Source organism: Notechis scutatus, chromosome 1 (assembly GCF_049901735.1).
Source record: "Notechis scutatus isolate UNSWTSFEM ecotype Mainland chromosome 1, rNotScu1.2, whole genome shotgun sequence".
Taxonomy (NCBI): Eukaryota; Metazoa; Chordata; class Lepidosauria; order Squamata; family Elapidae; genus Notechis; species Notechis scutatus.
This window is the reverse complement of record NC_142009.1, coordinates 144,595,212-144,705,957: the sequence shown is the minus strand read 5'-3', so window position 1 is coordinate 144,705,957 and position 110,746 is coordinate 144,595,212. Positions and strand designations below refer to the sequence as shown.

Genomic DNA, 110,746 nt, shown 5'->3' with positions numbered 1-110,746 from the left:
CCTGAGATTATTATAAAAGTCTAGTTTAATTGGTATTGTTTCAGTGCCTTCTGATCCAACGAACAAAGTTTGCTCAGATTTCAGCCCCAACTTAATAGATTAATGTCCATTAAATCAAATGATGCAAATTCAGGTTCAATCAACATTCAGAGCTGTCTGTTAAGTTTTCCTTGCAAATTAATATTCAGTGAAGATCTAGATTTAATAGGCACTTCCCAAGCACTGTCCTCTGTTAAAGCAGCCATGCTATAGTCTTCTAATTTTTGTTACTAAAGATGCTACAGCTGCAAGGGTGACTAAAAAGTTGGCAACTCTCTTTTCTCTTGGTATTTTTAGAGTTTTCTTTATTCCCAGAAAGATGCAACATTAGTCTTTGTGTATAAAGAACACGCTTTATGTGGAAACAAGAAAATTCTGTAATTTAGCATTGTTGTTATGCTTCAAATCCAATCATGTCACTTTGCTGATTATTTTACAGATTGCAGAAGCTACTTTCTTTATCTCAACAGAGAAATGTTCAGATTGTGCCTCTTAGAACTTGATTTGAGATCATAAAATTCTTTACCAATGTAAAGGTACATGAAGATTAAATCTTCTCTATTCCTATCCAGTTAATATGCAATGCTATTACTGCCTCTTAAAATAATGTGATTGGAATCGGGTGCTTTTTCTCCATTCAGCCTTGAATGGAGTTTGATTAAAAGACCATTGGTAACATTGGCAACTTTAATTTCTTCATTTTTCCATGTTTTCAGTGTGATTCTCCCTTTCAGGGAGTCTACACAAAAAAGTCGGCGATTGGTTCCAGGAGTGGATGAATCATGCAAATGTTGGTTAAGATAAAGTTTGCAATGTCCTGAGAAATTGGCTAATTCAAACTCTGTGTTCAGTGGCATGGAAACATGACTGTGTTCTTCCCCCCACCCAACCGCACCCCGCAAAAAATCAACAGCAAGCAAACATGCAAAACATCATCGTACAGACTGATTCCAATACCTTCCAGCTGGTATTATTTTTAAGGAGAAAGTCACTGCAATTTTCCAGGGAATAAAGCCAGCCTCTAGGCTGATTCATAAGACCTGGGAGCCTGAACAGGGAGTACATCTCATTCTTAGTTCCCATTCCATCACATGTGGGTACCTCTGTCTCTGATTCAACCAAGATGGCTCTTTCCATTGCCTGCTTTTGAGGCCATCCAGATTTCAGAGAATGTGAGAAAGGGAAGGTCAGTTGAATTCTCTTCTACAGCTCTGGCACTACACTCCAAGGACATGACTCTGTTGATTGCAGAGTTTAAAAGTGGAACCATGTAACAATCAAATACATCAATAGCTTTCAGACAAAATTGGGTTGCGGCCATTATTTGACCCAACTGGCATAACCTTGGTTAGACTGCCAAAATAAAATAAAGTAAAAGCTTTTCAGCCTGGGACACGCACACCTCCTTTGCTTCCTAAAAATTGGTGAGAAGTTCTTTCACTCTAGGGAGGTGTTTTCAGACAGCCACAATCTAAAAAGTCTCTGTTGTTGTGATAACTAAGAACATTCTCATAGAATGGGGCCAACTCACCACAGTCAACTCATCATTATCAACTTGCCACAGGACAACTCACTGTGGCCAACTCACTTCAGGACAACTCACCGGACAGTTCGACAAATTCAAAATTAATTTCAATGGAACCCTGGCCAATAATAAATACAATAAAGAAAGTCCACCTAGAAATACAAGAGTTACAATACTTTTGATGAAAACATGGCCACCAATAATAAAAGTAACCACCGTAAATGAAACGATTAATATAGCATTGAGTTGTCCTACAATAAATTGGCCAGTTTTGCTAGACCACTCTCAAGTACAGCTTGTTTCTTCATTATCACAATCCCGACTTTTTCTTCTTGACAGCAGTACAAAAGGCATTTTTTACTGCTTCCTTCTGGAATGTCCTTATCTTAGAAACTCATTACACATCGAGTACAAATCAACTTTAACATTTTCTAAGCTTCCAAGATGAGTTTATTGTCACCTGTATACTGCCATCTGCTAAGGCATATTCCTGTAACAGATTCTTAATGTAGATCAGGGGTCTCAAACTCAATTTACCTGGGGGCCGCTGGAGGCAGAGTCTGGGTGAGGCTGGGCCGCATAAGGGATTCCATAGAAGTGTTTAGCCAGCTAGCGACGCATGGAGAACGTCTCGACGCGTGACGTCATTTCCGCTTCTACTTGTCACAACAGCGCGGCGGATGACGAACAGCCCGGTAGCAGTCGCCTTAATCTGCGTTTGATCGTGGCATTTGTTGATGGTAGAAAGTACCGGAATGGCGACCCCAAAAAATGGCGACTGCTACCGGACTATTCATCATCCGCCACACTGTTGTTACAAGCGTAGTGTGCATGAAGTCAGTGTAGCTTAGCCTAGCACCGAATGTCAGCCACGACGAGGAACGGCAGGCGGGACTTCCTGCAGAGGTCCATTCCCCCTGCAGGCCGCACTAATATTATACTTTCATATCACGGTGGGGGCCACAGGATATTGTCCTGCTGGCCACAATTGGCCTGCGGGCCACGAGAATGAGACCTATGATGTAGATACTATCATTCTAACAAGGCTGGTTTCATGAGGAATATGTAATAAAATGTGTCAATACCATTGCTGATTGATTAAGAAAATGTTTCATTTTGGAGTCGGTATGCCCTCTTTGGGGGCGTCGTGCTGAGTTAAAACTGAAGAAAGAAGCTCTGGGTTTAAATTTTTGGTAACAACAAAAAAAGAAAGTCTGTTCATATTCCCCAAGAACAGAAAACATCCCAGGGTCAAAGAACTTAGCCACCTGCTTTTGTATGACCTTTTTGACATGGCAGGGATGAAAGAAGGGTCTATCTAAGGCCAAGAAGTCTATGTGAGTCTTATACAACAAATCTATCGTGCAAGGGAAGTTATTCGTATCTCAGCTGCGTATGCCCGGTTTCTGCAGATAAGAAGCCTCATCATTTTTATAGCATAAAGCAGGACTGCCAAGCAGAAAAGGAATCTGAAAAATGTGAGGCTTGCAAGCAGCAGTCCTGATAGAAAAACTGCAATAAAAAGAGAGATTCATGCTTGATGACGCTCATAAATGACTGCAGTGACCCAGTTTTTGATAGAACACCTCCTGAGTAAACTCAGAGGGAACATCAGCAAAGAGACGATGTCATAAGTAGGACCTTTTCCACTTGGAATAGCCCCTGCATAATCGATGAGCTAGCCTGATCTACCTAGTAGTGGGACTGGTAAGTCAGGCGCTTCGTATGGACACAAAGAAGTGTTCCAAGGCAAGGATCATAGGCCAAGAATGTCAGTTTAACAAGCTGAAGAAGATATATGAAGAAGATATACCAATACTCGAATACAGTTCATCAGTCTGGAACCCACACTACGTATCTGATATTAGCACAATTGAGAAAGTCCAGAAATATTTCACAAGAAGAGTTCTCCACTCTTCTACTCGTTGTAGAATACCTTATGCCACCAGACTTGAAATTCTAAAACTAGAAAACCTCGAATTACGCCGTCTTCGGTCTGATTTAAGCATGGTATATAAAATCATACATTGCAATGTCCTACCTGTCAGTGAATACTTCAGCTTCAACCATAACAACACAAGATCACACAATAGATACAAACTCAAAGTTAACCGCACCAAACTTGATTGCAGGAAATACGACTTCAGCAACAGAGTGGTCAACGTCTGGAATACTCTACCCGACTCTATAGTCTCTTCCCCAAACCCCAAAAACTTTAACCTTAGACTGTCTACTATTGACCTCACCCCTTTCCTAAGAGGCCTGTAGGGGGCGTGCATAAGCGCACCAACGTGCCTACCGTCCCTGTCCTATTGTTTCTCTTATTCTTTTATTTTTCTTATATGTACCCATTTCATGTATTCACAACTATGTATACGCTTATACTTATTATCTTGTAAACAATTGGCAAATCAAATAAAATAAATAAATAAATAAATAAATATGCTCCCAGTTACTTATTCATGGGAGAAAAGGAAATCTATGAAAATGCTGTTTTTTTTATTAACAAAAAACAATTGGTAATTGTTTTCTTCATTTGAAAAAAAATCTTTGGCCAGAAGATATTGAAAAACTGACTGGGTGACTTTGGACCAGTCACTTTCTTTCAGCCCAGCTTACTTTATAGGGTTTTCAATGTGGGGAAACTACGAGGAGGAAGGCATATGAGGAGTATTTATAAGTAACTCAAGGTATTGCCACCTTGAGTTACTTATAAAGTAGGAAAGTGGGATAAAAATACAGTATAATAAATAATTGAATGGTTTGTTAATCAATTCATAAACACTATACTCTAGTTTGCAATCCATACATTGCAATAAGGCAATCATTCCCAAATGTGTTCCCTGGGCACTGGAATCCAACGCAATTTGGAGTCTGCGAGAGGTGGTTTTCTTTTCACAAGGTTTGCTGAACAATTCAGGTTTGCTGATAAACAAGGAATCGTGGCTTGTTGGGCTGTTCTTGTTTTCTTTTCTCTTCTTTTAAAATTCTTTTTCCTTAGACCTTCTGTGAATTAGAGGTGAAGCTCAAAAATAGGCCAAGAAAAAGGCAGAAACTACAAACCAACCAGGTACCCCTCTCCCCATTCACAGAGGTGCTATTCAGAGGTGGTATTCAGCAGATTCTGACCAGTTCTGGAGAACCAGTAACGGAAATTTTGAGTAGTTTGGAGAACCGGCAAATCCCACCTCTGACTGGCCCCCACCCACATCTATTCTCTGATTGGCTGGGTCTTCTTTGGTTGCCCTGCACAGGAGAACAGAGCTGGAAAGCAGGTTAGTGGGGGTGGGGAGGGAATGGGGATTTTATAGTATCCTTCCCCTGCCACGCCCACCAAGCCATGGCCACCAAGCCACACCACGCTCACCAAGCCACGCCCACAGAACTGGTAGTAAAAAAAAATGAATCCCACCATCGTACGGTATCACACTTTGTCAGTGATAAACAAAGCAGAGTAGAGCTTAGCAAAGAGTATGCAAGTAGTATGCAAATAGTATGCGAGTATGCAAATAGGAAGAGACATCTTCTTGGGGGGGCGGGCTCTACAGAAGTCCTTTTGATATAAATCTTCAAGGCTCTACGCACATCTAGGGTGTGCCAAGATTTTTCCCAAGTCATGGACCGGGCTGGGACAGAAATCTGGAAGAACCAATTCTTGTGATCTGTGGAACTATGGGAGCGGGGGTGGCGGAGTCCATGGAGCCAGAATGGTCCCCAACCATTCTGGCTCCGTGGACCGACCGTGTGGTGGCGGTGGCAGGGGACACACACAAAATGGTTTTGCACTCTCACACACCGCTTGTGTGGCCCAGTTCTCAATGGACCATAGAACTGGGGGTTGGAGAACCCTGGCTTAGAGGCTTCTCAGTTGAGAATGACTTTCTTTCACAACATTGCAGTTTTAATCATCATGATGATAATAACGCTTTAATACCATCAAACATCTGCCTATCCCAGGTTTAACACCATCGAATAACACTTTAACACCATCGAACATCTGCCTATCCCAGGTTCTTGGGAAAGACTCAACAGGTGGGTAAAAGTGCCAAACCCAGTCTCAACATCTGGCTGACTGTGGCAACCAACCAGGGGTGGGATTCTACCGGTTCTGTCCGCCCTCTGTAGAAGATCTCAAGATCTGGCTGACTGTGGCAACCAACCAGGGGTGGGATTCTACCGGTTCTGTCCACCTCTGTAGAAGATCTCAAGATCTGGCTGACTGTGGCAACCAACCAGGGTGGGATTCTACCGGTTCTGTCCGCCCTCTGTAGAAGATCTCAAGATCTGGCTGACTGTGGCAACCAACCAGGGGTGGGATTCTACAGGTTCTGTCCGCCTCTGTAGAAGATCTCAAGATCTGGCTGACTGTGGCAACCAACCAGGGGTGGGATTCTACCGGTTCTGTCCGCCTCTGTAGAAGATCTCAAGATCTGGCTGACTGTGGCAACCAACCAGGGGTGGGATTCTACTGGTTCTGTCCGCCTCTGTAGAAGATCTCAAGATCTGGCTGACTGTGGCAACCAACCAGGGGTGGGATTCTACTGGTTCTGTCCACCTCTGTAGAACTGGTAGCTCTGAAGAGCAGCAGACATAGAACCGGTTCTATGTCTGCTGCTGTTTTGGCCCACCCGCCCACCCGGACTCTTACCTGACTTTTATTTCCTGCTTTTTCAACTGCAGCTGCTTTGTGCGACACAGCTGAGGTTGAAAAAGCAGGAAAAAAGGGCTTTTCCAACCGCTGCACACTTGCATGCAGCGCTGCTCAGCAGTCCGGGCAGCTCAGCAGGTCGTAAATTGCACTGCACATGTGTGCGTGACGCAGAGCGACAGAACCGGTAGTTATACCGGTCGGATCCCATCCCTGCAACCAACCATAATAATTCATAAATTTATTTGCCACCCAACTCCCAGCAGATCTCTGCTTGCTTCCTATGTTTAAAATGCTAAAGACTACCGGGGTTTCTTTGCACGCAGCAACATCAGGAGGCCATTTCTAAAATTATGCCTCTGGGCTTGACCTTATATTTATACACTGGTAGGGATCTGAAAGATTCAGGAGAGAAAACCGGTTGGTTCTGTTTTCAGCCACACATTTGTATCCTGCAAGTGAATGCATAATTCACTACGCTTCAGGCATGTCAAACTATGATTTGGAATATGCAAGGTGCACCTCTGAACATGTCTAGTAATATAAAAATGTCATTCTGCAACCTCGTGCAGATTTGTGCGCCAAGAGAGAGAAAGTCGTTCCTCTTGTGGGTGCACACATTTTATTTTTGCCACCTGCCATTGGAAGATATGAAGCTTTGTTTTCCCATTACAACCAAGATCGTTTAAATGTTCGCTCCAGTGCCTGGGTGTGCTATATGGCATCACAGGGAGGAGGAAGAGGGAGACAGAGAAGCCATTGGAAAAGTTCAGGCCTCCATAAATAGCCTTTGGCCTGGAGCCGGCTTTGTGCTACCAAGGCGAAAGGCACAACACTAGAGAGCACAGTCACCTCTTTGCATTTGGCTGCATTTTAAGCACCATTGTGGTTCTCTGAGATACAAGCAGACCAGATATCGAGGGAAGGAATGTTTCAAAGACATCATGGTACATGGTAGCTTCAACCATTCTAAAAAAAAGTTAACATTATTTTTATGAAGACGAAAGTGAAGCCCACTTCACGGTGGGCGATGGTGCCATTCTCCACTGCTTACTCAGAAAGCTCTAGCACAGTGGCCCCCAACCTTTTTTGTACCACGGACCGGTACAAAATGTACAAAATGAGCCACGGACCGGTACCGGCATCAGCACGCATGACCAAGCCATCGGGACGACTCTTCGTTCGAAGCCGCCCCCCCTCTTTGGCGAAACGAAGGATTTCGAGGATTCCTTCAGCACCCAAACGCCGCTTTCCAACCGACGACCGACAAGCTTACCCGGAAGCACTTTCTCAAGCGCTGTCGAAACAAGATGGCGGCGCCCAAGCAACATAGGCGGCCCAGTACAAAATGATCCACAGACCGGTACCGGTCTGGGGCCCGGTGGTTGGGGACCCCTGCTCTACCATCTGCTCCAGCTTGTCCCAGCAAACCTGCCGTGCTTTATCAGTCACAATTTGTAGTGAACTGTTGCCCTTTACATCTCACACACAATCCTGCTTTTGTTCTGACCAAGGCCTCCTGAGACCGTAATTAAGCACAAGCTTAGTCCAAACAACTTGTTTTATATCAACGCTGGGAATTATTTATTTTTTATTTTATTTTTATTTGTCAATTGCTTACAAGATAATAGGTATAAGTAAAAACATAGTTATGAATACATGGATACATATAAGAAAAATAAAAAATATATAAAAGAAACAATAGGACAGGGACGATAGGCACGTTGGTGCGCTTATGCACGCCTCCTACAACCTCTTAGGAAAGGGGTGAGGTCAATAGTAGACAATCTAATGTTGAAGATTTTGGGGTTTGGGGAAAGAAAAACACAGTCAGGTAGAGTATTCCAGATGTTGACCACTCTGTTGCTGAAGTCGTATTTCCTGCAATCAAGTTTAGTGCGATTAACCTTGAGTTTGTATCTATTGTGTGCTCTTGTATTGTTATGGTTGAAGTTGAAGCATTCATTGACAGGCAGGACATTGCAATGTATGATTTTATATACTATACTTAGATCGTACCGAAGACGGCGTAGTTCAAGGTTTTCTAGGTCTAGAATTTCAAGTCTGGTGGCATAAGGTATTCTGCAACGAGTAGAGGAGTGGAGAACTCTTCTTGTGAAATATTTCTGGACTTTCTCAACTGTGTTAATATCAGATACGTAATGTGGGTTCCAGACTAATGAGCTGTATTCGAGTATTGGTCTAGCAAATGTTTTGTATGCTCTAGCTATTAGTGTAATATTACCATGTTCATTCCCAGCCCGTAATGAGTCCCAAACAGTCTCTCGAGATAAGCACCCACCTTTATCTCCTTTGAATTGCTGCCAGCAACTAAAATGCCAAATTAACTGTAAAAAAGTCATACGGAGTACAAAGTCCATACAGAGCTTCAAGGTTTAATCTAAACAGAGCGAAGAAAGTTGCTTCCTGCAAAGGTTCCTGTCCCTTTACACTTCCTTTGTATCTTATGGGAGGGGCAATCACCTCCAAGCCTTACTCCCGAGTCACCCCTTTTGTCTTTACTGCTCTTGCCTTCTAGCAGCTCTGTGCACACGCGCTGTCATGCCCCTGGTGGAGACTGACTCTGAGGAACAGCCGACAGGGAGTGGAAGTGTGGTTCTGGAGGTTGTGGAGGAGGCTGGGGAAGGGCAGAGGCCAGCTGAGCAGTCAGAGGAGGACCCAGGCCCATCCCCTATCCATCCTAGGGCACACAAGGAGAAGAGGATAAGGGAGAGAGATGATCTCCTCAGGAGGAGAGGGCCTTGATCCTCTTCATGGGCTGCAGGTGTGACAACTGAATAAGAATTTGGACCTGCGTACTGGCAAATGCTGGAAACAAAGCATGTAAATGTCTCTAGTTTATAGTTCCTCTCTGAGTTTGGCGTCCTTCCCAGTGTGTGTTATCTGTGGACATCCTCCAGCCCTTATCTTTGCCTGATGTGTGTTGCTTTTTTCCTTCTTCAAGTAACTGTTTGTGTGGGAGGGGTTCTTTTTTGTCTTCCGTGAAAGATATTCGGAGCTTGGAAGCAAAGTGATGGAATAAAAGGGGCTCCACCTGTTTTCTGTGACTGTGTTTGTTTTCTACCCCACCCTGGGTCACCACACGCACACTGGGAACAGGCTCCCCTTGTTCCTCTGCCTCGCTGCTGTCAGATTCTGGAGGCTCCAGAGTCAGCACATAACTCCCAAATAGTCCTGGCCCCATCTCTGTATCGGACGCAGGACCATCGTCCGAGTCCTCCCCAGACCTCCAGATTGGCCCATGTTCTTCCCCACTGTCCGATTCTGCTGCCGTCTCCACAAGCTGCTGGCAGACCACAACAGCTTTTCCTTGATGTGCCAAATCTGGCCAAAGCCAGAACCTTCCTGCTTAGAGGCTGCAGTAGACCCCTCAATTGTTCTCCAGAGTGAAAATTACCCTTTCAACAAGCAAAGTTCTTGGTATATTGGTGAAGGTGCTAGCCTAGAAACCAGGAGAAGATAAGTTGTAGGCCTTCCTTGGACACAAAAATTGCTGGTCATTCTCTCATCCCAACCCACCTCAAGGGATTGTGGTTGTGGGGAAAATAATAGGAGCTTTAGATATATTCACCTCCTTAAACTTATATATAAAAAGGTAGAATAAAAGAATAATAATGAAACAATACTAAAATAATGAAAGGAAGCAAATGTAGCACCAATAGCAATTGGCGCCTTGGGTGCATAATCCAAAAACATCTGGAGCACCACTGGAACCCAATCAGCATTGTCCAAAATCACCGCCAGACATTTGCATGAGGCAGCTTTACTCAGAACAGCTGACATCTTGCAACACTACCTGTAACGCAACCAAACTATCAATATCTCTCTATAGGAGGTCCTTGAGATGGACTTGATAGATGGGTACCAAATTCCAGTCTAAACATCTGGCAGACTGTGGGATGACGAAGAGTAATAATATTGGAGTGCATGGAACATTTGGTTTCCTTATTTCTGAAATAAGGGAAGAAAGTATTTATGAGCAAGGCAATTATTCAAGGAATGAAGGAGATGGAAGCAGAAACGTCTGAAGCTGGAGCCTTTCCCCAGTTATTGTCTTTCAGATATATATTGGGACTGTATCTCAGTGAATTTCCCCAACAGCAATGTCTCTTATACCCACTGCTGCTACCCCCAAGCAATGACCAGGTAATGAATACCTTCACTGGAAATAATACAACTAAGAACGACAACGCGAACGTCCACAGAGAGTTAACAAGGATATCACAAAAACAGAAAATCCCAGCTTCCCAGTGGTGTGAACCTTCAGTCTGGGGTATAGAGATAAACTGCCTCCAGCCCATGGCTAGTTTTCCAAAGCTCTCTGCACGCAGCCTCTTCAACTGTTGGACTGAATGCTGGGTGTGAGGATGAAAAGAGGAGAAAGAAAGGGGGGGAGAGAGAGACAGAAAAACCAGAAACAAAGGAGAGAATCTTTGTGTCACGTTCCTCGCCCTTCAAACCCAACCCCAGACACCAATATTCCAAGGTCTTGCTTAAGGATGTTTAATATCCTGAGGCCGGGCTCACTCCAAAATAAACCCTCGTTGTTTCTTTGCTCCCCTTGTTCTCCGCTGCGAAAGATCTACTTAAAACACTAGGCATGCCCATGCAGCCTTTGCTGTGAAGCAGGGCTCTGTGTGTGCTGCCAAAACACTGACGTACACCAAGCATCTCATGTTTTACAGCTTCTAATAATCACATGCTGTTCTCCGGGGAACATTTCCTGTAAGATCCCTTCATCCCACTTAAAACAGCCCCACCCCCATCCCACTTAAACAACAAAATGCCAGCAGAAGAAGGAAAAAAAAAATCAATGTGCATTAATTACTTCTGCAACTTAATAGCAAAGTCCAAAACTGTAGAATCTGCAAAAAGTAACAAATGTTTCCAGCTTTTGCAACCAAGACCCCCGTCAGCTATTTATTTCACCTTTAAAATGAATCAAATCGATAAGAAGCCAAAAACTGGGTCCCTTTCACCTCCAACGGAAGACAGACTTTCCATTGTTGTTGGCTTTTGCATTCAGGCAGATGTTCGCCAGACTTTAGACTAACAGTAGTGGAGCAGAGGAAATGCCAAACACGAAACAGTGTTTGGTGGGTGCCCACTGTGGGTGCCCACTGTGCCTCTACGGCCCAGGCCGCAGTCAGAGTGGGTCGCTGTGGCGTCCATTAAAAACACCTCCCTACAGATGCAAGCCGACAAACATCGTTCGCAGCAACCAAGGAGATAAAGTTTATTGGTCAAGTAAATATTTGAAGTTTACATTTACCTTCTAGAAAATTGAGTCCAAAACTTATAGGGCCTTTTCAGATAATTAAAGTAATAAACCCAGTAACGGTGAAGTTTACTCTCCCTAGGTTATTGGGGAAAGTACACCTGGTTTTTCATAGTAGTTTGTTCAAACCGTTTGTGGCTTCCCCATTGAGGCCTGCAGAACGTGAAGCTCCGAAGCCTTTGCTCATTGAAGAGATGAACGTTATGAGGTTAAGAAAATGCTGGATTCTAGAATTTCCCAGGGGACGTTACAGTATCTCATTTATAGGAAAGGCTATCCTATTTCACAAAGCAACTTGGGTAAATAGCTGGAAAGTTAATGCTGATAGATTGGTGGGGAAATTCCATGAGAAATATCCACACAAGCCCAAGGCGAGGCCTGCAGGTGGAAGAGAAGGTTAAATTGCATATTGTATCACTGGTGTTTAACCTAATTCCAATCTTTGTGTATTCTAAGTTCTGTGGAACGTTCTCAAGCAGGGTTAAGTCCAGAATGCCACCCAGCTGGATCACGTCTCCCTTCTACAGGTAATCCTTGACTTACAACCAGCTGTTTGGAGACCATGCAGACTTAGGACGGGGGCCAGAAAATGGGACTTAAACCACCTGGTTTTGAAGTGCTGACATCCAACCCCATCCCCACCCCGGACACGTGATCCACATTTGGGGCATTTGGCTACCACCTACATTTATGGCCGTTTGCAGCACCCCGCAGTTATGGGACCACGAATTAGGACATTTTGGCCAGCCAACAGCATTTAATACATCGTTTCCAGCCAAAACAGTGCCTCAAGCGCAGTGGCTCCCAACTTTGGGGGAACCAGGGACCGGTTCTGTGGAGAGATGTTTTTCTGAGGACTAGAGGGGTGTGTGGTTTTGTGTGCTGCCTGCATCCCGTGGATGGGACTTGCGTTCATTTGTGCAGCTCGGTTTCTGGCCTGCTGCGGCCCAGTGCCGGTCCATGGCCTGAGGGTTGGGGACTCCTGCTATAGTGGACCATGTGTTTGCTTAACAACTTTACGGTTGTTCACTTAGGGCAGTCCTAGGGAAGGGCTCGATAGATGGATAAAAATCCCAAATCCAGTCTGAACATGGACGGTTGATCGCTTTACAGCTGCCACATTCACTTAATGACTGCCAGAAACAAGGTCATAACATTGGATCCGCCTCACATGGTAACCCACTTTACTTCACAACCAGTGGTGGGATTCCAATAATTTAACCACCGGTTCTCTGCCCTAATGGTTTCTTCCAACAACCTGTTCACCAAACTGTTAACAACCGGTTCTCCCGAACTGGTGTGAATTGGCTGAATCCCATCACGACTTACGACTGGAATTGCGAGGCTTAACTGCAGTCGTAACTCGAGCATTCCCTATACACAGCCTATGAACTGAGAAAACATAGCAGAAGGGAATTGTACTAGCTTTCTCTTACAAGCTGAGCCTCTGGGGCAATTCAGTAACGGCCAGGCCAGCTTTCTGCGAAGCTCGTCTGCTGATGTTGATTTCTACACCAAAAAAATGTTAAATCTACATGACTTTCTGGCATAGAATCTTTCCTAACGTATCACCCAACTTGGCTCGGTTTTTCTGAGTTAGCAGGTCAAAAAAAAGCAACATTTCTATTGGATTCACAAATTCCTCCAGAATAGCAATATTATATCAACATGTAAGGAAGAGCTGCAAAAATGTAAAGGAAAGTGCCACAGCTATAACGGGCCCTGCTTTTGATTTCTGACACATATGAGATATGGTAAAAAAAGAAAAAAAATTCTTCTTCCAGGGAAATTGCCTTTTCAAAGCAAGCAAGCAATGAATGACCTTGAGCAAAAAATGTTCTCTTCTCAGATAGACCGGAGACAAGACAATGAGTTGGTTTAATGCACGGCATATCCTTTTTTTTTTTGAGAAGGTAATTTCCAAACAGGCTTCTGTTTTGTTAACACTGTGGTGGCGGGAACTGGTGAGCCTTAAAGCTGCAATTACAGGTAGTCCTCGACTTACAACGGTTCATTTAGTGACCATTCAAAGTGACAATGGCCCTGAGAAAAAGGGACTTATGACCGCTTTTCGCACTTTATGACCATTGCGGCATCCCCAACGGCCACATGATCAAAATTCAGGTGCTTGGCAACCGGTTCACACTGATGACAGTTGCAGTGAGCCAGGGTCATGGGATCAGCTTTTATGACCTTCTGACAACCAAAGTCATCGGGGAATCGAGATTCACTTTAACAACCGTGTTACTAACTTAACAAATGCAGTGATTCACTTAACAACTGGGGCACGAAGGGTGGTAAAATGAGGCAAACTCAACTTAACAAACACATCACTTAGCAATATACATTTTGGCCTCAATTGGGTTGTGCCTCGAAGACTACCTGTATCTACGATCAGGATAAAAGGCACAGAAAGCTACTGACAAAAGGCAACTGTTCTATTACCCAGAATATGGGCCAGTGATAGGATTCAAATTTTTTTTACTGCCGGTTCTGTGGGTGTGGCTTGGTGGGTGTGGCTTGGTGGGCGTGGCAGGGGAAGGATATACTGCAAAATCCCCATTCTCTCCCCACCCCACTAACCTACTTTCCAGCTCCGTTCTCCTGTGCAGGGCAACCAAAGAAAACCCAGCCAATCAGCTGGGACTCGGGAGGCAGACAATAGATGGGGGCGGGGCCAGTCAGAGGTGGGATTGGCCGGTTCTCTGAACTACTCAAAATTTCCGCTACCGGTTCTTCAGAACTGGTCAGAACCTGCTGAATACCCACCTCTGATATGGGCTTGCCACACTGAGAGCAGGACACAAAACCGAAAACGTATTAGAATAGATTTATTCATCATCCCTCTTCCCAAACCACACAAAGGTTCTTCGACACGCGAGGCTACCGCCCCCTTTACTTTAATTGTTGGGCAATGCTATTTATAGAGTGCAGGAGTTCCTTAAAGTAGCCATCTTCTTCCCCCTCCTTCCGCTCTTCCTCGGCCAGCTCTTCGTACTCCTGGCGCAGGAGGCTGAGGGTGTGGTTGAGCGCCGGATCCCCGGCGTAAGCGTCCTTACAGAAGGCGAGCAAGACGTGCACCGTCTTGAGGACCTTCTCCCGGCTGTCGTGCTCTGGCGCCCTCAGGAGGTTCGAAATAATGGTGCACCAGCCTTGTTCCACAATGGCGGCCATGAGGTTCACCTGACTGTACTGCTGAGTTTTCCCACGAGCTTCATCCTCGTCGTCACTGTTCTTGACCAATTGCTGCAACAGAGAGTCCTCAAATGATTATTTCAGCGGACACACAGTCGTTTTTGGATGAAAAGGTAGAGGGAATCCTGCCTGCGCAGGGGGTTGGACTAGAAGACCTCCAAGGTCCCTCCCAACTCTGTTATACTCTAATATACTTACTGATGTGAAGTCTGAAAATCAATTCTATCGGCCTCTGCGTTTCGTACACCAAGCTCTTTGTGTCCCAAAGGCGTTTGTTTGTTTTTTTCCAAGAGGCAACTGGATTTTCTGGTTTTTCTTGGAAGATGTTTTGCCTCTTATCCAAGAAGCTTCTTCAACTTCTGTGGCAAACGTCTTCCAAGAAAAAAAACAACCCAGAAAGTCCAGTTGCCTCTCCAAAAATGCACCTTTGGGACGACAACTGTGACCGGGAGGACTGAGAATCTCCACAGAGACCAAACGCTTTCTCTTTTGGTGGGTTTCAAAATGGGAGGGATGCTGGCCGAGTCCCGTTTAAGATTTGGTTAACATGTTTAACAGGATTAGTTTCCGATCCGGCCTTTCATCCAAAGGGTTGTAGGCTGTGAACTGAGCACTCTCCCTCCTCCCATTAGCCTCCCCCCATCTCCCAACAACAACCCTAGGATGCAGGCTGGAGTCAGGGGTGGCTCTAAGTCAGGTGGCTCTAAGTCAGGGGTCTCAACTGGCTCTAAGTCAGGGGTCTCAACTGGCTCTAAGTCAGGGGTCTCAACTGGCTCTAAGTCAGGGGTCTCCAACCTTGGCAACTTTAAGGCTTGTGGACTTCAGCTCCCAGAATTCCTCAGCCAGCAAAGCTGGCTGAGGAATTCTGGGAGTTGAAGTCCACAAGCCTTAAAGTTGCCAAGGTTGGAGACCCCTGCTCTAAGTCACCCACTGGGCTTCCATGGATGGAAGAGGCTTCCTGCTCCTCATCCGACACATCTCCCCTACAGGTAGTCCTCGACTCACAACAGTTCATTTAGGGACCGTACGAAGTTACAACGGCACTAAAGAAAAAAAAGAGGATCCTTTTTCACGCTTATGACTGTTGTGGCACACACACACACACACACACACACACCCCATGGCCACACAATCAAAATTCAGACACTTGGCAACCGGTTCATATTTATGACGGTTCTGGGGTCGTATGATCACCTTTGGCGATCTTCTGTCAAGCCAAGTCAATGGGCAAGCCAGAGTCACTTAACAACCATGTTACCACGGTGGTGGTTAGAGTGCAGTTATAATAATAATAATAATAATAATAATAATAATAATAATAATAATAATAATAATAATAATAATAATAATAATAATAATAATAATAATAATAATAATAATGAGAAGGAGAAGGAGGAGAAGGAGAAGGAGAAGGAGAAGGAGAAGGAGAAGGAGAAGAAGAAGAAGAAGAAGAAGAAGAAGAAGAAGAAGAAGAAGAAGAAGAAGAAGAAGAAGAAGAAGAAGAAGCAGCTACTTCTGCTGATTGCCGGCTGTCTGCAGTTTGGCAGATCGAATCCCACCAGGCTCAAGGTTGACTCAGCCTTCCATTCTTCTGAGGTGGATAAAATGAGGACCCAAATGGGTTGGGGGCAAGAGGCTGACTCAGTAAACCACTTAGAGAGGGTTGTAAAAGCACCGTGAAGCAGTATAGAAGTCTAACTCTAAGTGCTATTGCTAACTTAACAACTGCAGCGATTGGCTTAACAAAAATGGCAAGAAAAGTCATAAAATGGGGCAAAGTTCATTTAACAAATGCCCCGCTTAGCAACAGAAATGTTGGGCTCAATTGTGGTCATAAGTCGAGGACTACCTGTATTCAACTGGGCTTGGCTAGTCTAGTAAAGAGAAGGATCAGGGGAGACATGATAGCGGTCTTCCAATATTTGAGGGGCTGCCACAGGGAGGAAGGGGGGCAAGCTATTTTCTAAAGCACCCAAAGGCCAGACAAGGAATAATGGATGGAAACTGAACAAGGAGAGATTCAACCTGGAAATAAGGAGAAACTTTCTGACAGTGAGAACAAGCAACCAATGGAACAGCTTGCCCTCGGAAGTTGTGGGAGCGCCATCACTTAAGACTTTCAAGAAGAGATTGGACTGCCATCTGTCAGAAATGGTGTAGGGTCTCCCGCTTGGGCAGGGGGTTGGACTAGATGACCTACAAGGTCCCTTCCAACTCTGATTATCTGTTATCATAATAACTTTATTGTTTTTTTTTCAAGGACTATCTGGACTTCCATCACCCAAAGTCTCTTCTTGCCGCAATTTGGCAAAACAATTCCTGGAAGGTCTCTCTCCAGTTCATACAAAGGCTGCTCTGGGAGACTCAGCTGATCGTCAAAGTACCAATTTATGAAAATGTTACTAGCCAGCCCTAATGCACTCAGACAATGCAAGCGAGCTGGGGAAGAAACTGACAAGACAAGTGAGTTTTGGGGGGAGGAGGGAATGGGAAGCAGGAAATCAGCCAGATGTATTGAATAACAAAAAAAAAAAAAAAAGCCCCAAAAGGGAGGCAGGAATTCCCCCCCTCTGTACATACATCTATTTATGTACGTATAATTAAAAGCCTAAAAGCTTAAATATGTCAATTTTCAGAAGCTATAGGAAATATGAGGGCCTGAAGCCATTCACTGCCAATAATCAGCAATGGTGTGACGAAAGATGAAAAGCAATTATATCTATCTAAAGGCCAGCTGATGAGAGATGCTTTCTAGTTTAGCATCCAACCCTATCCACAGAGACATTATGAATAAACTGTTTCAACTTCGTCCCTCTGGACGCCGCTATAGGACACTGCATGCCAAAAGAATTAGACACAAAGATAGTTTTCTCCCCACCTCCCCCCAGTGCAATCACTCTGCTAAACACAGAGGGATACAATCAAGATCAAGGGAAGTACTAATACCACTCTATCAAGCCTTAGTAGGACCACACCTAGAGTACTGCATCCAGTTTTGTTCACCACATTATAAAAAAGATGTTGAGACTCTAGAAATAGTACAGAGAAGAGCAACCAGGATGATTAGGGGACTGGAGGCTAAAATATACAATGAACGGTTGCAGGAACTGGGCTTGGCTAGTCTAGTAAAGAGAAGGACCAGGGGAGACATGATAGCGGTCTTCCAATATTTAAGGGGCTGCCACAGAGAGGAAGGGGTCAAGCTATTTGCTAAAGCACCTGTAGGCCAGACAAGGAATAATGGATGGAAACTGAACAAGGAGAGATTTAACCTGGAAATAAGGAGAAACTTTCTGACAGTGAGAACAATCAACCAATGGAACAGCTTGCCCTCGGAAGTTGTGGGAGCACCATCACTTGAGACCTTCAAGAAGAGATTGGACTGCCATTTGTCAGAAATGGTGTAGGGTCTCCCGCTTGGGCTAGATGACCTACAAGGTCCCTTCCAACTCTGATTATCTGTTATCTGTTAAACACCTAATTCACACCACACTGTCTTGGGCCTTAAAGATATTTACCCATGTAGTAGGGCTGTATGGATATTACCTTTCTCATCTTCTCATCTTTCCTACTATCTTCTCCTATTGGTATCTACGGTATGATTTATCACCTGTTGCTGTTATCTTATGATCAATGATTGTAACTATGACCTATGATCTATGACCTATCACTTTGTTGTTGTATGTACATCCAAAGCTCATGCACCAAGGCAAATTCCTTGTGTGTCCAATCACATTTGCCCAATAAAACATTTTATTCCATTCGATAAGATTCCTCTTTAGGAAATTGGCACCATCCCCCTGGCATCCTTTTCCAAAGATTCAGAAAACTGTTGAGATATGAGGATTTCACTTAGAATAGAATAAAATAACAGAGTTGGAAGGGACCTTAAGAGGTTTTCTAGTCCAACCCCCTATTCAGGGCAGGAAACCCTATATCATTTCAGACAAGAAGTTGTCACTGAAGGGTGGCCATTTAAATTATTTAAATAAATAGAAATGCATGGTGACTATTTCTCTAGCCAAACAAATTTCTCCAGATAGTTCCAACTAGCAAGAGAGGGAAGCACATTTCCTGGTATATTTTCTCTGCTGGATCTTCTCCACATTTCCATCGTTGACAGCAGTGCTTGCTGGCTGGGGGATTCTGGGAGTTGAAGTCCACGCATCTTAAAAGTTTCTAAAGGTTGAGAAAGCCTGATTTACAGCTTATGCTCCCTTGCTAATTGCATGCTTTCTGGAATGCTACTCCATACTAGTCCAAGCCAAAGGAATTGGACCAAAGTCTTGGATGATTCTATATCACTGCAAGAGGCACATGGCCACCTAGGACCACGATGGCGAACCTATGGCACGCATGCCGGAAGTGCCACGCAGAGCCATCTCTGCCAGCATGTGAGCCGTCGCCCCAGATCAGGTTTACTGGGTATGCACACGCGCCTCCTGCCAGCCAGCTGATTGTGCAGAGGCGTGGGGAAAACGCGCGGGGGGGGTCACATGCGCATGCAGGGGGCGGAGGGAACGGGGGGGGTCGGCACATGGCGATGAAAAAGTTAGCCATCACTGACCTAGGAGGATCTAGCAGGCACCTTTAAAAGAAACAAAGTAACTGTTTTGGACTACAAATTCCATAGTCACTAACATACCTGTGAGCCTCAGTGGCGCAGTGGTTAGAGTGCAGTACTGCAAGCTACTCCTACTGCAATTTGGCAGTTCGAATCTCACCAGGCTCAAGGTGGACTCAGCCTTCCATCCTTCCGAGGTGGGTAAAAGGAGGATCCAGATTGTTGGGGGCAAGAGGCTGACTCTATAAAACGCTTTGAGAGGGCTGTAAAGTGGTATATAAGTCTAAGTGCTACTGCTATTGCTATACTCCGGGCTGTGGTAGAGCAGGACATCAGACGGTACCATTTGCCTTCACCTGTTCCCATACACACAAAACGCCACCTTGAAAAAGATGGAACATGTTTTTCTAAGCATTTAAATTAATTATAACTTGCGTAGAGTCCAGTCTTGGGGGGGGGGGAGGTTGTTCATTCTGCAGCTTCCATGAGGATGGAGAAGCAGCCCCAAGTATTGGGATGAAGGAAGAACCGTGCATTTCCCTTATGGGAAATCCTATTCAGCTTTTCCACTACAGGAGTCATCCAACTCCTCTGATCAATCGGGGCCAATGTCAGAGGAGTAGTAAAAGGTGGGGGGGGAAGAGTGTTGTCTCTCTCTCTCTCTCTCCTTCTGCTCCCTAGAAATAATATGAATGCAGCCAAGATGCTTGATTTTTGTCTGCAAAACTCCCACATGGGCCCTGCAAGCCAGCCATCTGGCTACACAGATGAAGTAAAAGGTTGCTCACAGCATATGGCAGCCAGATACACAACACAATGGGGGCAGGCATTCTCTAAATAATAATAATAATAATAATATTTTTTTAAAAAAAAAAAATACAATGCCTTTGCTTCACTGGGCTGCCTCCTGGGTAAATTGCTATATATGCAGCTCATTAATTAGTTCCTAATCACAAGCATCTCCTTACTACTATGTTATAATTAAGGAAGGTTGCTTCTCCGGCTTAAAAGAGAGAAGGAATGTCAAATCCTCCTGAATTGTATTCTGAGAGCCTACGCTTGCTCATCTCTGCTCTTAAGCCCCAGCAGGGAAAGCTTGATGGCGACATTTCCCTTGATGGTAATGCGCCTCTAGTGGCACACAGGTTCACGCTGGGCAAGAAGGAACCGCCGGCAGAGAAGGCACTCGGGCCCAAGCTAAAGGATAAACCAAAGAGTAAGGCTATGGTACCCTGCACAACCCGGACAGCTGTTCCGACAAGGTTCAAGGCACGGTTGAAAGGCACTCATCCAGATGCTCAGCAACACTTAGCAACTCCCCTCTTTCCAACGGGGCCCCATTGATGATGGCTGTATCATCCATGGGGCACTGCAGTCCAACAGCCTCTGAAGGATACACAGGGTCAGCGTTCCGAATAATGCACCCATTGAAAGCATCTGAGGCAGGTAAGATTCCTCAAAGAACATGTTTTATTGGATACATCCTATCGGCACAGCTCTAAAAGTTCCTGTGGTTTTCACCTAATTAAAAGAGCGAAAATCCCCTCCTCCCAGGTGTCACTGGTCACACTGTCCAATAAATATAGCTGGCAGGCTTGCTTGGTCACTCCTCTCCTCCTTCAACAGCCACCTGTTACAATGACCTTGGTTCCCACAGGAAAACCTTTTGTTTTGGCAGTAAGCCAGTCTATTTACTCCCCTCCCCCTTTTCCCCCCTCTCAGGCTCCGTGGCAACTATGAGGCAGCACAAGATGGCTTCAGCCAGGTTCGCTTCAGAGTTGACACACAGCTTCTGCCTTCCTTGAACATTGATACGCTTGGTTAGAGCTGACTGAAGCTGGAATACAAAAGCCACGGACAGGCCAAAGGTTTCCCACCGCCATAAGCTAAAACTAGGCGATTCAGCTGACAAGTCAACAAGGGTGCTTTTTCCACTCTTTCCTTTTTTTTTTTCCCTTTGAAAATGTTTCACTCCTCACCCAAGAAACGTCTTCAGTTCTTCAGTTTCTTGGATGAGAAGCAAAATATTTTCAAAGGAAAAACAAAAACCCCAAGAAAATCCAGTTGCCTTTTACAAAAAGCTCCTTTGGGACAACCATGATCTGGACGATTGAAAACCTCCACAGACACTTAGAAGTCAACTCTTTTATTGGAAGGAGTCACACCCAAATCTCACCTGCCCAACTTAAATAAGAGAAGACCAACTCTTCTGTACCTAATGAAGTGATTATTTATTCCCTTAGGCCAGGGGTGGGCAACTATGGCCCTTTTATGAATTATGGACTTCAACTCCCAGAATTCCTGAGCAAGCCATGCTAGCTCAGGAATTTTGGGAGTTGAAGTCCACAAGTCATAAAGGGGCCATAGTTGCCCACCTCTGCCTTAGGCTGCCTGATCTCCCAGATTTTCAGAACATAATTGCTGTCAATGCCCTAAACTTCTACACATCTGAAAGGTATCCAGGTTGGGGAACTATGCAATTAGTGAACATTATTTAGTGAAAGTCGGTTTGGCGTAATGATGGAGGTGCTGGCCAAAACTAGGAGTCTGTGAGTTCTAGGCATCTCTTGGGCATGAAAGCCACCACATGACTTTGGGCCATCCAACCTCTTCTCATTTCAATCCACCTCACAGGACTGTTGCTGTGGGGAAAACAGGAGGCAGGAGAATTATTAGGTGTGTTTGCTGTCTTGAGTTATACAGTATATTAAAAGGGTAGGATAAAAATCTAATTATACAGTATGTGACTGTCAACTTTTCATGCTGATGTTATAAAAATATAGAATAATGTATTCATTATTTACAACGAATGTATAGTTTGGTTTACTGCATTGTGCTAAATACTACTATTTGTCTTTTATAAAGATTAAGAGCAAGCATGTGGATGGGAAGATACTATCATCTTTCTATTTTTTAAGGTCTTCGAGTCATCATCAACTCCTGACAAATGCTTGGTTTAAGACTCTACAGTTTTCTTGACAAAGCTTTCCCAAAATGGTCTGTCATGGCCTTTTTCTTCTTCTAGGGCTGGAAGAGAAGGAGAGGGAGAGAGATTTGCCCATGGCCATCCAGGTAGTTGTGTACCTGAGGTGGGGACTGGAACTCATCCCCCCACAGCTTCTAGCCTGGTGCCTTAACCACTACTGCAAACTGGCTCTCTAAGGACCAAATGGTCAACTTGGCAGTCAAAAAACTTGAGCAACAATTATAAACGAGGAGAACAGGTGGCTGAAAGATAATGATACAAATGGACGTCTCTAGATAGGAATGTTTTCTTCAGGTCAGCCACTTCTACAATCCTATCGATAATACGGAGCTGAAGTTCTTGATTGAGTCTCCAGAATTCTGGAAGGATACAAAACTATTGAATAACCTACATCGTTCCTTAAATAGAAGGCTTAGGCTGTGCCTGTCCATCTATACACAGGAAGTCCACACCAGGCCATTTAAAACCCAAAAGGAAGGAAGAAGGGGACTTCAAGTGCATATTAAAACCACATGGCTATCCCAAATCACAAGCTAATGAGGATGAAGCATTGTTAAGTAGCTCCAGAATGCCCAGTTGGTGTTGGGGGAAACGGCCCCAGAAAGGAAGGACAAAATGCCCTGCTTAAAGGAAATGGCCGGCTGGATTGATGAACAAGAATACTCTCTCTGGAAGGAAGAAAATACTGCAATTGTGGCAACTGTAGTCATTCCTGTCTGCCAGTATGAAAAATATTAAAGATTATTCATTCCTCTTGGTCACTGATTCCTGAGCTAAAAGTTTAATTTGTTAGTTAAAAGTTTATTATGAATCTAGCTCGTCTTTTTATTGCTTTTTGATATTACAGCAGGATGGGTAACTAGGCAGATCATTGGCAATGAAGTTTAGGAGTTGTTGCCAAAAAGCTGGCGATTATCTATGCTTTACAATTTACCAGCCCTCCTATCCAAACGGCAAAGCAACTATAGATGAGGCAGAAGAGGGATAAAGACCCTGGTAATGTCCTACCACCTTCCATTCCCAGCAAAGTTGGTAGGTTTGCCCTTTCACCAGGAACTAGACCAGGGGTGTCCAACCTTGGCAACTTTAAGACTTGTGGACTTCAACTCCCAGAATTCCTCAGCCAGCAAAGCTGGCTGAGGAATTCTGGGAGTTGAAGTCCACAAGTCTTAAAGTTGCCAAGGTTGGACACCCCTGAACTAGACAAACAGGACAACTTCCTTAGTACTTTCCTGCCATTGTGCGCTCTTGTCCGGACTGTCTAACATCCAAATGAAATCTACCTGAGAATTATTAAAATATAACCAGACGGTGGCATATTTGGACAGCCCAAATACAGGTAATCCCAACGCTAAAATCAAAGTCAGTGGAAAAGATTTCATGGCTCTTCCCTTGCAACTTGTTGCAAGAAATGCAATAATTTATTGAGTTCAAAAGCACATAAGAGTTTAGTATTGCTACCTGTAGTATAAGAATTTACTCAACCAACAGTCAACGCTCAATTGGTACAAGATAAGGGTCAATGAGGAGAAAGAGGGGGGAGCTGGACTTAGGTCTTGTTGATTCCAAAATGATGACACATTTAACCCCACCTTCCAGCTCAGCTTGCTCTCCTCCTTCTCCTTAGACTTGTGCTAATTATATAATAATAGATAAAGTATAAGGGCTCCTCTTACCTTTTCTACTACTAAGTCGTAGAGAAGAGTCACAGTGCGGATGTACAGGATTTCCATTCCTTTCTCTGTGCAAAGATTCCTGAGTACTTGAAGGCCTCCAAGTTTGAGAAATTGTTGCTGGGCGTAAGGAAAGTGTCGCAGCATCGATGACAAAGCAAAAAGGGCCTAGGAAGAAAAAGAAACCAACCCACATCCATCATCATGAATTTTTCATTTCCTGGGTCTCATCATGCATGCCCTTTCTGCACTTCTTGCAGTTCTCATGCCTCGACACATCATCAATATTTACTTAGTTTACAAATACACTACAATACGTAACAAAGATTATTTTTATATGATTACCGAAGGGGTTACGGCCTCACTGTGACTTGGGGACAGGACCCTCTATATCAAGCGAGTGGACAGTTATGCTTTATGATGCCTGAACAGAAATGTAACGAATGCACAGCAGAATAAAAGAGCTGGGATCCAATTTTTGTAAGCAGAACTCGTTTGCAACACGGTCTCCCCAAAGAAATATGAGGAATGTAATTTTAACCAATCCTTTTTTCCTCATCTGTAGCCCTGGAAAAGTTGCTCCTGAAGATTCCCCCACAATGTATCTCATGAAATTCTGAGAAAAATAAGGAAAATCAGCTCTGCTTCCTTCAGAGAAAATATCTACTGGGAGGTAGCCCCACAAGTGAAGGTTATCCAGAGGCTGCTGAAAACCATATACTGAGCCTATTCATGCTATTTACCAGTTAATTATTGTGAGTTTATTTCTTTAGACCACGGATGTCAAACTCACGGCATCACGTTGCCGCCACGTGATGTATCATGACATTTTTCTCTTTGTGGAGCTGGGGTAGGCATGGCCTAAGGGGTGGGATTCAAATTTTTAACAACCGGTTCTGTGGGCATGGCTTAGGTGGTGGGCGTGGCTTGGTGGTCATGTCATTGGCTGGGTGTGGCCAACTCAATATCACTCACATCGAGGCACGCATCTCCTCACCTGGCCTCTCATGACTGTGGGGATGCTGCAACAGTCGTAAGTGTGAAAAATGGTCATAAGTCACTTTTTTCAGTGCCATTGTAATTTTGAATGGTCACTCTACACAAGCAAAGTCCCAGCAAAGGAGGGGAAAAAATACTCCAGAGAAGTTCCAGAGACAGGAAGTCTAGTCCTGCCAAGAATGTAATAAGGGTTAATGGAGAGGCAGTTTCTGTAAGCAACCCCAGAATGTTTCCTTCCTGCCTTCCTTACAGGATTAGGCCAGTAATTTCTTCTAACAACCGGTTCTCTGCACTGCTTAGAATGTTAACAACCGGTTCTAGGAATAGGTGCGAACTGGTAGAATCCCACCCCTGCATGGCCTGCATGTGATGCATCTGGCCGTGGGCCGCCAGTTTGACACATCTGCTTTAGACCTACAAAACCTGTTATATCATGTGTAAATCCCACCCAGAAACAAACACAGCTAATGAGAGAGTTTAGGTAACTTATTTCAATATGTATAGCCCATTACTACGGTATACCAATACAATTCATTCCCCATAGTTATTAGAGCTATCAGATTAACGAGACTGTGCCCATAAACTTCCATCTAATTGCTTATTTCTAGCTCTTTAGCCTTTGAAGTTGTTGTGATTCATATCTATAGCGCTTTATTTTATACTACATGATCAGAGTCTTATAATTAAAATATTAATATGAAATATAGTTTACCTGTAGATTTTAGTAATGTAGTTGTTTTACAATTCCTGTTAATTGTGTCTATTTTTATCTTTAGTTATTATTCTCTAGTTTTACTCACATTACATAAATATCAACTATGGTTACTTTTGGCTTCATAATTTTAACTCTATAATCTTAATGATATCACAGGTATTACAAGTGTAGAGACTGCGCGAGTGATTTAACGTCTGGTGAGATGGGTGGCCATATAAATTTGATAAATAAACAGAGGTTTAAATTGTACTAATTTCTTATAACAGAATAGCTGTAATTCTTGCATGTCACATTTTGCTGGTCCATGACTGAAATAAAATACTACTACCAACACCCTACCCAAGGTTTTTAATTTGGACTTCAGGATAAATATACACAATTCTTGAGGGCAGAATTATTTTGCTCTCATTATTCAGTGATTTCAATTTATTTTCCTCCAGACTGAGAAGCCAGAAAAATGAGAGATCCTGGTTTACAAGACCCCAGGGAGAGAGGTCGTGGGGAAAGGCAACAGATTGCATCTATGGGGAATTTGCCACAGAAGTGCTGAAAACACAAGCACTGTATGAAAGAAACCAACTCTCAAGAGTGATCCAAACTCCCAAGTAGTGATGAGCCCTTTCAAGGTTTTATTCCCATCACAGAATTGACTCAAGCACAAACATCTGGGAATGAAAACAGTAGCAGTACATGCAGCCCTTTTGCTTGACTTTTAGCCATCATCTCATTAATTAGGTATTAGCATTAGTTATTGCTGTGGCTTTGACATTTCCCTGTAAGGCACACTAAACAGAATGTCATTAAGATGCCATTATAAGGTGCCGTCTGCAGTGAAAAATCACAGAGATATGGATACATTTCTGGCCCACTAATCACAGAGTCACTGATGCCCCGAAAGTTAAAGAGTTGCAGATGTCAGATTTACTGGACTGTAATTTTTATAATAAGCCAAAGTGTGATTTTCCTGATTTTGTTAACCCTTTGGGTAGACCAGGTCAAGAAATGGATATGGCAAAGATTCCACAAATGCTTTTTATTGCAGTAAAATAGAAAAACAGAATCTTGCAAACCTATCCAAATTCCTCTCTGTCCCATTTTATACTAAGCAAAACCAACGGGGAGGTCATTTTCTTCCTCTTGTAGACGAATGATGGACTGTCCAATCCCTCTTAACAACTCACTCCTTCTCTTCTTAACAGCTCTCTCATGCCTTCCTCATGGTCACCTCCAATTCCTTCACAGCCTTTGGTTTAGTTGGTAGTGTGAACTTCATCATTATGGCTTATGAACAACGGTTGAAGGCTTAGCATTATGTTTGAACCCAGCCAACCGTGGCTTGTTCAAGACCGACTGCTTGGGTTTGGTTTCACAACTCACGAGAACCCAGCTTCTCTTTTAGAACATCTTCTCTGTGTGTACTTTGCGCCTTCTTCAGGAGCTCAGTTTCTCCAGTCTATTCCTTCTTGTGATGTAGGGGATGCTTCAGCTTTTATAATGAAGGCATGCTGTCTGTAATGCCACAAGACTTTCCAGCAACCCCAGCCTGTAAAAAAAATATGTCTTTCATAGAATGTAGAACATAGAAAAGTCAGAAGCAGTGGTGGGATTCAATTTTTTTTACTACAGGTTCTGTGGGCGTGGCTGGTGGGCGTGGCAGGGGAAGGATACTGTAAAATCCCCAGTCAGGGGTGGTATTTGCCGGTTCTCTGAACTACTCAGAATTTCCGCTACCGGTTCTCCAGAACTGGTCAGAACCTGCTGAATACCACCTCTGGTCAGAAGGGACCTTGAAGGTCTTCTAGTCCAACCCCATGCTCAAGCAGGAGACTGTATACCATTTCAGATCATTGTTGTCCGGTCTCTTTTTGGAAGCCTCCAGTAATGGAGCACCCACAACTTCTGAAAGCAAGTTGTTCCATTGGTTGATTGCTTCACTGTTAGGAAATTTCTCCTTAGTTCTAAATTGCTTCTCTCCTTGGTTCGTTTCCATCCATTGTTTCTTATCTTGCGTTTTGGTGCTTTGGAAAATAGTTTAAACCCCCCCCCCCCCACTTTGTAGGAGCCCATCAAATATTGGAATACTGCAATTTTCATAGTGCAATTTTCCCTGAATAGGGATGGGCAGGTATCTCTTTCTTAATGCTAATGCCAACACTTTCTGTTAGTGCCAATCCTCCTATTCAGAAAAGTGCTTGAAAATAAATGTATGCATTTATACATCAAACGTCTTAATCAACCATCTCCCTGAAAAAGGGGTTCTACAAAATGTCACAAAGAGAACTTTCCAGTCAAAAACTTGCCAATCTGTCTCCCGTATGTGTCTTCCTAAGAGTGAGTCACCTCAGGTTAACCAAAGATTAGCATTTCCCGCTATTTCTTTTCATTCTGTTTTCACTCAAGAATCATCATTATCATCGTCATTGTTCACAAATTAAATGTCTACCACCTGACTCTGGGAAGCTCACAACAACAACAATTACAATCATATTAATAAAGGCATAAGACATAAATACAAAAGACGGCAATCTGAGGAAGGGGGGTCTCATTCTCCCTTGCCAAAAGCCTGGCAGAAAAGCCACCTCACCACCATTCTTCTACAGAACAACATGGTGGCACCCGTTCAACTCTCAGGGAGAGCCTCATTCCAGACGTCAGACTTTGCTACCAGGGTTTTGAGAAAAGACATTTTTAATCAAAGGAATCTGGAACATGCCAACCCTGCAGGTCAGTGGTGGGGTTCAATTTTTTTTTACTACCGGTTCTGTGGGCATGGCTTGGTGTGACTGGGTGGGCGTGACTTTTTTTTGTGTGTGTGCTTTTTTTTGCAACCACCCCCCACACCCATTTTTGGGGCCTTCTGGGCCTCAGGCAAGCGTCCTGGGGGGCTATTTTTGCTCCCCTGGATCTCAGGAAGGCAAAAAATGGAGAAGGGGGGATGTGCCCTTCCCTCCCTTTTTTGCCTTCCTGGGCCTCAGGGAATCCTCCTGGGCGAAGCAGTAAGACAAGCTAAGGGGATCCCGGCACAGCTGATCGTAGGAACAGCTGATTGTTGGGAAGGAGGAAAAAAAAGAAATACCTTCAGTCAGGCGGGTGGAGTGAGCGAGTATCGGGCAGGTGGGGCAAGCAAGCCAGAGGAAAACGGGCGTGGCCAGCCAGAACTTACTACCAGTTCGGCGATCCACACCAAATCCTTGCTACTGGTTCGCCCGAAGCGGTGTGAACCGGCTGAATACCACCACTGAGGTAGTCCAACAAATGATCAAGCTATGATCTCTTCTATCCCCATCAGGTAAATGTTTTGCAACACCTTCTTTTCCCAGCTGCCTCCATTCTTTTTATTATATTTGCTGGTGATATCTACCTTCCTGCCACCTTTTACATTTGTTACAGTTGTGCATAGAGTCTTTGTCCCCCCCCCCCAAAAGCATTATTGGGGAAGGGAGGGATGGAAAGGGAGCACAACTATCATAATGTTCCAATCGAAACATCCTCTTCCGTCTTGTCTCCTTCCTAATCTAAGGAGTTGCCAAACTGTATAAAACGCCAGTGGGAAAAAAAAACAAAGCCCACAGAATGAAGTTTAATTGGGCACACTTCACCCTTGGATGTTCAATACATTATGCAAAAGTTGGCTTTGGAAATATCATGGTTCTCCTCTATTTTGTTAGCCTGCCCTGGCTGAAAGTATTAAAGGCAGTCGATACATCACCTCAGATTCTGCCCCAAAGCTATGCAAAGGCTTGGCTTATTAAAAAAAAACCTGTAATGGCCTGGTTAGAGCCACCTTCTGAGGCGATGTTGGTGGCATCCTACAATAGGAGCTGGGACACGTTAAAAAATAGGGGTGATGAGGATTAATTTTGAATTGGATTGTCTTTATCTGTGAAATTATCACACACACACACACACACACACACACACTTGACCAAAAGTACCAAGTGAGCCCTTCTTTCTATCTCATTTCATTCATATGCAAGAGTCTCATTTATGAAAAAAGCAGCAAGAAACAGGACTGGAGTGGTGCTTGTATCTAGCAGACAGAGTGGCTAGGCTAGAGGGATATAAGTAGCAGTATTTGAACCTAGGTCATGAGACATATTTTACAAGCCACAATATGCCAGCCCACAGTCAAATAATTGACCAATTGGGAGTTCACTCTTAGAAGAGTGCAAAAGCTTCCTTATTGAAATCTGGTGTTGCTCGAGTTACCAGGATGGATACAAATTCTATTTGTGTTAAAAAGTTAAGAGTAATGAGAGGGCAGTTAATACAGAAGTGGTTGGAGGATGTAAACTAGGAGCCCTGGGAGAATAGAGTAGAGTAGAGTAGAGTAGAGTAGAGTAGAGTAGAGTAGAGTAGAGTAGAGTAGAGTAGAGTAGAATAGAATAGAATAGAATAGAATAGAATAGAATAGAATAGAATAGAATAGTTTACTGGCCAAGTATGATTGGACACACAAGGAATTTGTCTTGGTGTAAATACTCTCAGTATACATAAAGAAAAGGTACATTCGTTAAGAATCAAGAATCATAACGTACAACACTTAATGATAGTCATAGGGTACAATCAACAATCAAATCATACTAGGAAACAGTCAAGTGGGAGGGGATGGGTGATAAGGAGTGGTGAGAAGATTAACAGTAATAGTAGTGTACACTTTGTAAATAGTTGAACAGTGTTGAGGGAATTATTTGTTTAGCAGAGTGATGGCTTTCAGGAAAAAACTGTTCTTGTGTCTAGTTGTTCTGGTGTGCAGTGCTCTATAGCGTCGTTTTGAGGGAAGGAGTTGAAACAGTTTATATCCGGGATGTGAGGGGTCTGTAAATATTTTCACAGCCCTCTTTTTGACTCATCCAGTATACAGGTACTCAATTGAAGGCAGGTGGGTAGTAATTGTTTTTTCTGCAGTCCTAATTATCCTCTGAAGTCTGTGTCTGTCCTGTTGGGTTGCAGAACCAAACCAGACAGTTATAGAGGTGCAGATGATAGACTCAGTAATTCCTCTGTAGAACTTTATCAGCAGCTCCTTGGGAAGTTTGAGCTTTCTGAGTTGGCACAGAAACAACATTCTTTGTTGTGCTTTTTTGATGAGGTCATGTGATATAGTAGAACCTAGAAATTTGAAGGTCTCTACTGTTGATACTGTGTTGTCTAGTATTGTAAGAGGTGGTAGTGTGGGAGGGTTTCTTCTAAAGTCTACCACCATTTCTACGGTTTTGAGTGTGTTCAGTTCCAGACTGTTCCGGTTACACCACGAGGCAAGTTGTATAACCTCCTGTCTGCATGCAGATTCATCGTTGTCTCGAATGAGACCAATCACTGTTGTGTCATCAGCAAACTTCAGTATTTTAACAGATGGATCGTTTGAGATGCAGTCATTTGTATATAGGGAGAAGAAAAGTGGAGCTAGCACACAGCCTTGGGGGGCTCCTGTGCTGATTGTACAGGTATCAGATGTGATTCTGCCTAGCTTCACCTGTTGCTTCCTGTCTGTTAGGAAGCTTATGATCCACTTACAAGTGTGTTCAGGTACCGCTAGTTGGTTTAATTTACTTAGAAGAGTGTCTGGAATGATGGTATTGAATACTGAACTGAAGTCTACAAAGAGGACCCTTGCGTAGGTATTTGGAGATTCAAGGTGTTGTAGGATGTAATGCAGAGCCATGTTAACAGCATCATCTGTTGATCTATTTGCTCAGTATGCAAACTGCATGGGATCTAACAGCGGATCCATGATGGTTTTCAGGTGGGACAGCACAAGCCTTTCAAAGATTTTCGTAACTACAGATGTTAGAGCAACTGGTCTGTAGTCATTCAGCTCCTTGATGGAGGGCTTCTTTGGCACTGGGATGATGGTAGAACGTTTGAAGCAGGAAGGAACATAGCACATCTCTAGTGATCTATTGAAGATTCGGGTGAAGATGGGGGCCAATTGGTCAGCACAGACTTTTAAGCAAGAAGGAGTTATCTTGTCTGGCCCTGGTGTTTTTCCTGGTTTCTGTCTGTGTAATAGATCTTGCACTTCTTTTTCTGTGATCACCAGAGGTTGTGAGCCCAATGGATTGGGACCAGTTGTAGGAGGCTTGGCTGTTGTTGGTGTGTTTGAGATGGGGGTTGTGGAGATAGGTGGCTGTAGTTTCTTTTCAAACCTGCAGTAAAACACATTCAAGTCATCTGCTAGTTGTTGATTTCCGTCTGCCTGGGAAGGAGGTTTGCTGAAGCCAGTGGTGTTTTTTAGAAGTTTTCCACATGTTTGCTGGTTCATTTGTTGAGAATTGATTCTTTAACTTTTCAGAGTAGCTTCTTTTTGCTGCTCTGATCTCTCTTGTTAATATGTTTCTGGCCTGGTTGTATAGCATTCTGTCACCTTTTCTGTAGGCTTCCTCTTTGGAACAATGTAGCTGCTTAAGTTTAGCTGTGAACCAAGGTTTATTGTTACTATATATTTGCAGGTTCCCTGTTGGTACACATAAGTCTTCGCAGAAGCTAACATTTGATGTTACAGTATCTGTGAGCTCATCTAGGTCTGCAGAGGCATCTTCAAAAACATTCCCATCAGTGCAATCAAGGCAGGCCTGGAATTTCAGCCTTGCCTCATCTGACCAAGTCTTCACTGATTTAATTGTTGGTTTAATGGTCTTTGTCTGTGGGCAGGTACAAGGTGAATCATGCAGTGGTCAGAGTGTCCCACAGCTGCTCGTGGTAAAGACCTATAAGTATCTTTTACTGTTGTGTAGCAGTGGTCTAAAGTATTTTTGCCTCTGGTGGGACAATTTACATGCTGGAAATATTTTGGGAACTCTTTCCTTAAATCTCATAAAATGATGGGAAGGGAACCTGGTCGTTTGGCTTCAGCCTCCATAATTTGATCAGCAAGAGTTCGTAATGCCTTGTTTACACAGGCTTGTGGAGGAACATACACAGCTATTAGGAGAAATGAGAAGAACTCACATGGAAAGTAAAATGGCTTGCAGTTGATGTGTAAAGACTCTAAGTTTTCGTCACAAAACTTATATATTATAGTTATATCCTGAGACCAGCTGTTGTTGATATATAAACATAATCCTCCACCCTTTGTTTTACCTGAAGTTTCTTCAATTCTGTCTGATCTAAATGTCTGAAATCCTGGGATGTATATGGTGTTGTCCCCATGAATTTGTGGATTAAGCCAGGTTTCAGTAAAACAAAGAACAGCTGAATTATGAAAATCAGAATTCCATCTATTTAAGAGATGAATTTCATCCATCTTGTTAGCCAGTGAGCGCAAATTAGTCAGAAAGATTGAAGGGAGAGGAGTTTTTTCCCCCCTATTCCTTAGTCTGTTTAAAATTCCCGCTCGTTTACCTTGTCTCCTCTTCTGGCGTGGTCGCTTCTTTACTTTGTTGTAATCCGTAGCACCGGGGAATTGGTTAGAATCTCCTCCGTGTTTGCAAAGACAGGTGGGGGTGAGGAATCAGAAAGCTGCTCCTTAAGGAAACATTGTGCAGTGGTTAAACTACAGTACTGCAGGCTAACTCTACCCAAAGCCTGGAGTTCGATCCTGACCGGTTCAAGACTGACTCAGCCTTCCATCTTTAGAGCTGAGCGTGCCCATGACGCTCATGTTGAGTGTCCCACAACATTTGTGCGAGTGGGGCTGTGCACGCACACACATGCACACCAGCGGCCACTCACACAGCTCGGTTGTGAATAGGCCATGGACCAGTAGTAGGCCGCGGCCCACAGGTTAGGAATCCCTGCTGTACTATGTACTATGGGACAGTACATAAGTCTAAGTGCTATTGCTATTGCTAAGCACAGAAGCCTCACAGAGCCACTTCGATCCATAAAATCACCGGGAAGCAAGATGAGATAACCTAACACACACACACACACACACACTATTGACTGGCCCACTTGAAGCCAAGTGAGCAATGAGCAGATGAAAGGAGACAAATTCTCCAGCCCACCTTTCTTCCCTCTAGCACAAAGGCTGAACATTTTGTAAGATTACCAGTTTGTTCAGCAAAGCATCCAGGACTGTGCCATAAACATTTTCTGCCAAGCACGGGGTTCTCTAATGGTCTGCCTTTCACAGGGAAGGGAAAGCATTCTCCCTGAGGAAGCATTTTGCTCACGCACAAACATAGCCATCCATCTCGTTCCTTTTCCCGTGGTGAACGAGCATCCCGAGAAAATCCGAGCTTCAAACACGGCTTAAGGCAAGGATATTCAGAGGCAGCCTTGTTAAAAGGTTGGCAGGAGGATCCTGATTAGAGCAGGCCACGTGGCTTTACGAACCCACATAAGAGCAGTGACCTACTTATCAGATTAGGATTCGTAGGAGACCTTGAAGCCCTCGCGGCCAAAAAGAATGGCAAAGCTGCACACGGAGGAAGAATCACTAGAGCACGTATGCCAGGCAGTGAACAGACAACCGAAGAGCCAGATAAGGCCCCAACTTCTATCCCAATCAATCAGCCAGGAGCGTTTTTCAGGTCTTCGCTCCTGGCGAGAACTTCGAATCTTGGGTCATTGCCAGAGCTAGGAAGCAAAGCCTCAGCCTCTCATGGGGTCTAACTTTTATTTTTGTCAAGGTGTGAATATTCAGGCTTGCCATTAGGATGTTAGACAGTCTGCCCTACCATTCTATAGTCCAGATTCAGGGAACTTTAAGAGAATTTTGTGCGACAATACAATCCCCCAAGCCAACCCTAAGGTGAACAAAGCCACAACTGGTGCAGAAAAAGTTCAGACATTATATATTCTTCACCATTATTCCAGGAAAATGGGGCTGTTCCATAAGGGCAACAGAGCAGGAATGTTGGAACAGCCATAAGGCATTTGCCTTTATCATCACAGACTTGTTTTCCACCCCTACCTTCTCAATCTTCGTTATCCTAATTACAGGTAATCCTTAACTCACAACCGTAATTGACCCTGGAATTACAATCTTAAGTCATTGCCGTTGAAACTTGAAGCATTGTGTGAACAAATTCAAAGTTACAACCATATTTTTCTGATGGCAAATGCCACACTGTTAAGCCAATTCCTTTTTCCCAATGGGCGGGTTTTTTTGGCTGGAAACTGGGAAGTTTATGCGGGATACCGCCCCCAAAAAAATTGCAAATTGCAGTCATGCGATCGTAGCATGCTGCAAATGGCCATAAAGGTGAGTCAATCACCAAATGCCCAAAATGTGACCACATGAACATGGTGTGTGTGTGTGTGTGTGTGTGTGTGTGTGTGTGTGTGTAGCTCTCGTAACTCCGAAAACAGGTTGTTAATTGCTCTGGGGAGGCCCATCGTAACGTTGAATGGTTAAGAAACACATCATAAAGTGTACATTTACACTGTACATTTACAATTGTACATTACTAACCGTACATTCCTGCTTGTGATTATTAACTCCTTCAGCTCTCCCACCTCCACTTTTACCATCTGAAGACTTTGTTCCCTCAAGAAAAAACTTTTTTCTCTCATCTTTGCCATACATATAGAGTTGTCCCCCAGGACATTTTTTCCCACGTCATTCAGACCCCACCCCATCTCCTCTCTTTTTGGTGCATGAAGTACTCAGCACGCAGTTATGGTTTCCCCAACTCTACTTTGGGGCCAGGTAACCGGATGATTTTCAAATGCTTGGCACAACCTTAATTCACAATTCCTGTGCTCTGCTGCCCAACGATGTGTGAATCTATAGGCGCAGGGCCAGTCCGGAAGGACTGCAAATGCAGAATGGCTAAATGTCAGTCGGAAGAAGGAGGGGTTGGGAAATGTGGCTTTCAGCAATATCTGTGTTAGCTTACATTCTCAGATGAAGCACTGGAGACCTTCCCATCGGGCCTTTCCAAACCCGCATGAGGATTTTCGCGGAAACCTAATACCCCTTAATGCGAAACTTCAATCTGGCTCAATAAAAGACACTGCTTTCTATTTATTCATTTCCTCCTGGATACGTGATTTCTTTTTCTTCACTGAGATAACTTGTTGCACAGGTAGTCCTTGGCCGACGACCACAAGTGAGCCCAAGATTTCGGTTGTTCAATGAGACCTTTGTTAAGTTGGCGTTGCCCCGTTTTATGACTTTTCCTGCCTCAGTGGTTAAGTGAATTGCTGCAATTGGTAAGTTAGTAATCTGGTGCAGTGGTGGTACGAGTCCGTTGCCAAGCATCCAAATTTTGATCACCTGACCATGGGGATGCTGCAAAGGTCGTAAGTGCGAAAAACCATCGTGAAGTCCCTTTTTTTCAGTGCCGCCGTAACTTGGAACGGTCACTAAATAAACTGCTGTAAGTCGAGGACTACCTGTACCTTATTATGGCAGGTTGGGATCTTCCCAAATCAAAACAGAATCCAGTAAAAGGATGGGCTGCACTAGGATTTTTTGCAGGCGTTGAAAAACCGATTTGTTCAAGGATACTTAATCTCATTCAATCTGCCCCATTCTTACAAGTATTAAGACGAAGCATAGCTTTCTCTTTTATAAGATTAGCAAGTGTTGTATTCTGACTCTCCCTCTCCTCAATACTGATATGAATTCAACTGTCATCGCCTCAACTCAAAAACGGAATTTCATCCTGGTAAAGTGAATAATAAGAGGAATTAGCACCGCTTCTTTATTCCGACTCTCTTTAACTCAAGCTGGTCTTCAGACGTCATCCCTGGGGCCTTTTCAAAGGGATTTAGAGACCATAAAAACATTCGTGGCAGATAAAAAATAACAATAACAACAATACAGGTCTGCTTTCATCCTTCAAAATCCTTGGCATATTATTTTAATCCTCTGGAATCTGGAATGAACAACTAAATCTTAGTGTCTTCTTTCCTATTGAAGAGGGCAAATATCTATCAATTGCCATAAAACTTTTTAAAGCCAAATCCATCACTCAGATATCAGACAGGTTTCAGATGTGTCCCTATAATAGCTTAAAATCCTTAGATACTATCCCATCCAGATGCCTAAGACTATTATTCTGCGCGCTTCTGCATTTTGAACAGGGCAATCTTCTTAGAAGCTGGGGGGATCCCATTGGAGTCTACCATCCCTTTATCTCAGTTCTATTTTGGGGGTCCACCTTCACTTTTCCAGCAGTTCCCTAGCTTCTACAACCTATACTGGTAGTCCTCGGCTTACGACCACAATTGATCCAAAATATCTGTCGCTAAGTGAGACATTTGTTTAAACGAATTCTGCCTAGCTTTACAACCTTTTGTTGTTGTTAAGCCAATTGCAACCGTTGTCAAGTTAGTGACACAGTTGTTAAGTGAATCTGGCTCTCCCATTGACTCTGCTGTCGGAAAGTTGCACAAGATTATCACATGACCTCGGGACACTTCAACCGTCATAAATATGAGTCCGTTGCCAAGCATCTGAATTTTGATCACCTGACCATGGGGATGCTGCAAAAGTGCAAAAAAAACAGTCCTTAAGTCACTTTTTTCAGTGCCGTTGTAACTTGGAACGGTCACTAAATGAACTGTGGTTAAGCCGAGGACCACTCTGTACTGACAATCTTCTTTTCCTTGGAAAACTAGAATCCAGAATAAGTGCAGCTTCTGGTGCAAGCTCTGCTGGCCATGGGCCCAACGTGACTCCATGCCATCCTTTGGCAGCAGGTGTACCTACTCTCCAGGTAGTTTAGGGTGGCCTAGTAGCCTGAATATAAGCAGGGAACATTGGCAAATGTTGGCATTTACAATTGTATAATATACTGCACGGTTCCCTTTAGCTTGCTTTAATATCTCACCCTTCACCATATCGGAGGGAAAATATAACAGTACCCCTTTTCTCAATGAAATTGTCCCTATGACTTGGAGGAACCTGAGCCTCTAGCCCAGGAGTGTTAAACTGCAGCACATCACATTCAGGCCACGCCCACCCCACCTCCGCGAAGGGGAAAAAATGTCACGTGATGGCAACGTAACACCGCCAGTTTGATACCCGTGCTCTCGCTCACATGCTTTTTGATTCTTCTTCGATTCCCATATGGGTCCTTTTTGTAGCCGTATGTGCCCTAACTCCACCTCCTAACCAAAATTCCATTTGTCTGGGGGTGACTTTATTTGCTTATTATTATCAGACTAGATTAACACGGAGAATCAGGCAGGATACAGGTTTAATAAATCATTATCGTCATCTCCAGACGTGTCACAAAATCCTTAACACAGTTGCCACTGCTTTATACAAGAAAAATGTTTTAACTGTTAGGATTTTATAACTAGGTAAAATACATTCTTAATGTCATGTTGTATCTTTCTGCACGTGCAACTTGCCACGGATTGGGATAAAGTTATGAATAAACAGAGGTTACAATCAACCTACCCCTTTTTTGTCTCACATAGATTGTAAGTGTGCTCTGTGGAGATGGTTAGAATATAAACCAAACTAAACAAATATTTCTTTGAATCTTGGTGCCTTACAAGAAACTAAAGCCCTTCCCTAAGAATTGATTTCAAAATTAAGTGAGATGATCAAGTGTCAAGATGTTTCAACGATTTTATCACGGAAGGAAAACTTCAACCTTCAAAGCTGTTCGGTGATAGGGCGATCAGATCTGGGCTGCAAAATTCAGGTGATCACAAGACAGAAGAGAGAGAGGTTGTTGTTTTTTTTCTATTGACATCTACTGACCCTCCAGCCCAGATCTGTTAACGTTAATCAGCAAAGGGGCATGACCCTTGCTATCACTTTAAAATGTTAGGAATAATCTAACGGCTGGGCAAAAAGTGGTAAGATTACATTACCACTTTCTGCCCAGCCGTCCTCAACGATTCAGCCTTGGAGATTTACATTCTGGCACAGAAGGCTATAAACATTCTAGTAAAATATTCAATTCTACATGTTTTCCCCCCCCCCGTACCTTTTTCTTTACTGCCAAGGACTGATCTGTGGCCAAAATAACCAGCAATTTTTGCAAAGCACCTCCTTGAATTGCTGCAACTTGCACTCTGGGGTTGCTGGGGAAGAGAGAAAATAAAAACTCATTACAGTCAAAAGCACCTCAGCATCCTTTAAACTTTACTGCAATCTGGCTTCCATAAGAAATAATTGTGCCAGGGTAAGGATTTTAAAAAGAAACAGAAAACAATATATTGCAAAGCTGAAAATGAATATGAAGCCCTGGAGAGAGATCCTACTGCAAAACAGCATGTGCTAGATGTTGGTTTAGCTTCACGAGTCGCCACCTGCTGGAGCAATTTGACAAGATGAGACAACACAATGTCATTTAATGTGCAAGCTACGGATGTGCAAAGTAATCCCTGCACAAATTGTTCTGTGCACAATGCAGTTGCTTTTGAGTGGATGATGTCTGAACCAAAACAGATAATTTTGGTCCAGATAGGGTCGTTTGGTTCTGAATATGCCTCAAATTCCTATTCTTGCTGCCAGAAGCATTTTTTTTTTTACTTCTTCTTTACTATTTTACTTTTGGGGAAGAAAAAGTCAATGATGAAGCAGATGAGGGTGAGGCACGAGAGAGAAGGTGCCGGAAAGACAGCTTCAGGACCCTTCCTCCGTTGCTTCCCTCACACCCTTAGCAGCTTCCTCAGGCTGTTGAGATAAGCCTTGGTGGGAGCTACCGAACACAAGAGGGGAGAGAAAGGGCGAAGCATATGATCTTTATTTTACACATTCCCTAAAATTCTTTGCAGGTTTGGTTTTGGCTAATTTGTGTCCTATGGTCAGGAGTGAAAACTGACTTACATAAGGATCCCTCTTCATTTTACCTTTACAGAGATAACCATATGAAGATAGTTGGCCTAAAAGAAAATGATTAATTCAGTGTCACCTAGAAGGACATTGTGGGACATTATCTTCAGCTTGAGATAATTCCAATATTAAGGAAGATTATCAGGTATGGAAATGTTTTAGATGAACGTTATAAAAGGAAGAGATATCAAGAGGAAAACTAAGCTGTTCAATAGGGTTATCGAATCTGAGCTGCAAAGCTCCACATAACCATGGCATGGCAGCCATTTTGTATCCACTAGTCATGGCTCATCTGGAATGGTTCATCCGAACTTCTAGAAGGCAATGTGTGTTTCAGGTAACTAAAAAACTATTTTCCATTCCACGCACATCTCTACAGAAAGTGTATGCATGCATACATCTACAGATTTTGTATGTTTACAAACATGCCCTATGTGCATAAATGAAAAGAAAACTTGGTAGATTTACCATGTTCTTTTACTTTTTAAAAGAAGTAGTAATGCCACTGTAGAATTCTAGATCTTTTAAGTATCTAGCAGTGGTGGGATTCAAATTTTTTTACTACCGGTTCTGTGGGCGTGGCTTGGTGGGCGTGGCAGGGGACGGATACTGTAAAATCTCCAGTCAGAGGTGCATTTGCCGGTTCTCCAAACTACTCAAAATTTCTGTAACCGATTCTCCAGAACTGGTCAGAACCTGCTGAATACCACCTCTGGTATCTAGGCATTGTAATGTCAAGAGTATAGTTTTATCTTCTAGGTCTGAATGGCAAAAGATCAAAACTCACATCCTTCTGGCCATTATCAGGGAAAATGGCCATTATAATTTGAGAATTGTTAGATTTCTTCCTTTTCTTCCTTTGCTGCTTCCATATAAACTGATGTTATACGTAACTCATCTTCTGCTATCCTGAAACCGTATCTCCTGAACAACGACTGGCACTAACTGTGCCTTAATAATCCTGAGCTACAATTCTTGTTCTAAACTTAACTGTAAATGGTGGATTAGTCATGCCACATCCTGATTTTGCTGTATGAGGTTAAAATGGGGGAAATTAATAAGAATGAAAATCACAATCATTCTTCAAAGATAGTGGTGGCATGGATGAGAGGTCTCTATGATAGAGATGCTTTTGCTTTTCGTAGTCAGTTCAGGAATAGGAGTTACTTCCATGTCCATCAACAATCAAGCCTAGACTATCTTGGAGGCAGAAACAGCCATATCAGTGATTTTTACCTTTCAATTTGCACAGGGACTTCACTAGCAGGATCAATGTCAACATCCTTGCCAAACTGGAAGACATGACTATCTCTGCTGAAAATGTGTTTGGCTTGTCAGTCTGAACTTCAAAATCTTAATTCTGCCTCTGAACTCAATTTTAGCTCTTTGATCTTGCTCGTGGCTGGTAGAACTGTTTACAAGGACTACCTGTATTCTGTAGACAGCTACAGACAGAAATATTTTTTTATGTTGGAAGGATGTTGCTATAATTTATATAGCACTCTCTATGGACTTGGCACAGCGCAGATTTGTATTTCATATGGTTTACAATCTGAATGTAAATATGGGAACTGGCAAAGGAAAACGATGGGAATGAAGACTGATGGAAATAGTATACAAATTATTTTGACTGCATGCATCTCTCCTTTGTTACAAAAAGGTATTTGCTATTCCAATGCATCTATGAAAAGATGTCTTGCAGACAGATTCAAGGAATAATATTGTATAAACAGAACTGGACAGGTAAAGAAGACAGGTGTCCAGGTTAAGAAGCAATTTTCACTAGTGAGACAAAACCTTTGGAAAGTTTTAGAGGAGACACAGCATTTTTTTGGGGGGGGGGGGCAGATTGAATGGGAAAGGGCCAAGGATATAGAAACATTGAAGAGGAAGCTACAGTTTCATAGTGGATTGATGGACTGGAGGATGATATTAAGAATTTAATTATTAAGAATTAAAGAATTAAAGTGACACTTTTTTTGAAAACTTTACCTAAACCTCCAATGCCAGCCAAGATATAAAAAGTGCATATGAAATAAAGGTCAATTCTGAGCATGCCATGAGATGCCATAATTACGCTGGCTTCTCTTCAAAGGTAACCCTCTTCATTTTCATTTGGAGAAAAACGACAATAAGGAGGGAGGGGGAAGCCATTTAATACAGCTAGCAGTGTTAAGATCATAAACAATGGATGGGCATCGGAGAAAAGGTCAGCATAATCACAAACAGTAAGAGAAAAGAACCAGTGACATCATAACATGACTATGAAAAATCATTTTGGCTGAACCTTTGTAGGCATAACAATAACATGTATGAAAATGATGCCTTTCTTGCATTCTAGGCACGGAGGTAATATCTTCCCCTTGCTCTCTTCCCTCAGCTTTGTTTCACAGATGATTCCATTCCTTTGCCCACTCAGTGTCGTATCTGTTGACTTTTTTTTTTTTTTAATTCAAACTCATTTTCCACATCTCTCTGGCTTTTTCTGCTCCATTAACACGATGATGTATTTAAAACATTATGATCATATTTTAGGGTCAGCCTTTTAATATCAAGAAGGATCGACCTTCCCTCCATAAAAGTTAGAGCGTAATAAGTCCGATGCTATTCCCCTCAAAAATTATAAATGGGTCAAAGTTTCATTAGTTAGTACCAAAAAAAAAAAAAAAAAGCCCCACCCCACCCTAAACCTAACCAACCCATGACATTTATTTCTTGGCTTTCTCCTACAGAAATTGAAGGTGACCCAGCATTGCTGAGCATCATGAAGGTTGCCGCATCTTCTGCCTTTAGACCAGGGGTCCCCAAACTTGGCAACTTTAAGACTTGTGGACTTCAACTCCCAGAATTCTCCAGCCAGCTATGCTTAAAGCTGCCACGTTTGCTTTAGACACAACTTTGATGGGCCAGAAAGAGGTCCTGCTGACTTCAGTTAGAATACCCAGAAAGGCTTCCCTCTATGGGGCTCTTTCACATACAAAAGAACGGGAGGGATAATAAGAGAGCTATATCAAATTACGCATGGTGTAGAGATTTCCCCCCCCCCTTCCTTTTTCATGCTACAGAAAGCACAAATCACCCAATGAAGCCGAACAGTGAATGATCCAGAATCCACAAAAAGCAATAACTTCTTCACAGAGCACAGGCTCAGATTACAGGATCCGCTTCCCCAGCTAAGCGATGGCAACTAACGTGGCTGGCTTTGAAGGTTCGATTCCATGCATCTATGCAGCGTAAGGCTTACCAACGGCAGTCGGAAAAGACTACCTGGTATCCAAGACATTGTGTTCCTCAGTATAATTGCTAGGGAACATGAAACGAAAAGGGCTCCCCTTCTAGCTTCCTTTCATCCTACGATGAAGTGTTTTGCTGGGTCCAATTGGCCCTTGAATCAGTTTAGCTCAGCTCTTCTTCTATTTTTATGCCCTTTTCCTTGAACCTTACTGCCATCAAAAGCCCCCCCGTTTCCCCCCCGCCCTTTTCCCCACCACTACCAACTCAAAGCTGAATTCTTCTTTTACAAGAGTGATATACAAAGAAAATATCCCTGGTGTCATTCAATCCATGACCTGTTTTAAGAAAGAGGTGGCAATTACTGCTTTTGATCAACCCCTTGACCTTCTGGAGGGACCAGCTTAATTCAGCATGGTTACCTTCTCGCTCCCCCCCCCGTGTGTGTGTGTGTGTGTGTGTGTGTGTGTGTGATGCAACTTCTTTGCAAGTCAGCTCCTATTGTTCCCTGCCAGGCATGACTGTCTTCCCTGAGAAGGGCCCGCCCCCAGCAACGGTTGTCATGGTGATTACACTCCAGTGTTGGTTGGAAGAGAAGGCTGTGCATGCCAGTTCGGTTCTCGCAGCTGCTACTGAAGTGGCAGCTTTTAATGAATATTGGCGGGGCGGCTGGCAGCCCCCCGGTTAGTTTTTTGCTGGCTCTTTATCAGGCCCTGCTCTGTACCAAATAAAAATGTGCCGTGGAAAGTTGGTAAATATGCACAGAAGAGTAAATATTGCCTAAAAGCCTGAATTTATATACATGAAGATAAAGTTTCTCTGGGAATCCCCTTTATCAGATAATTAATTATACCGTAGGTGCCGTGCCCATACTTTCTTGGGGAAAAAAATCGAGGGCAAACCTGAAAGGGGTTCATAAGGATAAAAATTATTGTTTATATTCATAACTTTGCTTTACAAAAGCAAATTCAGGAGAAGAAAAACTGAACAAAAAACAAAGCTTCTAATAAAAATATCTAAAAACAAAACACTATAGGTAAATGTATTTTAGAAAGACAGTTCAATTTCCGTATTTTTCATAAGAAAGTAAAAGACGGTGCAGTTAAGTGGTGCCATTTGCACAGTAAAAGTTAAATGATCAAAATAACAGGAAAAAGTCAAGTTTTTGAAAAAAATAAAATAAATCTAAAGGATAGCTTTCTGAAATAAAGGGTTATCCTTTCTAACAGATTTCCCCCAAGGTTTCTGGTTTTGTGGAACGACAAAAAGTGAGCGGCTGGCGTGTGCACCCACCACTCCCTTAAATGGAGCTTGCGCATGTGAGGATGTGTGTTCGCACACACTCGCCAGCTGTTTCTGATTGCAAATCCCTCATGGTCCATTAATGGGCTGTGGCCCACAGGTTGGGACCCCTGCTTTATAATAAAGCACGTATGGTCACTAATTATCTATCAAAATTCTTGTAAGAGAGGAATGAAAAGAAGCCACAGGGAGAGCACTTTTCACTCACATTCCCCAGAAATTATATTGTCATTTTTGACAGCCACTGATAGCCTTATCCTGTACAGATGTGTACAGGGGTGAGATTCAAAAATCCCAGCAACTGGGCAGCGAACCAGTTGCTGTGTGGGTGTGGCCATGGTGGGCGTGGCCTACCAGAACTTTCGGGAGGGCTGTTTTTTGCCTTCCCAGGGGTCCAGAGGCTTCCTTCGGGACTCTGGGGGGACGAAAATGGCCTCCCCTGGGCTCTAGAGGCCCTCTGGAAGCCGGAAACAGGCCCGTTTTGTGGTACAGGTAGTCAACAACTTACAGTGACAATAGAGCATAACATTTATGTTGCTAAGTGAGAAATGAGTTAAGTGAGTTTTGCTCCATTTTACAACTTTTCTTGCCATATTTGTTAAGCGAATCACTGCAGTTCTTAAGTTAGCAACACGGTTATTAAGTGAACCTGGCTTCCCCATTGACTTTGCTTGTCAGAAAATCGCAAAAGGTGATCACATGACCCCCCCCGGGACACTGCAACCGTCATAAATATGAACCAGTGTCAAGCATCTAAATGTAAATCACATGACTATGGGGATGCTGCAAATTAGTGTGAAAAACGGTCATAAGTCACTTTTTCCAGTGCTGTTGTAACTTCAAATGGTCACTAAATGAAATGTTGTAAGTTGAGGACTACCTGTAGTGTCATTAACTTGAGCCAATGAGAACCGATTCCCATATTTTTCACTGAATGAATTTCCAAGGCCATAACACCCCCGCGTAGCCATGGGACCAACCATATGAACTGGCCAAGCACAGCATGTAATTACTGTTTCTGTGGGGGTAGATCCTTATAAGACTTTTTTCAACAGTATGACCCTGAATTAGAAACAGAATGTATGTTTGCAATGATTAAGGAAGCCTTAGGGAGCGTCATTCCTGACTTTCACTATCTATCGATTTGAGGATTCAGGAAACATATGTCCAACAAAATAAGGCAGAAGATAGTGATGGGGATGTCTTTTTGTAGAACAGAACATTCTCTTCATTCTAGTTGGACTACAATCACCTGGAATTAATATTAGCCTTTTGTTCTTAAAGAAACAGGAGACTTCAGCACAGCTATATTCTCATTTTGCAAATGCATGCAGGGAGACCTTCTTGCTTCTAACAATAAACATACAGCTTTTGCATATCCTTTACAGAAATATGCTGAATTATATATGGTTTTAATTAATATACGTATTTGCCTTTGAATAGGTACATTTCAGATGTTGTTACATTTTAACCTATGCCAATATACAAACTTTTGAAAGATTACTGAATGAACAGAAGATAATAGCTATTATCTGACATAGACAAGAGATATTGGTTCACATTATGAAATTTGTTACTTGGTGTGATTCCAGCTTTTTCACACACTGCTATACATGGCATTCATTTCTTTTGTTTTGGGATTCTGCAGTTTATATCTTATAACTGACATGCATTTAGGCAATTTCTATATATCCCATTAAATCATTAAAGTGCAAGTTTCTGTGCACTGTCAGCTCTAAATTTCTCTATTGATTTTGTTTTGTTTAAGGCACTTAAAATGCCAGCAGGTAAGATGGTGTTTGCCAACACAATGTACTAATCAAGCCCCAGGTCAAAACACAGAATGAATTCTGGTATGAATACTTTGGAATATATCTGACAACATAATGGATTGGAAGTGTTCCAATTGAATTTTTAAAAACTTGATTTTGCTAATCTGCAACACAATACAAGCTGGCCTTCTGAAATATGACCTTATAGAAAGGCTGTCAACTATAAAACGTGTATACAAAATGTTTGGAAGTGTGGCTCAAGGCTCATGATTTAATTGGTGTAAACTGCCGGAACCCTGACAAAGGCATAGATTAGCAAACAACGAAGTATATAAAGGTGGTTTTGATTTTCACATGACATGCCCATTACCTATATATACACAGTAACATTTAACCATGCCACAAAAAGGTGGAGCTGGGTTAAGCAATTTCCAAAAGTAGAGATGTTCATGGACAAGCTTCAGTATTCACGTCGAATGGTTCTTTAAAATATTAATGGCACCCTAAAAATGAAAGCAATGTTCACATTTTTGCTTTGAGAAGAGATCTGAAAGATACCCAGGGCAGACTAATGCAAACTTTTTAAGCATTTATCTGACTACAACTGATAAGGACAGACATACTTAGGACCTAATGATGAAAATCGAAGGGGGGGGGGGGAGGGTTTGCAAGGTTGCAAATCACTTTTACTTCAATAATCAATACGAAGGTGAGTTTTGGGCCTTTCTGAATCTTGATGCGTTTGGTTATAATCTCAGAGAGCATCTATTCCTTTTTATATGCTATGTTTCTGACACTAGAATCCTTTCAGCAAGGATACTTAAAAATCTAATTATCAGCTAATTCCCCAAAGTTTGTATTGCTCTAGTTTTTGTTGTATGAAGCAGCACTGATAACCTCACCTGGCTGTGTGAAGGGGGAAGCAATCTGCTATGTGAAAGCCGCATTTCAGCAGGTGGGTAAATTGTTTTCAAAAATTGCAAAAGAGGTTTAAAAAAGCCATTTAAAGCCACTTAGCAACTGCAGGGTATTTTCACTGCACTCACTTCAGGATCTATCAGTCGTGATAACAGGAGCGATACACAGCATTGCCAGGAAAATCTGGAATTGTGAAACTGTATTGGTGGTACAGGTAGTCCTCAACTTACAGTCACAATTGAGCCCAATACTTCTGTTGCTAAGCGAGAGAGATGTTAAGTGAGTTTTGCCCCATTTTTATTGTCTTCCTTCAGTTGTTAAGGGAATCACTGCGGTTGATAAACTAGTAACACGGTTGTTAAGTGAAATCTGGCTTCCCCATTGACTTTGCTTGAGGAAAGATTGCAAAAAGGGGATCACATGACCCTGGGATACTGCAACCGTCATAAATAGGAGTCAATTGCTGTTCTGCATTTTGATCATGTGACTATAGGGATGCTGCAACGGTTTTAAGTACGAAAAACGATCATGTCATTTTTTTTCAGTGCCGTTGAAACTTTGAACAGTCACTGAATGAACTATTGTAAGTTGACAAATACCTAGCATGATTTTTCAGGATCCTTGCAATATAAGCCCTATCCCAAAAATAAGCCCCAGTTAAGATTGTCAGCCAGACCGATGCCATTTAGTACCACATTTCCCCGTAAATAAGACCTAACTGGAAAATAAGCCCTATGCATCTTTTGGAGCAAAAATTAATGTAAGACCTGGTTTTATTTTGGGGAGTACCTGTATTGACATTTTCTTTGGCTTACTCCTTTTTTACCCAGATTCTTAAAGCAACAGGTATACGTCGAGATGCTCACCTGGACAGTGCAGCTCCCAATACAAAAGAGGCATATTCTTTCATCAGGGGTTCACTGCTGTTCAGCCCATTAATCAAAAGTTGCAAGCCACCAAGGGAAAGCAAATCTTTCGCATTATCCACCTATGAAAGATACAGTTCCACATGCAAGGTAAGTGCTTCATTAAAATATATGTATACAGAGATAAATCAATCCACGCATTCCAGAAGCTAAATGATAAAGAGGCTTTAAAATCAAATGCAAAGCCTCTTGCCTCAAATCATATAACACTGCTGCAACTTTGGGCCCAGCCTCTTTGCAACCTTTTACAATGTTGGGAAAGGTCACACATCCTGCCTGTGTTTATTTTTTTAGAGAGAGAATATTCCTTGAGTAGAATCCCACCCACTGGGATCTCTGGATCCAACCCTACTGTTATTTAGTTAGAATCAGCCTCGGGGGGGAGGGGATTAATTGAAAATTAAGTTACTGTGATTAGCTTGCAAACTTCCTATACAAACAATGTACTTTCTAGAAGGAAGAAAGCTACAGTTCGTAGTTCTTTAGAATACATCCCAGGGAATCTAGTGAGTTAAATGGTATTCTAAGTACGACTTAATTAATAAGGTTAGGGAGTTAAAAAAAAAGAACACTTGGGAGGCAGTAATAAGCAGATTAGAAACTCATCAGCCAGTACAAATGATGTGGAATGAGAATTTAGAACATTGATCGTAAAATGACTAAGCTGACATGAGATGTGGTTAAGAGAAAGAGTTTAATGTTAGCCTTGATGAATCGGGGAAAGCCTTTGTAAAAGAACAATGGTGTAGTACTCTAATTCAAATCATGCACGATTCAAAATTTGAACAAATGAGTTGAGGTTCTTTATTCAGGAAAGGACGAATCTGTTAAGACCCGTTTGACAGATGCGATGGTAGCACAGTGGTTAGAATGCAGTACTGCAAGCAAAGTCGGCTCACTGCTAGGAGTTTGATCCTGACCGACTCAAGGTTGACTCAGCCTTCCATCCTTCTGAATCAGTAAAATGAAAACCCAGATTATTGGGGTCCATACACTGACATTTGCAAACAGCTGAGAAAATGCTGTAAAGCACCGTGAAGCGGTACATAAGTGTAGGTGCTATTGCTAAGTACTATTCTACAAAACATGTAGTCATGTAAATGTCAATTCCAGGAATTCCCCCAACAACTGCTGGTATTTTTTTAAAAAAAATTCTACCTGATGGACATAGTACTCAAGATCAGAAAGTGCTGTGATTTTCTCCTCAAGCGTTGAAGCTGAATTGTTGAATTTGTTGATTAGTTTAAGCATAATTTCAAGGTCGGTTTCCAGCTGCAGATTGAGCTCCCTGAATTCTTCCTTTAGCTTTTCAATGGGACGGAATCTGCGTCGGATGTCTTCCTGGTGAGCCTAGAAAATGGGGGCAGCAAACCCAAAGACTATAAGCCAAAAGTAAACATGCAGACATTCATGATTGTTTCTCCCAACAAACGCTGCTTCTTAGCTCCACATAAACAACATCTATTACTTTGTGGCCAGATACAGGAATAAATAAACATCCCTTAATAACTCCAATCTACTGGTTTTGTAAAATGCCTATTCTCGTTTTAGGGCTGCTTCTTTCTAGAAACTGGGATAGGGATGGGGAAAGAGAAAGAAAACAACCCTCTGGATTTTAATAAATCTATTTCTACTTAATGCCTGAAATTTCTGTTGTTTTACTTTCTAGCAATCACCTGCTAGAAATGTCAACTGATACATGCACTGAAGCAATGCATTCAGAAAGCAAAGAATCAGGCCCCTAGTTTGAAACATCTACAAGCCAGAATGAGGAAGAGTCTGAACAAAGTGAAAAACATATGAAAAAGACTCAGCAATGTTAGAACACAATTTAAGCCACAAGGTGGTCTTTCAACGGCTCATCTGCTATACTCTCAGGTGCTTTTTGCTGGGTAGGCAATGAGCTGATGCTCAAATGTCTTTATAAAAACTGGAACATCTGCTGCAATTGCCTGGGAACTACCCGAGTTTTTAATTTAAAAAAAAAACAAACTCAAAATCATTTCCATCTGAATCCTGTCAGTAAAAAAAAAAAAAATGGATGGATACACACATTGATGGCTATTAAATTAGCTTCCTTACCTGCTCTTACGCATGGATCCTCACAAAAGCATTAGAAAATAAAAGAAGAAAGGCATTTAGAAGCCAAAGACAGATTGCTTCATTAGAGCAGAAGCACATTACCCAAACTCCCTCTAAAACAGGGGTCCCCAAACTGTGGACCGCCGCCCACTAGTGGGCCGTGAGGGGTTTGCAACTGGGCCATGGAAACAGCTGGCGGGCTCCCATGTATGCATCTTCATTTGCGGGAGCAGCAGGGGAGCACATGCGTTTAGGCTCCATTTGCCTGAGCGGCAGGCACACATGCGTGCTGCTCATGCAAATGAAGCTGCATGTACGCTTGCCAGCTGCTAGCATGAACCATCCTCCCCGCACTAGTCCACAAAGCCAGAAATATTGGGGAACTCTGTCATCTCCCAATTGTAATTTGCGATGTGAACACAATGATACATCATGAACTGTGTGCCTACTGACCACATTTTATTTTCATTCTAATTAAAATTACATTACAAATTAAATTACAGAGAGTTTGGTTTGCTTGTTTGCTTGTTTATAAGATTTATGTGCTGCCATCTTGATTAATATATGTTCCCTGGATGTCATTCAAAAACTCAAGTGTGGGCCTCAGTCTGAAAAAAAGAATGTGCATCCCTGCACTGAAAATGGAGGGTTGTTTCTCTTGCTCTTTCAGGGAAGAAAACAGACATGAGAAGGAAGTAGAGATTATTGGGACTCAGCCAGACCAGATCGCATCCATTTTCTTGGTTCACATTTGTTTCATGGATTTCACTTCTTTTATCAACATTGTCCCCACTGAGTTTAAGAATATGAGTGCTAAGTGCTTGGCAGCCTTCCCACTGCTGTTTTCCTGGATTTATATCATACCTTTTCTTCTGGCGTATCATCTGCCTTCTTGGTTTCTTTCATTTTAGCCAAGGCCCTTTTGAGTTCTTGCGTTGTGAATGAATTTGGGTCAACATCTATTTGGCCTAGCCTAGCATAAAAACATAAACCATAAACAATGTGTCAACAATGGAACAGATATATCCTCTTCAGAAAAGTCATCCTGACTCTATTTATTTAACTAAGCCAAAAAAAAAATGGAGGAAACAGTACATGGCACAAAGCAAGGTTTACTCATATATTGTTTTCATATCAGAGCTGGGTAAGTTTTTAAGAAAAACCTGTAGTCATTTAAGCTACGCTCCAAAGCCATCAGCAGAAATGGACAGAAAGTTTGTCTATGTACTAATACCCCTGTATTTTTAATGTCTATTTTAATTTAAAATGTCACCCAAAAGAAAGACACAGATAATTCAAGAGCTGACTGAGAGTGAAAAGTATTTTCTCTGTTCAGAGTACATACCATTGTAGAAGGCATACTGAGGACCTGTAATATATAGTTTCTGCAAAACTAAGGAGTACTTTAGACATACAATGAATAAATCAATAAATGGGGAGGGGGGGAGAGACAAGAGGTAGACAAGAAGACAGAGAGTGAGAAAATGTATGTACAGGATTATAAAGGTGCCTTGATTAGAGTGTGAACTTTTTTAAAATTTTGAGGGCTCTGGTTTTTATTTTTCCATATATTCATAATAATTTGATGGTTGCTGTCCATCAGGGATTATATTGTATATGGCAAATAACCATACTACCTCTTTTAAAGAAAAATTTAAAAACCTGCCTATTGGAAAATTATGAATCTATAAGCAAAACCATGTTCTGAAGGGAGAGCAGAGAGCAGAAAAGACCTGAATAAAAATAGAAATTCATCAGACTATAAGCATTGAGAATTAATGTCTTCATACGTTATCCATTAAAAGGGGACCCATGATAGAAAAGCAGCTGTGCTATTTTTGTGACTTTGCTTCCAAAGTTGCAAAACTCTCCAGTTTCACCAACCCCCTAGTGCAGAGTTAGACTTCCCAGCTGAAGACATCGAAATCCAACACTATAGAGATGACTTCCGGTTTGCAAGGCTTCGGCAGCGGCAGGGATTCGCGATACCACGCGATCCGTGCTGCGCTCGCTGCCAAGGTGCCCCCGATCCGCTTGGATTTGGGAGATACAGCTGCCCCGTAGAGGCAGCTAAAGACAGGGGGGATCCGGATAGGGGTTTGGGGGTGTCACAGACCCCCTCCCCAGCCGGCAAAACCCCCTTTTCCCAAGGCGGAGGAGCGGCGGTCAGTAATGGCCACCACAAAGAAACCTGCAGCCGGACAAGATTGTGCAGGAGGAAGAAAGTCGGAAGAGTTGTGAACGTGGTTTTTGACCGGGATAAAGTAAGAGAAAGTACCCTGGAATTTGAAAGTTGCTAAAGATAAATTGTTTCCAGAGAGAGTTACAAGCGGCGAATGGAATTCTAAAAGGGAAAGTTTTTTTTTTCTTTCTTTCTTTTCACTCTCCTTCCTAACGTGACAGCGGATGGAACTATAAGAGAAATCGGAAAACCTGCATTGGAGGTAATTAAATGCTGAAGGGATAAGGATTTCTGAACATTTAATTTGAAAATAAGGAGAAGATTGCCTAGAATTCTAAAGAGTTATTAAACATTAATAAGACTTCTAAAAGATATATTTTAAATGGAACTTTGTGACTAAACACCAACCCCAGAAAGAGAAAGTGAAGAAGGAGAAAGTACTTAAAAGAAACAGCTTATTTGGATTGCTTGGTGATTTTGGAACTTCTGAGAACTATCTCTGATTAAAAGCACTTGGGTGGTTGTTTGGAAAAACTTTTTCTCTCTATAATGGCATCACTTGTGGATGGATTGAAACTTGAATACCAAAAATATAAAAAAGAAGAGCAAGAAGGGAAGGATTCTCTTGGCACCCTTTTTCAATTTTTAGACATGGCGGTTTGTACTTATGAAAAGCTGACTGCGCAACAGGATGACTGGGATAAAGAAGAAGCCATTTTTGATGAACAAGTGACTTTAGTGGGGGAAGGAAAGGAGAAAGAGAAAAAGGAAAGGGGGACTTTAAGACTTGGAAAAACAACCAAAAAAGAGAAGAATAAGGTGAAAAGTGGATACCATGTTAGAAAACAACAGAAAGGAGGAAAGCAGTACAAAAGGGAGGTGGAGAGACAAGGGGGTAAAGAGGGCAAGGAGAAGAATAAGCAAGGGAGAAAGGAAGGGACGAGAAGCCTCAATGGTGGGGAGCAAGATGCAAAGAAACAAAAGTCTTTTAGAGATAATGGGTAAACTTTATTGAAAAAGGGATTCTAGAAAGGTACATAAGATTGTATTTTTATATTTGTACTTAGAAATAATCTTGGAAAATTGGGAACAATATGTAATTTAAAATGTGATAAAATATTTAGTATAATTTAGTGAAATTTTTGTCAAGGGGAACATTTTAACGAAACAATGATTTAAAATATGTGATGGGGGGGAAATAATTATGGAAAGCATAAGTGTTCCCATAAAGGCATGATATTTAATTGAAATGGGTAAAATGTTTAATATTAATATTAATGATTAGATTGTGTTATCCCAGTTAAATTTTTTGTGAAATGAGAGATTTGAAGTAGGAGAAGGGGGAACATTCTAATGAAATAATGATTTAAAATATGTGAGGTGGGGGGGAAATAACTATGGAAAGTAGGTGTTCCCATAAAAGTATGATATTTAACTGAAAAGTAATGTGTTAAGTGTTTAAGATATAAATGAATATTAATATTAATGAATAGATTTGTATTGACAATGATAATATTGTATAATTTTATAATGTACCAAACAGAATCCCAATGTAAGCTATGTATTTTATATTAAGTATTATAAATGTAGGGGAAAGAGATAAAGGCGTCATACTCCAATTAGTGTACAGGAGAAGTTTTCTTTAAAGAAGAAAGATAAATGGATAGCTGGAAATAGAACAGACAAAGAATAATAAATATTATAATTTAAATTGAGATGAGATAAATAAAATAAAACTAAGAAAATTTAAAAGAGATGAGAAGCTATATAGAAAATTGAAAATGGTAATAAGATATGGAATGGTATACAAAATGAATATGAATTTGAATTTGTGTCTGTACAAAGAGTTGTAACCCGGGACTAAGCAACTTTCAGAAAAGATGTTTTTTATGTTTCTCTGTTTTGTGTTTTTGTGTGTTTATGCTTGATTGAGCTAATAAAACCTTGGAGGAATGTTAGAAGAGGACAATTGAGAATAAAAGATAGAAGAATCAGAAGGAAAAATAAGTATAGTGAATAAAAACATATAAAATAGATAAATATAGAAAAGAAATATAATTGAATAAAAGTAAAGGGAGAAATAATGAGGAACTTGAAAGGATATGTATGTGTTTATAAGGAGATGTGTCAATGGTGTATAAAATGTTTTATTTGTTTAAAATTTACAAATAACTTTCAGAAAAGAGGTTTTATGTTCTTATGTTTCATGTTTTGTATGTCTTTAAAAATTAATAAAATTTGTTCAAAAAAAAGAAAAGAAATCCAACACTATAATGCTACAGGAAGACCCTTATTACAAAGGTAGAGTCCCCAGCATGCCATCATAAACCTTTCCATATACAGGTAGTCTTCAACTTACAACAGTTCATTTAGTGACCGTCTGAAATTACAACAGCATGAGAAAAAGTGACTTATGACCATGTTTCATACTTACGACCACTGCAGCACCCCTGGGATCATGTGATCAAAATCAGGACATTTGGCAACTGACTCACATTTATGAGGGTTGCAGTGACTTGGGGACACGTAGATCCTCTTTTGTGACCTTCTGACAAGCAAAGTCAATGGGGGAAGCCAGATTCACTTAAAAACCAGGTTACTAACTTATCAACTGCAGTGATTCACTTAACGACTGTGGCAAGGAAAGGTTGTAAAATGAGGTAAAACTCATTTAAACAAATGTCGCACTTAACAATAGAAATTTTGGACTCAGTTGTGGTCGCAAGTCAAGGACTGCCTGTATTTTGTAAAAACTGATCCCTTGGAAGATAATCTTTCTAAATTTTTTTGCCCAAATAATGTATTTTTCATATTGCATCAAATTCTTAATCTCTTGGTCCTCGCACTTAAATATGCTAATTAGCATAAATGTTACTTTTCCATCAAAATGCAATCTTTATGCCAGAGGAACAATTAAGCATAATCACTACTGATATGTTGATAGAATCGTTAGGTAGATAATTTTCTTATTATTTATAAAATAATAAGAAATAATAAAATAACTTTTATTATTTATTTAAATTCCATCTTCCAGCTTGGATAAACAATCAAAATGGCTTACAAAATGTTACTCCCCGATATATTATGTACCCCCTGGTTAATTTTTGAAGCCCCAAGGTTAAGAATAATAAGGATTCTAATTCTGAAAAGTGTTTACAATGTATTATAAAAGTACAATCAATGGCTGGGGTATACCCCAGCCATGGATTGTACTTTTATAATACATTATAAACACTTTTAAGATCAATCAACTTTATTAGGGAATAAGCTTTCATGAGTAGCAGCTCTTGACACAAAATGAATAGAGCAGGTTCACTATTACACTTAGAGGACTTTAAATACAGAAAGTGGAAGCAAGAGAAAGGTGGGTGGAGAAAAACAGGCTAATGGGTTTACATAATAGCGTAACTGAAAGCCCCATCAATTAGCAGAAATAATGGTCTAAGAACTCATTGTCCCTATTCAAATCTTCTCTAATGGATTGCATTTTTAATGCCTTGTAATTTAGTTGTCTCTTCTTGGATAGTGCTGATGACATTCCTGTTTCACTCCTGCAATCTTGATGTCAGTGATGGAATGTCCTGGGAGGCTGAAATGTTGGGCCACTCTGTTGTTATTGTTTTGAACTACGATGTATGATTTGTGTTTATTTATTCTCTTATTTATGGCTGAGCTGCACAGTGGCTAGAGGTCTCTGACTCTCGCCTCCCACTCGGAAGGTTGAGAGTTCAATCCTAGATGTTTCTCTATCAGGGCGCAAAGAGAAAACATCTGCTGCGAACTCAGTGTAGGCTTCAGGAAGGGCATCTGGCCAGCAAATGCTCAGCTCCATTCAGTTGCCCGACTTCACCCGATAAAAAGGGATTAAAGGATCATAAAAAGAAAAAAAAATCTCTTGTATAAGGCTAATCTGTCCTACAGAGAATCTGGAGAAGCCTTGCTGGAAGATGATGACATATGCATCACACTAAAGGATAAGTATTAGCAGGACAGAGAAACTTGATCACTGCTATAAATCTGTGTGTGTGTGTGTGTGTGTGTGTGTGTGTGTGTGTGTATGGTATTCAGCTTTGTTCAGGTATTTTCCCATGGCATTATAGTTGTGCTTTTAAAGTTGTAGCAACATTTCGGCAGAATCTCATCTGCCATCATCAGGCAGATGAGATTCTGCCGAAACGTTGCTACAACTTTAAAAGCACAACTATAATGAAGTGGGAAAATACCTGAACAAAGCCGAATACCATACATGTAAGTACCGGCAAAAACTTAAGGAATATATATGTATGTATGTATGTATGTATGTATGTATATGTATGTATGTATGTATGTATGGCCTTCAGCTTTGTTCAGGTATTTTCCCACGTCATTATAGTTGTGCTTTTAAAGTTGTAGCAAGCGTTTCAGCAGAATCTCATCTGCCATCATCAGGCTTCTGTATTGTGTCCGTCTGTGAGTCAGACTTTTACAGTGGTTTCAGATTTAAATTTGGGGCAGCCTATTGCTGTGCCAGAATGGTTTTTCTTCATCCTGATTGGTTGGGAGTCTTGGTCTGTGTTTATTGGTCTCGGAGTTTGCTGTGTTCTGCTTGATTGGTGTCTCTAATATCTTCTGTCTGTTTTTTGGCTCTTTTTGTATCTTGATTGGCTGGCAGCATTGTGTTACTTTATTGGAGGTCTTTAGTGCAGCTTGGCTTCGGGTAAATGGACGGCTATCATTAGTTAGGAAGCTGGGTTTCATCTGGGTGCCTGGTTGGGATGTGTTCGAGCTGGAGGTATCAGGGGGATCTGTTTGTGCCCAGGTGTTTGCCTGGCTTGTGGTGTGGAGATTTTTTTGTTTGTGAGTGCAGGCTTCCAAATGATTGACAGCCTGGTGGAATCATCTCTTCTGTTCATGCTTTCTGGTCTTTTTCAATCTCTATGGCTTCTCTGATGATTCTGTGGCTGGAATTTTCTATAGTGGCTAGGGTTTTGGTGCCATTGAAGTTTATGCTATGACCTGTGGCTTCCATGTGTTGGACTAGTGAGGAAGTGTGTTCCAGCTTTTTGACTGCATTTTGTGTTCATCCAGGCGGGTGCTTATTCTTCTATTGGTCTGTCCAATGTATGTGGCCGGGCATGATGCACAGGGGACTTAGATATGCCTTGGTTTTCCAGGTCAATTTTGTCTTTGGGGTTTCTGAGGATGGCTGCTATTTTTCTGTCTGTTTTGAAGGCAGTCTTGATGTGGTGTCTGTATAGTATCTTACTAATTTTGTCTGTAGTGCCTCTTATGTAGGGCAGGACAGCTGTTCCATGGGTCTGTTCATCTTCTGGTCTCTATATGTCTCATGGATATATATATATATATATATGCCAGCCAATCAAGATACAAAAGAGCCAAAAATATATATATATATATATCAAGCAGAACACACAAACTCCAGACCAATATCCAACCAATCAGGATATTCTGGCACAGCAATAGGCTGCCCAAATTTAAATCTGAAACCACTGTGTCTGACTCACAGACGACACAACAGAAGCCTGATGATGGCAGATGTCTGCTGAACGTTACCTTTAAGCACAACTATAATGGGGAAAATACAACAAAGCTGAAGGCCATATACCGAAAACTTAAGAATATATATATATATATATGTGTGTGTGTGTGTGTGTGTGTGTGTGTGTATATGTATATATGTACATGTACATATACATACATACATACATATATATATATATATATATACATACATACATACATATACAGTATATGTATGTATGTTTTTATCTCTATCATCCATCTATCTATCTATCTATCTATCTATCTATCTATCTATCTATCTATCTAAACTAGACTCCAAGGACTCCTGGATGCACCAAGATTAGTACATTAACAGTAAAACTAAATTGAGTATTTAGTTTATACTGGTATTTTTTTATCCTTTGCTTTCTACTTGACTTGCATTTGCGATTATATCATTCCAGTGTATCAGGACTTTATTTTACAGTGTGGGTTATGTACTTTAATAGATCAACATTTCAAACAATATCTATGAAAGACCTTGCTCTGGAAAGACGCACCTTTCTGGTAGCATTCCCTTTCAAAGAAACAATGAAAACAAATAGAAGTTGACCCTCTTCCAATTTAAAAAGAAAAAAAAAAGTCTTTTAAATCTGTATACCTTTTACTTTTCAGAGAGTGTTGTGTGTCACTTTTTTCTTTGTAGTCATCTGGAAGTTTGGCTAATTTTTCTCCAGTCTGAAGATTTAATTGTACATGTAATCCTGGAGGAATAGCTTGACCTGAAAATAAGAAGTTAAGAGATTTCAAATTTGTCTCTATCTGTTCCATAAATATTCAAAACCATATTCAAACAGGGAACCAATGAAAACTTAAAGAATATTAAAGTTCCATCGTATTAGTTTAGTGTAAGGTCATCTAGCTCAGGGATTGCCAATCTTTTGGACCTCAGGGACCACCACACTCATAATTTCAAATCCCGCAGACCACTAATATGAATTTTGACTGACGGTGGCTTGCTGACGTTGGTGGGAAAGTTGGTCCCATATTCCAGAGCTGCAGGAGTCACAGGACTGGCCCTTTGGTCATCCCGGAGCAGCTGCTCCTCCACCTGGGTGCACCGGCCTGCCATGGAGGAGCTGCTCTGGGATGACCGAAGGATCAGTCCTGTGACTCCTGCAGCTCCGGAATATGGGACCGACTTTCCCACCAACATTAGCAATCCACCCCGGGGCAGATTTCCCTCCCCCGCCTTTGGTCTTACCTTCCAGTTCCAGCTTGCGTGGCTCTACTCAAAGTAAGGCTTGCGCTTAGCCGAAGGGTGGGAGCCAGCAGGTAGGTGGGCCATGTGGGTGGCACAGCCTTGTGTTCCCATGCAGCCTGGATTAATTGCTTTGGGGGCAATGCTTTGGGGGGGACATTTCTTTGCGGACCACCAAAATTTTCTCGCGGCCCACCAGTGGTCCCTGGCCCACTGGTTGGTGACCACTGATCTAGCTGGAGGCCCATGCTATTGCCTTCAGATGCTGAATAATTTCCAGCACTTCTCACTATGGACTTCTTCAATGCAAATTCTGGGATCTGTAATTCAGCAACACTTGGAGAATCATATGTCTGGTTGCATAAATATTTGCATAAATAGAGTAGCATATTACAAATAAATAGTGTAATATGCTACTCTACCATATTTAACCACTCCTTTTACAGATTACTCCTGAACCCAGGGACCATTTGTACAAGTATTCCAAATGCGCTATTATCAAACAGTCAGGACTGTATTGATTGTCTGAATCCTCGCAACACAAGATTAGAAATCTATTTTAAAACAATATGAATTGCTGATGTCCTAATTTCTACTGCATTGAACTTGGGTAATCAGAGCCTATTAATTGGAATCAAAAATTGGTCATTCAAAAAGAAACTGATAATCCGACACAAGCAAAAGTATGCAAAATTAGAAGCAAAACTTCCTTAGCGCCACCCATTCCAATGATCAGCAACTCATGAGTCTCTATACTCACAGGGCATTTATGGCAATGGGCTTTGCAGGATAAAGAAACATGGGGATAATTTCTAACAGAAAAGAATGAGAGTAGCATAGATTTTCTATCACTTATATGTTTATCTTCTAAAAACTAGTGGATTCAACGTATCACTATAAGTTCATTCAAAGGAGACTTATTATAACTTTTAAAGTTGTTAACAAAAAGTAGGGCAAAAACATCTCAATGGAAGAACTGACAATGCAAATCCTGAGCCATTCAAGTAAGGTGAGAAAGGACTCAAACTGAGCAAATGTGTATTATAAAATAAGACACAAATGTAAAAAGCGAACAGAATTAAAACACGCGATAGAGAAAATATATATTCTGTCAAAATTACACAGCATGTGTTTCTAAACTAATGAAATTCATACATGAGAAGATTGAGATGTCCATTAATATAATCTGTAACTGAAGTAGAGGTAGTGCTGAACTTACCATTCGTTTAGTGACAGTTCAGTTACAATAGCACTGAAAAAAGTAACTTATGACCATTTTTCACACTTACAACCACTGCAGCATTCCCATGATGACATCATTAAAAGTCACCCATTTGGCAACTGACTGATATTTAGAGTTGCAGTGTCCTGGGGGGGGGTGTCATGTGATCACCTTTTGCGAGCTTCTGACAAGCGAAGTCAATGAGGAAGCCAGGTTCATTTAACAACCATGTCACTAACTTAACAACTGCAATTATTCACTTAACAACTGTGACAAGAAAGGTCGTAAAATGGGGCAAACCTCACTTAATCACTGTCTCATTCAGCAACAGAAATTTTGGACTCAATTGTGGTCGTAACTTGAGGACAACCCTATAATCTCGCAATTTTTCAAGAGTATCCACTGTGGGACATGATATTTGTTCTCAGGAAAATTTGAAATGCACAGTCTTTTTAATTCAGAACTGAACATGTTCATTGCATTTAAGGAAAATAATAATGAAAATAGATGACACAATAATTGGTTTTTTTCATTCTAGATCTTATTTAATCAACAAAGAGTAGACTGCCTTTGAACAGCATGTCTTACAATGTTAACTTTAGCTTTGGTATATAATAATATCTTGATCATAAAATGGAGTTTTTCCTTTGTCTGCATTTCATACTTTGGCTTCATGTCTGCACCTCCAAGATGTAAATAGACAAAAAAGGTATAATCTAATTAAAGTATAACTGATTCCATTTTTAAAAAGTGCACGTTATCTATAAATATTTTTTTGTTTTGAGATACTGGAGGAAATATTAATAACAGATATTCATTTTTACTTCTATTTGTTACTTTTTTATGTTTTCCCTGAAGTCTTGCACTACTGACAAAAAGAACGTCAATAATTTAGCTCCTCAAGAGGCAGTCTCATTTATTAGAACTTCCTTCCACGAATTAATCAACAGTATCTTTGATCAACTGAGATTTGAAGGTTACTAAACCTTAGTACCTGTGGATAAGCACATAAAATAATATAAATAACGTTTTTTCTAAGCATCCAGTATTGAGACACTGTCCTGTGAGAGGATCACTGACTGCATTTGTATGCATGCAACCAGAGAGGACAGTTCTTCTGGCACTGCCACTCAAGCAAACCACATAATTAACCTGAAGAATTAAATGCAAAATTTGGTGACGACTACTAACCTGGATCCTTTAAAAGGGTAATGGTTAAATTCATGGAAGAGAGTTCTATCAAAGGGTACTACAGACATAACATTACCTTTAGGCTGGGGCAGCCAATGTCTCCCAATACCAGGTGCAGGGCAACAATGACAGAAAAGGGCTATATTCCACCTCCTATTTGTAAACACCAGCAGGCACAGGATTGGTCACTGTAGGAAATGCTGGATTAAACTAAACCTTGGCCTAATTCAGCCCTTCTTCCCTAGCAACACTTTGAGCAGCAGAGTAAAGAGGGGTGCTTTAGTTCCTTTGCAAGCCTCCCTTGTGAATTATTTGCACAAGCTCTAAAAATAAACCATGTTTCCATTACCTGGCCTGATAGTCTGCCACTGATTTGTTGGATAAAAAACTTCCAAGTCTTCAGAATCAAGAACCTCTTCTTCCTCCTCGATCACCTCCAATTCTTCCTTGTTTGGTTCTTTTAAATCACCCTCTTCTTTTTTTGTCAAAGCAAATTCCTACATTAAAAAAAAGATAGGGTTACTTCTAGACCTGCATGTAAAGGTAAAAGTAAAGGTTTCCCTTCTCCACTCATGTCCAATTCTAGGGAGGAGCAGTGCCCAGAATACCAGAGGTGGTATTCAGCAGATTCTGACCAGTTCTGGAGAACCGGTAGAGGAAATTTTGAGTAGTTCGGAGAACCGGCAAATCCCACCTCTGACTGGCCTCACCCCCACCTATTCTCTGCCTCCCATTGTGTCCCAGCTGATCGGCTGGGTCTTCTTTTGTTGCCCTGCACAGGAGAAAGGAGCTGGAAAGCAGGTTAGTGGGGTGGGGAGGGAATGGGGATTTTACAGTATCCTTCCCCTGCCACGCCCACCAAGCCACGCCCACCAAGCCACATCCACAGAATCAATAGTAAAAAAATTTGAATCCCACCACTGCTCATCTCCATTTTTTAGCCACAGAAACAGGGTTGCCCAAAGACATTTCTGTGGTCATGTGACCAGCATGACTATACATCGAGTGGTACTGAATGCTATTAATTCCTCACCAAATTGGTACCTATTTATCAGGTCGCATGCAAACTTTTGAACTGCTAAGTAGGCAGGGGCAACTAACAGGCGCTCACTGCTTTGTGTGGCACTTGGGTCTTGAACCTGGCCTGTCAGCTTTCCAGCATGTATATTATCTTTCATTAGCGAAAATACTCTATGTATTAAATATGCATTAGAAAAGATCTTTTTTTAAAAAACCAATGAAATATGTGGATAACCATCTGCATTGAAAGCACAGTGCTAAAAAAGAGAAACCATCCCACTCGCCCATATTCATTCTGGCTGATGGCTTAACTTTCTTTAGAGAAACGTATTCAATATTTGTTTATTTAAAAAAAAATACTTACTGCAACCCTGTCATTCAAGCACGAAGAGAAACTTGTTATAAAAAGCAGCAAGACCACCAAATTCAGCTTTGTCACAATGGAGGACCAAAAACAGATGTGAGGCATTGCAACCTGAAATCACACAGTTAATTAATAGATCCCCTGCCCATTTCCATCATATTTTCATCACATTGTACAATTTTACCATACTCCACAGAAAACAAACATGACACTACTAAGCAGTGAATATTAGTATCCCAAAATATATACCCCAAAGCTCTGTTCCAAAGATATTGATACACTGGTAAATTTCATAAATGTATGAATTTAATCTTATCTCAAAGAATACTCTTCAGTCAAGAGCAAATTCATCATGGCGAATACCTTTAAGGTGAACTTATACTATCAATATGGAGACTGTATACTTTAACTACATTCTATATAATTAATATGAGTTAACAGTGATTCAAATAAGTGGTCCTTGTACACTTTTTAAAATAATGATAAAAGTACAGTTTCTGCTAAAACTGCTTCTTTCCTTAATTTTGTTTTCTTTTTGAATGATACCATAAAGCAGGGCTATCAAACTCGCGGCACACGGGCCAGATGCGTCACGCACTGGCCAGGCCCAAACCCGGTTCAGTGAAGGAGAAAAAAGTTGTGATATGTCACATGACTTTGACTTTGACACCCCTGCCATAGAGTCTGGATGGGAAATCCATGATTGTCCAAGTAAAAACAGATTCAGGGCAGCAACTGCTCAGAATCACAAGAAACGTGGAGGTGACAGGGGGCACAGGTTCTACACACCTAGTAAAGGTGGTTATTCCACACCAGTTTTGTCACTTAAATAAGCATGCTCTCCCACTAGCTATTAGTATTATTTTCTGCATATATGGAGACAGCAGCTTGGTAGTCACAAGGAACTCTGCAAGGATAAATGCAATAAAGCTCTGTTACTGTTACTCACAAACTCAAAGAAAAGTATTGTATTTAGCACTATTCCCCTCCATCTTTCTTTGTGTCCACCTCCTTTATTCCCTTAATCTTTTTCTTTACGTCCCCTTTTTCTTTTATTCTTCCCCCACCTTTTTCTTTACCTCCCACTATGGCAATTCCTTTGGTGAAAACTGAAATAATGGCAACAGTCTCAGTTATGCCCTTCCTTGACAGGAGTTCCTACTGTTATGTGCTACCTTCTTGAAAACAAGCCCTACTTTTCTCCTAAGAATGAAATCAGTGGGGAAGCACACTTGGCATCCCATTTGTGGCAAGGGGAGAGAACAATTTACTCCATCTCTGTCATCACAAAAAGGCCTTTTAAAGTCCTTGAATCACACCATTCATCACAGGAAGCTCCTGAACAGAAATGACTGCTGAGCACAACTTCTGGGTCCAAAGAAACAGTGAGAACTAGAAACCTTCACACAACAAGGTTCCCTCTGCTTCGTTCATGCTGCTTTGAGTTATCATCCTGCAACACCACCACTGTGATTTTGAGGCAATTTATGGTCATTTGTTCTGCCTTGTGAACTCTGGGGTCTGTTCCTTTGCAAACTTCATCTGTATTCTGATATTTGACTGAACTAGTTTTGCAGTGGAGGTAATTTTGTATTATCACACCTTTGGAGTTTTTTGTTGATTTTGTTTTGTTATCTTAAGCTGCTCGATAGTATAATGTTCCCAAAGTATTACAGCATATACTTAGGTAAGGATCAGGAAGGATATGCTGTTCATTTAATGTTTTATGACTATAATTATATACTGCTAAATATCTGAAAAGTGTCCCAATGTAGATTCTATTTTATCACACTATCACCTAATTGTACAATGGCAAGCATACTTGGGAGCATATTAGAATGAGAGAAAATATGGATCAAATATTTAGCTATGTCTCAGTTTGCAATTATCATACACAGCTGGAAAAATGAGTAAATGAAGTAAATTCTGTTTAAGGTAACAAGTGGTGTATTGTGCAAATCAGAACCCTTAGAGACCATGAGTTTTAGCTCCGTCTTAGATACAAAAGGAGCTGTGTGACCTGGGGCCAGTCACTCTCTCTCAACCCTAGGAAGGAGACAATACCAAGCCACTTCCAAAAAACCTCACTAAGAATACTATGGGACTACTCCAGGTATCAACACAGACTTGAAGGCATACCAAAAAAAAAAAAAAAAACCCTCCAAAACCCAACCCGTCTCAATTTTGAAAGCAATATCATTTATTTTTAACTTATTTCGTTACTAATCCATTATTTCTTGTTTTAATGTTTTATATTGGTGTTTTTTAATTAATTGTAAGCCGCTCAGAGTCACCTCGTTGAGAAGGGAGGCATCTTCGTTCAATAAATAAAAAAAAAACCGAAATTTCTCAAGAGCAACCTCACACGTTGGTATGAATAGAAATATTAAATGATATCTTTAAGGGCACCTATTATATTTAAACGGTTGCTTAACCCAATTCAAGACCCAATACCGCGCAGGCTCGGTGTTTTATCTATCCGAGAGGCTGTTCTGTTCGGGCAGCGGTGGGAGATGGGACGGGTGGCAAGTGACACGGAACCGCGGCAGTTCCTACCACGCACTTTTGGCTGTCCACAACGGCTTTCTAAAACCGGGTCAGAAACGGCCAAGATGTCCATAATCTTCACGGCCGTGTTTTAAGAACAAAATCAGGCGGTTCGACTTCTACCGTGGCTTCACATTCCCGGTCCCCAAACTCGCCCCCCACCCGCCGTAAAGTTACATTTATTTACGCAGTAGCAACCCAGCATCCAACCCTCATGGAGCCAGCCAGCTAAAGCAGGGGAGACCGGCGACTATTTCCCCTTCACTGGTATGGAGTCGAGCGAATACAACACCAGCTGTACCCAAAAAGGTTTCCAACACAATCCCCGCCAGCCAGCCAGCCAGCCAGCCACAGAAGTCAAGCGCGATGGGAACTGGAGTCCAAAACATATGGGCAAGCAGGTAGGACGAGAGGGAAAAGATCCCCGGCAGCCTCACTGCTGACACCGCCGCTCGGGGCTTGGAGGGGATGCCCGGCGGCCTCGGAAGGAGCCCTGGGAATACGCACCGTGCCCACCGCAAGCCTCCTCTCGCCCGCCAGCCCCTACCTCTTTGCTCCAGCAGGAGCCGGACACCCCCTCCCCACTCCGAGCCGCCCCGAAGGTGCTCTTCACCAATCAGGGAAGCCCGCGTCACCACCGCCTGCCGTTCCGAGTTCTCAGGTCAAAGCTCCGCCCATTCAAGGGAAGCCGCTTTCCCAACGTGGCATAGAGATAACAAAAATTAGAGGCGCTCCCCAGCTCGCAGGAAAGATATTAGACTTCCTGGTCCGTTTAATGCCTCTCTGCCCTATCCGGATTCTATCTCGGACTGACTCCAAAGGTCAGAAAAAAGCCTTTATTACTTTGTCTTTGATTCCTCTTCGTTTTCAGTCACACAGTATACCTGTTATGTACATACGTTTAGCAAATTTCTTTCTCATCTGGTCGTGGCTTTGTCAGCTTTCATTTCCCTAACTAGTGATTGTACAAAAATCCCTAAATTATTTGAACACAGGCGGCATCTCCAGCTATACAATGATGAGTCAGATCATGCATTTCCAGCTTTAGTAAAGAATCAAAAACCAATTCTAGCCAATAACTCATGTTGGAAGAATTATCCTTCTGGGTTCAGTTCCAAGTGGGGGAACATGGAGGCTGTTTGGAAAGATGGTTTAATGGTGGACAGGACCACGTGGCTTGGAGCACCAAAGTGAAAAGGATGATCACATCCTTCAAGATGTTGGGTGAAGGAAAAGAAAGGCCAAGATGCTGAGAGATACTTAGTTATATACCCTCTATATCTCTTATATACCTTAGCGTTTCCTGTTCGTGTGTGAGAAATGTATCCCATTGGCAGTCAGACTCCCAAGGGCAGGGGTCTTAGCTAACTTTGCAGGCTTTGTCTAGACCAAATGGCTTCACCTGAGTGCTGGCTGATGCAATCTTCCCAGGCCAGGTGGTGAGGTGGGTAGAGGGCTTTGTTATGTAGAATACTCTGGCCTAGGCCTTAATGGCCTGCCCATTAACAAAGGTGGGGGTGAACTTCTGCTTCTGAGGTGAGTTTCTGCTTCTAAGTTTCTACTTCTCTTTTTAGGGAAAATATTCTGCCTTTTTAATATTTCCTAGGATATTTCATTTTTCTAGGAGTGTGTGGGGGGGGGTGCTAACTTCATCCTGCAGAAACAAAGGCTCTAAGTTTTCATCTTATATCAATAGTTTGTACAGAAATATAGTAGAGAATAGTAGGAAGATACTTCACCTGTTTCCGTGTGATTTTTGTGACTGGCCACATACAAAGGCTGACCTTTGGAACCTAGTCATTTTCTATAGCAGTGATGCAGTGGTGGGATTCAAATATTTTTAGCACCGGTTCGGTGGGCGTGGCTTGGTGGATGCGCTTTGCACACGTGCACACACTTCATGTGCACACACTTCAAATGCACACTTTGAGCAGGTGCAGAGGCGTTCTAACTCACCTGCAAGCCTGCACAATCCTGGGTCACTTCATGCCGCGCAAAGCAGCTGTGCTTCAAATTCAGAGGATAAAGGTGATTATGGGAGCCCGGGCAGATGGGCCCAACAGCAGAGCGGTGGAGAGAACGAGGTCGAACCAGTAGAATACCACCACTGCAGTAATGGCAAACTATGGCCCCTTTTATGACAGCAGTCAGCTCTTGTTCAGAAAATTTCAAATTAAGCCGCAAATTCTGCTTCTCTCTGTACAGATGATATCTGGCTATATGAATCTAATTTTATAAATCAGGAGATTATAATGTTAAAATAACCAAGATATTGAAATGTGGAGATACTGCTGATTCTCTGCAATGATATGTTAGCAAATGGTACTACAGAACTTATCCTTAATTTGGCATCATTGCTTCTTTTTTATAAGAACCAAACTAGACTATTTAAATTACAACACAATAGCTGAGTGGCAAGAAAACTCAGAAATAAATGAAATGGACGCATAGCTACATAACATGATGTAACAATCTGAGCCTAATTAGGCAATGATAATTTCCTGTGGCTAACCATGGTTTATTCAATTAACCAATGAATTTATCTTACACCCACACACTAAACCCTCTATAAATGTATGGGCTAGGCTGTCCAATATTCTATTGTAAAAAGTAGCTAGCTTGTATCTGGGTATTGTGTAGGAAAGGGAATAGTTTGTCCAGACTAAATCCACTTAACTATATTTTAATATATTACATAGAAGAGATCTTGGAGATTTTCTAGTCCAACTCCCTACCCAAGGCAGGAATCCTTATACCATCCCAGAGAAATGACTGTCCAACCTTTTCTTGAAAACATGCAGTGGTTGAAGCACCCAGAACTCCAAGGGAAGCAAATTGTTTTACTGTGTCAGAAATAAAATCTGGTTGGGTTCTTCCAAGCTGGGAGAAAGACACAGGAGAAATTAATTGAAGGCAGATCACAATTGGAAAGGAGATCTCAATTTAGTTGGTAGCCAGAAACAACAGCAGCATGTTTCTGGGGTGGCTGACAAATTGAGGTTGAGAGTGGATGGGATTTTATACAATTTGGGGGGCTTTGTGATTGAGATGCCTGTTCCTGTGCAAGAATATGTCCTTTAATATTTTAATGGCTGTTGCCAGATTTCCATGGGGTCATGACTGGCTCTACAGGCAGAAGGGAAAATGCAAATCCTATGTATTTTGTTTGTCTGAGCTAATCTTGTCAGTTTCCACTCCTTGCCTATTTGCTGCTTATTTGGAGTTTGTGGCTGCCCTTTGTTGATGAATAGAGTGGCATGGCTTTATGAATGAATACTAAATATTCTTTAACAAAACCTAGCCTCTTCAGGCTTGAGACTGTTTTCCTATAGCAGAAAAAGTGGGTTTGCTTTCTGCCTTTAACATTTTTCTCCTCTTCACCTTTAGAGGAAATATTCTGCCTCTTTTAATATTTGGTAGAATATTTTTTTTCTGGGAAGGGGAGGGCCATTCATCATTCTCACTGTAAGGAAATTCCTCCTCAGTTCCAGGTTGAATTTCACTCTAACTAGCTTCCACCCACTGTTTCTTGTCCTACCTTCAGGTGCTATGAAAAATAAATCAACCACCTCTTCCCTGTATTGATGTTCTTTCAGCACTAAAAACTAATTTATAAAGAACAACTTTGATGTAGTTATCAGGCTAGAAACAGGAAGACTTGTAGTCCTGCCTTTGATGCAGTCTCATGACTTTGGGTTAGTCACTTTCTCTAAGGAGGCAAAGACAAATCCCTTCTTAAAAATTTTGCGAAGAAAACTTGACAAGGCAGTTTCCAAAAATCAGACACAACTGAATAGAAGAAGAAAAAAAAAACTAATTCATAATCTACAATAGTTGGGTTGAAATCTAGTATGAAAAATTATATTTTTAAAAAAAATGATGTGAAAGTGTAGAGCCACAGAATAGGTTTAGGATTGATCATAGCTACTGCCACTGGGACATGTAGGCTGTGTGGACTGAACCATGTTAAAGTAAAACATTCTTTATTGAATGTTCTTTATTGAATTATCTTTATTCTTTATTGAATTATCTGGATTGTTAGAAAATGAGAACTGTGTATTGTTGGATTTTCACAGAGCACCGCATTTCAATCATATGTAAATTAAGTTTATTCTTGTAAACGCAGACTTATTGCAGTAATCTATCCGATGCTAATTTGAAGTGGGGGGAATTATTAGTGCTAGTAGAGAAAATTTCCTCTCTTGCTGGGGGGAAAAAAACACAAAGACTTGAAGAAGAAAAAAAATCAAAGCTCAGCTTCTCGCGATATACGCTGGACAACAGAACGACCGCGTTCTCTCGCGAGAACCCCATTCGCACAAAATTCGAGGTCCTGCGGCCAGACGGCGCATGCGTTAGTTAGATTAGCGGTCCAATGCGAGCGGTGTGGGAGTGAGACATACGCAGCTTCGTTTTGGGATTTTTTTTTTTCTTCTTGGTCCTTTTTTTCATGTTTTGATTGCGGTAGAGATGGCAAATTAAGCGAACGACTCCTTTTCTTGCCGAGGTAGGAATTGGTATAGCTGGGTGGTATCGGTAGGCCGCGAAGAGTTCCTTTGCTGCGCCGTTTGGCCTGAACCGTTGGAAACTTGGAAGGGAGGAGGGGCGCGTGCTGTTCTATCATGTTCGTGCGCATGCGTGGAGGGAAGAGAACGAGAGAAGCCCTGCCCGCCCGAAAGTAGTCGTGCGCGCCCTCACAGAGAAAAAAAAATAGGCCGCGGCGCCGAAGCCCGAGGTGTGGTCGTGCGCATGCGCGGGCCTCGGAAGCAAACGGAGCCTTTTTGAGTCGAGGTTTATAACGACCTTTTTGTTCTTTGTTACGTAGGCCATCTTCTCTTGGGGTAGCTAACTGATTTGTATCTTGTATTTTCATACGTTCTTAGGCGTTTTTGGGCAATTAAAAAGAAGATAGTGCTCCTTAATGTTTTTCGTTCTGGCGACGGTCAAAATAAGGTCTCTGTGTTTCCTCAGAAGTAAAGTTCGTTTGCATTCAGGGGTGCTGATTACCAAATGCACTGAATATTTAGTAGTGTTTTACTCCTTTCAACCAGGCGCTTGATGTAACGCATGATATTTTTCAATCGTAACTGCAAAATTTGAACCCAAGTTTACCGACCGCCATTTTAAGGCCATCAATCGAATATTTGTCGTCTGCGACCGAGAGGGTTGGATTTTGATCGATTTCTGATTGAATGCAAGTGGAGGTGTTCTTTTTTTTAAATTGCGTACAAAACTTACTTCCGCCCCTGCTAAGGTTGGAAAGTTGCTCTTGATCGTATATTTTGGAGGGTGGTCTGTTGTATATGAAACACAAGTGCGAGTTTGAAGTTTTTAAACACAGACAACTTGAATCTTAAAACTTGGTTGTAGGGAGGGTGAGTCCCTATTCTTCCAAGGTTCCAGAATTAGGGTGCTAATTCTGCAAGCTGATTTCCTCGCTAATCGAAGGCCCTTTGAACGCAAAAAAAAAAAAAAAAAAAAAAAACCCGCTATTGCAGTCTACATTTCATCAGGATTTGATATTGGAGGTATTGAGACTAAGGAAGAGCCATGTTTTTTTCCATGGTATTTTCTATAAAATTATGCAAAATTGAAATGTTTAACGAACAGAATTAGAATGTTCATCAGAAAAGGTTAATTTACATGATTGCAAACTCTTTGCCCAGCACATGTCATAGTATAAGAGGTGTGGAATATTTGAATTGGGAATCTTAACTACAAAACTTGGTTGTCCCAAATTAATGGGACAAAGTCTCTCTGTATATTAACCTATAATGTTTCAAAAATGTTTAATTTCTGAATTAAAATGAATAGTTTAAACCAGGGGTGTCCAACCTTGGCAACTTTAAGACTTGTGGACTTCAACTCCCAGAGTTCCTCAGCCAGCTTTGCTGGCTGAGGAACTCTGGGAGTTGAAGTCCACAAGTCTTAAAGTTGCCAAGGTTGGACACCCCTGGTTTAAATTGATTAATTGACTAAATTGATGAATAGTTTAATGAACTGAGAATTGAATAATAAATGTATTTACCTTGCTTGCAAACGCTATTTTGCTGTAATTGTAGGCTTATCTCTACATTTCTCCCTAGACTGGCAGCCTTGGAGTAATATAATTCAGTGTTGGTAGATATTTGGAATTATTCTCCAGTTTTGTTCATTCCTGAAATTATGTGTAATATCATACAGTTGGCATATCTTTTTTTTAAAAAAAATAGAAGCTCTTCACATAAATGACCCATGAATACCCTATATAGTAATTAAAATACTTTGAATGTTAATGCAGGATTGCCTAGTTGTTTGGTGTTTTTTTTTTTCAAATTCCTTGAAGACTAAACTCTCTTATGAAACATAGCTGTGATAAGAATAAGCAACAAGTTTAGACAAAGGAAAAGAGGATATTATTAATAAAGTTCTAGTTTTTCAAATCTGAACCCTGGGATATTGCACTTGGATCTTAGAAGTTCTTAAAACAGTTTAAATTCATATTCATGTCTAATAAAGGCTGTTTTTTAAGATTAAAATATTAGAAAATTTGCTCAAAATGTTTGATCAAATCAGTCTAGTCTTAACATTACTTAGATGCAACTTAGGAGCTCAGATGAAGAAAATTAATGGCCTATTTATTCAACTATATTTCCTTAGTGCTTTATTTAAGGTGATTCACAAGGTACTGTACTATATTACAGTAATCACTTATAGCCTTTGTTGAGTTTTTCTGCACTTAGTTTCAGGGATGAGTCAATTCTAACTAAACGAGAAAGGAAGTATAGTAATACTTAATGGTCCAAATTTCTATAATTGCTTCTTGTAATGGAATTGCTCTCATTCAATCAGCTTTTTTGCTGCTGTAGTAATTTGTCTGAGATGCAATGACCAGAGTTATTACACAGTGGCTGGGTTTATGCATTGTGCTAAATTGTAAAGTATGGTTTTTAATGCACACATCTAGGTTATGGCTTAGCCTAATTATGGGAGTGTAACCAGTACTCCAAGAGTATCACACTGTTAGATTTATATGACATTTTTATATTATGACTGATACCACTCTACTTTCTAAAGTTCTGTAAGATTAAATTCACTTATTTTACATGAGCTACATAACATTTGATGTTTTGTGAACATACTACAACTCTACAACTCTCAAGATATTTTCCTTGATTAGTCATTATTCATTCAGATCCTATTGAAGTATACTTGGAGTTCTGATTTCTTCCTGTTCCAATGTGGAGTCCTTTACATTTATATTAAATTGCAGTTCCCATTTTAAAACCCATTCACCAACTTTAGACAACTTATTTTGCTGCTTTTCTCAATCCCTTCTTTTTTCTTGAATAATTGGGAAATCTGACTAATTCATGCCCAGTTCCATCATATAAGTAAGTTACATGTTAAGGAAATCCAGTTTCTTCCCTTTGTGAAAAGTATCCATTTATTTCTACTCTCTATTTGCTGATGTTTTAACCAGTATCAGATAGTGGAAGGATGTGATAAAATATTTCTCCATTTTTATAAACTACTTTGAAAGTGTTTTAAAGAAGTAATGGCACATTCTTAGTTTCTTGAGTTTCTTGAATTATGATCATAGACAGTGTTCAATGACCTTTTGTTTTGGTGACAATTCAAAGTTATAATGGCCTTGTAAAATGACTTAAAATCTCTTCATGCTTACAACCATCACTCTTGACCATGTGATTACAATTGGGGCACTTGGCAACCGATTCATATTTATGACTAGTTCATTACTCTGTGGTCACATGATTGCGATTTGCCAACTTTTTTGCCAATTTTCAGCAAAAACTCCATGGGGAAGCTGGACTTGCTTAATGACTGTGTGGTTCGCTTAATCATGGTTATTTGGCTATAAAAATGGTAAAGTTGGATTTGACTCACCATACAATTGTAACAACTTAAGATGGAAATTCTGGTTCCAATTGTGATCATAATTCAATGATTTAGCTGCATTTACATTCCTTACAAAAATTTAAAGCTTGAAAAATGATCTATTCTTAGAGAAGCCCAATTTTATTGAAAGCACTTTTCTGCAGTATACTCTTGATGTCTTCCCCCATATGATCATCAAAGGGGTGTTAATTAGGGGATATTTTTTTGTTTGCTTTTGTAAGTTTATGCCCCTTTCTATTCTCATTCCTGCTTTCTTCCTCTTCTAATTTCTTCAATTTTTATTGTCCTTTTAAATTCTTGCATCTTTTTGCAATTCTTTCTTCTATCTATGATGTGCTTTTAGTAAGGCATTATCTTGTGCTTTACAACTGAAAGTTGTTTCATTTAGTTTGGAGGAGCTAGACTCACTTCTCCATTTCAAGTTGCTGACAAGAAAGGGCTCTGGTCTTTGACTGTAATAAACAATGACATGAGATGGAGGCTGGCAAAGGAAGACCAGTATAGAATTTGTTGCAATTGAATGGTTCATCCAATCTAAAGCTTTTACTGCCAACTACTCTGAGGAGGATTTTTGAAGAAAAAACTCCCTTCTATTTGGATTATCAATGTTATTTCATGAAGCTTGTATCTTAGAATATAAACTCTAAATATTCTGCAACCTGCCTCTTGGCAGATTATGGAATATATCATTAGACATTATTTGGATTGAATGGTAACTGAGAAGTTGTGTTGGTTTTTATCTTGTTTTGCTGCATGTTGCAGCAATCCAACTAAAGGCTTTGCTCCAGTGACTGCTTTGTGCATGCATTTACTTAAAATATTCCATTTCATAGGTCACTTCTGCTAAAGAGATTTGCATATATTGTAGAACTGTGCAGTGGTTTGGAATCTAAAACGGTGCTTTAAGACATGAGGTAGTAGATATGCAGCTCCTTAAAGAAGGTTTGTCTTTCTTGGAACACGTGGCTCTTTTTTGCTTATTTTCTTCTAGGAATTGCTATTCAAGAGAATATCAGTTCTTTTCAAAGAAAAGTTTATTGTACAATTGTAACTGATTCTTCTATAAATAAGTGAAACTGGACCTATGTTGCTTACCATGTAAGAGATCTATTTAGTATGTGAAATGTTTGGTTTGTATTACTAATGCTATAGTAGATAACACCTAATATCTAAATGCTATCTTATTTCATTTCAAATGATCTATAACTATTTGGGCTATTGGAATTCCAGAATTAAGAAATTTGATTAAATATGTGTTATGGTAGGCCTTGACTTATGACCATTTAATGATGGTCCAGAATTAGTGTGACCTCAGAAGGGGTGCTTTACCTCTTTCCCATTACAAACCATGCATGCACGCTCACGGTTCTGTGATCGTGATCTGGATGTTTCGCACACTTGTTGGCAACTTGTTCTCACAACCAGTTTTGTTTATTTATTTGTCCATGAAAAATTTTTGGTGGTCCGCAGCGCACCTGTGTCTGCAACAGGGGTGATACTGGCAGCGGATGGACTGATGTACGTGGGGAGGGAGGGTAGCGGAGGGCACCGGGGCCCTTCCTGGGTGTTCCCTGGCTGGGCTGGGTTGAAAGGAACCTCTGGGAATCTGATGTCTAGAGGCCGAAACGCTGCATGCTGAAGGCCAGATAGCTGGTGGGGGGGTGGGGCAATCCTGCAGTCTCCCTAGCAAACCCGTGTCATGGCTGCTGCCTTCTGCCTCCACACATCGAGGAGGCCGAGCAGCAGCGGGAAGAGCACGGACCTGCTGAGCCGCAGGAAGCGATGCTCTTGGGTGCCAGCGATGCCCTTGGGTGAAGATGTTGTGAGGGGGAGGCTTGACCCCTCCTCCTTAGGAGCTTCAAAGTGCTCGCAGCCCCTCTGGCACCTGCCAAGCCTCCTCCCACCGTGCTTCTCTTCCTCTTCGCCAGAAGCGCTCATGCCCAGCAGGAAGGAGGAGGCTTGAGCGCTTTGCTGTTCCTGAGGGGAGGGGTCGAGCCTCCCCCTCGCAACATCTTCACCTGAGGGCATCGCTGGCAGCCTCTCGACCTTCTCGATGTGCGAGTGCAGGAGGTAATACCAGTTCCGAGGTTCCTTTTTCCCCACCTCCACCCCCTCGCAGGCCCAGGAAGGGCTTCGATGCCATGATCTCCTGTGCGCATCGGTCCATCTGCCGCTGATATCACCCCAGTTGCTCCACCTACCCGCTAGCCATCTGGTCTTCAGCACGTGGCTTGTCGGCCTCTGGACATCAGATTTCCAGCACCAGTCCAGAGGTTCCTTTCCCCCACCCTCACCCACAGGGACGGGGGGGGGAGAGGGAGAAAGAGGGTGGAGGGAGGGAAGAGAGAGAGAGGAAAAAAAAGAATAAAAGAGAGGAGAGATCCTGGTGTTTTGTTTTCTGTGGGAAACAGGTCCAAATGACTCATGAGTATTGCAGAAACAGGCAGCCAAGCTGAGTGCCAGAAAGACCCCATCCCATCAGTGGGAGTCCAGGTACTTCAGCGAGCGGTATGCTGGATTCATATTAATGGTCTGGGGGATTCTCCGTAGAACTGCTGCGAGCATCCAGAGAGTGGGAGGTGCTTCAGTCCTTCCTTCTCACAGGCTGAGTTTATAATTGAAGAACGCTCCTCCTTCCTCCACGTGGCTCCTCCATGCGTTCTCCCAGTTTTCACTCAGCCTTCGAGAAAGCAGGCAGCGATCTCTTGTTCCTTGGCCGTTTTTCAGAGTTTTTGCTTCTAAGTGTTCAGGTTTGCCTTTATTCCTTTCCTCCTTGTCCCTGCGTTGATAGTGTGCTCTTAAATTTAATTGGTGAGGCTTTTTTTGCCTGTAGGAAGGGGTTTAAGGGCTCGGAGCTTTACTCGCCCCCCACCCCTCTTCTCTTTCTCTGCATTTCCGAGCGTGCCTTTATCCAGCCGCTTGTCTCCGTGCCTTGATTTATTGCACTATTATCATTCCCCCTAGAACGCTTTAGAGGAAGCAACGCTTCCTCTCCCAGCCCTGGCTTTTCGTTGTTCCTGATTGCCTGGTAGCGAATAGGGCTGGTGCGCCTCTGATTGCCTCGCCGTGCCGTGGGCGGCCATTTTGGAACCGCCTTGGCGGCGCCATTTTGTTTTATTTTAAATAATATTTTTCCTGGCTGTGTGTAAATTTTGTTTTTGGATTTAAGCTGTGTGGATTGAGGCCCTAAGCGGGACCGTCAGGCCGCGTGGAGCCCTTTTTTTATTGGAGGACACTGTGGTTCGGCCCTGCTGTCTTTCCTTTAGAGGTTTTTTTTTTTTTTCTTGTTGGCTTTTTCTGTCTGTATCAATCAGCTTGGTCAGAGGCGCGGGCACGTACTTCCCATTGTGTTGGGAGGCTGCCTAAAGAGGCCTAACTATTATACTTATTTTGCTTTCCTTATTTTTTGGCCTCTGCGTTCATTCGGCTCATTTGGATTTGTATTTAATAATTTTTATTATTATTTTCTCCTTGTGCCTATTTGGCCCTGTCCTTGGGCCCCGCCCTAAAAAAAAAAAAAAAAAAAAAAGGAGAAAAGAAATTATTATTATTAGTTATTTTATAATATATTCCAGCAAGCTTTTGTGTAGATATTTTTGGATAGTTTTCTCCTTGTGTTTTTAGTACTTGGTGTTTTAAAAACAAATTCAAATAAATAAATAAATAAATAAATAAAATAAAAAAATAAAAATAAAAATAATAAAAAAATTTTATTCAAAGGGGGACGTGATCTGATTTGGGAAAACCGGTTTTGCGTTTGTAAGCGAACTCCTAGGCGTGCCAACCGCCATATTTGTTGTAAGGTTTTTTTCCTTGATACCATGGCAGAGAACAATCCAACTGGCTCTTCCTGAAGGCCAAATCGAAGACGCACTATCTTCGTAAGAGGGACAAGGACTCCTCCAGTGCTTCTCAAAAGGACGCCTTAAGGCGTCACAAAGCTCTGGAAAAGGAGTTCAGTAAACGATCTAAAGAACTGCACACTATAACTACCCCACCTTCTACCTCTGCCCATCCCCTCCCCTGCCGAGTCGTTCTTCCCCCTCCAGGTGCAGTACATCCACCGGAGCCGCCAGCCATCCCGTACACCCAGAGGCGACCTTCACGCCAACCGCTGCAGGTCTTCGCCTGAGGAGCCGCCGTCAACCATCATCCCTGATAGTATCAGGGAATGGATGCAATTTGCTATCCGTCAGGGTATAGCTGATGGAATGCAGCAGCTATCCAGACCTGGTTCTCGAGGAGGACTTCCGACGTTGAATCTTTATCTGGTCGATCTCTCTCCGGGCAGGCGCCCCAGCAGGGTCAGGTACCTTCTCATACGGATGCCCCATCCCCAGGAGGAGGAGCCTCAGGAGGTCTCGCAGGAACAGGAGGAAATGGGCTTTGAGCCCTTCGGGGAGGAGGAAGGCTCTGAGAGGGGGTCCTCGCAGTATTCTGATTTCCTTCTCGGGGACCCTATGGAGGGGAAATGTCAGACGACGAGGGCATTTCTCCCGAACAACCGACGGTTGTGGGCCTCTTTAAACCCCAGTTATTTAAGTCCTTATTATTTAAGGCTAAGAATAGCTCAGGCCTGGCCTCTCAATCTCCTTCTGATCCACCGCCATCGACTTCGGAGGATCCAGATGACCTCATGTTCAGGCAACCGATTGTGGAAGCAGAAGTTATTCCGGCCCCCCAATCTTCTCAGACTTGGTTGCGAGGCAGTTGGCCTCGGTGGGTCCTACACCCGCCCCCTCTAGTCAGGATAAGAGGATGTTTAATCTGGACCCAGCATTCTCTTCTATGTTAGACACCCGGAGGTAGACATCCAATTGTGAGGCTGACCTCCTCTTCCAACCCTACGGATGCGTTGGAGGCGCTGAAGCCAGAGGACAAGCGGGCGGAGATGGCTCTTCGGCGAGCTCACCAGTCCGATGCCTGGGCCATCAGGTCGGCCACGGCCGCCTCCTTTTTCACCCGTTCCTCCATCAAGTGGCTCAGGCAGCTCAAGCAGCATATCCCCCGACTAATACCAGGGCCCATCAGGATATTGCAAAGATCACAGCAGCGGCGGAGTTCGCGGCTGATGCCACCTTTCATTCGGTTAAGTTCGCTTCACGGGCCATCTCCTCCCATGTTACAGCTAGGAGATTACTTTGGCTTCGGCATTGGCAGGCCGATGTTAAAAATAAATCCAAGTTGGCTTCAGCCCCTTGGCAGAAGGGAAGCTGTTCGGGCCTGCCCTTGAACCCTTGCTTTTGGAAACTCAAGTAAGAAGAAGTTTCTTCCTTCGCTTTTTCGCAGGCAGGAGTCTAGAGGGTCCCAGCCCTTTCGGAGGGGCTCCTTTCGCCCCCATACCAGTCGTCATTCTCCCTAGATTCCAGGGTTCCCGTCGTTTCGGTCATCCTACCACGACCGAAGTGATACAGGAGACAGGAGCCGAAGAGGAGGCAGCTTTAGGAGATCCTTTAGAGGCTCCGGTCACAGGGCCTCCCGCCGGCCCAGATAGGGCCTCAGACCTTCTCCCCATAGGCGGTCGTCTCAGGCATTTTGCAGACCTCTGGGAGAGGTCCACTTCGGATGCCTGGGTGAGGAGTTCCGTGCGTTTTGGACTCGTTCTACAATTCCTCTCCCCCCTGAACATTTCAGGATTTCACCTGTCTCTAGGGATCCTACAAAGCGGGCTCTTATGGATTCCGCCATTAAACATCTGGCTGACATTAGGGCCATCCAACCTGTCCCATCCTCTCAACGGGGAAGAGGTTTTTATTCTCTCTTGTTCTTGGTGCCTAAACATTCAGGGGGTTGGAGACCTATTTTAGATCTCAAGCGACTTAATCGCTTTGTCAGGCGCCAGAAGTTCAAGATGCAGACTCTACAGTCTATTTTACAGGGTATCAGGAAGGGGACTGGCTCACGTCAGTTGACCTGTCGGAGGCATACCTCCATATTCCCATTCATCCCTCATACTCAAAGTATTTGAGATTCTGTTATAATAACCAACATTTCCAGTATGTGGCCCTCCCTTTCGGCCTTGTTTCAGCCCCGAGGTCTTTCACGAAGGTGCTGGCAGCTCTGGCGGCCCATCTTAGACAGGTTCCCATCCGCATCCATTGTTACCTCGGACGATATCCTTATCGTATCCCTTCCCGACAGCAGGCCGAGAGGGATACTAGTGTTACCCTTTCAGTGCTACAAGATCACGGGTTTTTAGTGAATTGGGAGAAGAGCCAACTTAGCCCTTCCACCCGCATAGCTCACCTAGGAGCTGTAATTGACTCTGTTAAGGGTAAGGTCTTCCTCTCCCAGGAGAGGCTTCATAGTATTCATACTGCTATCCGGACTATCAGGCGAACTGGTAAAGCGTCCTTGCTCAGTTTATCCAAGCTTCTGGGGAAACTTGTTTCCTGCATTTCTATTATCCCATGGGCTCGTTTGCATTCCAGATCCTTGCAGTGGTTCCTTCTGCCGTACCAGCGCTCGGGAAGGAGCACATCAAGTCGAGTGGTAAGGATACCTCCAAGGGTTCTCTCATCCCTTCTTTGGTGGACTCGACCTTCTACCAACAGAGGTCATCTATTCAAGGAGCCCCAAAGGGTCACTCTTACGACAGACGCAAGCCTTTCCGGATGGGGGGCCCATCTGCAGTCTCTGTCAGCCCAGGGAGTTTGGTCTCCTTCGGAACGACGACACAACATCAACTGGTTGGAGCTTCATGCGGTATACCTAGCCCTGCGAGCTTTCGCTCCTCAGGTGAGAAGGCACCACATTCTGGTCCTTACGGACAACACCACCACCAAAGCCCATATCAACCGTCAGGAGGCACCCACTCCATCATCCTCATGAGAGAAGCCGAACGACTATGTCGATGGGCAGAGACGCATCTTTCCTCCATCAGGGCAGAGCACATTTCCGGGGTCTCCAACGTCCAGGCAGACTGGCTGAGCAGGGCCACATTGGACCCAGCAGAGTGGCGCCTGCATCCGCGGTTGTTCAGGGAAGCAGCAGACAGGTTCGGGTCTCCTCTGGTAGACCTCTTTGCCTCGCCGCTCAACACGCAGACACCAAGGTTCTTCTCTCGGTTCCCTTCCCACGGGGCAGAGAACCACGACGCCCTGCGTTGCCCGTGGCCTCCCGGCCTCCTGTACGCCTTCCTCCGCTTCCGCTGATCCCCAGGGTAATTCGGAAGTTGCTGTTCGAGAGGCGGAGATCCTACTAGTGGCCCCATATTGGCCCAGGAGGCCGTGGTTTGCGGATCTTCACGGTCTATCGGTGGTTCCGCTCGTGGAGGATCCCGCTGGACCAGATCTCCCTGTCACAGGGACCTCTGCTTCATCCAGAACCACAGTGGCTGCAGCTAGCCGTCTGGAGGTTGAGCGGGAAACAATGATTGAAGAAGGCTTGTCTACCCAGGTCATAGATACCATTCTGGCTGCCAGGAGGCCTTCCACTACTCGAATTTATGATTCAACTTGGAACAGCTTCTGTAAGTGGTGCCGAAAATCCTCTGTCAATCCTCGCTCTCCTTCTATAGCACAAATTCTAGCCTTTTTACAGGATGGCCTAAATGAAGGTCTTTCTCCCAACACGTTGAGAAGACAGGTCGCGGCCCTCTCAACGGTGGTGACTGGCGGCTCCTTCAGCTCTCTTTCCCACCACCCTCGCATTAAGGCCTTTTTAAAAGGGGCTTCTAATTTGCGCCCGCCGGTAGTGCATAGATATCCAACATGGGACCTTAACAAAGTTCTCCTGGCCTTGACTAGGCCTCCTTTGAACCTCTCAGGAGGTACCACTCCAGTTTCTCACCTTTAAGGTGGTCTTTCTTGTATGCGATCACCTCAGCTAGAAGGATATCTGAAATTGCAGCTCTATCCGTGAGGAAGGACTTGTGCATTTTTCATTCTGATCGAGTGGTCTTGAGACCAGATCCCTCCTTTTACCAAAAATCAATTCTGCTTTTCACAGGGCACAGGAGTTGGTCCTACCTAATTTTTGTCCAAAGCCTCTGCATGATAGGGAGAGGCAATGGCACACCCTCGATGTTCGAAGGGCGTTGCGTATTTACATATGTCGTACGCAATCCATCAGGAGATCGGAGTCCCTGTTTTTGTCATTTCAGCCTAAAACGCTGGGTCAAAAGGTACCACCATCCACGGTAGGCCGGTGGATTAGGGCGACCATTTCCAAGGCCTATTCAGTTCAAGCTCTTCCAATCCCCAGTGGGATAACGGCTCATTCCACCAGGAGCGCAGCTACATCAGTAGCTTGGGCTACTCAAGCCTCGCTTCTTGACATTTGCCGGGCGGCCACTTGGGCCTCTCCGTCACCTTTCATACGCCACTATAAGATTGACACTTTCGCTTCGGCTGAAGCGTCCTTTGCAGGCGAGTCCTACAGCAAGTGGTTGGGGATCCTAAGGAGATTCCGATCCAGACGGAGTCCCGCCCGTAGGACAAACATGCTTTGGTATGTCCCACTCTCTGGATGCTCGCAGCAGTTCTACGGAGAATGGGCGTTGGTTCTTACCTGATACGCCTCTTCTCGTGGAACTGCGTAGAGCATCCAGCCCCACCCTTCTTGGTCCGTCTGGTAGGGAATTCTGTTTTTCGGCCAATGATCGTTATTGTATATACTTGAGTTGTTTACTAGTTCAGTTAGAGGATTATGGTTGTCCTCTCGTCTTCGTGAAACTGGGAGAACGCATGGAGGAGCCACGTGGAGGAAGGAGGAGCGTTCTTCAATTATAACTCAGCCTGTGAGAAGGAAGGACTGAAGCACCTCCCACTCTCTGGATGCTCTACGCAGTTCCACGAGAAGAGGCGTATCAGGTAAGAACCAACGCCCATTTAAAATTATGAGTTTGGTGGTCCCTGAGGTCCAAAAGGTTGGCGACCCCTGCTCTAGATAGCCCAATGCCTTAACCTCTAGACCAAACTGGGTCTAAGCATTAACCACTAGACCAGACTGGCTCTCATTAAAGCAGTTGCTGAGTGTCCTGAGATTATATGATTGCCATTTCCAATCTTCTCTACCAACTTCCCAAGAAAGTCAATGGAGAAGCTGGCAGGGAAGGTTGGAAACTGCCAAACATCTGCCAAGAGGACTCCCTTTGATGTTGGGGTGGCTGAAATCCTCTCCTCCACAGGCAGCTCTTTCACTTAACTGTATACTTAACCATAAACGGAAGGGCAGGGATTATGGTGATTAAGTGAAGCAGTTGCATGATATCTTAATTGCTTCACTCAGCGACCGTGATTTCAGTCCCAATTGGAGTAAATTGAAGACTACCTTATAATTTATATAAAAATTATAAACTATAATTTTACAGACAGTTGATGTGGATCTGAAATCCTGGAATGAGTATGGAAATCCAATAGGGATCATTATACCCCTACATCCATGCCAACCTTGGCTCTAAAGCATCTGCAGCAATAGAATGCAAAGAGTTTTCCATTCACATTGCACAACTGAACTTGGTAACACTATTACTTCTCTTTGGACATCATTTTTATATGCTTGACTAGAATAGGGCATTGGTTTTCAATCTGGCCCCCAGACCCCTGGGCGGCTGTGATGTCATCATAAGGTGTCTGTGAAGGTCTAAAGAAATATTGTGATTTAAATCTTAAGTCTTGGTGGTCCATGGCCACAAAGGTATTTAAAGGGGATCCGTGATGAAGAAAAGATTGAGAACCACTGGAATAGGGAATTTCTTTCAAAACTGAAATAACTATTTGCCTGATTTTATTTAATTAAGCTCTGTATAAGCAACACTAAAAAAAAATCTTGAATGCAGTACCCATAAATTTCTATACTAGGCAACATAATTTTTATTGTTTAAATCAAGAAGCCTATTCTTTAATAATTGAATACCCCGTATTTCCATAAATTATTCTTCTTTGACAGGCCTTTGCCCATTTTGCAAGTCGGTTCTCAAATCTTTGGTTGAAGATCAACATTATATGAAAGAACATCTGTGTGTATTATGAAGCTTCCTTTACCGTTACCCGTTATGCTACATTGGGGAAATTCTAGGGAGTTAGAGAATAATTGCCTCTCCCACTTACATGAGTGGAATAACTTCTGCTCACAGAAAAAATACAATTTCTTTTCATTTTCTATGCTGACTTTTTATCTCATGCCCTCCCTGGTAAAAGGCCAGTATTACGGTTTTGTTTATTTCTAAATAGACCTTTAGAAATATCTAGTAATATATAGGGCTATCTCTTATAAGTAGAAAATCCTGTTTCTCTATTTTCACTCCAGTTTCTACTTGAGACAAAATAGAAGATATTCTGAGTCTTAATTGGCAATGATAAAATAATTCTTAAGCTTGGCATATTGACTTTTAGTTTCTTTATACGCCTCATCATATTTTAAGACAAGTCAGTATAATTCTTACAACCTTTTAAGAAGGCTGATTACTTTACATATCCTACTTTTTTCCAGTTCCTCATACTGTTTCACCCTTTAATCGTAATAAAAGTTGACAAATAAAAACAGTTGAACCATAGAGAAATAAAATTATCCCAATTTGGGGAATGGTGCTATTGTCATTTTTCTCCCTCACCAACTTATTGGGGTATCCCCTTTGAGTGTTCCATTTTTAAGACTTCTCTGATATCTCCTTTTTTCTTTGTAGGTTTACATCGATTTCATATAAGCCTGGGCAGTTGCAGCTTGTGTGGAAACCAGGCTATGCAGTGAAACCATCTGCTGGGCAACCCAACTCTGTCAGGAGGTACTCTTCAGATGCTCCTGGATCTGACAATTGTCCAAATCATTCAAAAATTGACTAAAATCAGAGGTGTAGTTATGTGTGTGTTTTAAGTAATATAACCAACCTTATAAAATCAATGGGATTTTTTAAAAAAATCAGAATTCAAAAGATTTTATCTTGAACTCTTGAAACACACAAATAGTTGAGGTCTTTTCTAAAACGATGATCATTGAGTCAAACTGAAACCTATTTTTCAACCAAAAATTGCTTATACTATGCCTTTGTGTTTAAAGGTTTCATCCCTATATTCTCTTACCATCAATAGTTTAAATTTGTGCTTAACATTTGATCACTACTAAAAAAAAGAAACAATTAATAAAAGTAGATACCTTTCTTAATTACTATGCCCTTTTAATCCAAAACAAGGAAAAAAATGAAATTAGGGTGTTGCCCCAAATGCAAAAGTTTAGCAGTTCGCTGTACCTGTTAGGTCTTAATTTGAGTCAGCCTTCTTATGCTACATCGTAGCACCTATTTCTCTAATGTCAAGACTCTGCTTAGGAAATGTTGCGCTAGCAGACTACTGGAAATATCTGTATAGAGGCTTTTCTCATCACCAATCTCCTCTCTTTGATTAAGAGAGGAACTCAAATCTTTGTCAGTGACAAGATGTCAGATGGAGTCAGAAAAATGAACTCAAATTACTATTAAAGAGTAAACATTCCATTAACCTTCACATTGTAGATGTAGCTGGAAAGATGAGCAGTTTCTCTGCTGCTGCTAGGAGGTTTTTAGCTATAGGTTTCTAGTCCATACATGCACTGAAAAAAGATCATCAGGCTTTCTACTGGTCTGTAAAAGCTAGACTCATCTGCTAGGGTTTTGGCACCTGCTAATCTGGGAGCAATTTATTTGCCCTAACCAAGCGGTTAAACTTTAAAATATTTTTAAATTATTTTAAATAATTCTTATTCCTAAACTGTGGTCAATATTACTTAGTATGCGATTCCCACATCGTACACAGACTGGTTAAAACTTTTATTTTGTTTAGGAATTCTTATGTTCAGTCAAGTGTCATAGATTATATTTTGTCACTTGACATTTGTCCATTCCTTCTTTTCTACTTCCATCGACATCTGCTCTGTGCTTTGCAATTTTTTGAGTATTCTTCTGTATTACAATTGTATTAGTACTTTTCAATTTATTCCCCACATCCACTTAACAAAAAATAACTGGGTTTTAGTAAAACATCTTTTTACAATAGATACCTGTTGTATCCTGCATCTGTTTAATCCAACAATAAACAATTGCTTCCAGCAGCATTTTAATGCTATGTTTTTAAGTAGTCCACGCAATACGTCTTTGCATGTCATATAACTGTCTGTATTTATATGACTAAGCAACTGATTACATTAAATATATCTATTCACTTACCAATAAAACTTGGTAAATGTTTTGTACACTTTGTAAGTATTTGCCTAATGTATTCTTTTCTTGCTAAATGAGTCAATAATTGCAAAATACGTACACTTGAAATGTCATTATCCTCTACTCAGTTTCGGGCCTTTCTTCAAGACTATTGTTCTGTAGCAAGAATGGGTGTTACAATTTTAGAGTTACGTGAGATTTTCAAAAGTGTTTGAAGTACGATAAGGCCTCAGTTTGGGGGGAGTTCATAAAATTAGCATTCTGAGTTACTTTAGAAAATTTCATAAACTCTTTTCTTCAAAAGCCATTGTACAAACAAATGGGCTTTTTGATGCTTACTATGGTATAGGAACAACAGCATAAATAAAAGCCTATTAAATGCAAAGTACTACCTATGTACTATGGAGTTCTAGAAGATAACAATATCCTTCAACAGTTAGGTTTATTAGAATAGTGCAGAGAATTTCTCTTCTTGAAACCTTTGGTCTCACAATCAGGTGTCAGTGAAGTCTGGGCCTGATTTGGGTTTATGTAGCATAGGCTATTAGTTTATGTTTGAGACTGTCTTTGGAGCTCCTAAAGCCTAATATTCTTTCAAAAGTCTCAAATCAGTTACTCAAATTTTGAACAAAAATTACTTGGTCTCATTAAGATTCATTAAGTACTCAGCTATTCTTAATGTTTCATCTTTCACCAATGTTATAAGTCATAGTTTTTAACAAATGTAAATTATTTTTTTTGGTTCCATAGCTGGTATACTGTGGTCTTTTTTTCCTGGAATCTAAAGCAGTTAAGATGTATGCACCCTGCAATTTATATATAAAAGCTTGAAAATAGGTATATTTATTGGCAAAAATTGGTGCTTATTGGGGGGGGAATTCAATTTCTTATCAGAAGATTAATTATCCAATTTTTGAGGTTACATAGGGAAATCCATGCAAGATCTTAAATTGTTTTTAGATCAACATGATGCATACATTTTAAAACTGCATCTGCATAAAGGATTTTATGACTAAAACTGCTTGTTTTTCTACAGACTTGTTTGGTGTTTCTCAGCTTGAAGAAGATCTACGATCATTGTTGATCCCTTTCTTGGCGTAAAATTATTGAAGTGACATTTGCCTAGCTTTCTAGAGTGAGCTTTCTTTTCAGACATCTCTAAAGTTTGATTCATAATAGACAAGCTATAGTTCAGCAATGTCCAAGTCATTCCACCAGGCATCTCTAAATAGGGATTCCCAAGGTCATGGACGTGACCTCTCTGCAGGAATAGGCCTTCTTGCTGCTGCTACCCAATCTTTAAATGTGCCAGCATCTCTTGGAAGGATGAACCAGGGTACTGCACGCCTTGCTAGCTTAATGAATCTTGGAATGAGTTCTTCATTGAATCAACAAGGATCTCATAGTGCACTGTCTTCTGCTAGTGCATCTTCCCATGCCTTACAGTCTATATTTAACATTGGAAATAGAGGCCCACTCTCTCTGTCTTCTCAGCCCCGTGGAGATGCAGAGCAGGCCACTAATATTCTGGCCAGCCTTGGTCTGTCTACTAGAGACTTAGATGAACTGAGTCGTTATCCTGAGGACAAGATCACTCCTGAAAACTTGCCTCAAATACTTCTGCAACTTAAAAGAAGGAGAGCTGAAGAAGGTCCTTCACTGAGTTATGGTAGAGATGGCAGATCAGCTGCACGGGAGCCACCATACAGAGTTCCTAGGGATGATTGGGAAGAGAAAAGGCATTTTAGAAGAGATAGCTTTGACGATGGTGGCTCTAGTCTCAACCGAGTGGTTGATTATGATCATGGAAGTCGTTCTCAAGAATCTGTATATTATGACAGAATGGATTATGAAGATGACAGATTAAGAGATGGAGAAAGGTGTAGGGAGGACTCTTATTATGGCGAAACTTCGCATAAATATCGTAAATTTGACAGTGAGTATGACAGACTGAGTCGTGCCCCTGAGAGATCTCTCTTTGAGAAAAAAAGAGGTGCTCCACCAGATAGCAATATTGAAGACTTCCATGGACTCTTACCGAAGGGCTATCCCCATCTGTGCTCTATCTGTGATATGCCTGTTCATTCTAATAAGGTGAGTTCAGCATCAGATGCTTGTTTTTCTTTACCTTGTAGTCCCTATTGCTTGTTTCTTTGCCTCAATTTCTGTGTTCTAAATACTTATACCAAGGTCTCAAAAGAATTTTAAGTGACAAAGCCACTTAATTTCGGGGCATCATTAGCAAATCATGAAACCAGGACTTTAATATATTGTTTCACCTATATTGCTTAAATCCAGGCCAATTACCATCTAGTCTACTTACATTTTGCATCTCTTTACTTGATTTGGGGTAACCTTTCATTTTATTTTGCAGTTATTCTGAGACTAGATTTCAACATTTCTTCCCATCTGTCTTGATTGCTAATTGGTTCTGGTTAAGATATTGTCCTTGCACATTCAGTTTTTTTCTTCTTGTCCATTGTCTGAGAAATACTTTAATGGAGTGTCCTGGAACAAATTTGTCGGGTGATAGCATTTTTAAACTAATTCATTCTTTTTAAAATTCACTTTAAAAACTATTTTCATGCTATGGCTGAAACCTCTCATTTTTTCCTTCCTTTTCACAACCTTCTTATATACTTTAGGCTCACTTTTTATTACACATATTGCGTCTGTCCCTTTTTAGAAAAGTAAACAGATTACTGCTGTTGTACAGTATATCATGTTCTTATTGGCAGTGTCTGTTTAGAATAGATCTTTTAAAAAGTTTTGATCAAACATCGTTCTTATTTTTAGAATGTAGGTCTGAAACCAAACAAAAGTGGCTTATTCATATTTCCTAATTGTTTTACAAACGGGTCCTCTGTTGGCAATGGGAAACTAAAAGCTGAATATTATTACTGTTGTTACATTTTTTTTCTTTTCAAAGCATATTGTCAGAAATCCAGGTAAGAGTGCACATTGTGTGCTTAAAATGATTTCCTTGGTTATTACTAACTTTCTTCACTTTTGTCCTTTCTCTTAAAAAAATACCTTGGTGTATGCAAAATCGTTTTCAGATAGTGAAAAATGAAATATTGTTTGTTCATCTGAAAATTCTCCACTTGATTCTTCTATATCTGAAACTTTTTTTTCTCACCTTAATACAATATCTTTGCGAGCCTCTGTGATCACATTATGTTTTAGTAATATACAGAAGTCATTACCAGCCTTAATTGTACTTGTGCCAGATGTAGCTTTCTCTGCTGATGCAGATTGGTCAGTTTCACACATTTTGGCCCACAAGGCTCTCTGATCTACACACTGCCTTGCAAGTTAATGCATTATTGGCTGTATTCCATGAAACAGGATGCACATCATCCCAACCAAATGTGTATGCAGTCTGTTGTGACACTTGGGATCTTACTCTTTTTGTGTGTGCTTTACATAGTGTTGCTTATCCCATATGTAGATAGCATGATGGGCGTGTGTATACATAAATACCATTGAGGTCAATCTCAAATTCACCAGGTTTCCAAAAATCAGTTCTATAAAACACTAGCAATAGGACAGTTCATAATAATGGTGATTATATAGTTGTCTCCTGCACTAAAATCCTGTTGTGTTGCTCTAAATAGAATCTCTTGTTTCCTTCAGTTTATTAAAATGTTACTTTATTTAGAATATTAAATATGCTGACATGATACGTTTAGCATTTTCAACTATTAATTTTTGGCTGAAGTTTAAAACTTCAAACATCTTAATTGAAAGATGTCATAGCTTGTAAGAAAAAAGACGCAGCTGAAAAAAGGTGATTCTGTAAACAGCTAAAAATAACCTGTAGAATTCACATGCAGTTGAAAGGAAAAAAATCTAGGAACATAATAAATTATTGAAAATATTACACAAAATCTGTTATCTTACTTCACTGTGTTGTTTCCTGTAATTTGAAGTTTTTACTAATGTTTTTATTAAGAAAATATCAAAGGCATATTGATATTTCCCCATTATTGAGGACAGCCTTTCCTGACTTAATGAATTTCAAAACCAGTGGCCAGCGTGGTTAAAAATATATTTCTTTGTAACTTTAACCAGATAATCTCATCTTTGTGTTAGTTTAATGACAGTGTTTTTAAATTGTATATTTACTGTGCTTGGATAACTTGCAAGCATTTATAGTTTAGCCATATCAATTTTCCCTTCCGATATTTTAAGGATTCTAGATGTATAATAATACCTTTGCCCCTATGATTAGAAACAAGGAACTGATTAATCTGTTCAAAATTTTAGAAGATTTGATTTTGGAAGCATCCCACCTCTTGGCTCAATGTATGTGATCCAAAAATATTAGAGCAGCCCAGCAAATACTTTATTGAAATACAATTTCTGATTCATAATGCTAGACTCCATTTTAACCATAGTAATATAGTTTGACAATAAAAATAAAATTAATATTTGGTTCTAAAATTATTCATTCAGCTCCACAATCTAGTGAATATTTTGAGTCAGTCAAGGTAAGTGTAATTCATAAACACTTTAGAGCTATAAAAGAGGCTTTAAAACTAATAAAAGAGAATATTTGTAGTTCAGGGTTGAAATGAGGGATCCTTGGTGCTCTCTGAGCTTGGTGGTTTTCTTGCAGGCGTTTCATTACCCAGACTAGTAACATCATCAGTGCTAGTGCTCAGAGAGCATCAAGGATCCTTTAGGCTTTAAAATTATTTGGATTTATTTTATTTCTGATTTCCAAGGTGGAAAGATCAATTACGTTCTTGCAAAATATCTCCATAGCCACATATAGCAAAAGTAATTTATAGGATTTGCACAAGAATGCATTAGAAAAACAGTAAAAACAAACAAACCAAAAAAGATCTTTTATTGGGTTCTTCTGGTTTGTGAGTGAAAATGTTTATTCTATGACTTGTCTGCTGGAACTGGTAGTATTAGGAAGAGCATCTTACTTCAAGAGGTAAAGGAACTTTTGAGTTTAGCTTTATTTTTGACTACATAGATGCAGTCATATAGTTTTCTTGGTAACAGTAGAGAAGTTTGCCATTGGTGGCTTCTGACATGCTTTTCAAGTTCAGGATTTAGCCTGTAGGTCTGATATATCCCATGGCTTGTCATTTGGCTAAAACAATTTTTAAATTAAAATAAGGATGAGATTTGCTGGATTATAATTCTGCAGTTGGTCCCAGTTCTGTGCTTGTGGAAGCACTCAGTAATTTACTTTAAAACAGTAGCTTTGCAATTGTGAGGACAACATTGAAAAATAATAAAATAGTTATTCTGCAAAGGTAAGGTGAAATGGGACTGTTTGGTTTTATTTTATTTTTTTATGCTGACAATTTTTGGAGCCAGTAATATGAAGAAAATTATAAAGTGAATTGCTTTTATGTAGATGTTAAAACAAATTTAGAAAACAAGCTAGAGCTAATTGCAGATAACATCTAGTATTTAATATTCTTAATATTAAAACCAATAATTGAACTTTAGGGGTGTAACTACAATATTTGTCCTATCCTGGGTCCCTTGGCTGGGACGATGTGTGCACTGGCCATTATCATGAAGGGTTGACTTTTAGCTGACTGCTGCTTTTGGTAAATTACGATTTAAAAAGCAGGATCAAACAACCTGTTTTCTCTCTCTTCCCCCCCCTCCCCCACCAATTATCTTGAGGTTCAAATTGTTCTATTTGGTTGAAGGACAGATTGCTGGATGTGATTAGCGGAGCTGTACATATAATGTACATTTAGGGTTTAATATATTTTTTTCTACAAAACTTAGAATATTAAACTTACAAGCTATTGTGTATGCAGCGATGATTTAGCAATGGAAAACATTTTTCTAATACCATTAAAAAATGTTTACCAATATCTCTAGCTACTGTATTGTCCTGAACTCCCTATACACGCTCCTCTTGAGAAATACTCTCACACCCAAGATATTACATGGCAAGCTACAGCTGATACAGATCTAGTAATACTTTGCTGTTACATTTTGCATATGCAGAAGCATTTTGCACTAGGCCCAGTTGAATATCTTGAAATAACTTGAAATTGGATTATAAACAAAAGGTACATAAAATGCATGTTTCGTCTCTTGGAAGGACTTGAACTTAAATTATTTCATGATAAATTACTGTGCAGTACACGAAACTCAAAATAGATTTTTGTTTGGATGGCAGTTTCTGTACCTTTTTAATGATAGCATAAGGCAAAATCTGTATGTGTTTACATAGTATTCTAGAAATGGTGTTTCTGAACATCGCAACTTTGTACTTCTGCAGGAGTGGAATCAACATATCAATGGAGCAAGTCACAGTCGACGTTGTCAACTTCTCCTTGAAATGTATGCATTTGAACATATAATTTTTTTCATAATTGTAGTATTTTGCTTGAAAATGAATCATTTACTTTAAAACGTAATATAATCTTGGATTGTATTATAATAATAGGCTTTTTTAAAAAAATAGATTGCTTGTACACAGATTTGAAAGTTGCTACTTGTTATATTTAATTGGGCCTTTTTTGACCACATACTTTTGATATGTTTAACTGTTTGATCCTGAACCTTTGGCAAATCTGCTGAATTGCATGACCACAGTATTGACTTCCATTCTCCTCTCGTGTCCACTGATTCAATAAATTGTCATATTTTATTTCAACCTACAAACTAATGTTGACATTAATAAGACTTTTCTATCATGACTGTATAAATTAAAATGTATGGAAGCTTTCAATATGCATGTAGTAGAATCTGGAATTTAAAATAATATTTATAGATGCCTTTAGAAAAGATACATTGTTTAGATATAATTTGATATAATTCAAAATTCAGTATTTTTAAATTACTGAGAATATTGGTGTTGGCTCTGAAATTAATGATCAATTTATACTTATTTATTCTTTTAAAATTTTGGGCCTCAGATCCAAAATACAATGCATGGTATTTCTAGTCCCAACAGTTAAGTTCCAGAGAGTGATTCATCTGACTATTTCTTTTTAAGATATTGTGAATGGAATCCTGATAACGACACTGGACATGGATTGTAAGTAAAGCTTGCTTTTTCCCATTTAAAAAAATGGCACAAGAGAAATCACAAGGGAAAAATGTTATTACCAAATTATCCATCTGTTGCATTTTTCTTCATTCCCTTCTGTCCTACTTATTTTTTTGTTTCAACTGAAATATTTTAATATTTAATGCTTCCTTATGACAGAACACACTCACTGTCCTTTTTTTGTTTGGGTAGGGGCATATACAAACATAAACACATAAACTCATTTTTCCCAATGTCTAAAACATGCATTAGACATTGAGTGGTTTAAGTAGAGTTGTTTATATTTTGCATTAAAAAATCATGCTTTTCTAATGTGCACCTTTTTGAATTTCTCTGATTAAGTTTGTCCAGTGTCACATTAGAGACTTCGTAAATTATGTTTTCATACAAATTGAAAGCAGCATAGGTTAGAATCTACATTGATAAGCTATTTGAACTTTGAGTCTATTTCTTACATTTCTAATTCTAGGGACATATTAGAAGTATCTTTCTGAGGTTCAAAAAAATGTTTGATAGCTTTATTATCTGACATTTGTGTTGCTACTATTCAGTCATTTTAATATTACCTGCAGATATCAAACTATGGAAATAAATTGTTATTGATGTGTTACTGTTTATTTTCATATATCTGATTTCTTATAACTGTGCATAAAGCTGAATGGGAGGTTGTGAAAGATAATTTTCCAAAACAAAAGATCTATTTTGTGTTTGTGTCTTTTAGGGGTGATCCTTTTATGCTGCAGTCAACAAATCCAGCCCCAGGAATTTTGGGGCCACCTCCCCCTCCATTTCATCTGGGAGGACCACCTGTTGGATCAAGAGGTAATAAGATTAAATCAGCTTCTGTCAGGACGATATATCAGGATGTAATCATACAGTGAAGTCAAATCATCCATAGTAGAACTTGTTAAATTAAAAAAGCTGACTATGAATGTCAAATGGATGTTCAGTATGCATTCTGATAACATTGGTACCCGACATTTGCAATATTTGTTCATATTAGATAAATGCTATATGGAATTGAAGTGTGATTGAGTGGATATTACTTTGAGTTATATTTCTTTGATATGCTAAAATTTAAGATATATTCTAAGTCACACTGTTTAAAGTTCTGCATTATCATGTGCCACAAAGTCATCACTCTTTTCTAATTAACTATATTTTTCTCTTACACTATTTTGATAGCTGGAAATGGAAACATGCAAGGACCTAGACACATGCAGAAAGGCAGAGTGGTTAGTATTCAGTTCTCTGTAAAATTAATTTACATTTAAGATTTTTATTCAACAATTACTTTTACTTGAAACGAGTACTGCATTTTATGAAAAAGTTTATCCACTATCTGGATTATCAGCTGGTAAGATCACAAATCACAGTTACATGCCTGTAGGGCTCTGCAGCTATACTAAATGTGAGCTGGTTGCCAAGCATCTAAATTGTCACATCACTGCAGGGACACTGATGTTCATAAGTACAAGAACCAGTCATAACTTTGAGACATTACTAATGGCTTTAAGATCAAGGACTCCCAATAGCATGTTCAATGGAAGACTGTTCCATCTTGTGAAATTCAACCCTAATTTGCCTAGGTAAAGACTGCCCTAGCAGCATGTAACTGCTCTTGTGGGCAAGGTGACTTGGTATCCCCATCCCGTGTCTCTTCAAGATTCCGTGTCCAATATTAGTAGTTACTAATAAGGAGTGCATTTGCAAAGCTGGTTTATGATGATATACTTGCAAACTGAGTAACACTTGTGAGTGGTGTACATTTCAATTTAAGGCAGGAATTAAATGAGCATTTTTGTTCCATTGTTTTTATTGACTTGCTTGTTACAAAATTGCTTAAAATTTGCTTCTGAACTAAGATTAGAAAGTTCATTTCTATGTTCATTTTACTGAATGTTTTGGTTATTACTGCTGGCAATTAACAGGAGACAAGTAGAGTTGTGCATATCATGGACTTTCAGAGAGGGAAAAACCTGAGATATCAGCTACTACAGCTTGTTAAACCATTTGGAATCATCACAAATCATCTCATACTGAACAAAATTAATGAAGTAAGTATTAGTCCTTTAATATGATGGAATATTTTAACATCAATGCTTTTTATTGGCCATCAGTTTCTTAAGCAGTATATAAATTAATTGAAATACAAGATTTGACTGGAACAAGTAGAACTAAGAGAAGGAAGCATATGTTGAGAAAGACAGATCTGAAGGATACCATATGTCACTTAAAAATGTTTACATACTTGAAAGAAAAAAAATTCTCTACAAGATCATGACTTTTAATGTATATTTGTAGCAGTAAAATAACAATGTTGAATGTTGATACAGTTCTTTCCTTGATTTTTATTCTTGCTCATCTTTTTTGGGGGGAAAAAAAAACCTCCATGAGTTATCTTTGTTTTATTTTAGGCATTTATTGAAATGGCTACCACTGAAGATGCACAAGCTGCAGTAGAATATTATTCAACAGCACCAGCCCTAGTTTTTGGCAAACCTGTAAGAGTCCATTTATCGCAAAAATATAAAAGAATAAAGGTAAACTTTGTTTTCACATTTCTTTTCTAATGTTTAATCTTTTTATTTTATTATATCTCTTTCGATGTTAATACTGAACATTCAATATCGTGTATTGATGTTCTTAACTCTTCAGGAACCAGAAGGAAAGTCTGATCAGAAATTTGAGCCCCCAAAGCAACAGCTTGGTCGTGTGATCCATCTCAGTAATTTGCCTCATTCAGGCTATTCTGATAATGCTGTACTTAAATTAGCTGAGCCCTATGGAAAAATAAAAAATTATATATTGATGAGAATGAAGAGTCAGGTAATTCTTATTAGTATTATCTCAATAGAAATGTAGAATTAAAAAAAAGTTCTTGCATGTAGTGGTTAAGCACCTTTTGCCATCCTTTTGTTGTTGTAATTTAGGAAAATAGTTTTTAGCAGCTTTTGATCCCAACATGCTTTATGTGCATATGAAAATCTAACCTGTCCACCAGAATTATGTATCCGTCTGCTTTATCTTTGCTACAAGGTATTCATAATTGATTTATGATGAAATGTTACCTAGCTTTGTCCCCTCAAAATCTGTTAATTAAAAAATGTGAATTGAACTCTTGTATAATTTTTTCTATAGGCTTTTATAGAAATGGAGACCAGAGAAGATGCTGTTGCTATGATGGAGCACTGTTCCAACAAAGCCCTTTGGTTCCAGGGCAGATGTGTGAAAGTTGATTTATCTGAAAAATACAAGAGATTAATATTACGAGTAAGTACTTGAGTTAGCATAAGTTTGGATTCTTAAGTTCAGTAAATAATACGAAGAGTTTGATGTACATAGCTGTTTAATGTGCATAGTGAAATAGGAATATGATTGGCTATTACTAATATTTGAAGTTGAATGAGAGACTTGTGTGGAGGTTTGGAAACAAATGAGAGCAGAAATACCCACCCCACCCCGTTCCAGTTTCTAAATCTTGACAAAAAAACTAAACCCTTTCCATCCCTCCAGAGGAAAAGCCTATGTTAGTAGCTTTCAGATCCAGATTAGATTGCTTTAAGAATTACAATAAGATTAATTCAGAATTGCCGGTGATAATGTATTTAAATATCTGGGTTTTCTGTGTACCATGGAGTATATTTGTACTATTGCAATCCTTAATGTTTTGTTTCCATGTCTTAATTTGAAATATTGTTTCAGATTCCTAACAAAGGAATGGAATTGTTGAAGAAAGATAAACCAAGGTAAAATCCTTCGGTTAATTAATGTGCTGAAAAATACAAAATGTCCTAGATAATACATGTTCTGATGTCATAGATGATACATGTTCTTTTCCTTACGATATAGAAAAAGAGGAATCTCTCCAGATAGCAAAGATTCTGGAAGTGAAAAGAAATGTAAGACTGATGATAATGAGAAAGCTGAAACCAACAGTACTGAAGGCAAAGATGACGAAAGAGAGGAGCCAGAAAGGTTAGATGCACAAGAGGGTGGACAAGAGGGTGGACAAGAGGAATCAAATTTACTCCTTGAATCTGAAGATGAATTGCTAGTAGATGATGAGGAAGCAGCAGCGTTACTGGAGAGTGGCAGCTCAGCAGCAGATGAGACCGATGTTGCTAACTTGGCTGACACAACTGCTGAAGGAAAGGAGGCAGCTGAAGAAGATGGTGCAAAACCTGAAGACAATACTGCGAAAAAACTCAAAAAGGTAACATTACTAAAAGAAAAAAAAGTGCGTTTTAACCAATAATAGTTTTCTTATTGTGTTTTTGCAAATCAGAATGTTTAAATCTCAGTTTGAGAAAAGTTTTGAATTGTATGCCTACAAACAATTTTCTTCCTTGGCAATTGACTGTAAATCTGCATTGGATGTTGCCATTATTGCATAACAGAATGAACTTTTAAGTGCCAATAAAGGAGAATATTTGTAGCTCAGGGTTGAAATGAGGGGTCCTTGGTGCTCTCTGAGCTTGGTGGTTTCCTTACGGACATCATCATCAGTGGTAGGTAACATCATCAGTGATAGTAAGGAGTGGGATTTGCTGTCAGTTTATATTCTAGTGGCTTCCCCTGAACTTTAAAGTAGTTCAGTAAAGAATTTGAGTATCCTACCTACTTACGTTATTCCCTTCCCGCCTTTGCAGGCGTCCCGTCAATTCCCCCTCCACTCGGGCGGGCCCCGGGGCCTTCGCCCGTTTCCTTCCCCCTGCGGCGGGGGGCGCCGCGCCGCCGGCGCGCCCGGCGCCCCCCCGCCCCCCCAGCGGGCCCTCCTGCCCCTGGGGCGCCCTGCTTCCTTGCCTTGTGGTAAGGATTTTGCTACCACAGGGGCGCTGAGCAGACCGGAAGCAGCCGCGGGTGTTTCCTGGTTCGCGCCGCGGGTGCCGGCCCTGGCGGGTGGCGGAGGGCAGCGGGGAGGCCTGTTGCCTGGTGACATTTCGCCTCCCTGCCTCCCCGCCCGCCGAGGTGGTGGTGGCGGGCGGCGGCGCGCTGAGGACGGCGCCCCCGCTTTCCCCCTGCCCGCCCCAGATGGCCCAGGGGCGGCGGCGGGCCGCGGCAAGCCCCCGCCGCCATTCCCACCCCCATTTCGCATGTTTAATATGGGCCTTTGGGGGAGGGGCTTAAGGTGATTTTATGCCAATAAATCATGCTGGGGCTTCCTATTGGTGGAGGCCGTATTGTTGGAGAAACACGGTAGCAAACAAGCAGCATCTGAAAAAGGTAAATTGATACAGTATTTTTGCATAACAGTTGTTTTTGGAACTGAGCTAAAGCAGGAAAAAGAAATTTGAGACAATTATAAACCTTGAATGCTTTCTGTATGAGAGTAAAAAAAAATTAAAATGGAAATTTCATGCCAAGAAAGGATTGACCCAAATAATATTTTCCCTTCTGGCATGCGTGAGTTATCAATTTCTTTATGGATAAAGTTTTAAATCCTTGTACAGGTAGTCCTCAACTTATGACCATAATTGAGCCCAAAATTTATGTTGGTTAGTGAGACATTAAGTGAGTTTTGCCCCATTTTATGACTTTTCTTGCCACAGTTGATAAGTGAATCATTGCAGTTAAATTAATAACATTGTGAATCTAGTTCCCCCTATTGATATTAGTTTGTCAAGAAGATTGCAAAAGATGTGCACATGATCTGGGGACCCTGCAACCGTAATAAATATGAACCAGTTGTCAAGCATCTAAATCTTGGTCACGTGATTATGAGGCTGCAATAAATATGAAAAATGATCATAAGTCACTTTTTTTTAGTGATGTAACTTTGAACAGTCACTAAAAGTATTGTTGTAAGTCAAGGACTACCTGTATTGGCATCTTCAACTGCCTTGTTTATAATTTGATATCTAAATATTTTAATCATGTTGGTTTTAAAAGGAGGATACGTTGTTTCAACAGCGACATGTAGGTAATTTCCCAAGAAGCATGAAAGGCTTTGTCACTCTTGATGAAGTTGGTGATGAGGAAGATGCAGATCACCAGAAACAGTATAAAGCTGGCCTAATGAAATCGGCTTTAAAAACTGAGGACAATTCAGCTGAAAAAACAGAAGAAATGGAGCAGGAAGATGAGACATTTGAAAATGGCACTAAAACAGAGAAGTTGGAACCATCTGAAGGGGCAACCAGCACAATGACAGATGAAAAAGATAACACTACCATGCAAGAAAATAAGACTGTTCAGGATGAACTTAGAATTGGACCATATCAGCCAAATGTTCCAGTTGGTAAGAATGGTTTTCTTTTGTATAATATATACTGCAGATAGACAGAGGCACGCACGCACGCACACATGCAACACGCACACACACGCAAAAATGCTGGATACTTTCTCTCAGAAAGCCAATAGATGCTTGAATATCAATCATGTAATATATGCAAATAATTTTTGAGACCTTTTAAATGTCTAATAGAATGGTTGTATTAAAAATAAATAAATAAAATAAAAATAAATAAAAATATTTGGATCTGTAGATTTGGCTTTTAAAAGGTCATTGATTTACATTTAGAATGTAACTTTCTCGGTTCAGTAAAAATGAATTATCGTAACTATCTCCTCCTAGCTCTATAATTCTGTGATCTTGACATTCCAAATAGTCTCTGTTGAATTTGCAACTTCCTTATTTGTGCTCTATATCTAGGTGTGAACTATGTTGTCCCCAGAACTGGATTTTATTGCAAATTGTGTTCCTTGTTCTATACTAACGAAGATTCTGCGAAAAAAGTTCATTGCAGCAGCCTTGCACATTATCAAAAGTTGAAGGTGAGGCAAAATTTATTAAGATGTACCCTTTTCTGTTTCATGTACTTTCTAAGATTTTTTTTTTAATAGATAGCATCTAGGAATGTAGAAAAACTACTTTTCCAGGAATGAGAAATCTGGAGAATTCTACTTCTGGAAAACTGCTAGAACACTCACTGAAATGGTAAAGCAATATGATCTAAAAGAGGAGAGCAATACATACAACAATACAATTCATACCTACATGTTTAAAAGAAAAGGTCAAATGAGAGATTTGATGCCAGTATGTTTGTTTTGTATTGCATTTAGTGAAAGTCTCTGCCAAAAAGATAGAATTGTTCACAACGGTTATGAATAAACTCAGTGAAGTCGAAATTGAAATAAGTAACAGTGTTACCTTGGTAATGTCATGTATATATGTAACTTCAGGTGTAATTTTGCTGAGTCAGGCATTACAGTTAAACATGCCTTGTTACTTAACAAACTTTGATTCAAGTCTCTTCTGTGTTACAGAAACATATGGAGAAAATGGCTGAAGATCAGAAACTAAAAGAGGCTTAAACAAAAGGGAAAGGCATGCCAATTTAAGGAGAATTTTTTATTTTTTATTTGCTAATCTCAATGCAGTAAAATTGGGAATGCTATACTACATAGATCTTAGTTAAATAGAAGTTTAATTCTGTGATGTGTTTAATGTTATAGCAAAATATACATTGTCAGATCTTTGCTTTAAAAAAGGGTGATATTCATCATTTCTGTGCAGATTCAATCTTGCGGTACTGACAGCTGTTTTAGCAATTGAAGACCACAGAGAATGTCATCCCCATTAAACTTTTCAAGGTTCACATTCAGTTAAATATAAACAGTTACTATTTTTACCTGCAACATTCCACATTCTAATATAAGTCCAACTGATATTATTGTTCAAGGGACTTGCATTATTTCATTTCACTTTTGAGAATATTTATCAAAATTGTGTGGGTTTTTTTTAAAGTGGAAATGCTTTTTGTTGGTATATTAAGTAGTGAATAGGAAAAGTGATAGCCAGCTTTTAATAAATCTTGTGTTTTCTCTGAGTCGTTGATTTTCTGTCCTATTTTAATAGGAAGTCAACTCTTGCTCTTCTGACCAGTATTATTTTTCTGGGCTCTTGCTTGCAATTGAATTTAGTACTTTTTCATACATCTTCAGTATAAGCAAAAGCAACATTTGAACCATACATTGTAAATAGTTTTACTTTTTTATGTTTGTACTTCAGCTCTAATCCTAGACCAATTACTAACATATAATTGGACATGCTTCAAAGTATCCTGCCTAGAATTGGAGCATACATCTTGAGACTGGTTTCATCCTAGGATTGTGTTTTTGATGTAGCTTCACATAGCTAATATGAGTAGCAGTTTGTGTGTAAATTCTGTTTTATGTTATCATTTAACAGCTTACATATATGTGAATTCAAGTTATTATAGTGTCAAACCAATAAACCAAACCAATCGAATAAACTAAGCCTCGCTTCTGTTTACAAAACATTTTTTGGATTTTCATTGAGATTGAAAAACACTAAGTTTTCACAAAAAATGACAATGTAATGTGCAGCAAACATGAAGAACCTGTGGTCTTCCAGAATTACTGCTTCCAATATTACCATTGCTCATACATGAAGGGGTTTCTGGGCTTTGAAATTTTGATATTATAGTTAAATGTTGTATGGTAGTCCTGGTAATTGGGATCAACATTTTTATCACTAAGCAATGCAGTTGTAAAACACAGCATCACATGGACACATTGCTTAGCTGTTTCAATCCTGGCAGTCTCTGATGTGATTGTTAAGTGAAAATCATGGGTCATTAAGTAAGCAACTCTTTGTGACTTTCTGCCAGTTTCCAACAGGCAAAGTCAGAGGTAAAGCCAGCAGGAAGTTGTGAGTCCTTAGTAGGCTGGCAGGTGAGTAAATTGGTGCCATGGCCTGGTGTGACCATAGCTCCACATTCTCTCACTCCTGCCGCCCCCAATATCTCTTGCCATCTGGTGGTGATGATGGAACACATCAACCCTGGCCTTTAGCAAAGCCCCAGCTGCCCCAGATCCATAGTGCAAAGCTGCACCCACCTCAGCCCAGACTAGTGCTTGAGTATGAAGCTCCAGCTGGAGCTGTCCTCGTCCTGTGCTTCACTGACCCCAGCTGACTTTCACTTCTTGCTCCTGCCACTGAGAAGGTGCACTTGGCCACACCCTTTGTGACATAGGCCCAGGAGACTTCAAGGTTTCAAGAAGGCTGCATGCAATCTTGGGAAGATGTGTGCATGTGTACTCAGACAGTTTCTTCAAAATCGAATTCGTTTTGGGAATCCCCCCTTTCCCCCTCTTCTCCTTCCTCCCTCGGGCCCGAGTCGGAGTTCTGCTGGGCCGCTGCGTGGCTCCCTCGTTGCTAGGAGGGAAGGCAAGAGCGCAGCGGCAGCAGCGGCTCCTGTTCTTTCCTTCCCAGCCGGCGGGCCCCCGCGCCCCTGACACCAGAACCTGGCGGGCGGGCGGGCGGGCGGTGCGAGCGGGCCGCTGGCCCGAGGGGCTGGGCGCTTTCTTGCCCGGTGGGGGGTCTTTGCGGCCCATTCACTGCTGACTCAGCAGCTGCTACATGAAGGGCCATGCTGGGCATCCCTTTTCAGCAGGCACAAGAGGACAGTGAAGCTCTCAAGAGGTGTGGAATTCAGGACAGCAGGAGCTATTGAGTGAAGAGTGCCAAAAGAGCAAAGAAATGGAGTGGGGTGTGGGAACCTACAGTAGGTGGGGATTATTGAAGCACATCCCATAAATATAGCTAGGTAGCAAGCACCCAAATTTTGATGCCGTGCACCAAATAATAATTGTATGAACATGCTATAGCAGTTCATTATTTAGCCTAAGAAATCCCAACTGACTTGGAGATCCCTGCTGAGGATTTTCTTTCATTATTGAGGGGAAAATTACTGTAGTTGTGTACTTTTGAATAATCGGTTGGACTCTAGGATCAACTGTAAAACCATTACTATAACCCTTTACCCATAAATATATTTAATATGTGCATTTCTAAAGCCATTACAAAACCATTGTGAATGTATAGATTCACTGCAGAAAAGCAGGACGTTATGGAGGGCAGTGTTAAGGAAAAATGGATTTTAGAAATACTGGAACTACTAGGGACTAAAAGGGGGAAACCTATTTTTGTTAATTTTATTGTTTTTAAATAAACAGTAGAGACAAGGAAAAAAATTGCTTCCAACCTCCCAACACAGCATAAATGAATATACTAATTTTCACCTTTAAACATTACAAACACAGGTAGTCCTTGACCTATGACCACAACAGAGTCCAAAATTTATGTAACAGTGAATTTTGCTCCATTTTATGACCTTTCTTGCCATAGTTGTTAAATGAATCACTGCAATTATTAAGTTAGTAACACGGTTGTGAAATGAATTTGGCTTTCCCATTGACTTTGCTTGTCAGAAGGTGGCAAAAGATAAATTACATGACCCTGGGACAATAAATATGAGTCAGTTGCCAAGCATCTGAATTTTTATCACGTGATGGGGACGCTGCTATGGTTATAAGTGTAAAGAACAGCCATACGTCATTTTTTTCATTGCTGTTGTAACTGAATGGTCACTAAACAAACTGTTGTAAGTCAAGGACTACTTGTAAATGCTTCTCATAGCTAGAACTTTTTTCTACACAATCCAGAAATCATTTTCTTTTCAATCCTAGTTTAAGCATATTGGGAGTTAACAAGTAATATCAAATAGTTCAACTATTGTTCTGACCCAAGCCTTGTTCAAATCAAACAAAGTATGTATGAAAGCAAACCTTTTTAATACAGCACTGTGAATTCTGTGCATTCACTGCCAAGAGTCATTCAAAACTAATTGTTCCAGATAAGAGCAAGCCCTTTCAAGGTTAAGAACGGCTGCCAAGAACAAAAGACTAATTGCAGATAAAAATCCAAAGCCAGAACTTTCAAAAAATAAACCGGAGTAAGCAGAGCTTCAACAAGGACTGTTAAGTAGAAAGAAATTACTTGCTTCCTGCAAAGAAGCCAACCCCGAAGGCTGGCTTTTATCCCTTATGGGAGGAGCCATCACTTTCCAACCTTACTCCTGAGTTGCCCGTGCTGCTTCAGCAGCTCTTCAGGTAGCCCTGCGCACATGCACACTGAGCACAGGCTCCCCGAGGTTCTCTTCGTCACTGCTGCCAGACTCCACAACCTCCAAAGGCAGCACCCCACTCTCCGATAATGCTGGCCACATCCCTGCCTCACACACAGACCCCTCATCTGAGTCCTCCCTCTCAAAGACCTCAACCATCCGCACCTGCTGCCGGCGAACCACAACAACTATAGGCAGTAAGGTCAACTATAGATAGTCCTCAACTTACGACCACAATTGAGCCTACAATTTCTGTTGCTAAGCAAGACATTTGTTAAGTGAGTTTTGTCCCATTTTGCAACCTTTCTTGCCACAGTTAAGTGAATCACCATAGTTAAGATAGCAACATGGTTGTTACGTGAATCTGACACCATAAATATGAATCAGTTGACAAGCATCTGAATTTTGATCACGTGATCATGGGGGATGCTGCAAAAGTCATAAATGTGAAAAATGGTCATAAGTGATTTCAGTGCCGTTGTAACTGAACGGTCACTAAACGAACTGTTGTAAATCGAGGACTACTTGTCTTTTATCTTTTTGCTCTGCACAATCTTGACCTCTAAATCATTTCTATGGCATCACAGGCTTCGATATATTATCACTTGTTAGCATTTATTGCTCTTCTGCCTGGTCCTTTAATTCCTTTTAATATCCATTTATAATTAGCAAACCTTGCTTCCTAATATGGTTTTAGTTCCGTTTCAATTGCTTCCCGTGAGTATTTAATTATGCACTTGTTTTTCAAATCTTATAGCAAAAATCTAATATACCAAATCTCTCTCGTGTCCCGGTTCATTTAAAAACTTTCTTAAAACGTTTATTTTTTTTGCTAATTGCATATTATTTTAAATTCCTAAGTTTCTGTTTCAAATTGTTTTTAATCCAATGAAGTTAAACTCACTAGGTGCCAAATCAAGCTCACAGTTTGAAAATCTCTAATATCCATAAAGCGGTTAAATTGAATAGTTCAGAAAGTGATTAGAAAGGGAGCTTGGTTGGCTTGGTGTTTTTACAAAAGGATCTGCCACTGCTGAGAGCAAAGCTTATCATCTCTCTTGTGCTCCCAGATCTCAAATCAACTACTGTTTTAAGGTCTCCTTGCAAAGGCCATTCAGAAGATTCCTAGGCGATTTCCCAATTTCTGCTCCAGAGAGATCCAAAGAACCAGTCTACTTGTCAAGGTTTTGTTCTTCACAGCAACCATTGTTTCTCCTCATTTGTGGGAAGTCTTCAGTCAGCCAGGAGCAGTTTATTTTTAAGAACTTAAAGACCCCAGTTGGATTCATTACTCCTCTGCTTTGCTCTATTTGTGGTCTCGCTATTTGATTCGTCTGTCAAATAAGTAAGATGGCTATAACTAAGAAGAATTCAACTGATGCTAGTAGGATATATCTGGAGAGGAAAAGTCAAAGAAAGCCCGAATTGAGAATTGGAAGAAAGCATGTGGAAATTTGAATATATGAGGAGAACTGGAATAAAATTGTTTAAATTTGACACTAGTTCTTCATTCTTTATCATTAATGGGACACACTCTTTGTCAGTTTTCAGATAGGACTATTTTTTTTAGTGGAAACACCATTAGCAGCCTAATTTTCTGGTATTGTGAATATGGCTGCCTTTTGTGTGATGTGCACTTAGCCTGCAATGAAACACATTAAATCTTGAAAATGCAGTGCATATATTAATAGGTCATATCAATTACATTGCTCTTGTATTAAAAAAAAATAGATCTTACATTTCTTTTGAAATGGGGTATTTGTACAGAACAGAAGAAAACATTTTATACTTAAGTCAGCATGATCTTATCAAACATTTGTTCTTCACGGCAAATTTGAAACTTGTTTTTCCATGAAAGTAGACAGACTAAATGAAGAGAACCATGTAGCCTAAAGAAAAATTTATCAAGGACATACTTTTCAAAAACTTGTTTATAGTAGATGCTTCAATAGAGAAGCATATAATAAAATCTCATTCTAGCAGACTACATGGGAAAGTCAAAATTTGTGTCCAAACATTTGTGTCCAAACAAAATAATAGATAATAATGGGTTGTTTTTAACAATTTACATAAATTAGCATTCCAGTTTATATCATTTGTATATCTAATTATAAAAGATATGTGATATAATTTATGCCAATTAACATTGTATAAATTGACAGAAATGATACCACACACTCCTAACCCTCATTAACAGCATGAACTATTTCCACAATTTTGCAACTAATGCGGGGTGGGGTATTGCAAAAATATACAAGGGCAACATTACATTAGAATCAATGAATTTAGCTGTGACATTGCAAAGAATTTAAAATATAGTATATTAGCTTAGTTTGCAAGTAAATAGCAGCTTTTTTATACGTACTAAGAATTTGTCACTTCTGTACACAATTCACCAATTTTGGTAGTCTGCCCAAACCCAAGTGCATATATTTGATCTGGATACAACCCAAAGTGCACAAGTTCTAGGTACAGATGTTCTAGAGTGGGAGGCAGTGGCAGTGGCACTTCCAGGGGAAGTGACTAAAGGAAAAGAAGACATTGGGAAGAGAAGAGGATTGTAGACTAATCAGATATGCTCTGATTAAATTCAAATGCAAAAACTTAAGAGGACGGAAGGGGTGAAGATTGGTGGCTTTGTGGGTGTAAGAGGAGGAAAGGCAAGAAGTATAGGAGTGTACCTATGCTGTAAGAGTCCTCTGGCTTCGTCTCATCTGAAACTTGGCAAAACCAAATTCTTCTGGTTTGTTTGTTTTTAATATTATCAAAACCTTGCCGCCCATCTCATAGTTTGAAGCGACCAAACCAATTCAATATCTGTACCCACACCACATGACTGCTTCATTCATATAATGAAAATGCATTTTCTGTTTCACGTTTATCCAGAGACTCATCATGATATCTTTTTGAGGCAGAAAATACTATGTAAGGTGCCAAAAAAGAATTAAGTAGCGACCAAAAGAAATTGGATGCAGGAAATAAAAGGAAATTTTTAACCAATTTTCATTCATCCCAATGTACTGTAATACACTGTATTTTTCAATACTGTACCTTTCTATCCTTGCCAACCACCTTTCCTTTTTTTTTTTTTTTTGAATGGGACCAATTGGTGATTATTTAGAGAGGAAACCTGGGAAGGAGGGGAGAGAAATTTGCTTAAAGGGAAAGGATAGATACTGGTTGTGTGAGGTAAGTCTAATGTTAATGCTCGTATTACATTGGTAATCCCTATTACAATTTTGCTTATTAATAGCTTTTAGAGATGGGTCTATAGAAAATGGGGGAAGATATAGAAAGAAGATGTGTTTGGTTTTATTTTAAGAAATAGTGACAAGTTCTTAATGTTGATTACATTGGCTGGGAATGAAGGGGGGAGGATTCTATTTCCCCCCGTTTTTATCTTTTTGTTTTCTGCACCTTTTTTTCTTAATGTATTTGTTTTGTAGTTGCATAAGTTCTACTTGATAATATCCCTAATAAGATTATTCAAAAAATGTGGAAGTTTTATTTTATTTGTTTGACTTGTCAATCACTTACAAGATAATACATATAAGAATAAACATGAGTATGAATACAGGAAATAGGTACGCATAAATGGAGACAATAAGACAGGGATGGTAGGCACAATTGTGCACTTATGCATGCCCCTTACAGACCTCTTAGGAATGGGGTGAGGTCAATAGTGGATAGTTTAAGGTTAAAGGAGTGGGGGTTTGAGGATGTAACAACAGAGTCAGGTAGCGCATCCCAGGCATCGACCACTCTGTTGCTGAAGTCATACTTTCTGCAATCAAGTTTGAAACAGTTTACATTGAGTTTGTATCTGTTATACGCTCTTATATTGTTGCGGTTGAAGCTGAAGTAGTCATTGACTGGTAGCAGAGGTGGTATTCAGCAGGTTCTGACCAGTTCTGGAGAACCGGTAGTGGAAATTTTGAGTAGTCCAGAGAACTGGCAAATACCACCTCTGACTGGAGATTTTACAGTATCCTTCCCCTGCCACACCCACCAAGCCACGCCCACAGAATCAGTAGTAAAAAAAATTGAACACCACCACTGACTGGTAGGACATTGTAGCAGATAATTTTGTGAACTACGCTTAAGTCCAACTGTAGGTTGGTGTAGTTCTAGGTTGTCCAAGCTCAAAATTTCAAGTCTGGTGGTGTGGGGTATTTGGTTGCGAGCAGGAGTGTACTACTCTTCTCGTGAAATATTTCTGGACTCGCTCAATTGTATTAATGCCCAATATACAGTGCGGATTCCAGACAAATGATGTCATGCCCCTGTCGGAATCCGAGGGGGAGGCCGAGCAGCTGACAGGGAGTGGGAGTGTGGCTCCATTGGCTGGGGAAGAAACTGGGGAAGGGCAAAGCAGGGGAGAGGCAGAGCAAGGCAGAGGGAATTCAGAGGAAGATCCAGGCCCACCCCCTCTTCATCCTAGGGCACGCAAGGAGGAACAGAGAAGGGAGCAACATGAGTTGCATGGCTTACCGGGGAGGAAAGGGCCCTGATTTCCTTCATTAGCTGCAGCTGGGAACACAGTATTTAAAAAGGGAGGCTGCGCACAGCAAATTGTTGAGAGCAAATTGTGAGTTATCTGGTATTGTCGAGGCTTATATCTGGGTTCCTGGAGTCTTCCCAACTGTATGTGTTTTGCCAGCCTTTCAAGTATGCAATTTCTTATCCTGCCCTGTCAAGTTAATTACTGCAGCATGGTTTGTGTGGATTTTTATTTACAGTTTGTATGTACTTTGTTTTCGGACTGAATTTCCTCCATTTAAAGACTGTTCTTGGGAAAGTCTTTTCTCCAGCCGAAGGTAACCTGGACATTGGAGGCAAAGTTTTAGGTATTAAAGGGACTCTTCTTGCTTATGTGACTGTGTTGTCTTTATACCATGCCCCGGGTCATCACAGATGAGCTGTATTCGAGTATTGGTCTAGCAATGCCCTAGTTAGCAATTCAATATTACCGGAGAAGCTTCGTAAGATTAGATTTACAACTCTTAATGCCTTTTTGGCAATGCTGTGAGTTCTGGCGCTTTGGTCGTTTGATATGAGTACTCCAAGGTCCTTGACAGAGTGAAGGTCAATGAGGTCATATCCGCCTAGCTTGTATTTGGTGTACTGGTTGTTTTTTTTACCAATGTGTAGGACCAAGCATTTGTTGGTCGAGATTTGGAGTTGCCAATTGTTTGACCCTTCAGACATTAATCACTCACTGCTTATCACTCAGAAGAGTGATTAATTGAATTAAAAGTTGTCACATAGAAAAAGAAAGTCCAAAATTATATAGACAGTATTACAGAGGAAATCAAGAAATAAGAAGCATGAACCTGGGGAAATTCAGCACACAGCAAAAGTTGAAAGAAAGAAATATTAACATCTTAGGCACTGGGACATTGAAATGGACTGGAATGAGAAGATAATGAAATTCAGGACATGAAAAACAAAGACAAAGCTGTGCTCCTTTCATAATCGAGGACAATATAGCAAGGACAGTATTTGGTTAAAATACCAACAATAACCAAAATAAAATATAGATTAGACTTAATGAACCATTCAAAATGTTGATTATCCAAACCTGTGCTCCTGATGCAGAAGAAGAGTAGGTTGATGTTTGACTTTTAAAGTGCTACATGGCATGAGACCCTTGTTATTTGAGAGATTACCTCTCCTCAGTGGCTCTCACCTGTCCCATCAGGTCTGACAGGAGAAGCATGTGAGGCTGCTATCAGCTATGGATGTGTTGGCGTACCTATGCCACGCGTGCCGAAAGTGGCACGCAGAGCCATTTCCCACAGCACACGAGAGGTTGCCCGGAAGAGCCCCACTGAACATGCGCATGCACGCTGCTACCTGACAGCTGACTGTTGGGTATCTGGTGTGCATGCGCAGGGGGTGGAGGGCGGGTGCGCATTGAGACACAAGCGCAGAGATGTGCTGCGCATGAGGGAGCCGGAAAAGGTTAGCCACCACTGAGTTATGGAATTTTGTCCTAGAAGGAAGCCCTATTCTGCCACAACTTGTAGAATCTCAGTCTCCCTGAAGTATAGTAAAGCTGGCTCCAACCATTTTGGCCTTCTGATGGCCCTCAAAACAAGGTTTTGTAAATGAGCTTGGAGATTGCATGGCAGAATGGAGCCTTTAGCATGGTTATCTGATTATTAACTGATGCATTCTCTCTATGCTGGCTGCCATTTTGTCTTTTTATTTTAAATTTCTTTTAATTTAAACTTTAATGTTATTAATTTTTATTTATTTTGATTGTATGTCTTTTGTATTATGTACGCTGCCCAGAGTCACTATGTGAGATATGCAGCTATACAAATATGGTGAATAAAAAGATTCCATATGAACTGAATAGAATATGCTACCAAGGTATGCTGGTATGTGGCTGGTGCCCAGAAGAAGTTTGGTAAAGCCTTGAAAAAGCTTTTGAGTGGAAAAAAGAAAATTTAAAGAGAGATCAAATTCTACAACAACATTTGAATGAATTGAAGTCCAGGGCTGGTAGAACCAAAAGTTTGTTTAACCAAAGTTAAAACATGTTTCCAGAAAGCTCTAGAACCCTTAGGAAGTGTTTGCTAACACCAGCATTGAAATATTAATGATTTATTGTTTTGAGCATGAATAAGGGATGAGTTATGGAAAGAAGAGACACCTGCAAGTATCCTTATACATGATGACAAATTACTAAATTTGTACTTGTAATAATTGAAAGTCATTGCTTTAAATATTTTTCTGTCTCTTATTTGTTCCTCTTTTGTCTTTGCATTTTTTCTCTTTTCTTTTTGAAGTTCATTTGCATTGTCTTTTACTGTTGTAATTAAAATTTTCAATAAAACGTTTTTTTAAAAAAGAGAAAGACAAAAATAATAGAATGAACTCAATAGATGCTCGTTGATCATAGAAAAGTGATGATCATCAAGTGGAATGTGCTCAGATAAATGGGAATTCTAGAACATCTCATTGTCCTCATGGGAAATCTATGTACAGGTCTAGAAGCCACAGTCTAGACATAAATGATGAAACAGACTAATTGCTAACTGACAATTGGTGAAGGGAGTCTTGCTCCATTTTACGACTTTTCTTGCCACGTTTGTTAAGCGAATCACTGCAGCTGTTAAGTTAGTAACATGGTTGTTAAATGAATCTGGCTTCCCCACTGACTTTGCTGATCAGAAGTTTGCAAAGGTGAATCACATATAACCCTGGGACACTGCAACCGTCATAAATGCGAGTCAAGCATCCAAATGCAAATCACACGGCCATTGGGATGCTACAATGATCGTGAAGTGTGAAGAATGGTCATAAGTCACTTTCTTCAGTGCCGTTGTAACTTCAAACGGTCGCTAAGTTTTAAGTAGAGGACTACCTGTAGTACCCGACAGGCTCCGATAGTTGGCAGAGGTTGCATTGCACCCCCCTAAACCTATTAGATGTCTTGTGGTTTGTATGAAAAATTGATGTTTTAGTTTGTGGAGCAAACCCAGCCAAGATTTACTCAGTAAATCGATTAGCAATTTCACCGTGTATGTGGTTTAATTTTAAAGGCTATTGGAAGTCTTCTAATTCAGGGGTCTCCAACCTTGGCAACTTTAAGACTTGTGGACTTCAACTCCCAGAATTCCTCAGCCAGCAAAGCTGGCTAAGGAATTCTGGGAGTTAATCCAAATCTTAAGTTGCCAAGGTTTGTATTGCTCGCTCTCTAAATATCATAGACAGTATTCTTAAGAATGCTTCATCGCAGTTCTCGAGCCAGGCTTAGACAGACAGCGTCAAATATGAAAAAAAATTTCTTAAGCCAGTTTGAAAGGAAAGCCCTTTCAAAATTTTCTCCTCAGGGACGAGAGAAGCCTTCCAAGGAAAAAGAGCCCTTGTT

General features: G+C 40.9%; 2 protein-coding genes across 16 annotated transcripts; one reads left to right on the top strand and one right to left on the bottom strand.

The window, feature by feature from the left end:
* Positions 1 to 14,329: 14,329 nt before the first annotated feature.
* SIL1 (SIL1 nucleotide exchange factor) lies at positions 14,330 to 65,549 on the bottom strand. 6 transcript variants are annotated; one of them, XM_087947993.1, is made up of 11 exons: positions 65,470 to 65,540; positions 63,099 to 63,216; positions 62,310 to 62,420; positions 61,275 to 61,422; positions 57,913 to 58,033; positions 50,432 to 50,540; positions 48,644 to 48,835; positions 47,426 to 47,547; positions 38,486 to 38,582; positions 23,933 to 24,097; positions 14,330 to 14,757 (listed from the first exon to the last, which is right to left on the bottom strand). In XM_087947993.1, exons 3-11 carry the CDS (start codon positions 62,412 to 62,414, stop codon positions 14,407 to 14,409), a joined length of 1,410 nt encoding a protein of 469 aa, XP_087804119.1. In that variant the 5' UTR covers positions 62,415 to 62,420; positions 63,099 to 63,216; positions 65,470 to 65,540; the 3' UTR covers positions 14,330 to 14,406. The 6 variants fall into 6 exon arrangements, with proteins under 6 accessions (XP_087804119.1, XP_087804140.1, XP_087804129.1 ...); XM_087948014.1 differs by lacking the exon at positions 63,099 to 63,216 and having other exon boundaries at positions 65,470 to 65,549; XM_087948003.1 differs by lacking the exons at positions 63,099 to 63,216; positions 65,470 to 65,540 and adding an exon at positions 64,764 to 65,460.
* On the top strand, positions 65,516 to 100,188 carry MATR3 (matrin 3). Of its 10 annotated transcripts, none has more exons than XM_026668557.2 (16): positions 65,516 to 65,677; positions 83,383 to 83,481; positions 85,925 to 86,982; positions 91,157 to 91,218; positions 91,877 to 91,918; positions 92,652 to 92,752; positions 93,116 to 93,165; positions 93,862 to 93,987; positions 94,348 to 94,473; positions 94,589 to 94,759; positions 95,072 to 95,203; positions 95,636 to 95,679; positions 95,783 to 96,146; positions 97,823 to 98,171; positions 98,586 to 98,707; positions 99,200 to 100,188. In XM_026668557.2, exons 3-16 carry the CDS (start codon positions 86,086 to 86,088, stop codon positions 99,245 to 99,247), a joined length of 2,634 nt encoding a protein of 877 aa, XP_026524342.1. In that variant the 5' UTR covers positions 65,516 to 65,677; positions 83,383 to 83,481; positions 85,925 to 86,085; the 3' UTR covers positions 99,248 to 100,188. The 10 variants fall into 10 exon arrangements, with proteins under 10 accessions (XP_026524342.1, XP_087804084.1, XP_087804096.1 ...); XM_087947958.1 differs by having other exon boundaries at positions 65,533 to 65,677; positions 97,844 to 98,171; XM_087947970.1 differs by having other exon boundaries at positions 65,539 to 65,677; positions 83,383 to 83,547; positions 97,844 to 98,171.
* The last annotated feature ends 10,558 nt before the right edge of the window (positions 100,189 to 110,746 follow it).

Coding starts and splice junctions, on each gene's coding strand:
- MATR3 (XM_026668557.2), top strand. CDS start 86,086: ATGTCCAAGTCATTCCACCAGGCATCTCTAAATAGGGATTCCCAAGGT. Junction 91,919..92,651: donor AACGACACTGGACATGGATT/GTAAGTAAAGCT, acceptor TGTGTCTTTTAG/GGGTGATCCTTTTATGCTGC. Junction 94,474..94,588: donor AAAAATATAAAAGAATAAAG/GTAAACTTTGTT, acceptor TTAACTCTTCAG/GAACCAGAAGGAAAGTCTGA.
- SIL1 (XM_087948014.1), bottom strand. CDS start 62,414: ATGCCTCACATCTGTTTTTGGTCCTCCATTGTGACAAAGCTGAATTTG. Junction 50,541..57,912: donor CACTCTCTGAAAAGTAAAAG/GTATACAGATTT, acceptor TTTTTATGCTAG/GCTAGGCCAAATAGATGTTG. Junction 24,098..38,485: donor CCTTGGCAGTAAAGAAAAAG/GTACGGGGGGGG, acceptor TTTTCTTCCTAG/GCCCTTTTTGCTTTGTCATC.